The sequence below is a fragment of the Lathyrus oleraceus genome, chromosome 7 (assembly GCF_024323335.1).
Source record: "Lathyrus oleraceus cultivar Zhongwan6 chromosome 7, CAAS_Psat_ZW6_1.0, whole genome shotgun sequence".
NCBI lineage: Eukaryota > Viridiplantae > Streptophyta > Magnoliopsida > Fabales > Fabaceae > Lathyrus > Lathyrus oleraceus.
In genome coordinates, this window is record NC_066585.1 from 61,823,781 (window position 1) to 61,967,959 (window position 144,179).

The window sequence follows — 144,179 nt, forward strand, 5'->3', positions numbered from 1 at the left end:
GAAATTTTTTCAAGGGTATACAAAAAAATTATCACTGTTCAGAGGCTTTGATCATAAAAAGGCACATCATAAAAGAAGCTATTGAGTTTTGTACAAATTATTTGTCAGAAGCAAACTCTATAGGAATTCCTGAGTCTCGTCATGATGGATGTTATGATGGTAGAAGTATTCATGGTTTAAATGTTAAGACATTTGACCGAGAAGTAGTTCTTCAAGCATATTTGTATATATTGAATAACCTTAGTGAAATTCAACCTTACTTGACCGCTCACAAAAGTCTTATAAAGGAAAAATCCCCCGTATGAATGAAAGATGATTGTTGACAGAGCATAAAAAGACTTTCATAAATTGGTTTAATGAAAGTGTTTCTAAAGAGAGTAGCCCATCAGATACAATTAAATGGTTGCCATGTATGCCTAAGTTTAAAGTAATTACTTAGAGTGCATACGACATTACTAAATATTTATTCTATAAAAAAATCAAAAGATGATTGTATCACCATGCAAAATAGTGGGGTTATGGTTGAGACTGAATATATATATTTTTCTAGTTCCAAAGATAACAATCTTGTACTAGCATCTAGAGCGTACTTTGGGGTCGATGAGGAGATTTTGGAGATTGACTATGTTGATTTTAAAGTGCCTTTATTTAAGTGCAAGTGGATTGATAATAACACTGGTGTAGAAACCGATGAATTAGGGTCCACACAGGTAGATCATTGAAAGACAACTTATAGGAACAAATCATTCATCATGGCAATCCAAGCAAAATAAGTTTTTTATGTCACTGATCCTGCTAGCACTAGATGGTCAATTGTTCTTCAAGGAAAACATCTTCTTGATGGTACTGATGAAAATCAAGATTTTAACTATGAGACTCTTTGTTTAGCAACACATGTATGTCAATCATCTGAAGAAAATGATTCAAATGATGTGCATGTTATTCGCCATGATCATGAAGAGGGGATATGGGAAAACTAGTAAGTAAGTGTTTTATATCGCTTAATAATTTATAAGTATTTGTTTTACTATTGTTTATTCCTTGTACTGTAGATTAAAAGTTTTTGTTGATTATCCTAATTGGTTTCAAATATTGTTAAAATTATAGCTGCTTAACGACCGGTGACAAATCATATTGGACAACCTACAAAAAATTTCATTTTGGTTATTTCTTTTGTTGGCTAATCATTTGTTTTAGTTTTATTGTAAAATTATAAAGTGTGTGCCATTTTGGATTTTCATTTGGTGTTAACAATGAATATTTGTGGTACAATATTTCAGATTGAGAATTTGACAAAATATATAATGTTTATGTTTCATGAATATGCAAAATGTGATTCTATATTATGTAATATGATTCTGTAATACAGGTTGTAGATGTTGTTGATTGGCTATATTTTATGTTAAAACACTTACTGTACTTAGATGTCTTGACTGATGTAATGACATGCTTAAGTAGTATGCTGCAGGATTAGCTAATACATGATTTACTGGATGTCAAACTGAATGTTATGACATTCATTCATGACAACATTTTCTGGTTGTCAAACTGAATGTTATGACATTCATCCCTGACAGCAGATGCTAAAGTATAGGCTAATTTTTCGGTTATGTTTCACTAGTTATCTCGGGCTGATTTTCAGGAAACTAACAGCAGGTTGATTTTCAGGAAACTAACAGCTGCGCTAAAATTAAGAGACCTAACATATAGCCTATTTGTTAGCACCCTAATGTGTGGAAATTAGGTTAACTTGCTTAACCTTAATTTTAGGAAATTCAAGTACAAGGCCCAAGTACTGCATTATAAAAGGATGGCAATCCTACTTTCAGCAATTCAGGGGATTTGAAGCGTGAAGAATTAAATATATTATTATATATCCTTGTTGTACTTTCATTGTGTCTTGAATTAGGTTTTACTTGTGAGCCAAGCAATTATCACCTAGATGATTGCATTGGACTAGGGTGTTTATTGAGTTGTAATTGTTGTGTCACTCTAAGCTTTTAAGCGTGAGTGTTGTGTTTCTTGATTAAAGCTTTTAAGCACAATCAAGAGTTGTTTGAAGTATATCTTCACCATTGACTTTAAAATTCTTAATGGTTGTAATCACTGTTGTGATTGAGAGGGAGTGAGTAGGTACTCAGGTCTTAGTGTAGATTGAAATTGCATTGGGTAGGTCTTAAGTGATAGGATTAAACTGGTGGTTTAAGTCCTGAATTAATACCTCTTATAGTGGATTTCCTCCCTGGCTTGGTAGCCCCCAGAGTAGGTGTGTTTGTCACCGAACTGGGTAAACAATTCTCTGTGTCATTTACTGCTTTTTGCATTTACTTTCTGCTTACATTACCTGTCTGCGCAGAATTGGATGTCATAACATCCCGTGTGACATCGATAGTGTGTTACTAGAATTTCAATTGGCATCAGAGCAGGCACCCCTGCCTGTTAATTTCTGGGTGAGATCTAGGGACGTTACTTTCTAGTACCATGGACAAGGATGTAGGATTCTCAAATAGACCACCCATGCTGGATGGTTCTAACTATGATGACTGGAAACCTCGTATGATAGCCTTCTTGAGGTGTCTAGATAGCAAGGTCTGGAGAGCTGTCAACAAAGGATGGGAACATCCAACGAAGACAGGTAAAGATGGAATCATTATGCAAATTCTTGAAGAAGAGTGGGACAAAGAACAAGAGGCATTAGCCCTTGGAAACTCTAAGGCTTTGAATACACTGTTCAATGGGCTAAATAAGAACATTTTCAGACTAGTGCATCACTGTGAACTGGCTAAAGAAGTTTGGGATACTCTCAAAACAACTCATGAAGGTACCTCCAAGGTAAGGATGTCTAAACTCCAGATGCTGACTACTAAGTTTGAAAATCTGAGGATGAAAGAGGATGAGACTATTCATGACTTCCACATGAATATTCTTGAAATTGCCAACACTTCTGGAGGCTTAGGAGAGAAAATGTCTGAAGAAAAACTTGTAAGAAAGATTCTCAGATCATTGCCCAAGAGATTTGTCATGAAGGTTACTACTATAGAAGAGGCTCAGGATATCTGCAATATGAAGGTTGATGAGCTTATTGGTTCTCTCCAAACTTTTGAAATGGGCTTGTGTGAGAATGTTGAAAAGAAAAACAAAAACATAGATTTTGTATCAAATACTGAAGAGGATTCAGAAGAAGGAAATATTGGAGGTGATGAAAGTATATCAAAAGCTATAGCCATGCTTGGAAGACAGTTCAACAAGTTCATTAAGAAGATTGATCAAAAAGGTAGACCAAATGTCAAGAACAATTCATCTGACATCAGTAGAATACCAAAATCTGAAGAAAAGTTCAACCAAGGCAAGTGAATCCAGTGTCATGGATGTGAAGGTTTTGGACACATTAGAGCTGAATGTCCTACCTCCCTCAAGATGCAAAAGAAGGGACTATCTGTCACCTGGTCTGAGGGAGACTCTGAGAGTGAATCAGAAGGAGAATCTGCAAAACATGTCACTGCACTAACTAGTGTCTGTGCCTCTGATGATGACTCAAGTGGAGATGAACTTACGTTTGATTAACTTGCTACTTCATATAAAGAGTTATGTGTCAAAAGTGCATAAGTGTGTCTACAAGGAGAAAGGCAGAAGAAACTTATCAAGGAGCTGGAAGCTGAGAAGAAGAAGCATCTGACAGTCATAGATGATCTAAATGGTGAAATATCCTTGCTGACCTCTAAGCTAGATCAAATGACAAAATCCATCAGAATGCTGAATAAAGGAACTGACACTTTGGAAGAAATTCTAAAGGTGGGACAAAAATCAGGAACCATGTCTGGTCTAGGCTTTGTTAAGGAATCCTCATCTGAATTCAAAAGCTCAAAGGCTAAAGTTCAGAAAATCAAGCAGAAGTCACAACCAATGTCACAACATCATGGAAACAGGAGGATTAACCATCAAAAGAAGAAATTTCAAAGATGGAGATGCCACTACTGTGGAAGATTTGGTCACATAAAACCCTTCTGTTACAGGTTGCATGGTTATCCTAACCAGACCCCTCAAGTCAGACCTAAGCAGAAGGCACCTAAGCATAATGCCCCTATCAAGAAACAACAATGGGTTGCTAGAATAGCTCACACATCTCTAAGGGCATCTACCAAATAAGACTGGTATTTTTATAGTGGTTGCTCAAGACATATGACTGGGATGAATAACTTATTGGTAGATATACGACCTCATACTACCAGTTATGTGACCTTTGGTGATGGAGCTAAAGGAAAAATTAAAGGTGTTGGTAAGCTGGACAGTCCTGGAGTTCCATAACTGAATAATGTGTTGTCAGTAAAAGGACTAACTGCTAATCTCATTAGCATAAGCCAACTATGTGATCAAGGCTTCAATGTACAGTTCACTAAGGAAGAATGTGTTGTGACAAATGGAGAAAATAAGGAAGTTATTAGAGGATCCAGATCTAAAGATAACTGTTATCTATGGGAACCTAAAGTCTCAAACTACTCCTCAATGTGCTTCTTAGCCAAGGAAGAAAAGGAAGTGAAGTTGTGGCATAGAAGACTTGGACATCTTCATTTAAAAGGAATGAAGAAGATCATATCCAAGGAAGCAGTTAGAGGAATCCCAAAGCTGCTTATTGATGAAGGAAAAGTCTGTGGAGAATGTCAGGTTGGCAAGCAAACCAAGATGTCACATCCTAAGCTTGGACATCCTACAACATCCAAAACTCTGGAACTTTTTCACATGGACTTAATGGGACCTATGCAGGTTGAAAGTCTTGGTGGGAAGATATATGCCTATGTGGTTGTTGATGACCATTCGATATACACATGGATAAGCTTCATCAGAGAAAAATCAAATGCATTTGATGTCTTCAAAGATCTATGTATAAGACTCCAAAGAGAAAAGGATAGTAGTGTTATCAGAATAAGAAGTGACCATGGAAAGGAGTTTAAAAATTCCAAGTTTGATGATTTCTGCTCAACTGAAGGAATAAGTCATGAGTTTTCCTCACCTATTACTCCTCAGCAAAATGGAGTAGTTGAAAGGAAGAACAAAACTATTCAAGAATCTGCTAGAGCTATGATTCATGCAAAGAAGCTTCCTATGCACTTTTGGGCTGAAGCTATGAATACAGCTTGCTATGTTCACAACAGAGTTACCTTGAGAAAGGGAACCTCTTCCACTCTGTATGAAATATGGAAAGCCAGAAAACCTACTGTGAAGTACTTTCATATCTTTGGAAGCAAATGTTACATTCTTACAGATCGTGAACAGAGAAGAAAAATGGACCCCAAAAGTGATGAGGGTATATTCCTGGGATACTCTACTAACAGCAGAGCATACATAGTTTTCAACTCCAGAACTAATGTCCTGATGGAATCCATAAATGTTATTGTTGATGATAAAGATGAAGAATCCAATGTCATAGAGGATGTTAGAACATTCCTTGAGACTTCAACAGAAAATGTACAGGATACTCCTCCTGGACTTGAGTTAGAAGCATCCAACAAAGTGCCTTCTATCAGGATTCAGAAAGACCACCCTAAGGATTTTATCATAGGAGATCCCAATAGTGGTGTGATTACCAGATTAAGGGAGAATAGCTCAAATTCCTGCTTTGTATCCAAGGTTGAACCTAAAAATGTGAAAGAAGCTCTGACTGATGAATATTTGATCAATGCTATGCAAGATGAACTGGAGCAGTTTAAAAGGAATGAAGTATGGGAGTTAGTTCCAAGACCTGAAGGGACTAACATCATTGGTACCAAGTGGATTTACAAGAACAAGTCTGATGAGAAAGGAGTAATCACTAGGAATAAAGCAAGACTAGTGGCACAAGGGTATACTCAAGTTGAAGGGGTTGATTTTGATGAGACTTTTGCCCCTGTTGCAATAATTGAGTCAATAAGGTTGCTGTTAGGTGTTGCTTGCATTCTGAAGTTCAAATTGTTCCAAATGGATGTGAAGAGTGCCTTTTTAAATGGCTACTTGAATGAAGAAGTCTATGTGGAACAACCTAAAGGGTTCAGTGATCCTAATCTACCAAAACATGTGTACAAGTTGAGGAAAGCTCTGTATGGATTGAAGCAAGCTCCTAGAGCTTGGTATGAGAGGCTGACTGAATTTCTGACTACTAATGGTTACAGAAAAGGAGGGATAGATAAGACTTTATTTGTGAAGGATGAAGATGGAAAAATCATGATTGCCCAAATATATGTGGATGATATTGTCTTTGGTGGAATGTCAGATAGAATGGTGAAACATTTTGTTAACCAAATGCAATCTGAATTTCAAATGAGTTTGGTTGGGGAATTGACTTATTTTCTTGGACTGCAAGTTAAACAGATGGAAGATACTATGTTTCTCTCCCAAAGCAAATATGCCAAGAACATAGTTAAAAAGTTTGGTATGGATAATGCTAGTCACAAAAGAACTCCTACACCTACTCATTTAAAGTTAACTAAAGATGAAGGAGGTTCTAGTATTGATCAATGCTTGTATAGAAGCATGATAGGTAGCCTACTATATCTAACTGCTAGTAGACCTGATATTGCCTATGCAGTTGGTGTGTGTGCTAGATACCAAGCAAAACCCAAAGTGAGTCACTTAAATCAAGTCAAGAGGATTCTCAAGTATATTAGTGGGACTTGTGATTATGGTATGCTCTACTCTCATGTCTCTGAGCCTATCTTATATGGGTATTGTGATGCTGATTGGGCTGGGAGTGCTGATGACAGAAAAAGCACATCAGGAGGATGTTTCTTCTTGGGAAACAATCTCATATCTTGGTTCAGCAAGAAACAAAATTGTGTATCATTATCCACTGCAGAAGTTGAGTACATAGCAGCTGGAAGGCAGTTATTCCCAACTGGTATGGATGAAACAAATGCTGACTGAGTACAATGTCACTCAGAATGTCATGACATTATTCTGTGACAATCTCAGTGCCATCAACATTTCAAAGAATCCTATCCAACACAGCAGGACCAAACATATTGACATTAGACATCACTTCATAAGAGATCTGGTAGAAGACAAAGTGATTACCTTGGAACATGTGGCAACTGAACTACAACTTGCTGACATATTTACAAAGGCTTTCGATGCTACTCAGTTTGAAAATTTAAGGGGCAAGTTGGGAATATGTCTTTCTGAGGGATTATAGCAACTAATGATGTTAGGAATTTACTGTTTAATATTTCAAATTATTAAACAATTGAGAGTGTGCTCTGATTGGTCAACAGATAATAGCTATTACTCTTGCAACAAGCGTTACCTCTTCCATCTTTTCAACTTTCATTCACGCAAGCATCCTCTCAGAGAAACTTTTCATTTCGTCTCTAAGATACTCATCATGTCTCAACAATCCAACTCTTCTCCTTCCAAGAACATGCCTTGTTCTCCTAGCGCTGAACCAAGCAACCCTAACAGAGAAGATCCTGTTGCTGACTCTGCGAATACCCCACATGCAAGAAGACCTAAAGAAACTATATCAGGCTTCTCCTCACCCATCTCTCTTGAGGAACTAACCAAAGAAGGTTCCAGGTATGTTCACAATGCCATTGTCACTATGGTGACTGGAATACTGTCTGGAAATCATAAGGTCCTTGGGGTTTCCATTCCCTTAAACACTATTAAACCTGATAGTGTTGCTTATCAAGAAAATACTGAGTCTTTAGGAAAGAATATCTCTGATGATGTTGAGCAAACTGATGCTCATAAGGAGTCAAATGTTGACAAACCCTTAGATAATGTGGCTGGTGAGGAAGTTCATGTCACTCATGATGTCAGTGACAACCCTAATTGTGAAGCTGAAACAGTAGACCTGGAGGAATTTTCTGATAATGAGCTGTTGTTCTCAGTCCTCCCTAGCATAGTCAAAAGGGTTAGGACTAGGAGAGAAAAGAAAACTATGGCTCAAAGGTCCCCCAGAAAGAAGATTGATGTTCCAACCTCTTCCAAGACAATGGTGGCAGTCGAGAGTTCCCTCAAGAGGAAAGGTCATGGTCCAAACAAATCTTGGAGCAAAGTGGTGTCCAAGAAAAAGAAGACCAAGTTTGTTGTTGTTGAGTCTGACTCAGATGTTCCGTGTAATGTCTCTGACACTCTGTCAAAGAAGAAGCCAACCACTAGCAAGCTTGCAGCTAGTGTCCCTGAGGTACCAATTGACAACATATCTTTTCATTTTGCTTCAAGTGTAAACTGGTGGAAATATGTTTATCAGAAGAGGCTGGCTTTGGAAAGGGAATTAGCTCAGAATGTCCTAGACTGTAAGGATATTATGGACCTTATTCATGAGGCTGGTTTAATGAAGACTGTGACTCAGTTCTCAAAGTGCTATAAGATGTTGGTAAAGGAATTTATTGTTAATTTGTCTGAAGAATGTGCTGATGGCAAGTCTAAGGAATTCAGGAAAGTGTATGTGAGAGGCAAGTGTGTAAATTTCTCTCCCTCAGTGATCAACAAGTATTTGGGAAGGCCTGATGTAGCTCAACCTGAGCTTGAGGCGACTGACAACAAAATCTGTCAAGTCATCACTGCTAATCAAGTAAGGAAGTGGCCTCTCAAAGGAAAATTGGTGGCCAGTAAACTGAATGTCAAGTATGCAATGCTGCACAAGATTGGAGCTGCTAACTGGGTGCCCACCAATCATAAATCTACAGTTGATGTAATGCTTAGAAAGTTTATATATGTTGTTGGAACCAAAGCCAAATTTGACTATGGCTCCTATATTTTTGATCAAACTTTGAAGCATGCAGGAAGCTTCAGTGTGAAGGGTCCTATAGCCTTTCCTTCGCTCATTTGTGGTATTGTTTTGAATTAGTTTCCAAACATCTTAACTGAGAATGATTCTGTGAAGAAAAGAGACAGCCCTATGTCCTTCAATCATAAGATGTTCCTAGGTACCCATGTCCCTGACATTGTCATGACAACAGGTGAGACATCACGTGTAAGCAATCATCCAGGTAAAGTTGCTTTCATTGCAATGCTCAAAGAAACCTGCAGGGAATTAGAGGCAAGGAAGCTGAACTTGGAAAAATTGATTAGCACTTTGGAGATGATTGAAGGTGATGTGCTAGCTGATGGTGGAGAATTTGGTGAAGCTGTTGCTGTTGCAGAAGAAGCTGAAAGACATGGTAAAGAGGGAGAAGCAGATGCCAGTCCTGATGATGGCACAAATGATGATGCTGACTCTGAGTCAGATGACTAGAACATCTCTTGTGTTTCTGAAAATTGCTTGTATTTTTATTTTTTTGGTCTGTAATATTAAGTGTTGCTTTGGCAACATTTTTGACAAAAAGGGGGAGTAACACTTGTACCCCAGGACAACAGATTTCTTTGAAGTTGAAGGTCCTCTAAACAAGAGGTTATGTTGTTGTTTGCTCTCTGCTTGATCTTCTCTTGTGTTGCTGCTGTTTGAAGTTTAACTTCTATGTTTGCTAAGTGTATTAGCTAATTTGATTCTCTGCTTGGATGTGTGCTTTCTGCTGCTGTGAACTCTGTTGTGATGCCAAGTTGTTTTAGCCAAAAATTTGCCAAAGGGGGAGTTTGTAGATGTTGTTGATTGGTTGCATTTTATGTTAAAACACTTACTGTACTTAGATGTCTTGACTAATGTCATGACATGCTTAAGTAGTATGCTGCAGGATTAACTAATACAGGATTTACTGGATGTCAAACTGAACGTTATGACATTCATTCATGACAACATTTTCTGGGGTGTCAAACTGAATGTTATGACATTCATCCCTGACAGCAGATGCTAAAGTATAGGCTAATTTTTCTGTTATGTTTCACTAGTTATCTCAGGCTGATTTTCAGGAAACTAACAGCAGGCTAATTTTCAGGAAACTAACAGTTGTGCTAAAATTAAGAGACCTAACATATAGCCTATCTGTTAGCACCCTAATGTGTGGAAATTAGGTTAACTTGCTTAACCTTAATTTTAGGAAATTCAAGTACAAGGCCTAAGTACTGCATTATAAAAGGATGGCAATCTTACTTTCAGCAATTCAGGGGATTTGAAGCGTGAAGAATTAAATATATCATTATATATCCTTGTTGTACTTTCATTGTGTCTTGAATTAGGTTTTACTTGTGAGCCAAGCAATTATCACCTAGATGATTGCATTGGACTAGGGTGTTTATTGAGTTGTAATTGTTGTGTCACTCTAAGCTTTTAAGTGTGAGTGTTGTGTTTCTTGATTAAAGCTTTTAAGCACAATCAAGAGTTGTTTGAAGTATATCTTCACCACTGACTTTAAAATTCTTAATGGTTGTAATCACTGCTGTGATTGAGGGGGAGTGAGTGGGTACTCAGGTCTTAGTGTAGATTGAAATTGCATTGGGTAGGTCTTAAGTGATAGGATTAAACTGATGGTTTAAGTCCTGAATTAATACCTCTTATAGTGGATTTCCTCCCTGACTTGGTAGCCCCCAGAGTAGGTGTGTTTGTCACCGAACTGGGTAAACAATTCTCTGTGTCATTTACTGCTTTTTGCATTTACTTTCTGCTTACATTACCTGTCTGCGCAGAATTGGATGTCATAACATCCCGTGTGACATCGATAGTCTGTTACTAGAATTTCACAGGTGCGTACGATAATACTAAAAAAATCATCCCCTCGGTTTTTTACATAAAACCAAGGTAATAACATTGAGAAATTACCTCGGTTCTACACAACACTGAGAGTTAATATTGGGCGCGCCATCCCGTTCTAAAAATAAAAAAAATGAAAATGTTGGAGATCAAACCCAGGTGCAGATAACTTTACCCATTGGTTTTTTAACAATCGAGGGGTAAAGTGGTAGCTTTTCATTACGCACTTCGTTACCTCACCTTTATAACTGAAGTTAAATGCACTTCACATCCAATGTTAGATGTGTTTTTTGTAGTAGTGTTAATGTTCTCCATGTGAATGAAGCACTTAGAAACATAAGAGCTAAGATCAGGGAAAGCAGTTTGGAGATTTAGAGGAATCGACCAAGACTTGTTGACCAAGTAATCACCAACAAGAGTTTAAAGAGATTTGTGATAAGTAGTCAGAATGTTAAATTTATGGAGTAGATGAACTTCCAACAAATTGCCAAACCATAAGTTAATTTGATTAGCATTACCTAACAACCAATGAGAATTATCCTTAAATGTATTGAATTGGTATTTCAAGCTACTCCATGATGAGGAATGCATATGGTGAGAAATGACCCTATTTCTTTTGATAACTCTTGAAGCAAGAAGTTTATCCCAAAATTTCTTTTCTTGAACCATAATCCAATAAAGATGAATATTGGAAGCATCATTTAAGACTGATAAGGATCTTATGCCTAGACATCCCTCTTTAAAGCTTTTGCGACATTTCTTCTAGGCCATTGTAACCATTTTCCTCTTATCCGAGTCCCCACCCTAGCTAAAATTTCTCATCCAAGACTTTATATTCTTAACGATGCTACTGGGCTAGCTAAATATGCATAAGCAATGCATCAAAATACAATGCTCAACAACCTTAAATAGTTGTATTCTTCCTACCATGAAATAAGGCTAGCCTTCCAAGCAGCAATCTTCAACCTAATTATGTCAACAATGAATTGAAAGTGAATGTTCTTTGGTCTACCAATGAAGATGGGGTGTCCAAGATATATAAATGGAGGGTAAGAAATAGTGAATCCAAGCAACTCAACAAGCATCTTGTGCCTATTGGGATGCATAACCCCAAAAAATATTAAGGATTTAGATGAACTGCAATTTTGGCCTGAGCATTGTGTAAATATTTTTAGAAGGTTGGTAATAGTTTTAGTTGACTTGAGATCACCTCTACAAAGTATCATGATGTTATATGCATATAGAATGTGAGAATGCATACTATAACTTCTATATTATTTTATAAGAGATACTTATTTATAATCAATTAAGTTGGAAATTCCTCTACTTAAAACTTCCTCTGCCAAGAAAAAAAGGAAATGAGAGATAGGGTCACCCAATGTCACACCATTGGAACAGTTGAAGAAAAATATATGCTTGCCATTCATACCTATAGAAATAAAATAACATTGAAGGATGGCATTGATCCAATTGCAAACCTTCTTATTGAAACCAAAAGTAGAGAGAGTCTTAAGAAGAAATGGCCAGCTTAATGTATCAAAAGCTTTGGAGATATCAATTTAAGAGCTATATTGCCACTATAACTCTTTTGATTAAGGAGGTTAATTGCTACTGAAGCAAGACATATACTATCTTTAATGTTCATGTCATTCACAAAGCTCCTTTGCTCAAGGGAGACCAGAGAAGAAAGTAAAGTGGCAAGCCTATCAACTAAATATTTTTGATAGTCATGTGCTTGAAATTGGCCAAGGCTATAGGCCTGTATTGGTTGATTGAATCGGATTCTTTACACTTAGGAATGAGGATGATGGTGTTGGAGTTGTAATGAGGTAAAATCCACTCTTGAATCAAGAATTAGTCGATGACATTTATGAAATCCATTTTGATGACCTCCCAATAGTGTTGGTAGAAGAAGGCTCCAAAGCCATAAGGAGCAGAAGTTACATCACAGTTCAATTTCATGAAAGCTTGGTGAATCTCCTCAGCAGATGTTATATTGGCGATCATGGTGTTAGTGTGGTCATTTATTAAAGAATGAATAGTTTAATCAATCATGCCATTATCCTGCAAAATAGAAACTTTGTTAAATACATATTTGGAATGCTTCTCAATATGATTCTCCATCTCACATTTGTAAGTCACCATATGGTTATCAATCTTCAGGGAAGAGATCAACCTTGTTTTAATTTTAATCATTGCATACGTATGAAAGATTTTTGTATCCTTATCACTAAAAAGATTCCAATTCAGTCTAACTTTTGCAACACAATCCTCGTGCAAATACCACATTTTTAAGAATTTAAACTGAGATATGTATTTAGCTTCCTCTAAGTCGAAAGCTAAAAGGATGGGGTAGTGATTTGTTTTGAACTTTGTGGGAGTATTACAGACCATAGTAAAACACATGTCAAGCCATTCCACATTGAAAACAGACCTATCAAGTCTTTTCTCAGTTAAGGCTCTCCTATTTCTACCATTGCTATAAGTATATTTATTGCAAGCTGTAGGGATATGAATGAGATGATTAGAATTTGACTAATTAATAAAGTTTTCCATGGGAATCCTATATGTATCATGATGACCTTTGCATTCCTATGCATTAATAATAGTATTCTAATCTCCAATAAATCACCATAGAGTGTCTGGATTAAGAGAGATCAAGTTATTCAACAAAGATTTTCTATGTAGGTAGTTGGTGGAAGCATAAATGGATGAGAAACCAAAAGTTTTATTTTGAGCTATGACAGAGAATGCGACATGTTGATCATCATAAAAAAGCAATTTTGGATCCAAATGAGTTTTGCACAAGCACCATAGGTTGGCAATCCAAGCCTATTATTCATTGCAAAAAGCTTAAGGTCTAGTTGGCTGAGATTTTTTTTAGGAAAATTACTGAAATTCGTCAAAGGTTTGTCTATAGGAACTATGTCTAGTTTATTGGATTTGATCAATCTCTTTAGATCCGATCTAGAAGATATATTGGCAACACCTCTGATGTTCCAATATAAACACTTCATGAGGAAGATTTTGAGAGACTAGACATTAAGATAGTATTTGTTCTATCTTTTGAATTTTGTTTTTTGTTTCTTTTCTTCGAAGTTACCAATTTAAATCCATCTTTTAGAGAAGTACCTTCAGCTTGATTTTCTCCTTTAACCAGATCAGGAAACTTTGCCCAGATCTTCATTTAGAATTTTGTCCAAATCTTCATTCAAAATTTTCTTCCCACCATGCATATACACAGATTGAGTCCATGTCTTTGGTTTAAGATTAGTTTGATCTATTTTTTTTTTCAACTTTTCATCCTTCCTTTTGCAGCTTCCAATCGAGTAGCCTATACAAGTGCAAAATGTACAAAATTCAGACACCTTTTCATATTCTCTATCCACAAAGAAAGAAAACCCTACTCTTTATACCAATATCTTATAACTGAAATATTGTGTTAGGTCTAGATCTACCTGAATCCTAACAAAATGTCCAAAAGGTCTATCAAATGTCGGCTTGTTGAAGGCTGAATCAATACATATGGGTGATCGCGATTGCAAAGATAATCTTTGGTCTCAAGTATTCCTAAGACATACCATGAATTCTAATCCATACTAGAGTAGAAGCTTGCTTCAATGTGAACGGTAAAAAATATGTAGTCAAGGGGAATATATTTAACACTTCCTAATTCAGATTCCAAACATTAATAGATCTAACCCTATAAACATATTTAAAAGAGTAAAAAAGAGAACCCGAAGAGTCCTTTCTGTAATGATGTAATCCCCCATTTTCCAATTGAAGACCATAACTCCATTAGCTTGAGCCTCAAGTTAACCACTTTGAGAGGGGGTACACCATTTGGACCAGATTATTCTACCATGGAGATGATGCTTGCTAGATTTAACTCCTAACTTGTATTCCTCTTCCGATATAGTGATGGCCAATCTGTCCCCTTTGAAATAAGGAATCAATAGTTAGCTTTATGGAATGTTACAAATGTTATTATTGACCATATCTGCAAAGGATTTGTCAACGTTTGGGGAAATATTTTTTGTCGGTTGAGAAGTATAAGGAATAAGGATCATTTCAGGGAAGAGAGAAAGAGCATCCATGGTTTCAAAAAATGATGGAGGTAACACGAATGGAGAAGAGAAACGTTAGGTCAACAATATTATTTCCTTTTTCAAAATCTCCAGAGCTAAAATCATGCTTCTAACAAACATTTGTGAATATAAACATGTAGTGTTATTTTTGGGAAGCACCTAGACTAGGATGACCTCGCCCAACAGATGGGCCGCCCTAGTGGAATCTAAGGGATTCACCCGGGAGGACCCGCATGTGTAGGAGCCACGTAAGAGAGGGTCCTCGCTGAACCTGAGAAAATAGGCAATCGATAACCTACTTAGTAAGTGGGGGACGATTCAGACCACATCCAAGGGAAAAAACCCTAGGCCTCGAGAATCCTTATAAATACATTATCCCTTAAGAGTATAGAGGAGAGGCTCATGTCATACACATCTACTACTACTCAGAGATCATTACACTCTTAGTAGCCCAACACCGTCAATCTAACCGCACGCTTGTAACCTAACAACATCGACAATCAGCAGGGCCTCTCACCTTACGTGAGATGGTCCCTCAAACAACCTCAAAGACCACTGTACAAGGCTACTCGCCACCATGAGCCAACCCTCACCCCCAAAATTATAATATAATTACTAGGGCCTATGAGTATCCCTTCCCTTGCAGGGGAACACACACACCATGTACTTTATGGACAATACAGTGGTGCCCACCACGGGGCTCCGATAAAACTAACCTGGGTCACACATTTTTTAACAACCATCATTTTCCCTGTCGTACCCTTAACTCCAACACCTAACTATTATCGGCCGTGGTGAACAAAATAGCTTCATCACCTGCTCTTGAGGATGCCAGCGGTACAGGCGATATCGAGGCTATGGAAAAGATGCAAGTTGCCATGTACGAATTACGATTCCACAACCAGATGTTGGAGGAAGACATCCAGAACATCAGGCAGCGCCAACAGAAGGTCAATCCCTAGAAAGAGATGGAAGAACTGAATCCCTAGCCACTATCGGTGAAATATTATGGGGCCCATGTCCCTGAAGGTTTGAAACTTATGTCCTTGGACAAGTTCGATGGATGCAGTGATCCTTATGAACAGGTCACCTCCATCGACATGCATATGGCCATCATAGGAGCACCAGACTTCATAAAATGCAAGTTGTTGTCAAACACCTTCAGGGAGGCCATCCTCATATGGTACATGGGCCTTCTTCATGCCTCTATTAACAATTATCAGGAATTGGTAAAAAGGTTAGTGCACCAGTTCTCCACGAGTCGCCACAGTAAGATGGACATCACGAGTTTGTTCAACATCCATCAGGGCCCGTCAGAATCGTTGAGGGACTATCTTGCGCACTTCAATGAGGCCACCATCAAGTTTTTCCCTCTGAACCAAGAAATGTTTGTGGGGGTATTCCAAAATGGACTTAAGGCGAGACACTTTAATGAATCCCCAACCTAAAAGCCAACACCCACGCTAGTTGTGGTAGTTGCCATTGCAGAATGCTACATCAAAGGCGAAGAAAGTAATGCTGAAAAGAATGCCTGTGACGTCAAGGAGCACGTTCCTGACGCTGAGAGCTTTCATCCTGCAGGGGAGAATATTTATACATCTCCCGTAAAGGACAAATCCAAGTTCAAAAAGGTGGGGAAGACGACAAATAACATCACGCCTTTGAACACCCCTCCAAAAATAGATTTGGCACGTAGTACTCCACCTGCACAACATCCCAACACCGCCTGCCCCTATGTCCAAGGTGATGGGGTATGAGCCTAAAAGGTGGTGTAAGTTCCATAGGGTTAAAGTACATCATACCGATGAATGCTACTAGTTAAAAAATGAAATAGAAATGTTGATATAGGAAGGAAACCTTAAAAGTATGTGAATGATGACTCCTTAAACCAGGCGGAACAATGCGACCTACACGAGTGAGAAGATGCCAGAAGTTTGGGGCCAAGCAAAGCCAAAGAAGCATCCCTGGAGAAGGTTGTATAGAGACATGCCACATGCTAAATACCATAGAAGAAGGATTAGTTGGGGTGGCAAGACCAGCTCCTTCCGCCAAGTCTTGAGCCTAGAAAACCACCCCCTGGTCAAGGACACGAAAGCACTAGAAGCCATGTTTTTCTTCTCGGAGAAAGATGTGTTTCTCGTCCATCCCCATAATGACAACCATATGACCATCGTGTCAAATGCAAAGAATGGGATATCAAAAGGGTTCTGGTGTATCAAGGAAGCTCTATCGACATATTATATTGAGGCGCCTTTGAAAGTATGCATCTAGACCCCGAAGACCTGATGCCCTCAAAGGAATCGTTGGTGGGATTCTTAAGAGAACAAGTGCAGGTGAAAGGCTACTTCCTCCCGAGGATTACGTTTAGAGAGTAAAACTATGCTAAGGAAATAAAGGTTAAGTACTTGGTCACTGACGCCCCTTCCTCGTACATTATGATTATTAGACGGTCAACTTTTAACCAACCGGGAACCATTGTATCTACCTTGTATTTGTGCATGAGATACTCGATACTGAATGGGCGAGTGGGAGTTGCCATAGGAGACCAGGAAATCTCTAGGAAATGCTACACAAAGAGCCCCAGGTTAAAGAGGGCGCATTTTTAGGGCATAGTGGTAAAAAAAGACCAACTATGGAATTATGTCGTCCGAAGATACGAGTGAGAGCAATGAGCCTTCCATATGACCACACAAGACGAAGGGGCCTAAAAGCAAGTGGAAACACCATTTTATCCTCTAGAGCCATGTATTATATTTATGTTATCCATTTATGTAATTGGTTTGTTTTATGTTACTTGTTTACCTATTTGACATTTTTAGGCGAGTATTGGAACTCTGCTGGTTGTAAGGACGAGATATTAGTTGGGATGCACTCTTTTCCAACTGCACCTTCCAGGGTGCAAGGGTTTTCAAAGAGGCATTTCATCCTTAATTACTTATGTTTATTAGTTATGCCATATCAATGCAGGAAATCCAGGTCAATGAGAGATAAATAATTATTATATTGGATCCCCGAATATGAGATCCTTGCCGCCCATAGAGGAAATTATTATGTTGGATCCCCCAAAATGGGATCCTTGTCGCCTATAAAGGCAATTATTATGTTAGATTCCCCAAGAAGGGATCCTTTCCTCCCATAGAGGCAATTATTATGCTGGATACCCCAATATGTGATTCTTACCGCCCATAAAGGTGATTATTATGTCTTATCCCCCAAGATAGGATCCCTGCCGCCCATAGAGGCAATTATTATTCTAGATCCCCCAAGTTGGGATTCTTGACGTCCATAAAGGCAATTATTATGCTAGATCACCCAAGATGAGATCCTTTCCACTCATAGAGGCAATTATTATGTTGGATCCCCCAAGATGGGATCCTTGTCGCCCATAGAGGCAATTATCATGATGGATCCCCCAAGATGGGATCCTCGCCGCCCATAGAGGCAATTATTATGCTGGATCCCCCAAGATGGGATCCTTGTCGCCTATAGAGGCAATTTTTATGCTGGATCCCCCAAGATGAGATCCTTGCTACCCATAGATGCAATTGTTATGCTAGATACCCCAAGATGGGATCCTTGCCACCCATAAAGGAAATTATCATCCCCTAAGATGGGATCCTTGCCTCCCATAGAGGTAATTGTTATGTTGGATTCCCCAATATGAGATCATTGCCGCCCATAGAGGCAATTCTTATGCTGGATCCCCCATGATGGGATATGTTGAAAAGTATATCTTCGGCAAATATTTTTATATCGTATCCACAGAGATTGATTGTTATTACCGCCGTTCTATAATCCAAATTGTTATAAGTTTAGAAAGTAACAAAGTTGTTTTGTTTGGAAAGTTATCTTATGAGTAAATGTTACTAAAAACAGTAAAATGGTTTTAATCACATGTAAAAGCTTGGCAAGATTGGGGTTCACTATTCCAAGTGCTTATGATTCCTTATGATAACTATATAGATTTAAGATTATTGATGATGTTCAAGTATCCCCTCAAAGTCATTTATGTCTAAATGATATTGTGATAATCACTATATTGATCCTTAGACGATCTCTCCACCTAACTATCTATATAACAATCTTTAACGGTTGATACACAAGAAGAGTAATGAATAAATCTATCTCTACAACTTATTCACTACTTGAAAATCTATTTTATGTCAAGACTTAAATAATCTCTTTCAACAACTACTCAAATCTGATTTTCAACTTAGGGCAAAAATAGCATGCAATACATCAACAATCTCTTATCATATATATGAATCAAATGGAATACATAAACAAATGAGAATAGCTACTACCTCCAATCTTGACAAAATGGGGTTTAGCTCCTCATCATCATTGTCAAAAGCAAAATGCAATGGAAGAAAAACTTTGTTTTTCTCTCTTACAAAATATCCAAGTATCAATGTGTGAATGAATGTTAGAATAATAGAATACATATCAATTTCCATTTTGAATTTCTAAGAGGGTTGACATTTCCTCATTTGATCATTTCTCATCTAAGGCAGAAAAGCTCCCCCAAGGCAGACACCAAAATGGCAAAACCAGCTGGCCTTGAAAACAACACTCTTGACCAAAATCAACTTGCTGGATTCGCAGCCTTCGCGGCGCGAACTGAAGCTATCTCAGCTTCCTTGCTTTGCAAGCTTCAACCAAGGAGTCTTCCAAGCTAGGCTTCCAAAATTGGGCCTCCAAATTGCATTCAACACCTCTTCCATATTATGATGTTGCATTCCAAAAGCTCTCTTATCCAAAAATTCTACAAAACTAACAAATATGTGAAATAACTATTCAAAACAAAATAAATTAAAACTAATTGCATTTATACAAACTAGTGAGAATAAAAGTGTGTAATTACATCAAAACTTGGTAAAAGGGACCAATAAAATGATATAAAAAGTAGTACTAATTGGTCCCTAACAGGATCCTTACCATCCGTAGAGGCAACTATTATGTTGGATCCCCCAAGATGTGATCCTTGCCACCCATTAAAGATAAACATACCTGTGGGATTCCCTGAGAGAGAATCCTTATCGCCTTAGAAGCTTCTATAGCCACAATCACCTCGAGATTAAGGCAAATAACAAAGCAGTTAACACTAAAATAAATCAATATAAAAGACGCCCACAAAGGAGAGACATTATCTAGAATAGTTACAAAAACCCCAAAGAGGTAATACAAGATTACAACCAAAGAGTAAATAAATCATTCTTCATCCACCAACTCCTTATCTAGAACCACCTTAAAAGGGTCAAAGGGGCTCAAATTTAGATATGGATAAAAAAGTGATATTCGCCTTCTCGCCTCCTCAAAGTGATGAAGAGAGGCCACCACGAAATCATCCGTAAGCTGAGAGACCCTCTCCTTCATACCCTCGAGAGCGCTTTGGGTTTCCTCTAATGACTTATTCAAACCCCTCATACCTCTTCTCCTCAAACACTTAATTTAGCCAAATTGACTTACGTTTGGCTGTCTTAGAATATCACCTTAAAATAGACGCATTTCCCCAAATTTGTACACGTTCATGCCACGTAGGTACCTACGAGCTTGTACGCCTTCGAATGAGGGACTCGCCTACTATTTCACTCGTCTATGAGGGAAGCGTCACCGTCTAGCGACCCCGTTCTCAACCAAGGGTATCATCAGCATGACGAGGGGTACATTCTGGAAAGAATGGTAGTTTTAAACACTTTTCCATTTAAAGAAAAGCCCTCGTGCTCAAGAGGACTGTGTAGTGTTATATTTGGGAAACACCTAGACTAGAATGCCTTCGTCCAGTAGATAGCCCCTAGAGGAAACATAGGAATTCACCCGAAAGGACTCACGTGCGTAGGAGCCACGCAAGAAAAGGTCCTCGTTGACCCCGAGAAGATAGGCGATCAATAACCTCTATAGTAACTGGAGAACAATTAAAATAACGTCAAGGGAACAAAACCCATAGGCTTCGAGAATCCTTAGAAATACATTATCCCTCAAGGGATAGAGGAGAGTCTCAAATCATACATATATACTGCTACTCAGAGAGAACTATGCTCATAGAAGTCCTAACACTGTCAATCTAACCACCCGCATGCAACCCAACAACACCGACCACCAACATGACCTATCACCTCACGTGAGCTGGTCCCTCAAACAACCTCAAAAACCACCATACATGGCTAGTTCCCGCGTGAGCCAACCCTCATCCCCAAACTTGTAATATACCTATTAGGGCATTCGAGTCTCCCTACCTATCTAGGAGAAATATAACATCCAAAATTTGATTAATTAAGTTAATTGAATTATTAACTTTATTTAATTAATTGGCGCTTTAACTATTTGTTGTGTGATTGTAGGGGTAAGTATCATTGGAATAGAGGTATGTAGATAGTAAGAGTTTGGTATAATTGTTTATAACTAATTAGAATTATAATTAATTATTAGAATAAATAGAATTTTATTTGAGATGCGTAAGGTGAATCTTTTGGTGATTACTTTGGTGATAATGCATGTTGTTGAGAGTCATACATCATGGTGTACGAACTTAGGTCTAATTTTGGTGAGTCTTGATCCTATGGTGGAGATAGAGTGCGAGTAGCTAATTACTACTATAGGAGTTTAGTGAAGCGTTACATATGGTGATGATATAAATTTTGGCGTGCTCTGGTTCTAAGAGGGAATATGATCCTATGGTGGGGATCAGGGAGTAAAACGAACCTGAGTGTTCATATTTGATACCACATGCATGTCGAGTCGATGTTGAGTATATTGCATAAGTGTTGCATCTGTATTGATTATTATTGATGTGTTGATGTATGGGAATACTTGATATCTTGGTGTTGATTGAGTAATATGTATGTTATTGTTATGTGATGTATACTCCCGCTTGTTTTCATCGTTAATTATTGAAGTGTATTCTCACCCCTTCTGTTTGAATGTTGCCTTACATGGGCATCATGCATATAATCAAAAGTAGCATTATTGAAGCAAGTGGAAGATAACTCTAGGAGTGACTTCCATTAGTTTGTCGTTTTATTAGTAGGGTCTTGCTCTAATCATGTAACATCAGACTGAGAACGTTTACTTTCACTTGTTTTATTTTGTTGAAGTTACTAATTATGTTTTGTTGGAATCTCAAAATTGTTGTGAGTTGAATAATATAACTTCCCTTCCTACGTTAGAAAGGTTGAGGTTTATGAGACTAATGTCATGAGTTGCGATATTGTGTTAATTTAATTTAATAATGATTCTGCTGTGATGATATCCTAAATTAAGGTGAGCATGCGATGACAAGTTTTAAATTATTATGTTATAACCCGTGTTACGAAGTATACTATGTTTGATTGTGTGTGACACCTTAAATGATTGTGTTTTGTTTAATTGAATTTAATATTAAATTGTATGCGTGGTTTAGAGTGTTACAAAGAGCACACACTTTTTGAACAATACAAAACATAATACAAACTTCTTATTTTTTAAATTGAAAATTTAAGTGTTACAAAAGAATATAAACATAAGTAAACATTATTAACTCTAAAAATGAGAACTATTATTTTTATATTAGATATATCACACACAGTTGATTTTCTCTCATTTTCATGAATTAATTATGATTCTTGAAATCACATAATTTTGATCACCAAAAATATTACCAACTATATATATATAACTTTTGAAGTCATGTCTATTCAAAAAGAATATTATATATATATATATATATATATATATATATATATATATATATATATATATATTAAAAATTAAAAAATAATTATAAATTACCATTATTATATTTATGTATTATATATCTATTATTAATAAAAATAACTAAGAATCACATAAAATCCATTATATTGTCGAACTTAAACACGTGAAAATTAGTAATTCATAGTTTAGTTGAAAAGTAAGTAAAATCTTGAATTCAATAATTTATTTATATAATTTATAAATGTTGAGTAACCTTTTACTTAAGAGATAGATAAAGTTTTTACAGTCACAAAAGTATAAATAATTCATCTTAACTTTGTTATAACAAACACAATTTTAAATCTTATCTCATCTAATATGAGACTAATAATAAATAAGTTATAACATAGATTGAGTTAACTCAAATTTTATGATCAAATAACAAATCACACATTATTAAACATTTTACATTACAACATAGATTGAATTAACTCAAATTTTATGTTAAACTAGAAGGTGAAAAAAAATTGTGGATGCACCATTGTGGCAACTCATTAGACTACCAAACAAATGATTACTTCTACTTAAAATTTTTCAACTAATTTGTATAGCATAGAAATATTAAAGATTATAAAACAGAGAACAAAAACTCAACTTTAAAAATAAAGACTAAAAATTATTTTTAATCAAAATAAAAAACATAAACAATTCAAAATTGATCTAAATTATTATATTATTATACCGATCAGTAAGTTTTAGTTTTCAGAAACATAAACGTGTATAATTCGGTATTTGGCATTGTTGCGGTAGAAAGAAGACTTATACAAGTAACCAGACTTTACAGTTTGTGTTACTTTCTATTTATTAATCTTTCATAATTCATAATTAAAGATGTTAGTTAAAGTAATATGTTGCATTAATTAACATAATTATAAAAAAAAAGTGTATATATAGATATATAACAAGTGGAAGAAAAATCAGAAGAAGAAACGGGAGAAAATCCTTTCACTTTCTTTGTCTCTTTTGAGTTTTTTACTGTTTAGAATCCCTTTTTTCTCTAAGGTTAATGCTTCTTTTCTTATCCCTTTTCTTCTTCTTCAATTGCTCTCTCTTTTTCTCTATGATCTTTGATTTTTTTCATTTACTTGTTTTGATTTATTAGTTGATTTTATGTTCTTTTAATGCATTTTTTTAATTTGTTTTTTTTTCTGTAATTATTGGTTCAAAGTTTGTTTTATTGTTGATTTGATTGTTCCATTTTAGCAATTTGAAGAAAAACTTTGAATTAAATTGACACAATACTGCACAGATTCGCCACTGAAATGAAAAGAAAAGTTTGATTTTGCTATGTGTTGGTTGAATATTCTGCTTATTTGGTCGGTGATTATTTGTTTTCTGTATTTTCTTTTTAGTAGGTCTGTTCAAACTAGCTTCTGTGTGGATTATTGTGATTATTTTTTATAATTATTTTTGTTAATTGATGTGAATTGTGTTGGGTATTGGAAAAAAATAATCCAAATTTGGTAATAGAATCCATGTGAATCATATTTTCATGAAATTCTGTGGGGAATGGGTATTAGGTAATGGTACATGTTAAATTGAAAGTTTCTCTAGGTCGAAGGAGCAATGATTTTAAGTTATGAAAGTGTCTTCCTAGATTTTAAGGAAAAGGGATTGACTTTGTGATAAATTTGAGAATTTTGGACTTACAAGTTTCTTTTTCTTCCAATGTGTTATAGGTTGGCATGGATTGTAACTTCTTAAAGTATTCAACATGTTATTGGGGTAGTGAACAAGGTGGTGGTGGTGGTGGTGTTCAGGTTCCAGAGACTGACATTGATGGTAAGTTATTGAGTTGTCTTATTGTTTATGTTGTTACTTCTATGAGAATGATTGTTGATTATGTGATTATATTTCCCATTTAGAATTCGAAAACAATAATATTGAGGGCAGTGGTTCGCCGTCGTACAATTGGAAGGAGTTCCTACCTAACTAAAATATTCACCCAACTAAAATATTCGAGAGTTATATTAGATACAATTGGAAGGATTTCCTACCTAAATAACCTAGTTTTGTGTAATCCGCCTACGCGGACTTAAAATAAAGTGAAATGTGGATCTCGACCCATTAGAAAATCTTTCAACGGGATTTTCCGAATCAAATGGTGAGGGTCATTTGTTTTGAGTAAAATAGTGGGAGCATATTTAATTAAATTCCTAATTAAATATGTTATTGATACTTATATTTTCATTATTTTCATGTAAATTACCATGACAACAAACACCTCTAACAACATTTTGCGATCAACCATTGACAAGGAAAAATTGTCTGGGACAAATTTTCTAGATTGACACCGAAATCTGAGGATTGTCCTCAAACATGATAGAAAGTTGAATGTCTTGGAGAAACCTGTTCCTGAAGAGGAACCTCCTAGTTCCGCACCTAAGGCAGAAAGAGATGCTTATAAGAAGCATGCCCATGATGCCGATGAAACTACTTGTCTCATGCTAGCTACCATGAACTCAGAGTTGTAAAAGCAACATAAGAACATGGCAGCGTTCGATATGATCGAACACCTGAAGATGCTCTATCAAGAGCAAGCAAGGCATGAAAGGTTTGAAGTTTTAAAAGCCCTTTTTCAAGGCAAGTTAGCTGAGGGAGCCCCTGTATGTCCCCATGTGCTCAAGATGATTGGGTATGTGGAAAACCTTGAGAGGTTGGGTTTTCCCCTCGAAAAGGAACTTGCGACTGATTTGATCTTGCAATCTTTGCCAGATAGATTCAGTCAATTTGTCCTAAATTTCAATATGAATGATATGGACAAATCTCTTCCTGAACTGCTAGCCATGTTAAGAACTGCTGAGCAGAATCTGAAGTCAAAAGGGAAGTCCATTCTGATGATCGGAAATGGAAAGAGACAGAACAAAAGACCCACCAAGCAGGGTGATAAAGGGAAATGCAAGGAAGTTGCCAAACCCAAACCCACTGTTGCTGCTTTGAAGCCTAGTGGAGGCATAACAAAGGAATGCACCTGCTTCCATTGCGGTAAGACCGGACACTGGAAGAGAAACTGCCCAAAGTACTTGGAAGATAAGAAGAATGGAGTAGAGACTTCAACTTCAGGTATTTTTGTTATTGAAATTAATTTATCTACTTCTGCATCATGGGTATTAGATACTGGATGCGGTTCTCACATTTATACCAATGTGCAGGGGCTAAAAAGGAGTAGAGATTTGGCAAAAGGTGAAGTTGACCTACGAGTTGGCAATGGAGCAAAGGTTGTTACTTTAGCCGTAGGAACTTATGTATTGACTTTACCTAGTGGTTTAATAATTCAGTTAGAGAACTGTTATCATGTACCTGCAATTAGCAGGAATATTATTTTCGTTTCTTATTTGGACAAGTTTGGTTTTTCATTTATAATAAAGAACAATTGTTGCTCAATTTATTTAAATGATATATTCTATGCTACTGCACAAATGAACAATGGACTATATGTCATTAATCTTGAAATGCCTACTTATAACATTAATACTAAAAGGATGAAACCTAATGAGTTAAATCCAACTTACCTTTGGCATTGTCGATTATGCCACATAAATGAGAAACGCATTTCCAAACTCCATAAAGATGGACTCTTGGACTCTTTTGATTATGAATCATATGAGACATGCAAATCTTGGTTAATTGGAAAGATGACAAAGTCTCCATTCACAGGAAAAGGTGAAAGAGCTAATGATCTTTTGGCCCTCATGCATACTGATGTATGTGGACCACCGAACATACCAGCCAAAAGAGGTTTTCAGTACTTTATCACATTTACTGATGATTTTAGTAGATATGGTTATGTGTATTTAATGAAACACAAATCAGAGTCCTTTGAAAAGTTCAAGGAATCTAAGAATTAAGTACAAAACCAACTAGGTAAGAATATTAAAACTCTTCGATCACATCGAGCTGGTGAGTATTTAAGCCTAGAGTTTGATGACCATCTGAAAGAGTGTGGGATCCTATCCTAACTTACTCCTCCTGGAACACCCCAATGGAGTGGTGTATCTAAGAGAATAAATCGAACCCTATTAGACATGGTCCGTGAAGGTGAGAAAAACAAGAAAGGGGGGTTTGAATTGTTTTAGAAAATAAAAGCTTTTTCGAAAGTAAGAACGCACAAAATTTTATCCTGGTTCGCTTATAACACAAAGCTACTCCAGTCCACCCGGCCAAGGTGATTTTGCCTTCAAAAAGGACTTAATCCACTAATCTTGAAAGATTAATACAACCAAACATCTAAGAGAGTGATCTCTTAGTCCTCCTGTTGATTGTGGTTTTAAGTGTCGGGTTTTTGTTATCGTCTCCACAGGGATTGTGAGATATCGCCGTCGTTCGACAGTTGTTTCAATTCTTAACTCATAGTAACAGGGGGGTTTTTGGTTTTAGTCACGGTATCTTGCATAAAAGTGTGATAAAATGCGGTAAAAGATTTGGTTTTAATATTTGAGAAATATTGCCAAAGTTAGGGTTCGACGATCACTTTGCATGTATATGTTCGATCAACAAAACTTATAAACTCCTTTAGATGATAAACTATTTCACAAAGTCCTCCCAATGTGTTTATCTCTAACACACATTGTGAGTTTTCCCATTTTGATCCATTGTTTATCTCTAACACAATCTATCAAAATGATAACTTTTTGGTTCAACCTTATGGTGAACAAAATCATTCATTACTATCTCTAGCTAACAAACAAGATTGGATGAAAACCTAGGTAAAGAGTTGGTAAACATCTCTCGATCATAAACCAACACAAAGAGTTTTCAATAAAACAAAGTTTTCACCATATATTCACCATTAAAGAGTTTACAAATGAAGATCATCCCATTTACACACAAAGCTAATGATCATCTACATCTAACCTTGACAAAATGAAGAACTTAGCTACTCATTTTCATGGTAGCTTGGTCAACAAGTTTCGGAAGAAGGTTGATCAACATCCGAGTCGAATAATCGAGATTGGATGGGAATCCATCTTCTTTTTGTGAAAGATTGTTAAGAGATGAAGAGAAATGATTTCTAGGTCACAAAGTATCTCTAGAGCAATGCTGGAAAAATATCTCAAAAGTACAAAAGTATGGAGGTGTAAAGTATGGCTCCAAAAAGTAGCCCTTGCTACTTATAGTGCTGCTACTGAGTTGTCAAGCTCGCTAGGCGAGCAGAATGGCTCGCCTAGCGAGCCCCAAAATGAGGCACCTGAGGCACCTGCGCCCAAAGAAATGTCCTTTTCCAGATTGGCATGTTCGCTAGGCGAACAAAACCTTCGCTAGGCGAAGCCCACGCTTCACCCTTCGCTCCAGCGAGCTTAGGAGGTTTTGCTACTGGAATTGCTCGCTGGGAGCTCGCTAATGGCTCGCCTAGCGAATGAGTGCTGGCTGCGCTTTTGACCAAGTCTGGACGTGTTCGCTACACCCTTCGCTGGCTGCTCCAAGGAAAAAAAATAAAATAAACTTAGCCCTCCAAGGACTCATAACCCTCATCACTACCGGCTTCAGAACCGGTAGCCTCATCATCATCATCATCTTCTTCAGCAGCACCAGAAGAAGCACCAGCACCAGTGTAACACCCTTCTAAAATACCCCTAATATTTAATTAAAACAACAAATACAATTATATATCAGAGTAATTATGCACCAAGGGTGTCACACAACACTTCACACGTTTCGCCATAAAATTCAGTCATGCTCATTATTTAATTCAAAATAACATTTTTTGCATAGTTCGCAGCGGATAAAATTAAATCAACCATTCCAAACAGATAACAGATTGCATGAAAAATTATTCAACAATTAAAACATCCCGTCCCGATGTTACATCTATCAGAGCATGACCCACTACGGAGACTACACTAGACTCCAAGCACTAGCTTCTACTCCATCACTACTCGTTACCTGAAAAATAGTTGTAAGGGTGAGTTCTTCAATCAATATAATAAGCATTATAAATCATTATGTAATGCTAAGTAATTTAACACGTTTCATCACCCAAATCAGATTTACACATTCAGTAACGGCACATCAACTCCAATATCATACTCAATAACAACATAAAATGCAACTCAAATGAGACTCGACTCGTCATGCATGTGGTACCATTCGGAGTAAAACTCCCAACTTAAAATCATTGCCATTTTATTGGGCATCAAGGCATAAGCCTTCAACTTTCAACTTAAAATTTTGCCAATCCAGGCCAACGTGGTGTGAGCAAAGCTCCGACTTAATGCATATGAATATACATGGCATACACGACTTTAACTGTCGACAACATAATAATAATAGCAATACAACAATGTTCTCAACAAAATCAACTTATAATCAACTTTGGCTCACCAAGCCTACAACTCAGTATTTTCAACAACTTTAACACAACTTATCAACATATTTGTATCAACACTTCATAACATAAACTCAACAAAGTTACTCATCAATATTAACGATAATAGGCCAATCATCAATTATGTTCACAACATTAAAATATCAATTTTTCCAATTTCCAACAGTGTTAACCGGTTAACGCCCTGGGTTAACCGGTTAACGCAGGACAAAATACACTTTCTGGCAAAACGCAACAGTGTTAACCGGTTAACGCCCTGGGTTAACCGGTTAACGCAGGCAAAACAGCACATTTTCACAAAGTATAACAGTGTTAACCGGTTAACGCCCTGGGTTAACCAGTTAACGCAGACAAAACAGCAGTTCCTGCGCTAACACAAGGCAGAATGCAGAGTTCTCCGCATTTTCCGCCGTTGGAGGACTTCCGGACCTCCGATTCAATTTCCGTAAAAAGCTATACGTTCGGGGAAGCGATACGATAGGCTACCTCTCCTATCCTCTCCAAAATCTGATAAGGACCAATAAATCGAGGTGTCAACTTCTTTGACTTCAAAGCTCGACCAACCCCAGTTATCGGAGTAACACGAAGAAACACGTGATCTCCCTATCGGAACTCAAGTGATTTCCTCCTCTTGTCATGATAACTCTTCTGACGACTCTGAGCAATTCTCATCTTATCCTGAATCATCTTAATCTTTTCCGTAGTTTGTTGAACAATCTCCGGTCCAACCACAGCACTCTCACCGGACTCATACCAACATAAAGGTGTCCGACATCTCCTACCATACAAAGCTTCAAACGGCGCCATACCAATGCTCGAATGAAAACTATTGTTGTAGGTAAACTCAATCAAAGGTAAATAACAATCCCAAGCACCTCCCTTTTCCAAAACACAAGCTCTCAAAAGATCCTCTAATGACTGAATCGTCCTCTCAGTCTGACCATCAGTCTGCGGGTGATATGCAGAACTCAATCTCAGCTTAGTTCCCAAAGCCTTCTGCAAACCTTCCCAGAACTTCGATGTAAATCTAGGATCTCTGTCCGAAACAATACTCGACGGAATACCATGTAAACTTACAATTTTCTCAATATACAACTCAGCTAATTTCTCTAACGGATAGTCCATTCTGATCGGAATGAAATGAGTCGACTTTGTCAATCTGTCAACAATCACCCAAATAGCTTCAAAATTCTTAATTGTTCTCGGTAAACCAGAGACAAAATCCATATTGATACTATCCCACTTCCACTCTGGAATAGCCAACGGTTGCATTAGCCCAGACGGCTTCTGATGCTCGACCTTTGACTTCTGACAAGTCAAACAAGAATAAACAAAACTCGCAATTTCTCTTTTCATTCCCGGCCACCAAAATAACTTTTTCAAATCATGATACATCTTCGTAGCTCCAGGATGAATACTCAACCCACTACGATGTCCTTCTTCAAGAATACTCTTCTTAAGTTTGGTAACATCCGGAATACACACCCGACTACCAAATTTCAAAACACCATTCTCATCAACTCTGAATTCGCCACCTTGACCTTGATTCACTAGAGTCAACTTATCAACCAAAAGCACATCGGATTTCTGACCCTCTCTGATCTCATCCAGAATACCACTTGTTAGCTTCAACATTCCCAATTTAACACTATTGTGAGTACTCTCACACACCAAACTCAAGTCTCTAAACTGCTCAATTAAATCCAATTCCTTAACCATTAGCATAGACATATGTAATGATTTCCGACTCAATGCATCAGCCACTACGTTTGCTTTACCCGGATGGTAATTCAAACCAAAGTCATAATCCTTCAGAAACTCTAACCATCTTCTCTGTCTCATATTCAGCTCTTTCTGATCAAACAAATACTTTAAACTTTTATGGTCACTGAAAACCTCAAATCTTGACCCGTACAAGTAATGCCTCCATAACTTCAGAACAAACACCACAGCTGCCAACTCTAAATCATGCGTCGGATAGTTCCTCTCATGAACCCTCAGCTGTCTTGAAGCATAAGCTATAACCTGCTTATTCTGCATCAACACGCCACCCAAACCCAACAATGAAGCATCACAGTAAACTTCAAATGATTCCGACGAACTCGGTAATATCAGAATAGGAGCAGTAGTTAACCTTCTCTTTAACTCTTGGAAACCTTCTTCACATTTTGAGTCCCAAACAAACGCTTGCCCCTTCCTAGTCAACATCGTCAATGGTAACGCCAACTTAGAAAATCCTTCAATGAACTTCCTATAATAACCAGCCAAACCAAGGAAACTTCGAATCTCAGCAACAGACTTCGGAGCTTCCCACTTAGATACCGCTTCTATCTTAGAAGGATCAACAGCAACACCACCTCTTGAAATCACATGACCAAGAAAACTTACCTCTTCTAACCAAAATTCACACTTGGATAGTTTAGCAAATAACTTCTGTCATACCCCAAAAATTACCCATCATTTTTCCTAAAAAAAAAAAAAAAAAAAAAAAAATTAATTAATTAATTAATTAATTAATTAATTAAATAATTAAAATAAATAAATAAATAAAATATAACAAATTATTTTGGACTTGGGTCTCCCTCATTCCAAGCCCATTACCCACGAAATTAGTCTATAAATACTGAAGTTTCAGACTTGGAGTTACACTTGGAGTTTACACTGGGAGATTCACTGGAGAAAGAAGGAAGAGAAGCAAAACACTCTGAGGTTTCCTTGGAACAAAACCTTGAGGAAAAAGAAAGAGAGAGAACAGAGAAGGACGGATAGAAACTTTGGCATAGGAACCCTGCCTACCCGGAGAATTCAGAGTAAAGAAACCCTGAAGGCAGCCCATCTGCACCGAAGCCATCGCCGTCCAATTCCCGCTGCCTAACTTATTCCGATACCACAAGTGGTCAATCCCTTCAACCTTGAATTGGCAAACAGGTTTTGCGTATCTCTATTGTTTATACTTTCAATTGGCCATATCTACATATATAATGCATCATGATTAAATGTTGATATATAATTTGCTTTCGTATGGGAATTTAAATATGCCTGAATACCCTGAATGTTTGACCATGTTATTCCTGTGATAAAATGCCATAAAATTCAAAGTTCCTAACATGGGGCTGTTTTCAAATTCAAAATCCGTGGCCTTCGCTAGGCGAGGCAGAGGCGAACGAGACAGTACCTGATTCTTCTAGTCTGTTTTTTTTATGTTTTTATCATAGCCATGCATTATTTATCCTATCCTATTTATTGTTGTGATATTTCTCCGGTGTAATCTTCGATTGCACCCGGATTTGGTGTTCTGACATGTTTCTTTTTTTGAGTTTCGTAAAGGTTCACATATCCCAGGAAAAGGTTATTGGCTAGGTATTCCACTTTATTTGTGGGATACCCTTGTGGAGTTTCACCCTAAATTAATTTTTAATGTATTAATTTCTAATGTATTAATTTTTTAATATATTATTTTTAATAATTTTAATGTGGAGTTTCATCCTAATTATATAATTAATTGTAAAACTTTGCCTTTGAATAAGTGATCTTGGACCTCTCTTTGTTGCCTTACGATTACGATATTACGGTCATGTCCCGCGAACGTGGGGATACCCTTAGCAAAGACCCTTCGGTTAAATCATCATAAAATAAATTATAGTCCCTCGGATGTTGCCTTCGAATATACAACTTTGTCCCTCGATGACCCTCCGATGTTGCCTACGGTTAAAAGATGATAGTCCCTTCGAATGCTAAGGTATCCTCGTAACTGTTGCCTTCAATGACCAATCGATGACCCTACGATGACCCTTTTACATCCAAAGGATAAAACTACTTATTTCTCAATAATAAGGACAGTTTTACCCTCATAAGGATAGGAAATACTCATAAAGACCTTGGGTCGGTATAACTCTTAATTGCTGGCTCACAACCTAAAACATTTTTTCACACCTCACACCTTTCAAAATACCTTCAGAAAATCACCACTTGGTATACATTCATACTAGAATCATTACCGAGTTATATTTTTCTAAACAATTTCCAAAACTAAACGAGATAACTACTTTGTATATATTCATACAAGAATCATTACAAAGTTAAATTCTCTTTCCAAAAACAATTTTCCAAACAATTCACAAACACTTTTTTTCAGACAAAAATAATATAAGTGATCGAGCAATTAAGAGCCCATGGATAACCATGGATACAAAGGGTGCTAACACCTTCCCTTTGTATAATGTACCTCCCGAACCCAAAATCTAAATTAAGGTCTTTCCTGTTCTTTTCCACCTTTCCTTATTGGATAAAAGAAAAGTCGGTGGCGACTCTTGCTAACCGCGACATTGCGATAAAAAACACAAAAAGTCCAGTTCACCGTATGACAGAACTGGCGACTCTGCTGGGGAGCCTAAATATTTAAAAAGAGAGGTTACCTTAAAAACAAGATCACTTATTCAATTTGTCTGATTTATTTTTAAGGGATTGCTTGGGTATGTTATGCTTGAGTGAAAGATCCTACACCCGGATCTAGTGTACCTTAGGTAAGTAGCAAGAGATCATCGCGACTGTCCGGCGTATACTGGAATGGTCAAAATGATGGCTACGGTTAATGTGGCACTTTGGATGTCCTGATGTTCCTCATGTTAGTTGAGGAAATATTTGGCATTCGCGTGGTGTCATAAAAGCATTAACCAGACCTTTAGAACCCTAATTGACTCATCCTGGCCATTAGAAAGTAGTGAGATAACTGGCTTCGGTTCCGACTGGAGTTGGTTGAGACTCGATACTACACTCTTTGAGATTGGACTTTAGGGAAGCTTCGGTCAACCACTTGGTGTTGCACTGAAGTGGACTTAAGGAAAGGTCAATGATTTGAGATCCTTCTAGAACCCGGTTACTATTCTAAGACAGGTTGAACCAACCAAACTTCAGTGGGGAGGGTATTTACCTATGGAACTCACGCAAGCCTTAAAACCTAGGAATGATTGTTGTGTGACTTGCTTGTGCTTGTTATTTATCTAACAACATGACATCATAACAACATAACATCATAACATCATGGCATTGTACTAACCATTTCAAGGATTTAGGGATTTAACTCTGCTAAAAAAAAACAGAAAAAACAAAAACAAAAGCAAAAACAAAAGAGAAAAGAAAAAAAAAAAGCTCTTTTTGTTAGTTTATGCAAAGTTAAATCCCGAAAGTCCTTGAAAACATTTCATACATTGCATTGCATCGCATAACAGGTATTCTAAAGGATCAGTGTTCTCACGATTTTCCTATCAAACAGATTCCAACAGATTCCAACAGATTCCAACAGATTCCAACAGATTCCAGCAGATTCAAACAGATTGAACAATGGCTCTCGAACAAACTGTCAAAGATCTCCAGGCCCAGAATGCTCAATTCCAGGAAATGATGCTGAGCTTATCTAAGGGGCAGGAAGAACTGAAAGCTCTTTTGATGGAGAAGAAGAAGGACCAGAAACCTGTGGGTTACATCAACCCGGGGAGAAGGCTTAAGGGACAGGTTACAGGAGTCAAGATTAGAATTCCGAAGGATTCAGAAGAAGAGACCGAGAATGATTCGGAAGATGAGAATCCTAATCTCGTCAATTCTGAGGACGACGATGAAGATTATGAACATGAACAGTACTCTCCGAAGGATGATAAGTACAAGTTGCTGGAAGAACGTATGCTAGCTATGGAGGGGCAGAAAGTGCCCGGTCTGGATTTCGAAAACTTGGGTCTGGTCTCTGATGTGGTCATTCCCCGCAAATTCAAGGTTCCCATTTTCACTAAGTATGATGGTGCCTCTTGTCCTCAGATGCATCTAAGGGCTTATGTGAGAAAGATTCAGCCGCACACTACTGATAAGAAACTGTGGATCCATTTCTTCCAAGAGAGTCTGTCTGGCACACAGTTAGAGTGGTATTATCAGCTTGAGAGCTCTAACATCCGCACATGGACTGATTTAGCAACAGCTTTCTACAAGCACTACCAGTATAATTCTGAGTTAGCGCCTACTCGGCTACAGCTACAAAATATGACTATGGGCTCTAAAGAAAGTTTCAAAGAATATGCTCAAAAGTGGAGAGATTTGGCTGGCAGAGTCAAACCCCCTATGACTGATCGAGAGTTAGTGGACATGTTCATGGGTACACTGACTGGCCCATTCTACAGCCATCTACTGGGAAGTTCCTCGTCAGGTTTCACTGAACTTATCTTGACAGGTGAACGGGTTGAAAGCGGCATTCGAAGTGGAAAGATACAGGCAGCTACTTCTGCAAGCACCAAAAAGTCCTATCAGGGAAAGAATGAATCAAATGCTGTGTACAGTGAGAGGAAGCATAACAAGAAGAATCGTGACCATACTGTTGGGGCAGTTACAATTGCCGCACCGCCATCTCAGAACTTCCAACACAGACAAGACAGGTCGAGAAGACAGTTTACCAAGATCAATATGACTTTAACCCAAGCACTGCAGAGTATGTTAAAGGCCAATTTGATTACCCTCAGAGGCCCTCCTGCAAATCCCAACACTACTTCTCCTCGTTATAATCCCAACGCCAGGTGTGCCTATCACTCCGATAGCCCCGGGCATGATACGAATGATTGCTGGTTGTTGAAGAACAAGATTCAGGATATGATCGACGCTGGAGAAATTGAATTTGATCCTCCGGCGACCCCCAATGTCATCACAGCACCTATGCCTAATCATGACCAGAATGTTAATGTTGTGGACGACAATTCTCACGTTACTGACGTTGCTGATTTAGCATCTCCTCTCCTGATCGTTAAGAAGAATTTATTGCAAGCTGGTTTATTTCCAGGTTGTGCTGAAGATTGCGATCTCTGTGTACTCCGACCCAATGATTGTTTGAAGTTGAAGAACGGCATTCAACGGCTGATGGATGATCGTACAATTCTATTTGAAAGGGTTCCTAAGGTGGACAACTCTATTGAAGAGGTATCTGTGATTGCTAGGTCCAAAGCTCCAGTGAAGATTACCGCTACTAGAGTGCCTGTGAAGATTACCGCTGAGCCCAAAGTGGCTCCCCTGATTATTACCGCACCTGGCCCCGTGCCATATTCCTCCAGCAAAGCTATTCCGTGGAACTATGGAGGCGACGTTTACATCCATGGCATAAAGCAGTTGGTAGTTCTGCTAATCCTAATGATATTGTGGGGACTAGTAAAGTTACTCGAAGTGGAAGGATCTACTCCCCAGAAATCTCACCTCCCGCCCCCGAAATTCGAGGAAAAAGACCAGTCAATCCTCCTCAGTCAGAGACATCGGTCGAAGTTACTTCTGAAGATGTTGCCAAACAGGAAATGGAAGAGATGCTGAAAATCATCCGTAAGAGCGATTTTGATGTAGTGGAACAATTGGGGCATACTCCGTCTAAAATCTCAATGTTGTCCTTGTTATTATCCTCTGAATCCCATGCCAATGCATTGATGAAATTCTTGAAGACCGCTCATGTGCCTCAAGAAACATCCGTCGATCAATTCGAACATTATGTTGCTAATTTGACTGTTGACAATGGCCTAGGCTTTTCCGATGCTGACCTGACGCCAGCAGGAAAGAATCACAATAAAGCTCTGCATATCTCCATCGAGTGTGAGGGGATCACCCTGGCTCACGTGTTGATCGACAACGGCTCTTCCTTGAATGTGCTCCCGAAAGCTGTACTCGATAAATTTGACTACAAAGGCATTGAACTGAAACCTAGTGATGTTGTGGTGCGTGCTTACGATGGTGCGAAGAGTGTTGTCTATGGTGAAGTGGTTCTCCCTATCAAGATAGGACCTCAAGTCTTCAACACTACCTTTCACGTGATGGACATTCGTCCCGCCTACTCCTGCTTGTTGGGGCGCCCTTGGATCCATGGGGCAGGTGCGGTAGCTTCGTCGCTTCATCAAAAGCTGAAGTATCCAATAGCAGGCATGGTTGTCACTGTATGTGGAGAAGAAGAGTATATTGTCAGTAGTGTGCAAGCCTTCAAATACGTCGAGATGGATGGTGAATTCTTTGAGACTCCTTCTCAGTCATTTGAAGTAGTTCCTCCACCCATTCCTGTCCTTAAGCCAACTCCCCTTGTGCCCAAGGTTGTTCGTGCTCCCCCTGTCATGATCTCTCTGAAAGATGCTCAAGCCGCGATTGAAAATGGTGATCGTGCTGGTTGGGGTCAACTGATCAATGTACCGTACAAGTCTGATAAAGCTGGCCTGGGGTTTAACTCTGGAAAGATAGTCAAAAATCAGATTAATGCTGTAGAAGATGCTGATAGTGATTGCGACTTGGATAGCTGGATTTTCCCAACAATTGGTGACGGACTCAACAATTGGAAGACTGAAGACATTATCCCGATTTCCTTTAGTCAGGAGTAATTGTTATTGTTTATTCTAGAATTGCAAATTTTAATTTTCTTTTACAATCAAACTTCTTAAAGCATTGTGTCTATGCCCGAGGCACAATGGCTAATTTGTTAGGGGTTTTGTCATTTTCATAAGCATATTTATATTCAATAAATCAATGGACGTTTTGCATTCAAATATTGCGCTCTTTGTCTTTCCTATTATCTTTCAAACAAGCTATGTTTTCTTACACACACGCACGTAACGAATTGCAGATCCCTATCCACTCTGGATCCTGTTGATAATAGTTCTACTACTGTTCATTATGACTTTGAAAATCCGATCTACCGAGCCGAAGATGGAAGTGAGGAAGATTGTGAAGTACCTGAAGAACTTGCCAGACTGTTACTACAAGAAGAAAGGACTATACAGCCGCATGAGGAGTCAGTTGAGACTGTAAATCTGGGTACCGAGGTGGACAAGAGAGAAGTCAAAATAGGAGCAGGCTTGGAAAGCAGTATCAAGGAAAGATTGATTCAGATGCTACATGACTATGTGGAGATTTTTGCTTGGTCTTACGAAGACATGCCAGGGCTGGATACCGATATAGTAGTGCATCGTTTGCCGACGAAGGAAGATTGTCGTCCTGTTAAGCAAAAGGTTCGTCGCATGCGTCCTGAAATGTCCGAGAAAATCAAGGCCGAAGTCATGAAACAATTCGATGCTGGTTTTCTGGCGGTTACTTCTTATCCTCAATGGGTTGCTAATGTGGTACCAGTGCCAAAGAAGGATGGTAAGGTGCGAATGTGTGTGGATTACAGAGATTTGAATAGAGCGAGTCCCAAGGATGATTTCCCACTGCCACACATTGATGTTCTGGTAGACAACACCGCTCAACACAAGGTATTCTCCTTCATGGATGGATTCTCGGGTTATAACCAGATCAAAATGGCACCTGAGGACATGGAGAAGACTACGTTTGTGACGCAATGGGGCACCTTCTGTTATAAAGTAATGCCGTTTGGTTTAAAGAACGCAGGAGCAACGTACCAGCGTGCTATGGTGGTTTTGTTCCATGACATGATCCATCATGAAATAGAAGTATATGTGGACGATATGATAGCCAGGTCTCATACTGAAGAAGAACATCTCGATCATTTATACAAACTGTTTGAGAGGCTGAAGAAATACAAGTTGAGATTGAACCCGAACAAATGCACCTTTGGAGTAAGATCCGGTAAACTCTTGGGCTTTATTGTCAGTGGTAAAGGTATTGAGGTTGACCCGGCCAAGGTGAGAGCTATTCAAGAAATGCCAGTTCCCCGTACGGATAAAGAAGTCAGAGGTTTCTTGGGACGTTTGAATTACATTGCCCGGTTTATTTCCCATTTGACCGCTACTTGCAAACCCATCTTCAAGTTACTGAGAAAAAATCAAGAGATGATATGGAATGATGAATGTCAAGAAGCTTTTGACAAAATCAAGAAGTACCTCCAAGAACCTCCGATTCTGGTACCACCAGTTGAGGGAAGACCTCTAATCATGTATTTGACCGTTTTAGAAAACTCAATGGGGTGCGTGTTGGGGCAACATGACGAGTCTGGTCGAAAAGAGCATGCCATATACTACCTTAGCAAAAAGTTTACCGACTGTGAAACAAGATACTCACTGCTCGAGAAAACTTGCTGTGCTTTGGCCTGGGCTGCTCGCCGACTAAGACAGTATATGTTGAATCACACCACTTTGTTGATTTCTAAGATGGATCCTATCAAATACATATTTGAGAAACCCGCCCTCTCCGGAAGAATAGCAAGATGGCAGATGATTTTAACAGAGTATGATATCCAGTATACCACCCAAAAAGCAATCAAAGGAAGCGTGCTAGCTGATCATTTGGCTCATCAGGCCGTGAATGATTATCAGTCTATGAATTTTGAGTTCCCAGATGAGGATGTCATGCTTGTTACTGATTATGAAGAACCTGGACCGAATGAAGGACCCGAAGTGGGATCCCGATGGACTATGGTTTTTGATGGATCGTCTAACGCATTGGGCAACGGTATTGGCGTCGTGATCATTTCCCCCAAGGGTGGCCATACGCCTTTCACCGCTAGACTATGTTTTGAGTGTACCAACAATATGGCTGAGTATGAAGCGTGTATTTTGGGACTCAGAGCTGCTATAGACCTAAGAATCAAGTTCTTGAAGGTGTACGGAGACTCAGCCTTGGTAATCAGTCAGGTCAAAGGAGAATGGGACACTAAACATCCGAATCTCATCCCTTATCGAGAACGGGTGTTGACATTAATCCCATACTTTGAAGAGATCACATTCGAACATATTCCACGAGAGGAGAACCAGTTGGCAGACGCATTAGCTACCATGTCATCTATGTTCAGAGTCAGATGGGACAATGAAGCTCCCCGGATTACCATTGAACGACTAGACGAACCAGCATATTGTTATGAACTTAACGCTGATGAAGTAGAAGAGAAGCCTTGGTTCCACGAGATAAAAAGATATTTAGAAGCTCAGGAATACCCTGAAGGGACATCCATCAATGACAGGAAATTTCTGAGGAAGTTCTCCGCTAAATTCTTTTTGAGTAATGGAATATTGTACAAACGTAACCATGATTCGACTTTGCTTCGCTGTGTGGATAGAAAGGAATCAGAGAAGATTATGGAAGACATGCACGACGGTATCTTTGGGACTCATTCTAGTGGACATACAATGGCCAAGAAGATTCTGAGGTCAGGGTATTATTGGTCTACCATGGAAACTGATTGCCACCATCACTCCAGAACTTGTCATAAGTGCCAGATCTATGCGGATAAAGTACATGTGCCTCCTGCTCCATTAAACGTGTTGACCGCGCCGTGGCCCTTTGCAATGTGGGGCATTGATATGATTGGCGAGATTAAACCTACCGCCTCTAATGGACATCGTTTCATCCTTGTTGCTATTGATTACTTCACAAAGTGGGTGGAGGCAGCCTCATTTGCTTCTGTTACTAAGAATGTGGTGGCACGATTCATCAAGAACAGCCTCATCTGCCGATACGGCGTCCCTGAGAGAATTATCACTGACAATGGCACTAATTTGAACAACAAGATGATTACTGAACTCTGCACGCAGTTCAAAATAAAACACCATAACTCTTCTCCGTACCGGCCAAAGATGAACGGCGCTGTAGAAGCGGCTAATAAGAATATTAAGAAGATTATACAAAAGATGACGGTAACATACAAAGACTGGCATGAGATGTTACCATTTGCTCTTCATGGTTATCGTACTTCCGTGCGAACTTCGACAGGGGCAACTCCTTTCTCTTTAGTCTACGGAATGGAAGCCGTTTTACCAGTAGAGGTTCAGATTCCCTCTCTAAGGATCATGAAAGAGGCGGGCTTAGACGAGGACGAATGGATTCAGACTCGACTCGATCAGATAAATTTGATGGATGAGAAGAGACTTGCGGCTGTATGTCACGGGCAGATATATCAGAAGCGCATGACCAGGGCATTCAACAAAAAGGTCAAGAGACAAGTGTATCAAATTGGCGACTTGGTAATCAAACGCATCATCCTACCACAAACTGACCCCAGAGGCAAATGGACTCCCACATACGAAGGGCCATTTGTAGTTAAGAAGGTATTCTCAGGTGGAGCCATGATACTCGCTACAATGGATGGTGAAGACTTCCCACATCCCGTGAACGCGGACATAGTTAAAAAATACTACGCATAAAAGAGACCCGCTAGATCGACGTATCTAGGCAAAAGTAAGGGCATCCCGGCGAACCAAAAGGGTTCGGGCAAAAATTAGGGATATATAAAAAAAAAATGTACACCCGGCAAGTCGAAAACCTGAAAAGGCGGCTTGGGCAAAAAAGGGTATCCTGGTGGACTGAAAACCTGAAAAGGCGGTCCAGGCAAAAATTAGGGATTAAAGCGTATGACTATGTCCCGTTCTCAGTCAACTTTCATCCAAGTTCGAGGGACTGACCAAGCCAATCACTTCTATCCGACAGCAGGGGATGAGATGCTTGAAGACATAATGACAGTAGTAGACTTAAAATCAATAAGACTTTTCTGCATATCTTTCTCTTTTTGACAATTTCCTCTTACTAGGATTTCTGTCTCCTTGTACACAAATTGCCTGTTTATAGGCCTCCTTTCAAAATCAATACAACCCTCTTTCAAAAAAAAGATGCTTTTGTTTTTACTTTTCTGTTTTGGTTGCGTAAATGTCCATTGATTTAATTTGAATTAATATGTGCATTTGAATATGACTGATGTTTACCAAAAATACATGCATAGAATAGCAATAGCAATTACTACCCGACTTCAGGATCAAGGAAAAGGTCTAATCATGCTTCCAATGAATCCGCTACCAATTCTCTTCCCCAGCAAGCCTGTTTTTTTTTTCCTCAGAAAATGGCAGTATCCCCAGGCACAGCCAGTTACTCCCCAACAGAGGTCGGCGTCACCAGACAGATTGATCATCTCATCCATCCCCAGCCAGGCTCTATTGAATATTTCCACCATCAGACAGAAATCAAGCATCCCCAGCCGAGAAAGGGTCATCGACACAAATGTCTCAAATCAGTAGATGGGGATTTATTTTCCCCAGTAGAGTCCCCAAGCAGAACTTCTCATACGCATAACTCATTCATTACATCCTTTCACAGCATACGCATGCATACAACATTCACATTTATTTTAGCATAACACGAAACATCTCATGCATCATGACATAGCATGAAGCTAACTTTTTCTTTGCAGGTTAATTATCCTCCTGATATAGTCAAAGTAGAAGGTTCATTCAGACAGACACCTTTATCAATCACATTCAAGATTCAGATACATATTTCAAATACAGTTCATGGGAACATTCATTCTGACAACACTTCGATATCCTCCTAACGATGGCATCTCTAAGCCCATCCCAGACATTTATTGCAAGTACAACATATACAGGTTATCAGATACAGCCTAACGTACGGTTCATTCTGATTCAGCCCAACATATGACTTCTTCAGCAACTCCAATGCGGTCTAACGTACGACCCATTTGGACCTTCAAATCCTCAAATGCTGCCTAGCGTACAGTACATTCAGGGGTGTCGTCTAGCGTACGACTACTTTCTTCTTCGGATACAGCCTAACGTACGACTCATTCTGCAACTCAGATACGATCTAGCGTACGATCCATTCTGAACTCCAGCAACTCCAACGCGGTCTAACGTACGACCCGTTTGAATCTTACAACCCTCAGATGCTACCTAACGTACGGTACATTTCTGAAGTGTAGTCTGGCGTACGACTACCGCTTTCATCATCAGATGCGGCCTAACAGACGACTCATTCTGCGACGGTCTAACGTACGACCCGTTCGGATGTCCATCCCCTCAAATGCTACCTAACATACGGTACATTTCTGAAGTGTAGTCTAACGTACGACTACCCCTTTCGTCATCAGATTCAGCCTAACGTACGGCTCATTCTGCAACTCAGATACGATCTAGCGTATGGTCCATTCTGATCCTTTATCCCCAACAGCATATGACACACTCCGACTCCCCAGCGAAGTCGGCAGCCTAATGGATGACTCATTATTCGGTCTAATGTACGACCCAGTGTGGCACCCATGTCTTCAAATTGGCCTAATATACGGCGCGATCTGAAGCTTTCGTCATCAAACCTCCCGGATGGCATCTTTAAGCCCATCTCCATCAAGACCAACTGTCGATTCTCAAGTGCAAATTTTTGGGGCATTCTAGTGTTCAATAATCTTCCACCTCCAGACCACGAATGGCATACACGCCATCCTAACTCTCTCGGTTCAAGAATATTGAACAGGGGCAGCTGTCATACCCCAAAAATTACCCATCATTTTTCCTAAAAAAAAAAAAAAAAAAAAAAAAAAAAAAAAAAACGAAAAAAAACGAAAAAAAAAACGAAAAAAAAAACGAAAAATAAATAAATAAATAAATAAAAATTTAATTAATTAATTAATTAATTAAATAATTAAAATAAATAAATAAATAAAATATAACAAATTATTTTGGACTTGGGTCTCCCTCATTCCAAGCCCATTACCCACGAAATTAGTCTATAAATACTGAAGTTTCAGACTTGGAGTTTACACTGGGAGATTCACTGGAGAAAGAAGGAAGAGAAGCAAAACACTATGAGGTTTCCTTGGAACAAAACCTTGAGGAAAAAGAAAGAGAGAGAACAGAGAAGGACGGATAGAAACTTTGGCATAGGAACCCTGCCTACCCGGAGAATTCAGAGTAAAGAAACCCTGAAGGCAGCCCATCTGCACCGAAGCCATCGCCGTCCAATTCCCGCTGCCTAACTTATTCCGATACCACAAGTGGTCAATCCCTTCAACCTTGAATTGGCAAACAGGTTTTGTGTATCTCTATTGTTTATACTTTCAATTGGCCATATCTACATATATAATGCATCGTGATTAAATGTTGATATATAATTTGCTTTCGTATGGGAATTTAAATATGCCTGAATACCCTGAATGTTTGACCATGTTATTCCTGTGATAAAATGCCATAAAATTCAAAGTTCCTAACATGGGGCTGTTTTCAAATTCAAAATCCGTGGCCTTCGCTAGGCGAGGCAGAGGCGAACGAGACAGTACCTGATTCTTCTAGTCTGTTTTTTTTATGTTTTTATCATAGCCATGCATTATTTATCCTATCCTATTTATTGTTGTGATATTTCTCCGGTGTAATCTTCGATTGCACCCGGATTTGGTGTTCTGACATGTTTCTTTTTTTGAGTTTCGTAAAGGTTCACATATCCCAGGAAAAGGTTATTGGCTAGGTATTCCACTTTATTTGTGGGATACCCTTGTGGAGTTTCACCCTAAATTATTTTTTAATGTATTAATTTCTAATGTATTAATTTTTTAATATATTATTTTTAATAATTTTAATGTGGAGTTTCATCCTAATTATATAATTAATTGTAAAACTTTGCCTTTGAATAAGTGATCTTGGACCTCTCTTTGTTGCCTTACGATTACGATATTACGGTCATGTCCCGCGAACGTGGGGATACCCTTAGCAAAGACCCTTCGGTTAAATCATCATAAAATAAATTATAGTCCCTCGGATGTTGCCTTCGAATATACAACTTTGTCCCTCGATGACCCTCCGATGTTGCCTACGGTTAAAAGATGATAGTCCCTTCGAATGCTAAGGTATCCTCGTAACTATTGCCTTCAATGACCAATCGATGACCCTACGATGACCCTTTTACATCCAAAGGATAAAACTACTTATTTCTCAATAATAAGGACAGTTTTACCCTCATAAGGATAGGAAATACTCATAAAGACCTTGGGTCGGTATAACTCTTAATTGCTGGCTCACAACCTAAAACATTTTTTCACACCTCACACCTTTCAAAATACCTTCAGAAAATCACCACTTGGTATACATTCATACTAGAATCATTACCGAGTTATATTTTTCTAAACAATTTCCAAAACTAAACGAGATAACTACTTTGTATATATTCATACAAGAATCATTACAAAGTTAAATTCTCTTTCCAAAAACAATTTTCCAAACAATTCACAAACACTTTTTTTCAGACAAAAATAATATAAGTGATCGAGCAATTAAGAGCCCATGGATAACCATGGATACAAAGGGTGCTAACACCTTCCCTTTGTATAATGTACCTCCCGAACCCAAAATCTAAATTAAGGTCTTTCCTGTTCTTTTCCACCTTTCCTTATTGGATAAAAGAAAAGTCGGTGGCGACTCTTGCTAACCGCGACATTGCGATAAAAAACACAAAAAGTCCAGTTCACCGTATGACAACTTCTTTTCTCGTAGAATTTCTAAAACCACTCTCAAATGCTCAGCATGCTCTTCTTCCGACTTCGAATACACCAAAATATCATCAATAAACACCACAACAAACTTGTCTAGGTACGGATGGAAAATCCTATTCATATACTCCATAAATACTCCAGGTGCATTAGTCACACCAAAAGGCATTACAGAATACTCATAATGTCCATACCTTGTTCTGAAAGCAGTCTTCTGAATATCCTCAGTTTTCACACGGATCTGGTGATACCCATATCTCAAATCTATTTTGCTGAACACACTTGCACCAACCAACTGATCCATCAAATCATCAATCCTCGGCAAAGGATACCGATTCTTGATCGTCACTTTGTTCAGTTGCCTGTAGTCCACACACAACCTCATAGTACCTTCTTTCTTCTTAACCAATAGCACTGGTGCACCCCACGGTGACACACTCGGACGAATAAATTTCTTATCCAACAGATCTTCCAACTGACTCTTCAATTCAGTTAACTCAACAGCAGACATACGGTACGGAGCCATCGATATCGGCCTAGTACCAGGTACCAAATCAATCGAGAACTCCACTTCGCGCTCTGGCGGTAATTCATTCACCTCTTCCGGAAACACATCAGGAAAATCACACACCACGGCTAGATCGCCAATCACCAGTTTATCTTTAGCCTCCAAAGTCGCTAACAGCATAAACAACTCTGCCCCATCAGCTACTTCCTCGTTCACTTGCCTTGCTGATAGAAACAACCTCTTTCCTTCCTCAATCTCAGGAAAGACCACAGTCTTATCAAAACAATTGATAGAAACTCGGTTAAACACCAACCAGTTCATCCCCAGAATAACATCAATCTGCACTAGTGGAAGACACACTAGGTCCATCCCAAAGTCTCTACCAAAAATACTCAAAGGACAATTTAAACAAACTGAAGTAGTAGTCTCTGAACCCTTCGCAGGAGTATCAATCACCATACTACCAAACATCTCAGATATCTCTAACTTAAGTTTCACAGCACAATCCAAAGATATAAAGGAATGAGTAGCACCTGTGTCAATGATAGCTACAAGAGGAAAGCCATTAATATAACACGTACCTCGGATAAGTCTGTCCTCACTGGAGGTTTGAGTTCCGGTCAATGCGAACGCCTTTCCAGTCTGAGATTTCTTTGGCTTCTGACACTGACTTCCAATATGCCCTTCTTCGCCACAATTAAAACAAATCATTTCCTTGTGCTTGCAATCAGCTATTGCATGCCCAGTCTTACCACAACGAAAACACCTCTTTACTTCAGCAGTGCATACATTACTCTTATGACCAGCCTGACCACATTTGAAGCAAACTATACCAGCAGGAGCACCTCCCCTACTGGTCCTCTGAGCCGGAGCAGCTCCTTGTTTCCCTTTTCCCACAGGGGCATCATACGGCTTGCCACGATTTTGATGTTGCTTTCCCTTGCGGTCACTGACAATCTTGTAATGAGCATTATTGTCCTCTTCAAATATCCTGCAGCTATCAACCAATTCAGTAAAAATGCGTATCTTCTGATACCCAACAGCCTTCTTAATTTCAGAGCGCAGTCCATTTTCAAACTTGATGCACTTCGAAAATTCAGCACCAGCACCAGTGTAATGAGGATAAAATTTGGACAACTCCACAAATTTTGCAGCATAATCAGTGACAGACATGTTTCCTTGCTTCAGCTCAAGGAACTCAATTTCCTTCTTACCACGGACATCTTCCGGATAATACTTTCTCAGGAATTCCCTACGGAATACATCCCAAGTAATGACTTCACCCGCCACGGTCAACCTCTCGTGAGTCTCTAGCCACCAGTCATCAGCTTCGACTGCTAGCATGTGAGTACCATACCGAACCTTCTGAGCTGGAGTGCAATCCATAACACGGAAGATTCTCTCAATCTCTTTCAACCATCCCAAGGCTGCATCTGGATCATGCTTCCCTTTAAACACCGGCGGATTCTCTCTCTGAAAAGTCGCCAAGCTACGTGATCCAGCATCCCCACCAGCATTTGGCAAGTTTTGCACAGCTTGTGCCATCGCTTGCATTGCGGCAGCCATTGCAGCATCATTCCTTCCAGCCATTTCAACTTATCAATACATCACAACTTAAAGTTAGATTGGTAACAATACACAATTGTTAGACAGTAATGACACAACAACTGGCCGGACAGACCGACCTGCTCTGATACCACTAATGTAACACCCTTCTAAAATACCCCTAATATTTAATTAAAACAACAAATACAATTATATATCAGAGTAATTATGCACCAAGGGTGTCACACAACACTTCACACGTTTCGCCATAAAATTCAGTCATGCTCATTATTTAATTCAAAATAACATTTTTTGCATAGTTCGCAGCGGATAAAATTAAATCAACCATTCCAAACAGATAACAGATTGCATGAAAAATTATTCAACAATTAAAACATCCCGTCCCGATGTTACATCTATCAGAGCATGACCCACTACGGAGACTACACTAGACTCCAAGCACTAGCTTCTACTCCATCACTACTCGTTACCTGAAAAATAGTTGTAAGGGTGAGTTCTTCAATCAATATAATAAGCATTATAAATCATTATGTAATGCTAAGTAATTTAACACGTTTCATCACCCAAATCAGATTTACACATTCAGTAACGGCACATCAACTCCAATATCATACTCAATAACAACATAAAATGCAACTCAAATGAGACTCGACTCGTCATGCATGTGGTACCATTCGGAGTAAAACTCCCAACTTAAAATCATTGCCATTTTATTGGGCATCAAGGCATAAGCCTTCAACTTTCAACTTAAAATTTTGCCAATCCAGGCCAACGTGGTGTGAGCAAAGCTCCGACTTAATGCATATGAATGTACATGGCATACACGACTTTAACTGTCGACAACATAATAATAATAGCAATACAACAATGTTCTCAACAAAATCAACTTATAATCAACTTTGGCTCACCAAGCCTACAACTCAGTATTTTCAACAACTTTAACACAACTTATCAACATATTTGTATCAACACTTCATAACATAAACTCAACAAAGTTACTCATCAATATTAACGATAATAGGCCAATCATCAATTATGTTCACAACATTAAAATATCAATTTTTCCAATTTCCAACAGTGTTAACCGGTTAACGCCCTGGGTTAACCGGTTAACGCAGGACAAAATACACTTTCTGGCAAAACGCAACAGTGTTAACCGGTTAACGCCCTGGGTTAACCGGTTAACGCAGGCAAAACAGCACATTTTCACAAAGTATAACAGTGTTAACCGGTTAACGCCCTGGGTTAACCGGTTAACGCAGACAAAACAGCAGTTCCTGCGCTAACACAAGGCAGAATGCAGAGTTCTCCGCATTTTCCGCCGTTGGAGGACTTCCGGACCTCCGATTCAATTTCCGTAAAAAGCTATACGTTCGGGGAACACGACTCACACAATTACGGACTCAATTACGGCTTTAATACAACTTATTCATCACAATATTTCAGCATTCGACAACCCCAATTAGGGTCAATTCAACGGCTTATCACTACCCATTACATATTATCCCATAATACCCATTAATCGATGATAAACCCCCCTTACCTGAGATAATCCGGCAATCTCTAAGCTTCAAGCTTTTCCGTTCTTCAACCTTTGCTCTCTAGCTCTGCCTCTTTGCCCTTTTTCCTCTTTCACGATCGCTTCTCTGCTTTTCACGTGAAAACTCTTTACCAACCAAAAACCCTTTTTTCCATATTCCAACTTATATATTTTCCACTAATTATTATTCCAAATAATAATAATAATAATAATCCAATAATTCAATTTATTTAATTAAATTAATAAATATATTATTAACTTAATTTAAATAATTCTCTTATTTTATTCGGGGTGTTACAACCAGCACCCGCCCCCTCTCCAAACACAGGCCTGTCCACAGGCCAGCTAGCGTGCTGCAGAAACTGCTCACGTGTCATCATAGAATGCTCACCGGAGGGGTCGCGCATCTGCAACTGTAACAGCTGCATAGAATCGTGCATATCGAGCATGGCGCGCTGAGTTGCCGCCATCCAATCCTAGTTGTAGTTGCAGACAGCCTGTTGGAAAGGATCGGATCCTAGAGTAGAAGTACCAGGACCATCAGAAGCCCCGGTAACCTCAGCAGCTGAACTACTTCTTACATTTTTCGGTTTGCAATACTTGGCCACGTATCGGTCATCAATGGCCGGCGGGATCCTTACTTGACCCTTAGAGGGTAGCCTCACCCTCGCTTGCTGGCACAAAGCCATGATTAGGCAAGGGAAAGCCAGGGGACAATTCACTCGTGCCCCCGACTTTAGCCTGCTTTCAATCACGGACTTCAACTCCAAAGCAATAATCCTCGCCACATCAATCTGGATGTTCGTGAGGATGATGTGTACCAAGTGTGCCACTGGGATCGGCACGGTAGAAGTGTGAGACTTGGGTTTGATGTTTGTAAGAACCAACAAAAGGATCAGTTGAGCCAAGGGAATCATGTCCTCCCTATGGTATCTCATCGGAACCCCAGATGGGTTCAGCTCAACTGATTTCCCTTTCAAAAGCAGGGCGGTAGAAATCGAATTAGTATCCCGGTGAAGCCTTAAATCTTGGTGGTAGATGTCTCTCTCCTCGGCTCCCAGATGGAGCGGTTCACCCAGGACACGGTTAATTGCATCCCGATCGAACGCAACAGGACGGCCGGACACTCTAGACGTCCATGTGAATGACTCGTCGTTGTTCGGCAGTGCGTTCGCGTAGAACTCACGCACTGTTGCGATATCGTAATGCTCCAGGGGGGATATTAACCGATCCCACTTTTTGCTGTTAATCAACCCGGCGAATGTACGGTTCGTGCCTTCAGGATTGATTAAAAATCTCTTTTCTGGCAAAATCTTTCGCTTTTCCAAAGCAACATATCTTGCTGCTTGCTTTGGCCCGACAAATTTGTCGGTGTCGAATTGTATTGGTACGGGACGGGAAGTGTTCCCGCCCTTTCTCTTTTTTGAAGCTCCGGACCTGGATTCCATCTGCACAGACATAGAGAGGAAACAACACAACACAAAACAGATTAGAAAGCAACACAGAATTCCAACTACTGTCATGGTCGCTGCTGCTTCGCCTAGCGAGAACCTAGCGAAGCTTCGCTACAGGTTCGCCTAGCGAAGTGGCAGCGAATGCTCGCCACTGATTCGCCTAGCGAGTTGCTAGCGAATCTTACGGGTTTTTGGGTTCTGCAATGTTTACACTGAAATTTTGGCAAAACCCAAGGTCTCATGGTATCTATTTCAAAACAAAATGATTTATCAAGAAAGGCATTGTTCTAATGTACATGCAAATCTACACCCACATGCAAAACCTAATGTACCCATTCCCCCAAATTCACCCTAAATGACATATACATCAGAAATTTACAAAGTTAAAACATAAACAAATGGGATTAGGGCAAACCTTAGTGAAAGAGATTGATTGAATTTGAAGTGCACAGTGAGGTTTGCAATGCAATGTAACCGTTTAGGGTTTGAGTGAGATGAAAAGTGAAAGAGTGTTTGTGAGAGTTGTGTGTGAGTGCTTCAGTTCAGAGTTGTAAAAAGAAAAATTGCATTTGGGCCCAAAAGAGTGGCCTGCTGAGAATTAAATGAGTGCTTCCACGCAGCGCTCGCTGCTGCTTCGCCTAGCGAGCAGCTAGCGAATCCGCTCGCTACTGCTTCGCCTAGCGAGCACCTAGCGAGCATGACAGCATTTGCTTTTTTTCAAAAATAGCATTCCTAGTACATTCAGCAAGGTTTAACAATTGGAATCCCAATACGACACCACAGAAAAACTGTAAATATTTACAATGTTGGGGTGCCTCCCAACAAGCGCTTGTTTAACGTCGGATAAGCTCGACGGTGCGATGCTCACAGAGGAGCATCCAAAGAAATAGCACAGCTCTCGCGATCCACATGACCGCCGAGATAAACCTTCAAACGTTGGCCATTAACGGTCCAACTCTCCTTCTTTTCCATGTCCTCAATGACAATAGCTCCGTACTCCTTAACTTCTTTGACCCGAAATGGCCCGGACCATTTTGATTTCAACTTTCCAGGGAATAACTTCAACCTGGAATTGAACAATAGGACCAACTGTCCGGGCACAAATTCTTTCTTTCGAAGCTTTTTGTCATGATATTTTTTTACCTTTTCTTTGTACAACCAACTTGAGTGATATGCGGCATTGCGCATCTCTTCCAACTCAAGCAGTTGCACCTTCCTTTTCTCACCTGCCAAATCCTTTTCAAGATTTAAAAATTTCAGAGCCCACAAGGCTTTGTGCTCCAATTCGATCGGCAAATGGCAAGTTTTACCAAACACCAATTGAAAAGGAGTGAGCCCAATTGGAGCTTTAAAGGCGGTACGGTATGCCCATAACGCTTCATCCAATTTTTGTGACCACTCTTTTTTCGAATTTGACACAGTTTTTTCGAGAATTCTCTTAATCTCACGATTAGAGACCTCGGCTTGCCCATTAGCCTGTGGGTGATACGGAGTTGCCACTCTGTGTGATACACCGTAATGTTTTAAAATGATTTCCAACGGTGCATTACAAAAGTGTGACCCTCCGTCACTTATCAACACTCGGGGGGTTCCGAAACGGGAAAATATGTTTTTCTTCAAAAAAATTATTACCGTTTTCGCATCCGCCCGAGGTGAGGCGATCGCCTCAACCCACTTAGAAACGTAATCAACTGCGACAAGCATATACTCGTTACCATAAGAGGGTGGGAATGGTCCTACAAAATCGATGCCCCAACAATCAAATACTTCAACCTCTTGGATGTTTTGGAGAGGCATCTCGTCTCTCTTACCAATCCCACCGCTTCTCTGGCAACTATCACAACTTTGCGCATGTGTATGTGCGTCTTTGAAAATAGTGGGCCAATAAAATCCTGACTGAAGGATTTTAGTGGCCGTTCTCACCCCATTGTAGTGTCCACCGTAAGGCGAGTTGTGACAATGCCAAAGGATGCTCTGCGCTTCATCGCCAGTAACGCATCTCCTTAAAAGGTTATCACTACCCAACTTAAACAAGTACGGGTCATCCCATACGTAATACTTGGCATCCGAAAGAAACTTCCTTTTTTGGTTCGAAGTTAGGTCGGGAGGCACAAAACCACTAGCCTTGTGGTTCGCAAAGTCTGCAAACCACGACCTAACTTGAATTTTGAAAAGTTTTTCATCAGGAAACTCTTCCCGGATTTCCTTCTCTGAAGCGGTAACCTCCACATTAACTAAGCGAGATAAATGATCTGCCACCAAATTTTCCGATCCTTTCTTGTCTTTGATTTCAACATCAAATTCTTGCAACAAGAGGATCCAACGGATGAGCCTTTGCTTCGAATCCGGTTTGGTGAGCAAATATTTAATCGTCGAGTGGTCGGTATACACTACGACTTTAGACCCTATAAGATAAGACCTAAACTTTTCAAGCGCATACACTATCGCAAGTAATTCTTTTTCAGTGGTGGCATAGTTAATTTGAGCCTCATTAAGAACTTTACTTGCGTAATGTATCGCATGAAAATTTTTCTCTTTTCTTTGGCCTAATACCGCTCCGATTGCATAGTCGCTCGCATCACACATTAGCTCAAAATTTAAATTCCAATTTGGAGCGACTATAATTGGAGCGGTAACCAATTTTTCTTTCAAAATCTCAAAAGCTTGCAAACATTCATCGGTTAAGAGAAATACCTGGTCCTTAGCTAGCAAATTACTCAAAGGCTTAGCTACCTTTGAGAAGTCTTTGATAAAGCGCCGATAGAACCCGGCGTGCCCCAAAAAGCTTCGGATTCCCTTCACATTCACCGGAGGAGGTAACTTTTCAATCACTTCAACCTTAGCACGATCAACTTCAAGCCCTCTTGAAGAGACTTTATGGCCAAGCACTATCCCCTCGGTCACCATGAAGTGGCATTTCTCCCAATTAAGCACAAGATTGGTCTTCACACATCTTTCAAGCACCGTTTTCAAGTTTGCCAAGCATAAACTAAAGGAACCACCAAATACCGAGAAGTCATCCATGAAGACTTCCATTGTTTTCTCAATAAGGTCGGCAAAAATGGCTTGCACACATCTTTGGAAAGTCGCTGGTGCATTGCACAACCCAAAGGGCATTTTTCGGTATGCGAAAACTCCAAACGGACATGTGAAAGCCGTCTTTTCATGATCGGCTGGGTCAACCGCAATTTGGTTATACCCGGAATAGCCATCCAAGAAATAATAGTATTGTTGCCCCGAGAGTCTTTCGAGCATTTGATCCATGAACGGGAGTGGAAAATGATCTTTTCGAGTTGCGGTATTCAACCGCCTATAATCAATACACATTCGCCACCCCGTTGCAACTTTAGTAGGGATCAACTCATCCTTGTCATTTCGGATCACGGTAGTTCCACCTTTCTTCGGAACCACATGCACAGGACTAACCCATGGACTATCCGAAATCGGGTAAATCATTCCCGCATCCAACAACTTGACAACTTCCTTTCTAACAACCTCCTTCATAGTAGGATTTAAGCGGCGTTGTGGTTGAGCTACCGGCTTAAAATCCTCTTCCATTAAGATCTTGTGCATGCAATAGGAAGGACTAATTCCTTTTAGATCGGAAAGAGTCCACCCCATGGCTTCTTGATTTTTTTTCAGCACATTGATCAAACGGGCTTCTTCATCATTTAATAAAAGGTTGCCTATGATGACCGGCTTTGCTTCGGTCTCATCTAGGAATACATACTTCAAAGTAGAAGGTAACATTTTCAATTCAATAGGCGCTTTTTCGTCATTAACCTCCTTCTTCAAGTCTTCCTCCTCAACTTCCCACGGTTGTAGTTCGTTTAAACCATCAAGTTCCCTTAAGCATTCATCAAGAGCTTGCTCTTCTTCAACTGTGAAAACTTCAAATGAGTCATCAAGAGCTAACTCCATAGGAGATATCTCATGAATATGCTTAGAAACCTCCAAAATTGCCTCTTCGATCACATCGATGCGAAAGCTATCACTTCTATCTTTTGAATGCTTCATTGCTTCGAATAGATCAAAAGTAACTTCTTCATTTTGGACTCTCACCTTCATCAAACTGTCGTCAACGTCTATCATCATGCGCGCGGTTTTCATGAACGGTCGGCCCAGAATGAGCGGAGCATCATCATCCTCTTCCATATCAATAACAATAAAATCGACCGGGAAAAAGAATTTGTCGACTTTAACCAAAACATCTTGGGCTACGCCATGAGGATGGGTAGTCGACTTATCGGCCAATTGCAAAGTCATCCGGATGGACTTAATTTCAATGTTGCCAAGCCTCTTTACAATAGACAATGGTATAAGATTAATGCTTGACCCCAAATCAATTAGTCCTTTTCCGACATAGATATCACCAATTTTAACCGGCAAAGTAACTCGTCCCGAATCAACCTCTTTTTTCGGAAGCGTCCTCTGAATGATTGCACTACAGCTCGCATCTAGGACAATGGTCTCCGGTTTCGTATACCTCCGCTTTTTTGTAAGTATGTCTTTCATGAATTTGGCATACTTGGGCATTTGCTCCAATGCTTCGGCAAACGGAATGTTGATTTGCAGTTGTTTGAAAATATCCATGAACCGGGCGTAATGCCGTTCATTCTCCCTTTTAGATGGAGCATGTGGATAAGGAAGGTTTTGGATTGGAGTAGCGCTTACTACCTCCTTTCCTTTAGCAACTCTAGAACTTCTCGCTCTTTTCTTTTTCACTTCCTCCCCCATTACTTCATCACTCTTATTTTTCTCAATTTCCACACTTTCTTTCTTTTCAACTTCACCATTCTTTTTGTTCTTTTCACTTTCTTCCTCACTCCACTCCCCCACTTCACCATCAATATTATCCTCCAATATTTCCTCCTCATTTTTCTTCTTTTCCTCTCTTTGTTCACTCTCATCTCTTTTTTTATTCTCACTAATCAACTCCCTCCCACTTCTCGTCGTGATCGCTTTACAATGCTCCTTAGGATTTGTTTGCGTGTTCGCCGAAAAAGAAGGACCGGGTTGTTGTTCCGCTAGTTGCTTAGCAAGTTGTCCAACTTGAGTCTCGAGATTTTTGATTGCCGCATCGTTGCTCTTTTGATTAGCCATTGACATTTGCATAAATTGTGTCAATGTCTCCTCTAACTTTGAAGTTACGACCGACGGTTGTTGAGGTTGATAAGGATTTTGGGGAGGGTTTTGACGGCTAGAAGAACCACCCCCATAACCTTGGTTATGGTAATAATTACTCCTAGGTTGGAACCCTTGATTCCCTTGGAAGTGTTGTTGTTGATTTTGAGGATGTGGTTGATAAGGTTGTTGTTGTTGTTGTCTCGGTTGGTAGTCCCGTTGGTTTGCCATGTAGTTTACTTCTTCGAACCCGGGAGGTGGACAAAATCCGGTGTCATGCTCACCTTTGCAAAGCTCACAACAAGCTATTTGTTTAGCTTTTAAAGGTTCTCTCAACTCTTTTATTTGCTGCGTTAATGTAAGACCCCAATTTTGGGCCCTAAGATCCCTCATGGCCCATATCATTCATTTCATAACCTCAAGGATCATTGCTTGCCTTTGTCCCCTCCTAGTGGGTAGATTGCCTTGTAGGTTTGTTTCTTGATCACCAAGCATACTTTGCATTTGTATATCTTTGCTTTCATATGTTTATCATTCAAAAAGTACAAAAAATATTGTCAGTCTAACCTTGTTGCTTGCAGTTGAAGCCATCATCAGCAATTAGGTCAAAGTCAGTCATTGATCAGTCAAAGCAATGGATGATGGCCATTCTTGCAGAATATGGGCACCATGATCAACAATCAAAGGTTCATACAACTTGAGACATCATTTGAAGTCAAGTTCTCAAGGAATTAGGGTTTGGAAATCATCAGAAGAAGTTCAATCAGTCCAAAACCCTAGAAAAGTCAACAGACAGTCAAACTTGGTCAACAGTTGATTTAATCAGAGATTTGATGGATAGAATTGATTTGAAAGAGTTCATTCATGCTTATATAAGCCCCATCTATCATGTCAAGCCTCATCATGGAAGAAAATCAAGTCAATCAGAAAATTTTCCAGAAATAGCAAGTGGACCTGTAATTTCAACTGCCAAAAATGGAAACTTCTTGATCTTAAACTTACATCATGATACAAGCTTCAAATGAATTTTTGCCCAACATGAAAGTTGAAGATCTTGTTCTCCCATTTTCAAAAAGTCCAAGAACACCCAAATCCCATGTGTGGTTGTCAAGATATGATCAAATCATTTTCATCAATTTTTGAACTTCAACAAGCCATATCTCTCAAACCATAAGGCCAAATTTGGTGGGGTTTTTTCCTACAAACCACATTTTTCATCCTCTTTCCAAAAATATAAATTTCATGACCTAAAACCTTGCCAATCAAAATGGCATTTTTGGACCTTTTGCATTTAAATTCAAAGTTTGACCAAACTTTGACTTTTTGAGTTTTTGACTTTTTCTTGATTTGGTCAATTGGGAAATGTTCCATATCATATTTGTGACTTGTTCCAATTCCAAAACCATCATCATACCACCATTTTCCCATCATTTTGAATTAAAATGCAAATTTGGCAAAATGTGCAAAAGGTGTGAAAAGAGTAGAACCAGTACAGCAGTACATGTACCACTAAAAGCAGCAGAAATGCAGTCTGTTTCCAGCCTATTTGAGGCCCAATTCGCAGCAGCACACACCCTCCACTTCCACTTTGTCCACAATTAGCAACTTTGCAAATGAAGGCATTTACACTAAGTCAGCTTAGCACATGGTTAAATGAGGATTAACAGATGATATTTAAGCCATTCTTCTGCATTTCCAACCCTAGAGTTCACAGCCTCCACAGACCAAAAACCCTCATTCTCTCATCTTGCATTTTTGCACAAAGGGAATTCTGAGCAAAACATCAAAAAACCCTTGAACCACCTTCATCATTTCTTCATCTGGACTCCATTTGGAAGTGATTTGCTGCATCAAACATCCTCTGCACAGCCATCTTCATGTCTTGTTTTCTCAAAGCTCAACAAATGGTAAATCGAGCTGTGAGATTTTCCAAGTGTTCTTGAGCTTGTCTACACCAAGTATCCTTCATTGCCAAGCACAAGGGTCAGCTGTTTGCACTCCTATCATCAAAAACATCACTGTTTCACAACTTGCTTCAAAAACAAGTAAGTTTTCGAGCACCTTCTTTCTCCATGCCCTGCTATGCATATGAAAGGTCTTTGAATGCTGGATTGAATGCAAGTTGAATCACTCAAAATGGTTGTGACATGAAGGAGAAATCTAAGTTTACATTTCTGCATTCAAAAATACTTTCCATCGATTTGCTTGACTGATGTGGTTTTACCACAAACTATGCTTGGATTATGATTAGGTTAGCTTCATTGACGCTATTAGCATGGTTGATTTTAATTTCTGGACATATGAAATTTTTCGAACTCATAGTGATGGATATATGTTCCTGTTGCTTAAATTATTACCATGCCCAGGATCTTCCTTTGATTATGTTTGTTGTGTTTGGTTATGACCATCTGATGTTGCATGATGTAAATACCTGCCATGCTGTATGGGATTTGTTGGTTTGATTTTCATTTGTTCATGTCGATTTTGAACCATGAAGGTGGACTGAATGCCCTGCTGTTACATGAACCTACCATGCTCAGATTTCTCCCTTGATTAATGTTTTGTTTTGCTGTTGGCTGATGTTTATTTGTTGTTGATAATGAATGTGCCTGCTGCTGTTTGCACCCCTTATACTTTCCTCCAGAAATCCATGTGAGCTGTGTTAGCTATGTTTGGTTTAGGGCTGCTTTGGACATTACATGAACTTTGTCATTGCCTTGCTAACTGCCATGTCTCTTGAATTTTGGTTGAGAATGTATGTTGATGATGAAGCTTGCCCTACTTGTTTTGAGCCTTATGAACATTGTCATAAAAAATTCATTTGATTGTGCTATATGCTGTTATTTGGTCTGCTGTTTGAATGATGATGGTATCATGCTGCTTGCCCTGCCATTGTGTGTTTTGCTCGAATTTTGGCATGTTGATGAACCATAAACATGAAGCATGATGATGAATACCATTGCTGCCAAACCCTAGCTACAAGAACTTTGCCCAGAACTTTGAATGCCATTGCTTTTGTGTGCTGTTGGTTATTTTGTTTGGATATTGATGAACACCTTATGCCATGCCAGAAGATCCATGCAAAAAATATTCATGCTGTGGTGTGATGTTGTTTATTCTGTTTGAATTGATGATGAATTTGATACCATGACCATTGCTGTTGTCGAATGTGCCCTGCTGTGTGTGATGAACACTGTTGATGATGAATATGCTGTGCTGCTATGTGCTGTTGTTTGGATGCTGTTTACATGATAATGATGGTTGATTGCTGCTGTTTCTAAAACCATAGAACAGAACTCTCCATAGATTTTTCCCATGAGCATGCTTGTTCCAATGCTGTTTGGTGTTGTTGATGCTTGCTGTTATTCTGCAACTGTAACTTTTGTTCAGGAAATTCCATTTGTTTTTGATTGTTTTGTTGATTGGTTAATGAGGATGCTGTTACTATACTATGGAAATATCGACTGATTATTGAATGTTGGTGATGATGATGCCCTTGCCATGCTGTTTATGTGCTGTTGCATGATGTTGTTGCTTGGTCAAATTTTGCATGATGTTGATTGTTTGAATGTCACAAATACCATGCTGCTATGCTAGAGCCCTGCTGTTATGCTTGAATATCGCTCAGAAAATCCACATGGTTGATGTTTGATTGTGTTGTTTGCTGTTGTTTGGATTGTAGTAGGAACATGCCCATACCATGCTTTTTGAATGATGTTTGGTTCGAACTTACTTGACATGCCATGATGTTGTTGCTGGTCGAGTGTTTTGTGATGATGTTGTTGAACCCAGTTGCCAAGCCATGCCATAAACCCTAGGGTTTCTAAAAATCAGAAAAATATGAAGTTTCCTTGGTGTTTACTGTTCCATTGGCCGTTGGCCAATGAGAACATTCCGTTTCCATGCATCAAAACGCAGTAGTTTAGTTAAGTGAACCCAATATTACCACTCTGCCATTGTTGACTTTGTTTGACCATGCATTTTTGTTCACATTTCATCCATATTTCACCCAATTTCACAAATCATTTTCTCCTTCATTTTTCATCAAAAAATTATGAATTTTTTACACATGATCACAAATGAGTCTAGAATTTTATGGTGAATTTTAATTAATTTTTCATTGGCTGGATTTTAATTGGTAAATATTTTCTTGACATGTATGCCAAAATAATACCTTGTGCCATTCCTTTTGTGAAATTCTCATGTTATATCCAATGCCTTTGAAATTTTTTGTGGTAATACTAGACACATTGATCTTCATTTCCATATAAAGTTTGTGGATTTCTCATTTGTGGTTTGATAGATATGAATTTTTGAATTAGGGTGTGACAATTTGTGTCACACCAATGATGTGCAAATGTATGATTTTTGTTCACACACTTCCCTTTATCCAAATGACTTGAAATTTTGCATGAATGATCCCTTGTATGTCTAATTGATGTATGAATTTTCTTGGAATTAATCTTGCTGTTTTCCATTTGATTGAGAATTTTCTTCCATGCTTGGTCATTTGTTGACTTTTTGTGCTATGCCTTGCCAAATCTTTTGTGAAATTCTCAAATCTTATTGTATGATCATGAAATTTCATATGTGATAACTAGACTTCTCAAGCTTTGCATTGGTGTTAATCTCATTCATTTCTCTTCTGTTTTCAATTTGATATGATTTTTTGAAGTTGACCCATGCTTGTTGACTTTCACCATGCTTACTTGAATTTGATTTGACTTCATGAATTTCATTGACTGCCTTCCTCTCATCCAAATGCCATGAAATTTGACATGTATACCATGTTAGATGTTAGGATTGAGTGTGATTTATTTCATAATTTTGGGTTTGTTTGAGTTGACTTTTGGATGAAGTCTTTGCTGTTGACTTTTGTATGCTTCCATTGCCATGCTTTGCATTATTTTGCATATGAAATGACCATGAGACATGATATAAGTTTGAATCCAATTGTGTTTGCTTCTTACATGATTGAATTTAACTTTGATTGAATATAGTTTGCTGCCTTGGTCTTTTTCTTTCATTTTTGACCCTAGGCTAGTCCTAGTGGTCTTCTGAGCTTATGTTGAGTTCATCTGTTTCAGGTTAAGCACCAATGCCTTGAGGATCATTCAAATATTTGTTTGAGTTGAATTATATGATGTGCTAACCTTTGTTTTGTAGGTGACTCATGTGCTTGAGTCTTTGTGCCTTGCACAATTGGTCCCTCTGTGTGACCATTGGTTTATTTCTTTTGATTTTGACTGTTGACTTGTTTACTAATGAGTTTGACTTTTTCAGGTACTTTAGTTGCCTAAGTTCTTTGAACTTGATTGCTTGCTTTGCTATTTAGCATTTGCTTTGAGGTATAATTACTTCTTCTTCATGTAGTCTGGAGACTCGGTCTGTTATTTGACCGGGCAAACTGTCTGAAGTCCTCCTTAAGAGGCAATGCCTGTGTGTGTTTAATTTTGTCCTAAGCAGGAAAAGTCCTTCAAGTAAGGCAATTGGTGGAAGGTAGGGATAAGCAATCTATCCCCCACTATTCAGTGTGTCCTCTCTTTGCTCCCAGTACCTGGTTGAAGCATTGAGATAAATACCCAAGATCTAATCGAGTCAATAATGTGGAGAGAGTTCCTACTTTCTGAACTCCCACGCTTTCTTTGATGCTCTCTCTGATATGAGATAGAAGCAATGAGGCACACCCCTCATCTCCTTTTCATCTGCTTCACCTGAGTCCCTCAATGGCCAGGTTAAGAGCGACCTTCACCCATTACAGTGGACTTTTAAAGTCAAACCCTCTTGTGTGAGCCCCCATTGTTTGGCTATAGAGTGTGCTGTTTGATATTCATTGCTTGATTGATTGCTCCATGTGCACTTGCTTGCCTGTATGCTATACATTTATCATCATCATCAATTGCCATTAGTGCATGATCATATCATTTGTCTGTGTGACTTCTGTTATTGTTGTTTGCCCATTGAGGACAATTGTAAGTCCATCTCTTTGGCCTTTGCTCCTATGACATGGAAGGATAGAGTGTAAGACCTCATTGGTCACTCATATCTTCTGTTTATCTGTGTGTATGTGAGGATACAGTTATAAGTCCCTGTAAGTTGGCATCTGTTGTCCTGTGATCATAATTTGATCTGTTTGATTTGTATGTGAGGTTGCAGTTATAAGTCCCTGTAAGTTGGCATCTGCTTTCCTGTGATCATAGTTTGTTTCATCTGTTTGTATGAGAGGTTGCAATTATAAGTCCCTGTAAGTTGGCATTTGCATTCCTGTGATCATATTGTTGCTTTTGTCCTTGTATGTGAGGATCCATTGTAAGTCCCTGTGATGTGGCATTGGATTTCCTGTGAGCATACTGTGGAGTTAACCTAAGTCCAGATAGATTGGCAGTTGACTTCCATTCTCATCTTTGTTTTTCTTTTGAGGAGATCGGTGTAAGTCCATTGAGTGGCATCTGATATCTTGTTCTGTTTTAGGAGACTGGTGTAAATCCATCTATTGGTATCCGGTATCCGCCTTTTATTTTCTTTGCCTGTGGAGATTAGTGTAAGACCATTGAGTGGCTTCTGACATCCCGTTTTGTTTTAGGAGATTGGTATAAGACCATTGATGGGCATCCGATATCCGCCTTTGCTTTGTTTGTTTTTATTATTCATTGCTATTCCAAAGGACACACTTGAATCATCTGCCATATGATTTCAAGAAGTGAACCTCTAAGAAGTTTTACTATCCATCCTTCATCCATTCATCATTCATTACGTCCTAGACTTTTTCACACTTTATCTTCCAAACTTGACATAAGTGTCGTGCAAACATCTTCATGTTTTTTCTAACTAAAAACCTGGACTCAAGTCCTTGACCTTTTTTCAAACTTCATTTCATAATACTTATTTGAATTGATCTTAATCATACTTTGACTTCATTTTCATAATCATAATCAATAACTCCACCCATTCACTTGTTTTGGCTTTGTCCATTAATGTTTTCATACATGAGCTATAGGTTTGATTTATCTTAGTGGTTGATGTTAATCTCACCTTCTGTCTTTAGTGATTGAATTGTAAGCCTTCCTTGCCTATTATAGGGTTAACCCCTCCCTGGCAAGTTGAAGCTGTTCTCACATGGTGGACGTTGTTGTTTGTATAAGGTTGAGTTTTCTCCCGTGGATAACGTAAGACCGAGGGTTTGTGTTTAAAATTGAACCTAACCCACTTTTGGAAATCTTTTAGCCGAACTACGGCGTTCTGATCCTTACCTTTGATGGAAGGTACGTAGGCAACGGGTTCATCCGTTCGAACCCAATAAATAAAAATGTATATTCTTTTCTCATCATCCCAATCATGTTTGCACAATCTTTATGTCATAATAAATAATAATTTAGCATAACAAGTGTGAAAAGGGCTCCCTAGGAGTACCTAGGACGTAGTGGGTGCCTAACACCTTCCCATTGCGTAATTTACCCCTTACCCAGACTCTCTGATCTTTTTATTAGTTTTCTACGTGTAAAACTTCTTAGGCTTTTGTTCGCTTTTTAGCCAATCCTTTGGATAAATAAAAGTGCGGTGGCGACTCGAAACTTTTCATGTATCTCTTAGCTTATGATTTAACCAATAGATCATATAGCGACGAATACACCGCTACAGAAAAGTGGCGACTCTGCTGGGGATACTCTCACCAGAACCCCTGGTTGTATTGCCTACTTTTCACCCTTGTTGTGCTATATTGTTATTCTTTATCTGACATATTTTTGTACAATTTGGGATGAATGTATTGATTGTAATGTGTGAATTGCTTGATATACATTTGCTGTGTGCTTTGGTGATCTGTGAGATGAGTTCTGTACCTGAACTCGAGTGCTCTCTAGGATAGGAGAATGGCATAGTCTTGTTGACTGGTGTGGAGTAGTCCTTAGCCAGTTGACTTGCGAGCCCATTCACTTGGTGGAGGTCATGTTGAACTAATAATGCCACACAAGTTATTTGTGGTTAGGCATTATTCTTTCAATCATGTTCCGCAGAAGCCAAGGACCTTAGTTTACCAAACCCATCTTGGCCTATTTTTAGGACCGTAGTGCGGAGGTCGTTCAGATGTCAGTTCTGATACGATTGTCACGCGATACTACACTCATAAGAGTTTCTCTTGAGAATATTCTTGGAATACGAGTATTCGTTCCTCCGAAAATATTCGAAAGATGGAACGATGATTATGGGAACCTCTGATAGAACATGTCTGGCAGGTTTAAACCCTAGTACACTCCCTTTGGGTGGTTCTTAACCGAGACTCCATGCTCGTGACTCTCAACAAACCCGTGATTCGTGGTTGAGTCGTTCAAGCATTGTTAATATCAATGGATCCCGGATCAGGTGTAAAACCTAAAATCCATCAAAGCGGCTGGTTGATATTAGGAATGTTTGAACCGGTTCATGTACCGTTAATATCAATGGAACTTGGGTGTCGATAAGGTGAAAACCTAAATCCACCAAAATGGATGATTGATATTAGGGATACATTGAGCTTTCCCACGACCTTTGTTTGGTGTGCTTTGCTTGATCCTTGAGTGTGTTTGTTGCATTCATGCATTCACGCATTCATCCGCATTCATGTCATCAAAAAAAAGAAAATTTTCAAGGAACTTAAAGGGTTTATTTGCAAAATTTTCAGACATGGAAAGACCGAAAAGGCATACAAAGAAGTACAGCTTCAAGCAGCCTGATGTAAAAGAGTTAAGGAATCTGACATCATATGTATTAGATCCCTTGGGTTTCAAGGCTCGCTATGGGAAGCTTCTGCCGTTGCTGACTACTCAAGTGGATGAGGGATTGATGAGTACTCTTGCTCAGTTCTATGATCCGCTCTATCATTGCTTCTTATTTCCGGACTTCCAGTTGTTGCCGACTTTGGAAGAATACTCTCATCTTATTGGGATTCCGATTCTGGATCAAGTGCCGTTCAGTGGCTTAGAGAGTATTCCATCTGCTCGAGAGATTTCCAACTTGTTGCACATAGATGAAGATCTGATTAGAGCTAATCTGACTACCAAAGGCGGAATTCAGGGTTTTCCCTCCGAGTTCCTTATTGCTCAAGCCATTTTTTATGGGAAAGCCATGAGTGAGGATGCCTTTGAGGCTCTATTCGTATTGCTTATCTATGGATTGGTGTTGTTTCCCAACTTCGACAAGTTCGTCGACATGAATGCCATTAGGATCTTTTCAGTCCTTAATCCAGTTCCGACCTTGTTGGGTGATGCATATGTCTCCATGCATCTGAGGAATATGAAGAATGGAGGAGTTATTGTCTGCTGTTTACCCCTGCTGTACAAGTGGTTTATTTCGCACTTGCCGCAGACAATTGCTTTCAAGGAGAACAAGGGATGTCTACGGTGGTCTCAGAGACTTATGTCTCTCACCAATGATGATATCACCTGGTATGATCACGTGTATGATACCGTTCAGATCATTAATTCTTGTGGTGAATTCCCTAATGTGCCTCTTCTTGGTACATGTGGTGGGATTACCTACAACCCTACGCTTGCACGTCGTCAGCTTGGGTTCCCCCTAAAGGATAAACCCCATAACATTCTGTTAGAAGGTGTATTCTTTCAGGAGGGTAAAGATCCCCAAGGCCTGAAAGCCAGATTTGTCCGCGCTTGGCGCAATATTCGCATAAAGAGTAGGAATGAATTGGGTCCGAAGAACTGCATTGCTTTGGAGCCATACACCTCTTGGGTCAGACAGAGGGCTGCTACCTACCTGATGCCATATGATCATCCAAGACCTACACTGTTGGATGTGGCTGGGCCTTCAACCCTCCCTACCCAACGTGTAGAGGAGTTGAGAGAAGAAGACCTTTCGCGTGCCTGGATCCGCGAGAGAGAGGAATTGCTGCAGCAGCTCAAGGAGAAAGATGCTATGATTGAATTTCTCGAGCACCGAGTGATCGACGATCCGAACGACACTTGGACTTCTCTGCTTCCCCAGTCATCCAAATTCTGGAAAAGGAAGTATGATCAACTTGCAAAAGAGAAGGCTGATATGGAGGCTGCCTATGAGAGAGAGATCAAGAAGTTGTACACTTCTCGTCTTCCAGCATCCCGAGCTAATAGGGATCCATAGGATGTCATTTACCTTTTCTCTTTGTAATATTTAAAAGAATGCTGTACTTCTTTGTCTTAATATTTTGAATGAAATATTTTCCATGAGTAATCAAAATGTTTAAATATTCAAAATATTGCAAATGTACCCTAAGGGTTCCTTGAAAATCAAAACATTTGCACAAAGCATTTCATGCATCATTCCTGCATAAACAGGTACCCATTTTTTCTGGTCTTCCGGTTCTAACATCTGCTCTTCATTTATTTTGAAGACAAGCTGACTCACCGGTATTATACAAGGGTCAACTCTGCAAGGATTATGGAGCAGTTGGAACAAGAGAATCAGAGTTTGAGGGATGAAGTCGCCAGACTTGGCGCTCTGATGGAGCAACTTCTTGCTGCCCAGAATCAGCCTGCTCCCCAACAGCCAACAACTCCGGTTCAGCGGACTGTCATATCAGAGATAGCTACTACATCGGTGCCTGTCAGTGCCCATCAGCCAAATGCCATGCCTCCCGGTTTTCCTTGGGGGATGCCTCCCGGCTTTATGCCCGATCTGCCAGCTCCAACATTTGCACAAATGCCGGCATCTAGCCCGGTCCCTATTCCTGTTCCTCCTGTCGTGCATACCATGCCTAGGGTAGACGACACCATTTATCACTCTGAAGCGTCTGAGGGCTCAGATGTTCACGAGAAAATGGATGCAATGAACGATCAATTCCTTGAGCTGAGAAAGGAATTGAGAACTCTTAGAGGCAAAGATCTCTTCGGCAAGTCAGCAGCCGAACTTTGTCTAGTTCCCGGTGTGAAAATACCAGTCAAGTTCAAGGTCCCAGACTTTGAGAAATATAAGGGGAACACTTGTCCTTTGGCACACCTGGTCATGTATGCCAGAAAGATGTCCACGCAGACCGACAATGATCAACTCTTGATCCACTACTTTCAAGACAGTTTGTCTGGTGCTGCCCTCCGTTGGTACATGAGCCTGGACAGCGTCAACATCCGCTCTTTCAACGATCTTGGCGAAGCTTTCGTCAAGCAATACAAATACAACGTTGACATGGCGCCTGACAGAGATCAACTCAGGTCTATGTCACAAAAGGACAAAGAGACGTTCAAGGAGTACGCCCAGAGATGGCGTGAGCTGGCAGCTCAAATCACTCCACCATTAGAAGAGAAAGAGATGACCAAGATCTTTCTGAAGACTCTTGGGTCATTCTATTATGAGAGAATGGTGGCCAGCGCTCCCTCTGATTTCACCGAGATGGTGAACATGGGGATGCGTCTTGAAGAAGGCGTCCGAGAAGGACGATTAACTAAAGACGATGGTTCTTCCTCTAAGCGATATGGAGCGTTTAAGAGGAAAGAAGGCGAAGCGCATGCTGTGCAGTCTCAGCCAAAGCATCGAAGACCCTCTGTTCAGAGGAAGCCTGCACATCATTCCAAACATCAGCATCAGGTGGCTAGTGTGGCTCCTGTATTCAAGGATAATGCTCAGCAGTATCAGCATCAGCAGCAATATCCACAACCGCAATACCAACAGCAACAACAGCGTCCACAGCAACAGGCTTACCAGCCTCGTGGAAATACAACCAATCAAGCTAATGTGAGCTATGATAGGAAGAAGGTCAGTTTCGACCCGATTCCGATGACATATACAGAGCTTTATCCCTCCTTGTTGGAGAGGAAGTTGGTTTCTCCCAGGGATCCTCCTGCTATTCCTGCCAACCCGCAATGGTGGTACAAACCAGACCAGCATTGTGTCTATCATTCCGGTGCTCCGGGCCACAACGTTGAGAACTGTTTCCCGCTGAAGAATAAGGTTCAAGACCTCATGAGAAGCGGAATTCTGAGTTTTGAAGACTCCAATCCGAATGTCACCAGGAACCCATTGCCTTCGCATGGGAAATCCGTGAATATGATTCAGGAAGACCTTGGGAAGTACAAGGTGAAGTATGTCAGCCATATCCGGCGGTCGTTGGTTGATTTACATAGAATGCTGTGTCAGCACAGTTATTTGGAGCATAACCATGACCAGTGTCGCGTCTGTTCTGTCAATCGTTTGGGTTGTGATCAGGTTCGCAAGGAATTGCAAATATTGTTGAATGAAGGTACCATTGAGATTCTCCAGAATCGCAATGTGGATGTTGTTGAGCCCGAAGTGAGTGTCATCTCCCCGGTGTTCAAGCTGCCAGAACCGGTTGTTATTCGTTACAATAGCAACAAGCCTAAGGCTTCACCTTCTTTGGTTATCAAGCCTGCAGGCCCTGTGCCTTATTCATCTGATCGAGCTGTACCATTCCGGTACAATCCTGTTGCTGTCCAGGATGGGGTTGAGGTACCTCTGCCGTCTACTTCCGTGACCACTATTGCTGATGTTAGTGGATTGACCCGCAGTGGTCGTGTATTTTCTGCGCCTGCCAAAGCTCCTGCTGTTTCTTCTGAATCTGTTGAACGCCCTGTGGGGACTGCTGTGAATGTTCAGAATCCGGCACTTGATGTTGCCAAACCCTCCTCGTCTGTACAAAAGACTCCTGTTTCTTCAGATGGCCCGAGTGGCATTGTTGATGAAGAATCTGATGAGATGCTGAGGCTCATCAGAAAGAGCGAGTATAATATTGTAGACCAGCTTCTACATACGCCCTCCAAGATCTCCATCCTTTCTCTATTGCTGAATTCAGAACCCCATCGGGAGTCTCTGCAGAAAGTCTTGGACCTGGCATACGTTGATCACGACGTCACCTTGGAACAATTTGATAGCATCGTTGCAAATATTACCGCTTGCAACACTCTGAGCTTTTGTGACGCTGATCTCCCTGAGGAGGGAAGAGACCACAACATGGCTTTACATATCTCTATGAATTGCAAATCTGATGCAATGTCCAATGTGCTGGTGGACACTGGATCGTCCCTTAATGTATTGCCAAAATCCACACTCTCCAGATTGTCATATCAAGGTCCTCCTATGAGGCAGAGTGGGGTTGTTTAAAGCTTTTGATGGGTCGCGTAAGACTGTGATTGGGGAAGTTGACCTCCCAATCAAGATAGGACCAAGTGATTTCCAGATCACTTTTCAAGTTATGGATATCCACCCATCATACAGCTGTCTCTTGGGCAGACCATGGATTCACGAGGCTGGCGCCGTGACATCCACCCTACACCAAAAGTTGAAGTTTGTGAAAAACAAGAAATTGGTTGTAGTAGGGGGAGAAAAGGCTCTCCTGGTCAGTAATCTGTCTTCTTTCTCGTACATTGATGCAGAGGATGAAGTTGGAACTCAGTTTCAAGCTTTATCTATTGATAAACCAATCGAGAAGAAGTCTCCTTCATTCACTTCCTATCGAGATGCGAAGCTGGCCATTGAATGTGGTGCAGTTGCTGGATTAGGGAAAGTGCTTGAACTTGAAGATAACCGATCCCGGGCTGGCATTGGCTTTGGTTCTGGGGCATGCAATGAGCAAGGTCTGTTCACCAGTGGAGGATTCATCCATGCTGATCAACCTGCAGAAGAGGAAGCTGCTGCTATCATTGAAGAAGAAGACGCAGAAGATCTGAACAATTTTGTTATTCCTGGTGGTATCTGCCACAATTGGGTCGCTGTGGATGTTCCTACAGTTATCCATAGATCAGAGTAATTGTTCATTTTGTTTAAAACCCTTCTCCCATGCCAAAAGGAGAAGTGATGACATTGTTGGCAAAGCATATATACAATGATATTTTCATTCAATTTTTGCATTGTTAAACATTTGTTTTTCCTTTGTTTTCACTTTTTGCTTTTCTTTATGAAATCAGTGATCACAAAAAACATAAAAACAAAAATAAAAGCTATAAAAGCAACATTTTTCATCTGCATAATGATTTGCTTGTTTAAATGCTGAAATTTTTTCTTAACCAAAATCATTATGCAGGTTGATCCTAAAACCCATTGAACATAATGATCCAACGCCATCTCCCAATTTTGAATTCCCTGTATTTGAGGCAGAGGAAGATGACGTTGAAGAGATTCCTGATGAGATCACCCGTCTCCTTGAGCACGAAGAGAAGATCATTCAGCCGCATCTCGAAGACTTGGAAACAGTCAACTTGGGATCTGAAGATTGTGAGCGTCTGGTGAAGATTGGGGCACTTCTTGAAGGGTCTGTTAAGGAAGATTTGATCAGCTTGCTACGAGAATATTCAGATATCTTTGCTTGGTCCTATGAAGACATGCCGGGTTTAGATACAGATATTGTGCAACATTTCCTGCCTTTGAAGCCTGAGTGCGTGCCTGTGAAGCAGAAGCTCAGAAGAACTCATCCAGATATGGCAGTGAAGATCAAAGAGGAAGTTCAGAAGCAAATTGATGCGGGGTTTCTGGTGACTTCGACATATCCTCTATGGGTGGCCAATATTGTGCCTGTTCCTAAGAAGGACGGAAAAGTCCGTATGTGCGTTGACTACAGAGATTTGAATAAAGCTAGCCCAAAAGATGATTTTCCTCTACCACACATTGACATGTTGGTAGACAATACAGCTAAATTCAAAGTCTTTTCCTTTATGGACGGATTTTCCGGATATAATCAAATCAAGATGGCACCAGAGGATATGGAGAAGACAACATTCATCACACCTTGGGGAACATTCTGTTATCGAGTGATGCCCTTCGGTTTGAAGAACGCCGGAGCCACGTATCAACGAGCTATGACTACCTTGTTTCATGATATGATGCACAAGGAGATAGAAGTCTATGTTGATGATATGATTGCTAAGTCCCGAACGGAAGTTGAGCATATTGAGCATTTGTTGAAGCTTTTCAGCGTTTGAGGAAGTTCAAACTTCGTCTGAATCCGAACAAATGTACTTTTGGAGTCCGTTCCGGAAAGTTGTTGGGTTTTGTGGTAAGTGAAAGAGGTATTGAGGTTGATCCTGCAAAGGTCAAAGCAATACAAGAGATGCCCGCACCCAAAACTGAGAAGCAAGTCCGAGGTTTTCTTGGCCGCTTGAACTACATTTCCAGATTTATATCCCACATGACTGCCACATGTGCGCCGATATTCAAGCTCCTCCGGAAAGATCAGTCTCATGATTGGACCGAGGATTGCCAGAAAGCTTTCGACAGTATCAAAGATTATCTGTCCGAACCTCCGATTTTGTCTCCGCCAGTGGAAGGAAGACCTCTGATTATGTACTTAACAGTTCTTGAAGACTCGATGGGTTGTGTACTCGGTCAACAAGATGAATCAGGGAAGAAGGAGTTTGCTATTTACTACCTCAGTAAGAAGTTTACTGATTGTGAGTCTCGGTACTCTATGCTTGAGAAGACGTGCTGTGCTTTAGCTTGGGCAGCTAAGCGTTTGCGCCAGTACATGATAATCATACAACTTGGTTGATATCCAGAATGGATCCAATTAAGTATATCTTCGAGAAGCCTGCTTTAACTGGGAGGATTGCCCGTTGGCAGATGCTGTTGTCTGAGTATGATATTGAGTATCGAGCTCAGAAAGCTATCAAAGGTAGTATCTTGGCTGACCATCTAGCGCACCAGCCGATTGAAGATCATCAGTCTGTTCAGTATGACTTCCCTGATGAGGAAATTCTGTATTTGAAGATGAAAGATTGCGATGAGCCTACACTTGATGAAGGTCCAGAACCTGGTTCCAGATGGACGATGGTGTTTGATGGCGCTGTTAATCAATATGGAAATGGAATTGGGGCAGTAATTGTTAATCCCCAGGGTTCGCACATTCCATTTACAGCAAGGCTAACTTTCAAATGCACGAATAACATGGCGGAGTATGAAGCCTGTATTATGGGACTGGAAGAGTGCATTGATTTAAGGATCAAATATCTTGATGTCTATGGTGATTCAGCTTTGGTTGTCAATCAGATCAAAGGTGAATGGGAGACAAATCAACCAAGTCTCATCCCATACAGAGATTATGCAAGGAGAATTTCAACTTTCTTTACAGAAGTTGAGTTTTATCATATTCCTCGAGAGGATAATCGGATGGCAGATGCCCTTGCTACACTTGCTTCCATGATAGTTGTCAGATGGTGGAATGATGTTCCCAACATTACTGTGATGCGCTTGGATAGACCCGCTCACATATTTGCAATTGAAGACGTGAAAGATGACAAGCCTTGGTACTTTGATATCAAGAATTTCCTCCAGAACCAGGTCTACCCGCCTGGGGCATCAAACAAAGATAGGAAAACTTTGAGAAGGTTGTCAGGCAGTTTCTACCTCAGTGGTGAAGTGCTGTACAAGAGAAATTTTGATATGGTTTTGCTCAGATGCGTGGATAGACACGAAGCAAACCTATTGATGACTGAGGTCCATGAGGGTTCATTTGGTACTCATTCCAATGGACATGCCATGGCTAAGAAGATGTTGAGAGCAGGTTACTATTGGCTGACAATGGAGTCTGACTGTTGCAAGTATGTGAAGAAATGTCACAAGTGTCAAATTTATGCGGATAAGATTCATATTCCTCCGACACTCCTGAATGTGATTTCATCACCATGGCCTTTCTCTATGTGGGGAATCGACATGATCGGCATGATTGAGCCGAAAGCGTCCAATGGACATCGTTTTATTCTCGTAGCAATTGATTACTTCACCAAACGGGTTGAAGCCGCTTCGTACGCGAATGTAACCAGACAGGTGGTTGTGAAGTTTATCAAGAATCAGTTGATTTGCCGTTATGGTGTGCCAGAGAGGATCATTACTGATAATGGATCCAATCTGAACAATAAGATGATGGATGAGTTGTGCGCTGAATTTAAGATTGCACACCATAACTCCTCTCCTTACAGACCTAAAATGAATGGGGCTGTTGAAGCTGCTAATAAAAATATCAAGAGAATTATCCAGAAGATGACTGTCACGTACAAAGATTGGCATGAGATGCTGCCATTTGCTTTGCATGGATACCGTACGTCTGTACGCACTTCGACAGGGGCAACCCCTTTCTCTCTTGTTTATGGCATGGAAGCCGTTCTCCCAGTAGAGGTGGAGATCCCATCAATGCGAGTCTTGATGGAAGCCAAGTTGACTGATGCTGAATGGATTCAAAGTCGTTACGACCAGTTGAATTTGATTGAAGAAAAGAGATTAACTGCCATGTGCCATGGTCAGTTGTATCAACAGAGAATGAAGAAAGCATTTGACAAGAAGGTCAAGCCTCGTGTGTTCCGAGAAGGTGACCTTGTGCTCAAGAAAGTTTTGTCTTTCGCGCCCGATTCCAGGGGCAAGTGGACTCCAAACTACGAGGGTCCATATGTTGTTAAAAGAGCCTTTTCAGGCGGAGCTTTGATGCTTACAACAATGGATGGGGAGGATTTCACTCGTCCTGTGAATTCAGATGCAGTTAAGAGATACTTTGCCTAAAAAAAAAGTATATGCAAATGAAAAAAGAATGAAAAAACAGAATAGCTCGCTAAGTTGAAAACCCGAAAGGGCGGCTTAGGCAAAAATGAGCGTCTCGGTGGAGAACCCGCAAGGGTAATCCAGGCAAAAATTAGAGACTTGAAAAAAAGAATATATTTGCATCCCGCTAGATTGAATACCTCATTCTGGGGCAATCTAGGCAAAAATTAGGGATTTGGCAGGTAACTGCATCCTGACAAGACTTTCTGTTTCACAGTCGTCATTTCGTCAGAAGATTCTCGATTCGTCGTCAACCGAAGCTTCGGATACATCGAGATTCAAATTGGTAGAGAAAGGATCATTATGTTCAATGTAGCCCTCTTCCAATATATATCACTGATTTCAAATTTGTACAGATCTATGGAGTCTTGCCATTTGCAGGCTACCATTCTATCAAATCAATTTGAGCTTTTTATCCAATTATTTGCACTCTTATTTGTTTCAAATCAACAAATGTTTTGCATGTTTTAAATTGATAAAATGTCATTGTTTTAAACAAATCAATATTTTTTCAAATTTGTTGTTTTATACAAAGTGAACATTCACAAGATTGAAAGGATACTCAAGAATATCTCAGTGCTCTCCCGAGGGTGGCATGATTCCCAACAGGTAAGACATTCGTTCATATTCCTGGTTTGGTGGTATCTTCTTTCTCCAGATCTTTGTTGAGGCTGTTCCTCAAACAAAGTTGTTGTTGGGGTTGTTCCCCAGTACAGTTGCAAGCAGAATGTTGTTGAAGACTTCGTTTCTCCAGCAGCAGTTTCCCCTAGCATGGGTGTTTTCTTGAGAAGTTTCGGCGGTTGATGGTTTGTCACCTTGGTGCCCCGTCACTTTCTCCAGTGGGTCGTATACCCCAGACTTTATTTGTCTCCTCAGCACAGTCATGAGTATAATTGATTGATTAATACTCCCCTCGGAGTCGCGAGTAGAGCTGTTATTAACATCCCCACCAGGGTTGCAAGTGGAGTTGTTACCACTCTTCCCCATGCAATGTGCCAGCAAGATTTGTCTGTTTCCTCAGCACGATCGCTTTCTTTTTGAAGACTCGGTAAGTCAGTGGTTTGATACCCGGTACTTTATCCTCTCCCCGGCGAAGTCGTCTGTGAAATTGTTGCTATCTCTCCATCAGAGTTTTTCTCTTCAGCAGAGCAGGATTTATTTTCCTACTCAGTGGTTGATTGGGTTGACACCCCAGTTTTGCAACCATCTTTTCCTCAGCTTAGTCTGCAGATTTGTTTGTTGTGGCAGTTTTGCCTGTTGAATACTCTTTCAACCCCAGTATGGTCGGATGAGGGCTTTAGCCTCCAGTGAACGGATTAATTTCCTGACTGTTTGTGATCCCCAGTAGAGTGGCTTATTGCAGAACCTACTTGTTGTGATCAGTTTGCTGTGTGTATTCTCCCAAGCGGAGTGGTTTATTGCAGAACCTACTTATTTGATCTGTCCTCCCTCAGTGGTTTGTTCCCAAGGGAGTAGCCGACAGTTTTCCCCAGTAGAGTTGCTTATGCAGTTAGATTCTATCTGGATGATATCATTCTCCCTCAGTGGGTTGTTCCCCCAGTGGAGTTATGTGGAGTTGCTTCTACAGCAGTTCGTGCTTATGCATTTGTTGTTTCTCAGTCGACACTGGGATCCCCTGCAGATATACTTTGGGACTTCTCTTGTTCCCTTACAGATTTGTCTTGGTGGTTGTCTTGCCCGTTGTGACTTTATGTACCCTGATTGGGTTGTCTCCTGATATCTATGATTCTCTGCTTCTTCAGCAGTACCTGCAAATCTTTGCTCTTCAGCATGAAGATCTCCGCAGATTGGCTCTCCAGTTGGTTTATTTCCCTGGAAGTATAATACCGGACGTTTTGTTCCTGAACTTGTTTGTGTTAGAATTGTCTGTTTTGTCAGCATTCATCAAACATAAATCACGCATATTCATGCATAATCATTAAACATTCAGGTATTCATGTTGCATTTCTTGCCATATATCTTTTGTTTGTCGTGTCTCCTGCTATGGTGATATAGATCTCTTTACAGATCTCCCCAAGCAGATGTCGGGTGTTTAAAATCTCTCCATATAGAGTCAACCCCGTAAGCAGAAAATGTTGTCTTTCCTTCTGCAGTTCCCCACTGAGATATATCCTCGTGGATGACGGTTTCTTCCGTTTCCTCCCCAACACATATATTGGGATGGATTTTCCTATTTGAGCTATATTCTCATTAGGACGTGTCTTTATTCAGTCTGTCTCTTCGGATCATTCCCGAATTGGCTATTTGTCAAATATCTTGCATTTCCCAGTGGGTTGTTCCCCAGCGGAATGTTTTTTGGGCCTCTACCCTCATACCGGTAGTTATAAGTCCTACTTTTCCTGGCTTTCTTAACAGAATTTGTGGTTGTACACCCTTTATTCTCCAGCCAGAGTTTTTGGTTTTCTACCTACTACCCGGTAGTTGTAAAATCCTATTTTTATTTGTCCTGCTCTTCAGCAGTTTGTGGTTTGTTATAACCCTATTTTGGTTTCCCGTGCGGATTTGTGATTTGTTCTATCCCCACGCGGAGTTGTTGGTCTTCTACCCCGTATTCGGTAGATGTAAACCCTAATTTTGTGGTTATCTCCATCTAAGTCTTTGATGTTGATTTTCCTTTGCTTGTATAAGTTGCTCAGATCAGCACTTATATCCCTAGCAAGTCTTTTGTGGATAATTGCCGTATGCTAGCAATTTTATCCCCAGTGGGTCTTTTCACCGTTTGCTAGTGATTTGTTCCCTGGATCATTGATTCTTTATCAATGCATCCCCAGCTAGTCATCTGTCGATAATTGCCGGATGCTTGCAATTTATCCTCAGCAGTTCGCCTTTCATTTACCCTTTTGTTGGTAATGACTGTGGCTTCTTTGATTGGTTATCATTATATACCTAATTTGGTATCCCGATGCCTTTCTGTTCGGTTGATTTATCCTTTATTAACCCAGTAACTGGTTGTGGATAGTCTTCCATGCGAGTATATTATTCACGGTCTGCCGGTAATGAATAGTATATCTCATGCACTCTTCAGTCGAAGCCTTTTGTGTTTCCCCAGTCGAGTAAGATTCGTTATTTCCCTTTGCGGAGTCGAATATTTTCTTGTTGTCGGATAATTGCCGGATGCTTGCAATTTATCCTTGGAGTTGTCTTTCGTTTACCCGTATGCTTGGTATCGATTGTCTCTCTTTTTGGTTAGTCACCTATTATATACCCAGTAACCGGTATCTCTGGTGTCTTTTCCTTGCGAGTATATTATTCACGGTCTGCCGGTAATGAATAATATATCTCATGCGCTCTTTAGTTGGAATCCTTTGTTGATTTTCCCCAACTGAGCAAGATTCGTATTCTTTGTAGAATCGAATAGCCATCCTTTAACCAGTTTGTGTATTGGATGATGAGTGTTTTGGAAGTGAAAACCAATTCACGTTTCGGTAGATCACCTATTATATACCCAGTAACCGGTATCTCTGGTGTTTCTTACCATGCGAGTTTATTATCTACGTTCTGACGGTAATAGATAATATATCTCATGCGAGTATCTTATCCACGGTCTGCCGGTAATGGATATTATATCTCATGCACTCTTTGGGTTTGTGTCCCCAGTTGAGTAAGATTCGTTTTCCTGTTGTGGATTTGAATGCCCATCCTGTAAGTCGATTTGCTTTTTCAAGCCCTCCTTTCGGATGATGAGTGTTTTGGAAGTGAAAACCAATTCACGTCTTCGGATTTTTTATCCTATAAACAACCCAGTAACCGGTTCAGGATAATTTTCCTATTCGAGTATATTATTCACGGTCTGCCGGTAATGAATAATATGTCTCATCTGAGTATTCTATCCACGTTCTGACGGTAATGGATATTATATCTCGTTCGCTCTTGAGTTGATCTTTTGATTGTTTTCCCCTCAGAGTAAGATTCATTTTCCTTGTGGAATTGAATGTCCATCCTATAAACAAGTTTGCTTTTCTAGCTCTCTTCAGGATGATGAGCGTTTTGGAAGTGAAATCCAATTCACGCTTTGGTCGGTCACCTATTATATACCCAGTAACCGGTATCCTTGGTGTTCCCTCCTTTCCGCTCCCTATTATGACTTCGGTCCCCCTGTGGAGTCAGATTTTCCTGAGTTTGTTACCCGTATGCTTGGTAACATCTCATTTTCTTTGTTGCTTCCCCAGTGGAACTTTGTGTTGCTTCTCCTCAGGAGTCAGCTTGTGTCTCTCTAGTGGATTTATTTTCCTTTGGAATTCTTTTCCCAGTGTGAGTCCTTCACTCCCCAGTGAGTTCTCCAGTCTGTTTTCTGTTGTTTCTAATCAGAGTCGTGTCTTGTTCACGTTATGTCAGTTTTGTTTCTTCCCCGGTTTAGAGTCGTGTCTTGTTCACGTTATGTCAGTTTCGTCTTTCCCCAGTTTGGAGTCGTGTCATGCACACATTTCTTTTTCTTTTATTATCCCCATAGAGTCTTGTTAGAGTCTCTGTTCCTGGTGAGTGTATTACTCCGACGGATCGTCTTTTCTTCTGTGTGAATCATATTCCCCGCAGAATTTGTGTCTTTTGCATACATACATTTGCATCATGAGGTCTCTTAGGGACCAAAATTTGTCTCATTACTGTTATTTAAGCCCATTCTACCGCGTCGAGATGAAGATTTCTAAACTTCACTTCTCCGGCTAGAATGACCTTAAATAGGGGCATCTGTAAGACCCCAATTTTGGGCCCTAAGATCCCTCATGGCCCATATCATTCATTTCATAACCTCAAGGATCATTGCTTGCCTTTGTCCCCTCCTAGTGGGTAGATTGCCTTGTAGGTTTGTTTCTTGATCACCAAGCATACTTTGCATTTGTATATCTTTGCTTTCATATGTTTATCATTCAAAAAGTACAAAAAATATTGTCAGTCTAACCTTGTTGCTTGCAGTTGAAGCCATCATCAGCAATTAGGTCAAAGTCAGTCATTGATCAGTCAAAGCAATGGATGATGGCCATTCTTGCAGAATATGGGCACCATGATCAACAATCAAAGGTTCATACAACTTGAGACATCATTTGAAGTCAAGTTCTCAAGGAATTAGGGTTTGGAAATCATCAGAAGAAGTTCAATCAGTCCAAAACCCTAGAAAAGTCAACAGACAGTCAAACTTGGTCAACAGTTGATTTAATCAGAGATTTGATGGATAGAATTGATTTGAAAGAGTTCATTCATGCTTATATAAGCCCCATCTATCATGTCAAGCCTCATCATGGAAGAAAATCAAGTCAATCAGAAAATTTTCCAGAAATAGCAAGTGGACCTGTAATTTCAACTGCCAAAAATGGAAACTTCTTGATCTTAAACTTACATCATGATACAAGCTTCAAATGAATTTTTGCCCAACATGAAAGTTGAAGATCTTGTTCTCCCATTTTCAAAAAGTCCAAGAACACCCAAATCCCATGTGTGGTTGTCAAGATATGATCAAATCATTTTCATCAATTTTTGAACTTCAACAAGCCATATCTCTCAAACCATAAGGCCAAATTTGGTGGGGTTTTTTCCTACAAACCACATTTTTCATCCTCTTTCCAAAAATATAAATTTCATGACCTAAAACCTTGCCAATCAAAATGGCATTTTTGGACCTTTTGCATTTAAATTCAAAGTTTGACCAAACTTTGACTTTTTGAGTTTTTGACTTTTTCTTGATTTGGTCAATTGGGAAATGTTCCATATCATATTTGTGACTTGTTCCAATTCCAAAACCATCATCATACCACCATTTTCCCATCATTTTGAATTAAAATGCAAATTTGGCAAAATGTGCAAAAGGTGTGAAAAGAGTAGAACCAGTACAGCAGTACATGTACCACTAAAAGCAGCAGAAATGCAGTCTGTTTCCAGCCTATTTGAGGCCCAATTCGCAGCAGCACACACCCTCCACTTCCACTTTGTCCACAATTAGCAACTTTGCAAATGAAGGCATTTACACTAAGTCAGCTTAGCACATGGTTAAATGAGGATTAACAGATGATATTTAAGCCATTCTTCTGCATTTCCAACCCTAGAGTTCACAGCCTCCACAGACCAAAAACCCTCATTCTCTCATCTTGCATTTTTGCACAAAGGGAATTCTGAGCAAAACATCAAAAAACCCTTGAACCACCTTCATCATTTCTTCATCTGGACTCCATTTGGAAGTGATTTGCTGCATCAAACATCCTCTGCACAGCCATCTTCATGTCTTGTTTTCTCAAAGCTCAACAAATGGTAAATCGAGCTGTGAGATTTTCCAAGTGTTCTTGAGCTTGTCTACACCAAGTATCCTTCATTGCCAAGCACAAGGGTCAGCTGTTTGCACTCCTATCATCAAAAACATCACTGTTTCACAACTTGCTTCAAAAACAAGTAAGTTTTCGAGCACCTTCTTTCTCCATGCCCTGCTATGCATATGAAAGGTCTTTGAATGCTGGATTGAATGCAAGTTGAATCACTCAAAATGGTTGTGACATGAAGGAGAAATCTAAGTTTACATTTCTGCATTCAAAAATACTTTCCATCGATTTGCTTGACTGATGTGGTTTTACCACAAACTATGCTTGGATTATGATTAGGTTAGCTTCATTGACGCTATTAGCATGGTTGATTTTAATTTCTGGACATATGAAATTTTTCGAACTCATAGTGATGGATATATGTTCCTGTTGCTTAAATTATTACCATGCCCAGGATCTTCCTTTGATTATGTTTGTTGTGTTTGGTTATGACCATCTGATGTTGCATGATGTAAATACCTGCCATGCTGTATGGGATTTGTTGGTTTGATTTTCATTTGTTCATGTCGATTTTGAACCATGAAGGTGGACTGAATGCCCTGCTGTTACATGAACCTACCATGCTCAGATTTCTCCCTTGATTAATGTTTTGTTTTGCTGTTGGCTGATGTTTATTTGTTGTTGATAATGAATGTGCCTGCTGCTGTTTGCACCCCTTATACTTTCCTCCAGAAATCCATGTGAGCTGTGTTAGCTATGTTTGGTTTAGGGCTGCTTTGGACATTACATGAACTTTGTCATTGCCTTGCTAACTGCCATGTCTCTTGAATTTTGGTTGAGAATGTATGTTGATGATGAAGCTTGCCCTACTTGTTTTGAGCCTTATGAACATTGTCATAAAAAATTCATTTGATTGTGCTATATGCTGTTATTTGGTCTGCTGTTTGAATGATGATGGTATCATGCTGCTTGCCCTGCCATTGTGTGTTTTGCTCGAATTTTGGCATGTTGATGAACCATAAACATGAAGCATGATGATGAATACCATTGCTGCCAAACCCTAGCTACAAGAACTTTGCCCAGAACTTTGAATGCCATTGCTTTTGTGTGTTGTTGGTTATTTTGTTTGGATATTGATGAACACCTTATGCCATGCCAGAAGATCCATGCAAAAAATATTCATGCTGTGGTGTGATGTTGTTTATTCTGTTTGAATTGATGATGAATTTGATACCATGACCATTGCTGTTGTCGAATGTGCCCTGCTGTGTGTGATGAACACTGTTGATGATGAATATGCTGTGCTGCTATGTGCTGTTGTTTGGATGCTGTTTACATGATGATGATGGTTGATTGCTGCTGTTTCTAAAACCATAGAACAGAACTCTCCATAGATTTTTCCCATGAGCATGCTTGTTCCAATGCTGTTTGGTGTTGTTGATGCTTGCTGTTATTCTGCAACTGTAACTTTTGTTCAGGAAATTCCATTTGTTTTTGATTGTTTTGTTGATTGGTTAATGAGGATGCTGTTACTATACTATGGAAATATCGACTGATTATTGAATGTTGGTGATGATGATGCCCTTGCCATGCTGTTTATGTGCTGTTGCATGATGTTGTTGCTTGGTCAAATTTTGCATGATGTTGATTGTTTGAATGTCACAAATACCATGCTGCTATGCTAGAGCCCTGCTGTTATGCTTGAATATCGCTCAGAAAATCCACATGGTTGATGTTTGATTGTGTTGTTTGCTGTTGTTTGGATTGTAGTAGGAACATGCCCATACCATGCTTTTTGAATGATGTTTGGTTCGAACTTACTTGACATGCCATGATGTTGTTGCTGGTCGAGTGTTTTGTGATGATGTTGTTGAACCCAGTTGCCAAGCCATGCCATAAACCCTAGGGTTTCTAAAAATCAGAAAAATATGAAGTTTCCTTGGTGTTTACTGTTCCATTGGCCGTTGGCCAATGAGAACATTCCGTTTCCATGCATCAAAACGCAGTAGTTTAGTTAAGTGAACCCAATATTACCACTCTGCCATTGTTGACTTTGTTTGACCATGCATTTTTGTTCACATTTCATCCATATTTCACCCAATTTCACAAATCATTTTCTCCTTCATTTTTCATCAAAAAATTATGAAATTTTTTACACATGATCACAAATGAGTCTAGAATTTTATGGTGAATTTTAATTAATTTTTCATTGGCTGGATTTTAATTGGTAAATATTTTCTTGACATGTATGCCAAAATAATACCTTGTGCCATTCCTTTTGTGAAATTCTCATGTTATATCCAATGCCTTTGAAATTTTTTGTGGTAATACTAGACACATTGATCTTCATTTCCATATAAAGTTTGTGGATTTCTCATTTGTGGTTTGATAGATATGAATTTTTGAATTAGGGTGTGACAATTTGTGTCACACCAATGATGTGCAAATGTATGATTTTTGTTCACACACTTCCCTTTATCCAAATGACTTGAAATTTTGCATGAATGATCCCTTGTATGTCTAATTGATGTATGAATTTTCTTGGAATTAATCTTGCTGTTTTCCATTTGATTGAGAATTTTCTTCCATGCTTGGTCATTTGTTGACTTTTTGTGCTATGCCTTGCCAAATCTTTTGTGAAATTCTCAAATCTTATTGTATGATCATGAAATTTCATATGTGATAACTAGACTTCTCAAGCTTTGCATTGGTGTTAATCTCATTCATTTCTCTTCTGTTTTCAATTTGATATGATTTTTTGAAGTTGACCCATGCTTGTTGACTTTCACCATGCTTACTTGAATTTGATTTGACTTCATGAATTTCATTGACTGCCTTCCTCTCATCCAAATGCCATGAAATTTGACATGTATACCATGTTAGATGTTAGGATTGAGTGTGATTTATTTCATAATTTTTGGGTTTGTTTGAGTTGACTTTTGGATGAAGTCTTTGCTGTTGACTTTTGTATGCTTCCATTGCCATGCTTTGCATTATTTTGCATATGAAATGACCATGAGACATGATATAAGTTTGAATCCAATTGTGTTTGCTTCTTACATGATTGAATTTAACTTTGATTGAATATAGTTTGCTGCCTTGGTCTTTTTCTTTCATTTTTGACCCTAGGCTAGTCCTAGTGGTCTTCTGAGCTTATGTTGAGTTCATCTGTTTCAGGTTAAGCACCAATGCCTTGAGGATCATTCAAATATTTGTTTGAGTTGAATTATATGATGTGCTAACCTTTGTTTTGTAGGTGACTCATGTGCTTGAGTCTTTGTGCCTTGCACAATTGGTCCCTCTGTGTGACCATTGGTTTATTTCTTTTGATTTTGACTGTTGACTTGTTTACTAATGAGTTTGACTTTTTCAGGTACTTTAGTTGCCTAAGTTCTTTGAACTTGATTGCTTGCTTTGCTATTTAGCATTTGCTTTGAGGTATAATTACTTCTTCTTCATGTAGTCTGGAGACTCGGTCTGTTATTTGACCGGGCAAACTGTCTGAAGTCCTCCTTAAGAGGCAATGCCTGTGTGTGTTTAATTTTGTCCTAAGCAGGAAAAGTCCTTCAAGTAAGGCAATTGGTGGAAGGTAGGGATAAGCAATCTATCCCCCACTATTCAGTGTGTCCTCTCTTTGCTCCCAGTACCTGGTTGAAGCATTGAGATAAATACCCAAGATCTAATCGAGTCAATAATGTGGAGAGAGTTCCTACTTTCTGAACTCCCACGCTTTCTTTGATGCTCTCTCTGATATGAGATAGAAGCAATGAGGCACACCCCTCATCTCCTTTTCATCTGCTTCACCTGAGTCCCTCAATGGCCAGGTTAAGAGCGACCTTCACCCATTACAGTGGACTTTTAAAGTCAAACCCTCTTGTGTGAGCCCCCATTGTTTGGCTATAGAGTGTGCTGTTTGATATTCATTGCTTGATTGATTGCTCCATGTGCACTTGCTTGCCTGTATGCTATACATTTATCATCATCATCAATTGCCATTAGTGCATGATCATATCATTTGTCTGTGTGACTTCTGTTATTGTTGTTTGCCCATTGAGGACAATTGTAAGTCCATCTCTTTTGGCCTTTGCTCCTATGACATGGAAGGATAGAGTGTAAGACCTCATTGGTCACTCATATCTTCTGTTTATCTGTGTGTATGTGAGGATACAGTTATAAGTCCCTGTAAGTTGGCATCTGTTGTCCTGTGATCATAATTTGATCTGTTTGATTTGTATGTGAGGTTGCAGTTATAAGTCCCTGTAAGTTGGCATCTGCTTTCCTGTGATCATAGTTTGTTTCATCTGTTTGTATGAGAGGTTGCAATTATAAGTCCCTGTAAGTTGGCATTTGCATTCCTGTGATCATATTGTTGCTTTTGTCCTTGTATGTGAGGATCCATTGTAAGTCCCTGTGATGTGGCATTGGATTTCCTGTGAGCATACTGTGGAGTTAACCTAAGTCCAGATAGATTGGCAGTTGACTTCCATTTCTCATCTTTGTTTTTCTTTTGAGGAGATCGGTGTAAGTCCATTGAGTGGCATCTGATATCTTGTTCTGTTTTAGGAGACTGGTGTAAATCCATCTATTGGTATCCGGTATCCGCCTTTTATTTTCTTTGCCTGTGGAGATTAGTGTAAGACCATTGAGTGGCTTCTGACATCCCGTTTTGTTTTAGGAGATTGGTATAAGACCATTGATGGGCATCCGATATCCGCCTTTGCTTTGTTTGTTTATTATTATTCATTGCTATTCCAAAGGACACACTTGAATCATCTGCCATATGATTTCAAGAAGTGAACCCTCTAAGAAGTTTTACTATCCATCCTTCATCCATTCATCATTCATTACGTCCTAGACTTTTTCACACTTTATCTTCCAAACTTGACATAAGTGTCGTGCAAACATCTTCATGTTTTTTCTAACTAAAAACCTGGACTCAAGTCCTTGACCTTTTTTCAAACTTCATTTCATAATACTTATTTGAATTGATCTTAATCATACTTTGACTTCATTTTCATAATCATAATCAATAACTCCACCCATTCACTTGTTTTGGCTTTGTCCATTAATGTTTTCATACATGAGCTATAGGTTTGATTTATCTTAGTGGTTGATGTTAATCTCACCTTCTGTCTTTAGTGATTGAATTGTAAGCCTTCCTTGCCTATTATAGGGTTAACCCCTCCCTGGCAAGTTGAAGCTGTTCTCACATGGTGGACGTTGTTGTTTGTATAAGGTTGAGTTTTCTCCCGTGGATAACGTAAGACCGAGGGTTTGTGTTTAAAATTGAACCTAACCCACTTTTGGAAATCTTTTAGCCGAACTACGGCGTTCTGATCCTTACCTTTGATGGAAGGTACGTAGGCAACGGGTTCATCCGTTCGAACCCAATAAATAAAAATGTATATTCTTTTCTCATCATCCCAATCATGTTTGCACAATCTTTATGTCATAATAAATAATAATTTAGCATAACAAGTGTGAAAAGGGCTCCCTAGGAGTACCTAGGACGTAGTGGGTGCCTAACACCTTCCCATTGCGTAATTTACCCCTTACCCAGACTCTCTGATCTTTTTATTAGTTTTCTACGTGTAAAACTTCTTAGGCTTTTGTTCGCTTTTTAGCCAATCCTTTGGATAAATAAAAGTGCGGTGGCGACTCGAAACTTTTCATGTATCTCTTAGCTTATGATTTAACCAATAGATCATATAGCGACGAATACACCGCTACAGTTAAGAGTTCCACTTGTTGTGAAATGAGTTTGTTTTGGGCAAGAATGGCATCGTTCGTCCCAAGTTCAAGCACTCCCGGCTTCTTCAAAGAGTTGTCTCTACTTTGACTTTGGAGATCATTTAGAGCCATTGGATTTATGATATCTGTAGCTTGTTCGGCGTTTTTAGACAATAAAGAACCACCCGAGGTAGCATCCAACAAAGTCTTGTAGTTTGGTTGAAGTCCATTTTTGAAAATATGGATTTAAGTCAATTCATCAAAACCATGCCCTTTACACTTCCGAAGCATGGATTTGAATCTTTCCCATGCCTCATTTAATGATTCGTTGGTTCCTTGTGAAAACACAGAGATGGCCGTCTTGGATTCCATGAACCGGTTGTGGGAGAAAAATCTTTCAATGAACTTCTCTTCCAACACGTTCCAATCTGTCATGACGGCTGGTGTTTGATCTAAGTACCAATCTTTGGCTTTGCCGAGCAAAGCGTGGGGAAATAATCTTCTGAAAAACGGTAGCTCTTGAGCTTGATCAACTCCGGCCGCCAATGCTATCTCGTAAAATTTGGTGAGAAAAGCAAAGGGATCTTCATGGTCCATTCCGGTGAATGGACTTCCATATAGTAAATTAAGAGTTCCCGTTTTCATCTCGGCTTACCTTCCCGTGTGGTTGGCAAACTGAGCAGTATTCCTTGGACTGTTTACACATGGAGTGGAAATGGGAGGTGGTGGTGGTTCTATGATAGGTATGAACGGTGGTGGATGTGTGGTAGAAGAACTTTCTCCTTGTTCTTGTCGTTGCCTAGATTGTTGCCTCCTTCGTCTCGTTCTGCTATTCAGCCTCCTTGCGGTTCTTTCGATCTCGAGATAAAAAAGAAGTTCGTCCACAAGAATCTGCCCTCGCATAAAACGAAAGCTGCACACTAAACCAAACAAATTACAAGCACAAGTCAAAAATTCGAAAGCTAAAATTTAAGCAACTATTGCGATGCTCGCAATATTAATTCACAATCCCCGGTAACGGCGCCATTTTGTTGATTGTGGTTTTAAGTGTCGGGTTTTTGTTATCGTCTCCACAGGGATTGTGAGATATCGCCGTCGTTCGACAGTTGTTTCAATTCTTAACTCGTAGTAACAAGGGGGTTTTTGGTTTTAGTCACGGTATCTTGCATAAAAGTGTGATAAAATGCGGTAAAAGATTTGGTTTTAATATTTGAGAAATATTGCCAAAGTTAGGGTTCGACGATCACTTTGCATGTATATGTTCGATCAACAAAACTTATAAACTCCTTTAGATGATAAACTATTTCACAAAGTCCTCCCAATGTGTTTATCTCTAACACACATTGTGAGTTTTCCCATTTTGATCCATTGTTTATCTCTAACACAATCTATCAAAATGACAACTTTTTGGTTCAACCTTATGGTGAACAAAATCATTCATTACTATCTCTAGCTAACAAACAAGATTGGATGAAAACCTAGGTAAAGAGTTGGTAAACATCTCTCGATCATAAACCAACACAAAGAGTTTTCAATAAAACAAAGTTTTCACCATATATTCACCATTAAAGAGTTTACAAATGAAGATCATCCCATTTACACACAAAGCTAATGATCATCTACATCTAACCTTGACAAAATGAAGAACTTAGCTACTCATTTTCATGGTAGCTTGGTCAACAAGTTTCAGAAGAAGGTTGATCAACATCCGAGTCGAATAATCGAGATTGGATGGGAATCCACCTTCTTTTTGTGAAAGATTGTTAAGAGATGAAGAGAAATGATTTCTAGGTCACAAAGTATCTCTAGAGCAATGCTGGAAAAATATCTCAAAAGTACAAAAGTATGGAGGTGTAAAGTATGGCTCCAAAAAGTAGCCCTTGCTACTTATAGTGCTGCTACTGAGCTGTCATGCTCGCTAGGCGAGCAGAATGGCTCGCCTAGCGAGCCCCAAAATGAGGCACCTGAGGCACCTGCACCCAAAGAAATGTCATTTGCCAAATTGGCATGTTCGCTAGGCGAACAAAACCTTCGCTAGGCGAAGCCCACGCTTCACCCTTCGCTCCAGCGAGCTTAGGAGGTTTTGCTACTGGAATTGCTCGCTGGGAGCTCGCTAATGGCTCGCCTAGCGAATGAGTGCTGGTTGCGCTTTTGACCAAGTCTGGACGTGTTCGCTACACCCTTCGCTGGTTGCTCGCCTAGTGAGTTTGTTGATGTTTGCTACTGTAAAATACTGGAGCTCTTCGCTGGGTTCTCGCTGGGCGCTCGCCTAGCGAGCTCTTCGCCACAGCCCTCGCCTAGCGAGCAAGCTGATGAATGCATCCTTTTTTTGGTCCCTTTGCCAACTTTCTTGTGGCTTCATTTTCTATTATTTCATGCCTAATTCCTGCACAATAACATACAAATCAAAGGTACCAAGATCGTTTATCATTGTATTGCAATTCATCAAAAACAAAGGTGGTTTCGAACACTTTAGCAAGGAAATGGAGTGAAAGATGCCCATATTTGATAGCTCAAATAAGCACTTTTGGGTATCTAACACCTCCCAAGTATACAGACTACGCAGAGTCACTTGAGGAACAAAAGCAATAGCAAAAATAAGTTTGTAATCGAGAGTGCTTCTAAGAGTAAGCAAATATTACAGCAAAAAGAGCAAGCAAGTGTTTTCACGTATGAGCAACAGCTCGTGAAAAACTAAAAGAGAATGTAAGGATTCTTCTGTGCGTTGTTGTGTCTCTCACTGAAGTATGTTGTCCTTTATATAGTGGTGAAAGTATCGTTGGAGTGATGACAAAATATTGGCCTTTGATGAGCATTCAATGTCATTACTTCTGTGTTTCTTGCCATAACCAATTTTTCTCCCTGAATAACTTCTTTCTAAAAACATTTTCTTTCCATTTGAAGAAGTTCTTTCCGTTACTCTTTTTGGATTTGGAGAATCTTCATCAGAGTCTTTGTTATCTCGGAGTTTCTGTGTTAACTGGAGATTGCGTTGAGGTTACGTCAGATCTTCTAAGAGTACTGGTCTTTTAGATCATCAGAACTGAGTCTAGTGGAAGTTTAGAGCTTCTGGTATTCTGCTGTCCTGTCTTGCTCATAGTCAGAATTTCTAGAGCGCACTTCTTCTTCAGATGCTTCTGATCTTCTAGTACTTTGTATCTGATCAGAGTTTGTATCTGATAAATTGATCAGATTCCTTCGTAGATGTTCAGAGTCCTGCACACTTAGAGAATTTTTGTTAGGGTGCCATTTTTGGTTTCATCCTTTGTTATCATCAAAATCCTGGAATTCTATTGTAGAACTAATTTTATTCTTACAATCTCCCCCTTTTTGATGATGACAAAACAATCTTAATTAATAGATGAAACATTTAGAGATACGAATTTATCAGATCAGATAGAAGTGAGCTCCCCCTGAGATAAGCCTGGGAGTTCAGAAGTTCTTACCGGAGCTTCCATGATATGATGTTTCTAGATACTCTTCTGCAAATTTCTAAGTCAAAAAAGGATTAGAACCATTTTAAAACAATGTATGCAGAATACTGAAGGATTTAGATATGTTTTCATCAGAGCTGTTTTTATTTCTCCCCCTTTTTGTCATAATCAAAAAGACTTAGCAAAATAAAGGAAAGGCATATATATATATATATATATATATATATATATATATATATATATATATATATATATATATATATATATATATATATATATATATATATATATATATATATTCAGATAGAAAACACAAACAACAGAAAGCAAGAACAAACATAATCAGAAAGCAACAAGCAAATCAACAAAGGAAAATCCTAGGTGCCTAAGGGTTTAGAGGTGGAGGCATCCTCTAAAGCAGCTGGGTCAGCAGATTCTGAATGTTGACGTTGACTGAATCCTGTTGATCCAATCTAGCTCGGACTTCCTTCTGCTCCTTCTGAAGATCTTCAAGAGTCTTGAGAACCAGAGGGACAAAGGTGGAAGACTCCCCCTGAGTCAGAGCATCCGGTTCTACCCTGCTGGTAGATTCTTCAACACGATGAACTTCAACTTCAGCAGCGACTTTAGCTTCAGCTTCAGCAACAGCTTTTGGTTCACCTTCCGCAGCAGCAGCGTCAGCTAGAGCTTTGGCTTCAGCTTCCTTAAGTCTTTGAATTTCCTCTTGCCTTGCTTTTTCTTCTGCTTCCTTTCTGGCTTGCTCCTCAGCTTCTCTGGCTAAGCGCTCCTGTAGTCTTACTTCAGCATCTCTGATGAAGTCGTTTCTGACTTGCTCAGAGAGGCTCTTCAGTTTGAAGGCTTCAGAGGTCATCCAACCAATAACTCTGTTCTAGTGTGTCCTAACAGCTGAAGGATCATCATTGATGCCAGAGTTGATGGTTAGAGACTTGACCTTGTCAACCGAGGCTCCTACAAACAACACTATTGCTTCCTCTAGGGTAGGCAGGGTGTTTTCTGGTTCAGAGGGTGGAGGTGGAGAAGTGGGAGGGCTTAGGTTGAGAGTGGGAGTTTGTGGTTCAGCGGATGTATCTGGTGGGTGTGTGTCAGAGGTATTTGGTTCAGAAGGTTGAAGGTCAGATGGTGTTGGGTTTGGTTGTTCTGTGGGTGGTGAAGTGACTTCAGGTTCAGGGGTGGTTTGTGTTGGCTGTTGTGAGGCCAGAGTCTGAGCTTGAAGTTGGGCCAGAGTGGGAGATGAGGGGTCAGAGTGTTCTGTATCAGATGAAACGTTGTAGTAGGGAGGTGATTCTGGGGAAGAAAATGAAGAGGTGGTTTCATTCAGCATTTCTGCGTCAGAACGAGGTTAGGTGGTGGTGGCAAGGTTAAATTTCTGGGATGGTTGATGAGATGTTTTGGTGGTTGAAGAAGGGGTTTATGAGTGAGTGTAGATAGGTGTTGGTTGAGGGATAGAAGAAGCAATTGGATGTGTTTGTTCAAAGGGAGCAAGAGAAACAGACTTACCAGAAGGCTCATGCAGAGGTGCTGGAGGTCTTGATCCGGAGGATTCTCCTAGTCTTGCCTTCTTCGCTTGTCTTGCCTTTTCAGAGGGTCCTCGTGGATGTTTCATGAAGTTTGGAGCCTTATCTGGTAGATCGCTTAGGTTGAAGTCTGAGATATCCACTCCTTCTTTCATCAGATTATCCAGATAAAAAAGGATTACATCTCGGGGGTCTTCCTTTGAGAACAGATAGAGTCCATGGGGGATCTCCCTCTGATCTTTTAGAGCTTCCCAGGAGGTGTCCAAAGTAGGTTTGAATTTGACTTGATCCAGAATCCCCATGCTCTTCAGATTTTTGGCGTTGAGAGGTTTTCCAGTGTCGATCATCACATCTTCCATGAGTCTGAGCTTTAACAGGTGGTCCACCAGATGACTTTCAATCAGAACGTCAGAGATTAGCCTTCCTAGAGGAATGTAGTTTCTGGGCTTCATGTTGTTTCTTGTATCTCGTACAGAGTCTCTGAGATACTTAAAGAGAAGTGCTGGAAGGCAGAGCTTCAGACCCTTGTGGATGCAGTACAGAATGCACTTCTGGTCTGTGTTGATGTAGTCTGAGGAGTTTGACGCTGGGCGATGGTGGATGGTACCCATAATGATCTTCAGCCAGACACAAAGGTTCTGATGTAGCTCCTTGTTCTTGGAGGGGTTGCCTTCTGCGTTCTGCTTGAAGATTGTTGGGTTAATCTCTTGGGACATGTATTTTAACCTAGGATTGATGTTGTAGATTCTTCTGCCTCCATCTTTTTCCATGCCCAGAAGAGCGGCAATGGACTTCTCGGTTATCACTATTTTGACTCCCAGAACATAGGAGACAATGAAGTGATCATCAGCATCAGCGAATCTCCAGAGTTCCTTCACAAGATTTGTGTAGACAGGACCATACAAGCACTTGAAATAATTTCCCCAACCTTGATTTCTGAGTTCATTTGTGAGGTCAATGTCGTTTCTACGCATGTTGTCAAAATCCACCAAGGATTCACATAATACTTCCAGCTTCTCAAATGGCGTTGCAAGGTTGATGTGAGGCTCACGATAAAGAATGTGAGGTTTTTTGTAGATGGGAGTTGTGACTACACCGGTAACCGCTGGGTTTGGGTTGCTTGAACTTGGAGCTTGTTCGCTTGAATCCATTTGTTGAGAGAAGTTGTAAACAGCTTGTTGTTGAGCATCCATGATGTTGTTGAAAATTGGGATGAAGATGAAGAATGTTGCAGGAATGCCTTGAGAGAGCTGAGGTTTAAGGGTGCGTGAGAGTGAAGAGTGTGCAATGTGTGAAATGAATGTGTTTAAATACCCAATTTAGGGCGCATGCAAAACGACACACAAAACAGAGTTTAGCACAAAAACCAAGTCAACTCGTTTAGGGGAAAAATGATTACATCTCATTAATGATGTCTAATCCCAACAGCCAATACACTGCTCGAGGAGACCTCAAGAGACTGTTCCTTGATTACTGCTAGACAGCTGTCTAGAAGTTCCAAGGTCAGACGCAAGGTACTCCACGTGTTTGCTTTATCTGATCTTCAGGAATACCAAAGGATTGGTTCTTGGAGATTTCTAACTCAGATAACTTCTAACTTGGTAGGAGTATCAGAGTCAGAGGCAGAATCCATTGTGTTTACATTATAATCTCATTTTACAACTTCAGAGGCACATATTATTCAGGGCAATTTTGAATGTTCAGATTCTTTAGGATGAAGAGGAATCTATCTTCAGCTAAGGGTTTAGTAAATATGTCAGCCCATTTATGATCAGTATCAATGAATTTCAATGTTACTACCCCTTTCTGAACATAGTCTCTGATAAAGTGATGTTTTATTTCCATGTGCTTAGCTCTGGAGTGTAAAATAGAATTCTTGCTTAAACAAATGACAACAGTATTATCACAAAAGATAGGAATGTTACTCTCAAAGATTTGCAGATCCTCTAACTAATTCTTTATCTAGAGCATCTGAGTAGTGCACAGTGATGCTGAGATGTATTCCGCTTCTGCAGTGGACAGGGCTATGGTTGATTGTCTTTTGCTGGCCCAGGATATCAGATTGTTTCCCAAGAGCTAACAATTTCCAGATGTACTTTTTCGTTCCATTCTGTCTCCTGCATAATCTGCATCACAAAAATCAGATAGTCTATACTCTGATGTTTTCACATACATCGGGCATAGGTTAGGAGTTCCTTTCAGATATTTGAGAATTCTCTTAACTGCTGTTAAGTGAGTTTCTCTAGGATCTGATTGGAATCTGGCACAGAGACAAACACTAAATAGAATATCAGGGCGAATAGCAGTCAGATAGAGAAGGGAGCCTATCATACTACGATAGAGCTTCTGACAAACCTTTTTACTGACTTCTTCTTTCTCAAGAATGCAGGTTGGATGCATGGGTGTCTTTGCAGAATTGCATTAAGCCATATCAAACTTCTTCAGAATGTATTTTATGTATTTGCTTTGATGAACGTACGTGACTTCTGAAGTTTGATTTATTTGAATTCCTAGAAAGAACTTTAGTTCTTGCATTAAGCTCATTTCAAATTCTGCCTGCATTAGCTTAGAGAATTCTTGACATACAGAGGCGTTAGCTGAACCAAAAATGATATCATCAACGTATATCTGGCATATCATGAGATCATTATTAATGTTTTTACAGAAGAGTGTGGAGTCAACTTTCCCTCTGATAAAATCATGTTCCAGAAGAAAATTACGTAATCGTTCATACCAAGCTCTGGGAGCTTGTTTAAGTCCATATAAAGATTTCTTAAGTTTAAAAACATGTTCTGGATAATTTGAATTTTCAAAACCTGGAGGTTGGTTGACATACACTTCTTCTGATATATAACCATTAAGGAATGCGCTCTTGACATCCATTTGATACAATTTGATAGAATGATTTATAACGAATGATACAAGTAAGCGAATAGATTCTAACCTGGCGAATGGAGCAAAAGTTTCATTGTAGTCAATACCTTCTTGTTGACTGTAACCTTGAGCCACCAGTCGAGCTTTGTTTCTGACAACTTCTCCTTTCTCATTCAGCTTGTTTTTGAATGCCCATCTGGTTCCGATAACGTGAGTGCCTATGTGCCTAGGAACAAGATCCCAGACGTCATTCTTTGTGAATTGATCTAGCTCTTCTTGCATGGCTAGAACCCAGTCGCTATCTTGAAGTGCCTCATCATAGGAAGCAGGCTCGATCAGAGATACTAGTCCCAGAGGAGTTTCTTCAGGAGTCTTAAAGGTAGACCTAGTTCGGATAGGTTCGCCTCATTTCCCAGAATCAAGTCTTCAGATATGTTGAGGCGAATTTTAGCTTTCTTTGGGATTACTGGGGATTTAGTTCCTTTTGAGGTTTGAATGGCAGTTGCTTTTGGAGCTTTAATCTTCTCGCCAGATCCTGCAAGAGTGATCTCCAAATCTGCAAGTTTCTCAACTAGCTTTGACTTTTCAGGGTCAAGCTTATCATCAAATCTGACATGAATTGATTCTTCCACAATTTTGATTTCTGTATTGTATACTCTGTAACCTTTAGAGCGTTCTGAGTATCCTAACATGATACCTTTTTGTGCTTTGGAATCAAACTTGTTCAGATGTTCTTTAGTATTTAAAATAAAACAGAAACATCCAAAAGGATGAAAATATGAAATGTTTGGTTTTCTTCCTTTACACAGTTCATAGGGAGTCTTCTACAGAATAGGTCTTATGGAGATTCTATTCTGAATGTAACACACTGTATTTACAACTTCGGCCCAAAAGTGCTTAGCCACATTTGTTTCATTGATCATGGTTCTGGCCATCTCTTGGAGTGTCATATTCTTCCCCTCTACAACTCCATTTTGTTGTGGAGTTCTAGGGCAGGAGAAATCATGGGATATTCCATTAAAGTCAAATAGTTCCTCAAAAAATTTATTTTCAAATTCCCCACCATGATCACTTCTGACTCTGATGATTTTAGAGTCAAATTCGTTTTGCACTTTGGAACAGAAGCTAGTGAATACAGAGTGAGACTCACTCTTGTGCTTTAGGAATTTTACCCATGTCCAACGACTGAAATCATCAACAATGACTAGTCCATACTTCTTTCCATTGACTAATGCTGTTTTCACAGGACCAAATAAATCAATGTGAAGAAGTTTCAGAGGCTTAGAGGTAGAAACAATATTTTTCTTTTTGAAAGATGTTTTTGAAAATTTTCCTTTCTGACATGCTTCACACAGAGCATCTGAAGAAAACTTCAGCTTAGGTAGGCCTCTGACTAACTCGAGTTTATTTAGCTGAGATAATTTTCTCATGCTAATATGGCCCAAGCGTCTATGCCATACCCATTGCTCTTCGTGAACAGACATTTCACATTTTGTTCTTTTAAATCAGAAAGATTTATTTTATAAATATTGTTTTTCCTCTTGCCAATGAATAGGACAAAACCATTGTTTTGATTTATGGCTGTACATGTTTTTTGATTAAAGATTACATCATAACTGTTATCACTTAATTGACTTATTGATAACAGATTATGCATTAATCCTTCTACATATAACACATCAGATATAGAGGGAAGAGTACCATTACCAATAGTTCCGGAGCCTCTGATCCTTCCTTTCTGATCTCCTCTGAAGCCTACGAATCCAGCATCTTTAAGTTCCAGGCTTTGGAACATAGACTTTCTTCCCATCATGTGTCGTGAGCATCCAGAGTCCAGGTACCATGACTGGTGTTTTAACTCTGCTGCATAAGATATCTGCAACATAAACAATCTTATCCTTTGGTACCCAAAGTCTTTTGGGTCCTCTGTGATTAGTTTTCCCAGAGCTTCTTAACACTTTGGGTTTTCTAGCATTATTAAATTGTTGCTCTTGTGTGTGTGTATAGTGATATGAAAATGGAGATTTAGGTTGGTGATTAGTAGAAGTTTTATCTTCACTAGGATCATACCCAATTCCTCTTCTATTGTTCTGACTGACTCCATAAATCATGGATGCCATTATACTCCTCCCTATCCCATTTTTCAGAAACTTTTGAAAAGCTCTTTCATATTTATAAATTATTGTGTTTGAAGTTTGTGGAGCTTGAGATAACGCTTCTTCAAGTTTTGAGCAATTTTTCTTTGTTGCATCTCTTTCTAATGTTAAAGTTTTGTTTTCATCTTTTAGTTCTGAAATGGTTATCTCAAGTTTGCCACATTCTTCTAAAGTTTCTTCAAAAATGCCTTTTATAGCTTTAAATTTTTGTTTTAGTTTCTGATATGAGCTGAGAGTTTCAGACAAACATAATTCTAGGTCAGATCGAGAGAGTTCAGAAAATACCTCTTCTGATTCAGATTCTTCATCTGAAGTGTTCTTGGATGTGGTAGCCATGAGTGCCACATTAGCCTGTTCATCACAGTCTGATTCTGATGAGTTAGATTCGCTGTCATCCTAGGTAGCCATCAGTCCCTTTTTGGTTTTGAGGGAATTTTTCTTGAAGTTCTCTTTTCTGGAACTGTCTTTCTTTAACTTGGGACATTCGTTCCTGTAGTGACCTGTTTCTTTACATTCATAACAAGTAACATCTTTGTTAGTTTTACCTTTTGAGGTTGAGTCTGATCGGTCCCCTCTGGGTCTTGGTCTCTTGAAGTTATTATTCCTCTTTCTCCAGAGTTGTTTTACTCTTCTGATCAGGAGGGATAATTCTTCCTCATCGTCAGAATCTTCTAGTTCAGAGTCATCAACATCTTCTGTTTCGGCCTGGAAGGCTTTGTTTCTGTCAGACTTGCGCCTTTCAGATTTGGACTTTAAAGCTACAAACTTGATCTTCTTCTGAGGCTCATCTTCCTCCAATTCTATCTCATGACTTCTGAGTGAACTGACAAGCTCTTCGAGGCTGATGTTGTTCAGATCCTTTGATAGCTTTAAGGCTGTGACCATAGGTTTCCACTTCTTTGGCAAGCTTCTGACTATCTTTTTGACATGGTCTGCAGTTGTGTATCCTTTGTCTAGCACTTTGAGACCTGCAATAAGAATTTGGAATCTAGAAAACATTACCTCTACAGCTTCATCATCCTCCATTTTGAAGGTTTCATATTTCTGGATTAGAGCCAGAGCCTTTGTTTCTTTGACCTGAGAGTTTCCTTCATGAGTCATCCTCAGGGAGTCGAGTATATCTTTAGTTGTTTCCCTGTTGGTGATTTTTTCACACTCATTGTAAGATATGGCATTGAGAAGTATCGTTCTAGCTTTGTGATGATTCTTGAATTCGCGCTTCTGATCATCTGTCATTTTACTTCTGGGAACAACAACTCCAGCATCTGTTACAGGAGGTTTGTATCCATCTGTGACAATGTCCCAGAGATCAGCGTCATAGCTCAGAAAGAAACTTCCAATTCTATCTTTCCAGTAATCGAATTTCTCTCTATCAAAGACTGGAGGCTTAGCATTGTAACTGTCTCTTTCATTGGTGTTGGTCATGGTTTTTCTCGTTCTGGATCTCTCTACACTGTTAAGTGTTTGATTGAAAATCAATAACAGAGTCGAAGCTCTGATACCAACTGAAGGTGAGAAAAACAAGAAAGGGGGGGTTTGAATTGTTTTAGAAAATAAAAGCTTTTTCGAAAGTAAGAACACACAGAATTTTATCCTGGTTCGCTTATAACACAAAGCTACTCCAGTCCACCTGGCCAAGGTGATTTCGCCTTCAAAAAGGACTTAATCCACTAATCTTGAAAGATTAATACAACCAAACATCTAAGAGAGTGATCTCTTAGTCCTCCCAAGTATACAGACTACGCAGAATCACTTGAGGAACAAAAGCAATAGCAAGAATAAGTTTGTAATCGAGAGTGCTTCTAAGAGTAAGCAAATATTACAGCAAAAAGAGCAAGCAAGTGTTTTCACGTATGAGCAACAGCTCGTGAAAAACTAAGAGAGAATGTAAGGATTTTTCTGTGCATTGTTGTGTCTCTCACTGAAGTATGTTGTCCTTTATATAGTGGTGAAAGGACCGTTGGAGTGATGACAGAATATTGGCCTTTGATGAGCATTCAATGTCATTACTTCTGTGTTTCTTGCCATAACCAATTTGTCTCCCTGAATAACTTCTTTCTAAAAATACTTTCTTTCCATTTGAAGAAGTTCTTTCCGTTACTCTTTCTGGATTTGGAGAATCTTCATCAGAGTCTTTGTTATCTCGGAGTTTCTGTGTTAACTAGAGATTGCGTTGAGGTTACGTCAGAGCTTCTAAGAGTACTGGTCTTTTAGATCATCAGAACTGAGTCCAATGGAAGTTTAGAGCTTCTGGTATTCTGCTGTCTTGTCTTGCTCAGAGTCAGAATTTCTAGAGCGCACTTTTTCTTCAGATGCTTCTGATCTTCTAGTACTTTGTATCTGATCAGAGTTTGTATCTGATAAATTGATCAGATTCCTTTGTAGCTGTTCAGAGTCCTGCACACTTAGAGAATTTTCGTTAGGGTGCCATTTTTGGTTTCATCCTTTGTTATCATCAAAATCCTGGAATTCTATTGTAAAACTAATTTTGTTCTTACAGTCCGATCCATGATGAGTCACGCCGATCTTCCAAACTCCTTTTAGGGACATGCACTATTGACAGCAGCTTACACACTTAATTGTGTTCCATCCAAAAAGGTTGAGAAGACACCATATGAGATATGGAGTGGTAAGAAACCACATATGTCTTACATGAAGATTTGGGGTTGCGAAGTTTATGTGAAACGACAAATTTCAACTAAGCTTGAGCCCAAATTTGACAAATGCTTATTTGTGGGGTATCCTAAAGAAACAAGAGGGTATTACTTCTTCAATCCTTCTGAGGGCAAAGTGTTTGACGCTCGAACTGGAGTTTTCCTAGAAAAGGATTTTATTTCCAAAGGAATCAGTGGGAGGAAAGTAGAGCTTGAAGAAATTCAAGAATCACAAAGCATTGATACACCTATGGAGGAATTAGAGCAGGAAACATAAGTAGTTGTGGAAGAGCAACCTGCTCAAGTAGAACAAGACCAGCGTAGGTCAAACAAGATACGTCACCTACCTGAGAGATATGGATATCTCATAACTGATCAAGGTGATGTATTACTCATGGATCAAGATGAGCCTGTGATCTACGAAGAGGCCATAACTGGTCCCAAGTCTGAGAAGTGGCTAGAAGCCATGAAATCTGAAATGGATTCCATGTACACAAACCAAGTTTGGACCTTGGTAGAGCCTCCTGTAGGAGTTAACCCTATAGGATGCAAGTGGATCTTCAAAAAGAAGATTGACATGGATGGTAAGGTACATACCTATAAGGCAAGACTAGTTGCAAAAGGATATAAACAAATTCATGGGGTTGACTATGATGAAACCTTTTCACCAGTTGCAATGCTTAAAATCTGTTCGGATTTTACTTGCTATCGCTGCATATCATGATTATGAAATATGGCAGATGGATGTCAAAACTGCTTTCCTTAATGGGAATCTTCTTGAGGATGTGTACATGACACAGCCTGAAGGATTTGACATACCAGAAGAAGCCCAAAAGATATGTAAGTTACAAAGATCAATCTATGGATTGAAGCAAGCTTCCAGAAGCTGGAATCTTCATTTTGATGAAACAGTAAAACAATATGGATTCATCAAGAACGAAGATGAGCCTTGTGTCTACAAGAAGGTTAGTGGGAGCATGATCGTTTTCCTATTATTATATGTAGATGACATATTACTCATTGGAAACAATGTCCCTACCCTACAACAAGTAAAGTCTTGGTTGGGGAAATGCTTTTCTATGAAGGACCTAGGTGAAGCAGCCTATATATTAGGAATCAAAATCTATAGAGATAGATCACAAAAATTACTTGGCCTAAGTCAGAGTACGTACATAGACAAAGTGCTAAGACTCTTTAATATGCATGATTCCAAGAAAGGATTCATACCTATGCAACATGGCATGTGTCTATCAAAAACACAATCCCCTTCAACTAAGGAAGAAAGGAATCGCATGAACAAGATTTCATATGCATCTGCAATAGGATCTATCATGTATGCCATGTTATGTACTCGACCAGATGTCTCGTATCTTTAAGTGCAATGAGTAAGTACCAGTATGATCCTGGTGATGCTCATTGGGTAGCTGTCAAGAATATCCTTAAGTATTTGAGAAGGACTAAGGACTCATTCTTGATATATGGAGGTCAGGAAGAGCTGGTTGTAATTGGATACATCGATGCTAGCTTCCAGACAGATAAGGATGACTTTAGATCGCAATCTGGTTATGTGTTTTGCTTAAACGGTGGCGCTGTGAGCTGGAAAAGTTCAAAGCCAGATACAATTGCTGATTCTACAACCGAGGCCGAGTATATTGTTGCCTCAAGTGCAACAAAGGAAGCTGTTTGGATCAAAAAGTTCATTAGTGAACTTGGCATAGTTCCTAGCATTGTGGATCCCATTGGTCTCTATTGTGATAACAATGGTGCTATCGCACAAGCTAAGGAACCTAGATCTCACCAACGATCCAAACACATACTTAGGCGTTATCACCTCATTCGAGAGATAATAGATAGAGGAGATGTGAAAATATGCAGAGTACCTACACTTGACAATATTGCTGACCCACTGACAAAGCCTCTTGCACAGCAAAAGCATGATGGCCATACTAGATCTATGGGCATTAGGGGTATGCCTGATTGGCTCTAGTGCTAGTGGGAGATTGTTGGTGTAAGCCCTAGAGGCCAATACTTTTGGTACTTGTATCGAATTATTTATTAATAATAAAAGGTTTTTTCTTTATTATGTTTGTTTAATAAAGTCCCTAAAATAGCTAGTCCGTTTAATGTATCAAGTGTGACTTAATCATGAGATCACATTAAACATAAGGACACTATTCTTAAAGTATCCGTAGTCGAGCTTTATTGTGAAGTGGGATAACATTAAAGCATTAAGACTATTATGTATATAGACTGATGATCACATCTCACGGATCATGGATAAGGAGTTATCAAGTCTTAAACATAGGTATGAATATTAAGAGTAATATTTATACTGGATTGACCCGCTATGAGAATACTATATAGAATATTATGCAAAGTGTCATAAGTTATTCTCATGGTGATAATGGTGTATACCACCCTTCGACCTGAAACCACTATGGACCCTAGATGTAGAGTCGAGTGTGTTATTGCTGATCAAATGTTGTCCGTAACTGGATGACCATAAAGACAGTTGATGGGTACTCCACGAAGCATGCTAAGGGACATGAGTGACCTAAATGGAATTTGCCCATCCTGCGTAACAAGATAAATGTCTATGGGCCCAATATTGAACTGGACAAGGATGACACAGTCTATGCCTTGTGTTCAATATAGATATAAGGGCAAAAGGGTAATTGTACACATAAGTATTATCACAAAAGGATTTGTCAAATCACATGACATTTTCGTGTCTTGGGTAGCAGTGATGTGTTGCTAGATACCGCTCACTGTTTATTATGTTAAATACGTGATTTAATATAATTGTCAATGCCGCGAAAACCTACAGGGTCACACACAAAAGGACGAATTGATGAGAGATAGAGTAACTAAGGAACACCGTAAGGTACGGTGCACTTAAGTGAATTATAGAACATCGTAAGGTACAATGTACTTAAGTAGAATACGAAATATGGTAAAGTACCACGCGCTTAAGTAATGTTGACATATTATAAGATATGGGCCACATACACTTAAGTGGGATTTTTAGCTTGCAGCCTACACAAGTGGTTCTATAAATAGAACCCTTGTGCAGAAGCATTTGTGCAGTTGCAATTTCGTTTCTCTCTCTCTCTCTCTCTCTCTCTCTCTCTCTCTCTCTCTCACTCAAAGCCTTCATTCGTAGCAGCTAGCACTGAGATTGAAGGAATCCGTTCGTGTGGACTGAGTAGAGGCGTTGTCATCGTTCAACGTTCGTGATCGCTCCGTAGATCTGCATCAAAGGTTACAATCGCCTCAAGAGGTAACAATTCTATCACCAATCATGCCCATTCATAAGGATCACTAAAGGAGAAATTTTAAATCCCGTTGCGTTATGGATCGCTCTTCTCCTTCACTTAGAATATCACCTCAAAATAGACGCATTACCCCAAATTTGTACACGTTCATGCCACGTAGGTACCTACGAGCATGAATGCCTTCGAATGCAGGACTCGCCTACTATTTCACTCGTCTATGAGGGAAGCGTCACCATCTAGCGACCCCGTTCTCAATCAAGGGTATCATCAACATGACGAGGGGTACATTCTAGAAAGAATGGTAGTTTTAAACACTTTGCCATTTAAAGAAAGACCTCGTGCTCAAGAGGATTGTGTAGTGTTATATTTGGGTAGCACCTAGACTAGAACGCCTTCCTCCAGTAGATAGCCCCTAGCGGAAACTAAGGGATTCACCCGAGAGGACCCACGTGCGTAGGACCCACACAAGAAAGGGTCCTCGTTGACCCCGAGAAGATAGGCGATCAATAACCTCTATAGTAACTGGAGAACAATTAAAATAACGTCAAGGGAACAAAACCCACAAGCTTCGAGAATCCTTAGAAATACATTATCCCTCAAGGGATAAAGGAAAGTCTCAAATCATACATATCTACTGCTACTCAGAGAGCACTACGCTCATAGAAGTCCTAACACTATCAATCTAACCACCCGCATGCAACCCAACAACACCGACCACCAATATGACCTCTCACCTCACGTTAGTCGGTCCCTCAAACAACCTCAAAAACCACCGTACATGGCTAGTTCCCGCGTGAGTTAACCCTCATCCCCAAACTTGTAATATACCTATTAGGGCATCTGAGTCTCCCTACCTATCTAGGAGAAATGTAACATCCAAAATTTGAGTAATTAAGTTAATTGAATTATTTGGAACTTTATTTAATTAATTGGCGCTTTAACTATTTGTTGTGTGATTGTAGGGGTAAGTATCATTGGAATAGAGGTATATAGAGAGTAAGAGTTTGGTATAGTTGTTTATAACTAATTAGAATTATAATTAATTATTAGAATAAATAGTATTTTATTTGAGATGCGTAAGGTGAATCTTTTGGTGATTACTTTGGTGATAATGCATGTTGTTGAGAGTCATGCATCATGGTGTACGAACTTAGGTCCAATTTTGGTGAGTCTTAATCCTATGGTGGAGATAGAGTGCGAGTAGCTAATTACTATTATAGGGGTTTAGTGAAGTGTTATCTATGGTGATGATATAAATTTTGGCGTGCTCTGGTTCTAAGAGGGAATATGATCCTATGGTGGGGATCGAGGAGTGAAACGAACCTGAGTGTTCATATTTGGTACCACATGCATGTCGAGTCGATGTTGAGTATATTGCATAAGTGTTGCATTTGTATTGATTATTGTTGATGTGCTGATGTATGAGAATACTTGATATCTTGGTGTTGCTTGAGTAATCTGTATGTTGTTGTTATGTGATGTATACTCCCGCTTGTTTTCATCGTTAGTTATTGAAGTGTATTCTCACCTCTTCTGTTTGAATGTTGCCTTACATGGGCATCATCCAGATAATCAAAAGTAGCATTATTGAAGCAAGTGGAAGATAACTCTAGGAGTAACTTCCATTAGTTTGTCGTTTTATTAGTAGGGTCTTGCTCTAATCATGTAACATCAGACTGAGAACGTTTACTTTCACTTGTTTTATTTTGTTGAAGTTACTGATTATGTTTTGTTGAAATCTCAAAATTGTTGTGAGTTGAATAATATAACTTCCCTTCCTGCGTTAGAAAGGTTTAGGTTTATGAGACTAATGTCATGAGTTGCAATATTGTGTTAATTTAATTTAATAATGATTCCGATGTGATGATATCCTAAGTTAAGGTGAGCATGCGATGACAAGTTCTAAATTATTATGTTATAATCCGTGTTACGAAGCATACTATGTTTGATTGTGTGTGACACTTTGAATGATTGTGTTTTGTTTAATTAAATTTCATATTAAATTGTATGCGTGGTTTAGAAAATTACAAAGAGCGCACACTTTTTGAACAATACAAAATATAATACAAAATTCTTATTTTTTAAATTAAAAATTTAAGTGGTACAAAAGAATATAAACATAAGTAATACATTATTAAGTTTAAAAATGAGAACTATTATTTTTTTATTAGATATATCATACACAGGTGATTTTCTCTCATTTTCATGAATTAATTATGATTCTTGAAATCACATCATTTCAATCACCAAAAATATTACCAAATATATATATATATATATATATATATATATATATATATATATTATATATATATATATATTATATATATATATATATATATATATATATATATATATATATAACACCACAATATATTTTGTAAAATAATAATTCTCACTTTTTTTATGTATTAATTATAACTTTTGAAGTCATGTCTATTCAGAATGAATTATATATATATATATATATATATATATATATATATATATATATATATATATATATATTAAAAATTAAAAAATAATTATAAATTATCATTATTATATTTATGTATTATATATCTATTATTAACAAAAATAACTAAGAATCACATAAAATCCATTATATTGTCGAACTTAAACCACCTGAAAATTAATAATTCATAGTTTAGTTGAAAAGTAAGTAAAATCTTGAATTCAATAATTTATTTATATAATTTATAAATGTTGAGTAATATTTTATTTAAGAGATAGATAAACTTTTTCCGGTCACAAAAAGTATAAATAATCCATCTTAATTTTGTTATAACAAACCCAATTTTAAATCTTATCTCATCTAATATGAGACCAATAATAAATAAGTTATAACATAGATTGAGTTAACTCAAATTTTATGATCAAATAACAAATCACACATTATTAAACATTTTACATTACAACATAGATTGAATTAACTCAAATTTTATGTTAAACTAGAAGGTGAGAAAAATTGTGGATGCACCATTGTGGCAACTCATTAGACTACCAAACAAATGATTACTTCTACTTAAATTTTTTCAACTAATTTGTATATCATAAAAATATTAAAGATTATAAAATAGAGAACAAAAATTCAACTTTAAAAATAAAGACTTAAAAGTTATTTTTAGTCAGAATAAAATATATAAACAATTCAAAATTTATTTAATATTATTATATTATTATACCGACTAGTAAGTTTTAGTTTTGAGAAATATAAACGTGTATAATTCGGCATTCGACATTGTTGCGGTAGAAAGAAGACTTATACAAGTACCAAGACTTTACATTTTGTGTTACTTTCTATTTATTAATCTTTCATAATTCATAATTAAAGATGTTAATTAAAGTAATATGTTGCATTAATTAACATAATTATAAAAAAAGTATTCATAATTAAAGATGTTAGTTAAAGTAATATGTTGCATTAATTAACACAATTATAAAAAAAGTGTTATATATATATATAACAAGTGGAAGAAAAATCAGAAGAAGAAACAGCAGAAAGTCCTTTCACTTTCTTTGTCTCTTTTGAGTTTTTGACTGTTTAGAATCCCTTTCTTCTCTAAGGTTAATGCTTCTTTTCTTATCCCTTTTCTTCTTCAATTGCTCTCTCTTTTCCTCTATGATCTTTGATTTTTTTCATTTACTTGTTTTGATTTATTAGTTGATTTTATGTTCTTTTAATGCATTTTTTTTAATTTGTTTTTTTTTCTGTAATTATTGTTTCAAAGTTTGTTTTATTGTTGATTTGATTGTTCCATTTTAGCAATTTGAAGAAGAGCTTTGAATTAAATTGACACAGCACTGCACAGATTCGCCACTGAAATGAAAAGAAAAGTTTGATTTTGCTATGTGCTGGTTGAATATTCTGCTTATTTGGTCGGTGATTATTTGTTTTCTGTATTTTCTTTTTACTAGGTCTGTTCAAACTAGCTTCTGTGTGGATTATTGTGATTATTTTTTATAATTATTTTTGTTAATTGATGTGAATTGTGTTGGGTATTGGAAAAAAAATCTAAATTTGGTAACAGAATCCATGCCAATCATGTTTTCATGAAATTCTGTGGGGAATGGGTATTGGGTAATGGTACATGTTAAATTGAAAGTTTCTCTAGGTTGAAGGAGCAATGATTTTAAGCTATGGAGCATCAACACCTCTGAAAAAAGGCGTGTCTGTGTGTGGGTTGTCCCTGACACCGACACTTGTGATTACAGTTTATTTATTCATTTTTTAAATTATTACCAATGTGGTTGTGTCAGTGTCGGTATCGTGTTCGGAGTGTCTTCCTAGATTTTAAGCAAAAGGGACTGACTTTGTGATGAATTTGAGAATTTTGGACTTACAAGTTTTTTTTTTCCAATGTGTTATAGGTTGGCATGGGTTGTAAGTTCTCAAAGTATTCAACATGCTGTTGGGGTAGTGAACAAGGTGGTGGTGGTGGTGGTGGTGGTGGTGGTGTTCAGGTTCCGGAGACTGACATTGATGGTAAGTTATTGAATTGTCTTATTGTTTATGTTGTTACTGCTATGAGAATGATTGTTGATTATGTGATTATATTGCCCGTTTAGAAAATGAAAACAATAATATTGAGGGCAATGGCCCGCCGTCGTTTCGTGAATATACGGTTGATCAACTTAGGAAGGCCACCTCTGGGTTTGCAGTAGAAAATATTGTTTCAGAGCATGGAGAAAAGGCTCCAAATGTTGTTTATAAAGGGAAACTTGACAATCAAACACGGATTGCCATCAAACGGTTCAACAAATCAGCCTGGCCAGATGCCCATCAATTTTTGGTAAGCATGAAGAAAACTTATGTGCAAAATTTGTGTAGATATGTTATTTTGAATCTTTGTTATAAGTGTTAGTCGTGTACTTTCTTGCAAGCTTCTGCATTTTAATGCACAATTTATTGTTTGTTCTACTGGAATTTGGTCGGTTTTAACGGGTGATCTAATTAGTGTTTTGTTTTGTATGCGAGTATGTTCTGTAGAGGTCATGAGAAATCCTATGAGGATAATGAGAAAGACTAAATCAATCATTAGTTTGTTGTTTTTGTGCATTTGTGATCCTTTATCTACGATAAATAAATATACAGTTCAAATGTAAGTGCTTTTTCATGGTTCAAAGCCCTCCTAAATCACGTTTGTGGCCTTAATGACATATTTTTCCTTGTTTTAATAGCTGCCTTTCATGCGTTTCTGCATTTTAATAACGACTATCTCGTGTTGGTTTCACCGTAGTTTTGTCATTATCTTAATGACGGTGCAATGTCTTGTCGGTCTACATACCTCTGTGGTTTTGTAACAGCTGAATTAATTTGTAATTTATTTTGTGCACTTGAGTCTGTTCTGCAGAAAACACGCATGTTTGTGTCGCTGTATGTATGATAGTTATATGTACAACTGTCCAGTTCAAGTGTTTTACATGCTTTTATATCTCTCCTAACTAAGTCATGTGTGGCTTAACTATATATTTTTATTTATTTAGTCTTTTATATTGGGGTTTTGTGCGTTAAAGATATTTTTTTCAAATAGGTTTACTGCCAATGAAAGATATTTTGTGCGTTTTATGGCATTTTGAATGTGCTTTTCATTATTAGCATGATAAGGAACCTTCTCCAATCACCTCTTTCAGGAAGAGGCAAAAGCTGTTGGTCAGCTAAGGAGCCAAAAGTTGGCAAATCTGCTTGGATGTTGCTCTGAAGGGGATGAGAGGTTGCTTGTATCAGAATATATGTCCAACGATACTTTGGCAAAGCACTTATTTCATTGTGAGTACACAACTAACTTGTCATGCATTGGCTTTGCTATTTTTTTGAAAGTCATATAGCTAGATAGATTTTGAAAAATTGTTTGCTATCGAGTTTGTTTTGAATTAAAAGAAATTCTTCCCTCTCACTCTTTTTTTTTTTATCATTTCAATGCTACTTGGGCGAACTTTAGTTGTGATCACTTGTTGCTATCATTCTTTTGATTACACGATGTAGACTTCTCTTTTAACAAATTTTCATACAATTTGTTCAGGGGAAACTCAGCCCATGAAATGGGCAATGCGACTTAGAGTTGCTTTACATCTTGCCCAAGCTCTAGAGTACTGTACCAACAAAGGACGGGCTCTATATCATGATCTAAATGCTTACCGAGTTCTTTTCGATGATGTAAGTCCATTTCTCGTATTTGCGGTGAGATCTATTGCTCAAATTGTTGGATGATGGTGCTTAAGAGTTTGCAATCTTAGAAAGCTTCATCACCTAAAGCTATATTTAAGTACTCAATTGAATTGCATAAAAATTAATAAATATGATATAATATTGACAACTCAATTCCCATAATAAGTCAGTGTGTTGTCCAAGCCTGAATAGTAAATGTCAAATATGCTTATGTTTTTTTTCTTGTTATTCAGGACTTCAATCCCAAGCTTTCATGCTTTGGTTTGATGAAAAACAGTCGGGATGGGAAAAGTTATAGTACAAATTTGGCATTTACACCACCCGAGTATCTCAGGACAGGTAATCCCTCAAACAAAATACCATTACATCACGATATTATGTTATTTGTTCTTCTATGTACAGTGATTTTTTTTTGTTGATATTGTAGTAAAATTTTCTACTCATAAAACTTGTTTATCAATCATGGCTGTGAGTAGGGTATGGAGTGGATTCATATCCCCTCCAAATTGAAAAAAGAAAATAATTCTCCTATGCAATGATTCAATCACTGTATCCATTTTATATCTTATGTCATAATTATAAATACATGACGGCAATGATTCTGCCTTCCTTTTCTGTGTTGATGCAGGTAGAGTGACCCCAGAGAGTGTAACTTATAGCTTTGGGACCCTTTTGCTTGACCTTCTAAGTGGAAAACATATTCCTCCAAGCCATGTAAGCCTATTTCCTTCATAGAAAGTTACACAAACCATGCTTAGTGTCCCCTTGATCTGAGATGCATTTCATTTTTTTTTTGCAGGCCCTTGATCTGATCAGGGACAGGAACCTTCAGAGTCTAACAGACTCATGTTTAGACGGACAATTTTCAGATGACGAGGGGACTGAATTAGTTCGTCTAGCCTCACGATGTTTACAATCTGAACCGCGAGAGCGTCCTAATCCAAAGTCACTCGTCACTGCTCTAATACCTTTACAGAAGGATACTGAGGTTAGCTGTCTAAGATGTGGTTCCACATTTTCTGACACACAATGATAGCTGGACTTAATAATTTGAATGAGGATAGCCTATTAAAGAATGATTGAAGGCTGATTTTTGGTTTTCGTAGGATTCTCGAGTTGTTTATTCATGATTTCGTTAGTACTTATGTTTTTCTATTCAATGCCATATATATGTGAGCCTCCTAATCAACCCCATTAATTATGGGGAAGATGAACTCAGAAATGGATGATTAAATACAATAATATCCTAACTGATACTAATAATAAAAACAATATCCCCTCAAGGTGGTGCATATACATATGCATCCATCTTGTCACATATGTAAGTAATTCGAGGACTCCAAAGAGATTTAGTAAAGATGTCAGCAAATTGATCTTTGGAATTGACAAAGGAGGTTCGGATGATCCTGGTGATAATCTTCTCTCCAAGTGGCTGTCGACTTCTATATGTTTTGTACTCATGAAAAATTGGATTGGAGATGTGCAAAGCTGACCGGATATCACATACAAGTTCCATAGGACCAATTTAAAAAAAATGAAGTGTTTGTAGTAAATGCTTTAACCACAAGAGCTCACAAGTGGCATGGGCCATGGCTCTGTACTTAGCTTATCTACTTGATCAAGCAACAATAGTTTGCTTTTTGGTCTTCCATGAGATCAAGTTTCCACTAATTAGAACACCTAACCTGATGTAGAGCATTTATCACTTGCATCTCCTACCCAATCAGCAGTTGAATATCCAATGATATCAGTGTTTCCTCTATCACAAAAAGCAAACCCTTTTTCGGGTGATCTTTTGATGTACTTAAGGATTCGAATAACAACATCCCAATAGTTGTCACAAGGAGAGTCGAGGAACTGACTTACTACACTGGTTGGAAAAGATATGTTGGGTCTAGTCAAGGTAAGATAATTCAACTTTCTCACAAATCTTTAGTATATATTTGGATCAGTATATGGCTCTGGCTCCCCCTGTTTAGGAAAAATCTTTACATTAAGATCCATAGGATTCTCAACTAGTTTGCAATCTTTGCAATCTATAAGACCCGTTTCCTCCAAAATATCAAGAACATACTTCCTTCAAGAGATGATAATACCTGACTTTGATAGAGATCCTTCAACCCCAAGCAAGTAAAGAAGAGGACCCAAGTCCTTTATCTGAAAGTTCTGAAAACAAGTGTTAGTTTTAAAGCCTTGGTCGCCTCGGAGTCATCACTTGTAATCACAATGTCTTCAACATACACCACTAGGTAAATATATTTATTTGATGAGGAGCATTTGGTAAAAAAGAGTGATCTGATTCACAACCGGTCATCATAAATTGTTGCAACACTTTACTAAACCAGAGGTGTTTGTTTCAAGCCATACAATGCAATTTGCATATCCAACTACACTCCCCTTGAGCAATAAACCCAGGAGGTTGCTCCATCTAAGTCTCCTTTTACAAGTCACCATGCAAGAATGCATTCTTGATATCCTATTGAAATAGAGGCCAATGTTTCATGGTAGCCATGGCAAGAGAGAGACGAACAGATGCCATCTTTGCAACAAGAGAAAAATTATCATTGTAATCTTAACCACGGACTTGAGTATATCCCTTTGCATGCGAGTTAGGATCCACCTTAACATTAAATATTCACTTGCAACCAACAACAAATTTCCCATAAGAAAGAGGAACTAGCTCCCAATTATGATTAGATTCTAAAGCTCACATATCATCAAGTATTGCCTATCTCCACCCGTCTCCACCCTCGATGGGATAATGCTTCTTGAATAGTTGTAGGAATAGAAACAAATGCAAGTGCAGAAACTGAAGCAAATAAGGTAGGAGATAACTGATGGTAAGGCATACAATTATAAATAGGATAAGGGTTCAGGTTGAACAATTATCTTTATAGATGACAATGGACAAATCAGAAGATGGAACCGGAGTAGGGGTGGAGGCGCTTGGAACATGGAAGCGCTTGAAACAGGAACTAATTCACATGGTCCAAACCTTCTCTCATAGGTAATGTCATATATGTTCAACGGTGGTGGAGAATCAGTTGAAGAGGATGTATCTGTCATAACTCGTGGACTAGAAGATAAAGGAGTGGACTAAACTGACTCAAAATAGGGAATAGACAAGACTTGATCTATACCAATTGTTGGAACATCTGAGTTGAGAAAGTACAGTATGTCCTCGAAGAATGTAACATCTGTAGACGTGTAAAAGCGATGTGTAGAAGGAGAGTAACACTAATATTCCTTTTTGGACACGAGAGTAAACCAGGAAAACACATCTGATAGCACAACAAACATCTTATCACGACCCGGAGACAAATCATGAACAAAATAAATACAACCAAAGACATGAGGGAAACCAACATATAAAGGGCTTTGTAGGGTGCAACAGGGAATGAGGAACCTGATCATTCAACACCGAGGATGGCATCCGGTTAATTAAATACTCGACAGTAGGAAGAACATCACCCCAAAACTTCCGAGGTATGGCATTTGGCAAAAGGGTACGAGCACTCTCAACAAAGTGTCCATGTTTTATTTCAGCGACACCATTTTATTGAGGTGTATGGGGACAACTGGATTCATCTAAGATACCTTTTGAGTGCATAAAAGAGTAGATATATTCTTTTTCGTTGGCACTGTAAAATGTGAAAAGTTTTGTCAATCTGTGTCATAATTTCAAAACAAAAATTCTTAAAAATATTAAACAACTCAGAACAGTGTGAAAATATCTAAGTACATCTTGAGAAATCATCAATAAAAGTAACATAATACTTATACCCTTAGATAGAAATATTATAAACATCTTGTTTTTTTGGCCATCAGTGGCTTTTGTGTGCCTAGAATTGAAACTACATTTTAGCAAGCTGGAATGGACTGTGAATATTCTTATTTTATAGGTTCCTTCTCATGTGCTGATGGGTATACCTGATGCCGACGGTAGTGCAGCTTTTCCTCTCACTCCACTTGGGGAAGCTTGTCTACGCAGGGATCTGACATCCCTACACGAGGTGCTGGAGAAAATTGGGTATAAAGATGATGAGGGCGCAGCTACTGAGGTTTGATTCTAATTTGTAAATAACTATGATTAGTTTTCCAGAACCTTAAACTACTCATTTTTGCTTTTAATTATTCCATTTAGATTGTCTAATTTTATTAACCACTAATTTATGTATTTTTTTTACATTTATCTCTATCAAGCAGCTTTCGTTCCAAATGTGGACCAACCAGATGCAGCAAACATTGGATTCGAAAAAGAAAGGAGATTCCGCTTTTCGGCAGAAGGATTTCAAAAACGCAATCGATGGCTACACTCAGGTTAGTAATATTTCCCTTTTTTCTCAAGTAGGTTATGTAAAATATATTTAACCAGTCGCTGTGCTCTTCTGGAGCAACCACAATTTACTGTTACTGCTGTTATTACTGATGGTTTCGTTCTGTAATGTAGTTTATTGAGGTTGGAAGCATGACTTCTCCAACAATTTTCGCGCGTCGAAGTCTGTCATATCTCTTCAGCAACATGCCAAATGAAGCACTTGGTGATGCAATGCAGGCACAAATGATATCTCCTATTTGGCACCTTGCATTTTATCTACAAGCTGTTGCTCTTTTGGCACTGGGAAGGGAGAATGATGCCCAAGTGGCACTTAAAGAAGGTTCTTCACTTGAAAGTAATAAGAGCACAAATTAATTGAGATGGTTGTGGTTAGCCAGATCTTGAATATAACTTTTACATAGAAAAAGCTGTTGGTTTTTCTCAATGTTTGGGCGCAAATGTACATGGGGCTATAGTTCCTTCCTTATTTGGACGATTGTCATTATGAAGGTTTATTTATTATACTTGTGCATGCTTAGAAGCATTCTTTTGCACAGACTAGAGTTATCTCTCAGAGTTATACAGTATCTATTTGCAGTAGGATTCTGTTTAGTTGCCTCTATGTTAGTAGAAGGCATAAAGGTGGAAGATATCATCATCATTGATTATGAGTTGAAGAATGAAAACAACTTTTAGAAGAGAGGTGTGTGTTTGTGTAAAGGGTTCATCTGTTGGGAAAATATTGTTATGCTTGTAATTTATTGTACAGAAGAACAACTTGGTTATGACCTGCCTTTTGTGATGTTGATGATATTGATATATTCATTTTCCTTCTAATAAATTATTTTCTTTTTGTAATATCTCAAGGCTTGTTCACTAATTTAGAAATGATATTTGAAGCATATTCCACTTGACTCCCAATCACCCTCTTCACTATCACCTCAAAAAATAGGGTTTTTTTTTTCACTTTAAAAGATTCTCCTAAATCCTTGGCAAAAAGTAAAAGGTTTTCTATGTTTTCCAAGATGCATCTATCTTCGGAAGCACCTTGTCAAAATTAAATTTGGAGATGCATTTCCGTATGTGTTTTAGGTTTTGACTGTAGATGCATATTTGGATTAATCCTTATTTACAAATTCAGGGGTTCTTCAGAGAAGCATCTTCGTACGCGTTTAATTAATATATAACGCACGTTTGATCCTTCATTTTCTAAATTTTTTGAGGTACACCATTGGAGCTCTTTCGTGAACAACATTCTTATAGTTCATATTTCAAGGATCAACACTACCGCTACTTTAAGCTTTACAATTCCAACTCACTCCACTTATTACATTCAATATTTTTCATCCTCAACAACACTTTTTTGAGTAAGTTTCTCATTTAATTTTTTGTTGAATTTTGATTAATGTATTAGGTAAAATAGTTTGTTTTAAATGCATTAGGTAGTAGTCCCATTCGAAATAGGTAATTGTTAGAGACATGCATTTTCAGTTGGTTGCATTTTGGGTTGTTAGAGCAAGACTGACATACGTTTCTGCCATTGTTGGGAAACACGAGCTTATTCGGAGGTGCTTCTCTAAATTGCGTCCTTACTGGTCTTCGGAGATGCATATCCGAAAAATATTCTTATATGTGATGTTCTTCTTTTTTTCCAAGAAAAATTACCGCAAATAACACTGACAGATTGAGACTTGATCATGAAACCTAGAACTCGTGCGTTCGATGTGAGAGGGCTAGACTTCAGAATGAGCATACCAGGGTTAGGCGGAGAACTGTCCCTAAGCCTTTTGATGGGGAAACATCGACTTCTTGGAGAAATCTGTCACAAGGGTCCACATCCTAGGAACACATATCCCACTCAAGAAAACAAGGAGAAAACTCTTATTGCATATGCTGGTGTCCCTGCACCTGCAGGCAGACCTTATCCAGGAGAGTCCTTTGACACCTCCTTACTGATATATTATAGAGATCATGTTGTTGGGCATATCTGGGTCTAAGAGGTATATTTATTAACGGTTGTTATTTATATGTTTTAAACAAACCTCATGCGACTGATATTATTATATATTTTTAACAGGAGTGCAAATGTTTGAAATCTATTAACCACAACAATAATTTTTGCAGCTTTATCAACCTGAGAATAATTGATTCCAAGTGTCATCCGATACTCCTGTCTTGTCGGCCTGTGTTGCTCTGGATACAAGACCATTAGCCATGGCATGCAGGGGGCTTTTACTGAGAGACGGCATAAAAATGTCATTTTTTCACTTCTCCATTGACAAGATGACGATTACACAATGAGGGCATAAAGTCTGGGCTGTTTGAGAGAGGTGACAATGATGCGGTTGCCCTCGCACGTGCCATTCTTACCAAGTCACGAAATGCCTTGGGTTATCGGCGGTAGAGGAAGGGCCAGAGGTTAGGATTAGGCATACGCAATATGTTGTATTTTTTAATTTTATTTTAGGATGTTTTAGTTTTATTTTCCATACTTTGAGAATAATGTTTGTAATATTATGAGATGTTTTTTTAGTTGATGCATTATCTTGTTCTATGATGTTCGTATTTATTAATTTTTGAATCAAATTATGACACTGTTAGTCGGATTAAAATGAGTTTTGATTCAAAAATATACAAACTCAAGACAATATTTCTGCCCAAAATGCATGCATGTAAGATTTCAGAGATGCATATAAGAAATAAGGCTGTTTAAATAGTTTAAAATACACTTTCAAAGATGCATCTCCCTACAGAGACATAGCTATTTGTCTCCAAGAGTGGGCCCATGCCCCCACCACAATTACCACAATTATAATAACATTAATAATAATATATTTATATATTAAATATGATAAAAATTAGGAAGAAGTTTCTCTAATAAGCCCCCACTTAATTAATAAATATTGAATAATTTAATTTCTCAAACATATCATCCCATTAAATATAATAGTTTGATACACTCTTTTTTTTTTTATAAATGGTTAGTTTCATATATTAAATAAAATAAATACATTAAATAAAAAAATTGACTCTTCATTTCTTTTTTCTATTTTTTTTACTCTTTTCAAAGACAAACAAACCACTTTTGTATTCTTTTTTTCTTTCGATACAAATTGCTTCTACTTATTAGTTTCTTCCGCATTGTTAATCTTTTAAAAAAGTAAATTATTATTATTTGTTTTAAAATTAAATATTTCATATATATATATATATATATATATATATATATATCACTACTCAAAATTTCTGACTCTGCCCCTGTCTCCGAATACATCTCATAAAAGTTTCGCAGATGTATCTCCGGACGAATGTTTTGCAAAATGGGATGACTGTTTGATTTATAAAGGATAAGGTGATTAAAGATATGTTCGGAGATGTATCTCCGAAACACCTAAGATCAATTTTTTGAGTTTTCAGATGTGTGAGCCACACCCTAGGGATGAGAAAATAATTTTTCTAAAAAATATTTAAATGAAGGTTCAATTTTAAAAATGATATTCGAAGGAGTTTTGATGAGAAAAAATAATTTTAAGATGCCGTCAAGATAATTTTTAAGAAAACAAGAGAATCCTTAAAGATAAGTCTCATTTCTTCATATACAAGATCTCTAATCCTTAAATATAAATCTTATATGTTAAGAATTATATTGATAAGAGAGTTGAGAAAAACATGTGTGTTGGAAGTGTTGAGAAGTGTGAGATAGAAATCCTACATTTATTAGAAAATTGAAAATTAAACACTTTATAAATAAGAAAATTCATATACATATCACCTTAAGATTTTGGGTGAGTATATAGTATATCTCAAGATGTGTTGCTCATAAAGAAATATTCCAATATAAAAATGCTTCTTCATAGTGATCCCAAGGAATCAATGACTCAACAAAAATAGAATAAAAGAATTATATTGTTAAAGAAATAACATGAAAAAATTATATTATTCAAATGGAAATAAAATTCACAATTAAAAAGTAATTTGTACAATAACAAAAAAAAATCACACTTCACAAGTGTCAATAATTCATAAAATCAAATGCTAAAAATCAAAAGTTGCATAGCACGAGTATACGCAAACAAAAATGCAAGACTAAATAATTTTTTTTTATATTGTACTCACTAGGAAGAAAAAACATTATATTTTTTTGGATTCGCATAACACTCGTGTACCAATGCACATACCAAATAGAAAAAAAGTTTAAAGAAAAAAAAGTAGGATTTGGTACATACCATACAAGTTTCACACACATACCGGTAGCAAGTACATACCCGATACTGATACTTTGTCTAAAATGACCTATCAATGCTTCACATGTTCTCACCCATTATGCATGTTTCAAACTTCCACGATAAATTTGCAAGTCGGAAAGATTTGGAGAATTGCATTGAAGAACAGAACCAGGCAATGGCGAACATATAGAATAAAAATGATAAAATAAAAAACTATTAGAATATGTCTATATTCATTGCATGTATCATATTCATTAGGATTTAATTGTATTTATTAGTTATCAATTTATTGATTAGAATATGTCTATATTCATTGTATGTATGATATCCATATTAGATTTGACAAGAGTTGTATATAATTTACAAATATTATCAATGAAAGGTAGGGAATTATATTTCTAGTGTTGTATTTCTAGTGTTATAGTTGCATAAAATTAATTCTTAAACGTGTATTTACACTAAGTTTTAGGTTCGATTCGGTCCCACAAATTTAGTCAAATTGGATGCAAATTGAATGCAAAATGGATAATTCACCGAATCCACTTAAGGATACTTTAGAAACCTTAACATGAACCGCACATTCACATTAAATATATCGATCAATGATATTTTACAAAATAAAATTCTTTCATTTATTCTCGTGCAATAGAAAAATAAAAGAATTACTTAGATATAACTTTTGGCACTTGAAACATGTCTATTTTCGTATGTATTTTATGTCTAAAAAGTGTCTCTATTTATAGAAAAACTTGTATTAATTGATAAGGAGAAACAATGTTTCAATGGTTTCAAAATGACCATTCATAAACCATCATATATTTACAACGTTCAAATATTTCATGAAAGATTGTGTTGCCCTAGTGGTAGGCTCGCCTACTCACCATCCTGCTGCACAATTTGATTCTCACTTGTTGCATTTTTTGGCATTTAATTTTATTGCTAAAAAATAAATAGATAAAAACATAAAATTGACCTGAATATGATTCAAACCGAGATATTATATAGACAACAACTAATTTCAACCACTTGGACATTTATTTCTCAATGAATGTTTGTACATTGAACTTATTTTAACAAATTATAAAACATATAATTTCCAAATGTATATTTTGGAAATTCTCCGACAATCCCCTACCATTTTCAGAATATATCTAAATATATTATACAAGAAATTGCATTGTTTCAAATAAAAGTATCTTACGATTTGAAATATTACTTAATAAGTTAATTTTTCACTCATCCCCGAATAGATTGGTAGACAATTTTGAATGAATTATTCATTAAAATAAGTATGCATAACTCACACATAAAATCTATGTATCATTGATCGAATTATCAATATGACACATTAAATAAAGCCTTCTATCTCATATCTTTTTTCATGAGAATTTAAGAGTCAAACCCTTGAACTCTATGAAGAGGAACCGCTTCATTCTCATATAGGTATACTATATCAGAAATGCACCCATAATTATGCATTCCAGCAAACATATGATATATGTCTATTAAGAGGAAAATCTCATCCTACCATATTTATTCTTATGGTCCAAGTAATTTTACTCTTTAGGATGTATCTATCGTCAAGTACTTCAATCACTCTAATAATGTATTTTCATCAAGTGTGAGCTGAATTTTCTCTATTGATGATTAATTGGATATGAGCTTGTTCCATATCCATAACGATATCTTCATTGTCTTCAATTATATCCAATGACATCATATCCTTGTCAATTCTTTCGTCAAAGAATTGCAAGATTTTTCAACTTTAATGAAGTTTGAATATTGACTCTTTCAACTAGTCGTGCATATGATTACTTTATGTGTACTTTTGATAGTATTTACCAACTATAATTGAACCACGATATTTTTGTCATTTTATTACAATTATCATATACAAAATAAATCTATATTCTTGATAGTGTTGACAAACCACCATGAACTTTTGTCATTCATTTTGTCATATACACAAATTTTATGTCATTCTTCATTTGCTAACCCTTTTATTTTGAAGTTTTACTTCCATTTAAATGTATTCAAAATATATTTAATGCATTAGATATTTATAGCAATGGACAATCATGATCATACAAATTTATTATGACTAACTTTATTTTGATGAAGTGGATTCAAACATGTGATTCATAAACTCCATATAAGTACACCACCATATAATTTATTTCTATTCTTTTAAAATAAACAATTTTCTCGCATAACTAACTCTATGTGATAAAATCATGTTTATGTTGGATCATGAGGAGAAACATCAACATTGGGTCAAGAGCCACACATAAGTGAAAGAGACACCACACATTCACCCAAAACCTTAAGGTGATATATATATATATATATGTATGCTCCCCCTTTGGTGAAAACTCTTTTGTTCATATACACTTGTATTGCTGAGTCGGTACCTTTATTCGAATCAAAAGCTCGTGATATCATTTGTTGGATCATGAGGAGGATCATCAATATTGGATTAAGAGCAACACACAAGCGAGAGAGACACCACATATTCACCCAAAATCTTAAGGTGATAGGTGTGTGGGTTCCTCCACTTATAAATGCTCAAACCTCCATATTTATAATCAATATGGAACTCCAAATCACACTTGACTTATTATTCTCAACATTTCATATTTAACAACGTTCTATAGTATATCCAAATAAAAATCACAATACAAAATAAAGAATAAATTCACATCATTAATATTTTTTATAAATTTTCTCCATAAATATTTGTCAACTTACAATAATCTAAAATATAGTCAAATTACTTTTAATATCAAGATGAACAAGAAATAATATTTTTGTATTATGATATACATATAATATGAGATAAATCATTTAAAATTTAATAAATTCTTGCACAAAATAAAATACAATTTAAACACATCTTTTATATTTTATAAATCTTGCATATATAAACTTATTGCACATGCTAAACTTAACATAAATAAATATTACTTTCAACATATCTTACAAATCATATAACATATATTTATCTCTCCATCAAAGTTGCAGTCACATATTAATCACAAATAATCATAAATCAAAATTGCATAATTTTAAAAACTATATAAATTAATTATGTATCTTTCACCATCATTGAAAGTTGTTATCATCTTCTTTAAAGTTAGATGCTTTAATATTAATTATAAATAAAATATGAATCAAAATCAAAATTTGATCCTAAAGATGGTTAGATATTGTGTTGGGGTCTATCGTAAAATATGAACAAGAAGAAAATGAAAATGGTACACTACGCCAAAAATGACTTTTAACAGCGCATCTTAGACAGCGCTTTTAAAAGAAAGCGCTGTCTAAGGTTAAAATTAAAATAAAACACTGAAAATGTTCCAAAAAAATAATGAAAGCGCTGTCTAAGGGGGGGTCTTAGACAACGCTTTCTAAAAGCGCTGTCTAAGACCCCCCCTTAGACAGCGCTTTTAGAAAGCGCTTTTAAATATAGACCTTAGTCAGCGCTTTTGATAAAGCGCTGTCTAAAGTCTTTAAATTAAAAAAAAAATTAAAACCAAAAGCGCTGTCTAAGGGGGGGTTTAGAAAGCGCTTTTGAAAAGCGCTGTCTAAGGCATACCTTAGAAAGCGCTTTCCACAAAAGCGCTGTCTAAGGTCTAATTAAAATAAAATTTCAGACTCCATTTCAATTTTCGTTCTCTGTTCTTTTGTTTTCCCTCCTGCGAACGTTGAAACCCTATCAGTTCCTCTTCTCTAGCTAAACCACAAAACGCCATAAATTCCTCTTGAAACCTAACCCTAAGCTCCAATCAAGCCAAACGTTGAATCGAAGGTTGCAGCGCAAGGAGATCCTTCGAAGTGGGGGTTTGCTCTTGCGAACGTTGAATCGAAGGTTGCAGCGCAAGGAGATCACTTGAATACGGTACGTTCTGCTCTAATGCTCTTCCTCTTCTTCCATCTTTTGAACTTGTTGTGAATTCTCTGGTAACCACCATTGCTACATTGGAAGAAGTATTGATCACTGGAAATGTGAAAGTGATTCTCTCTGGTGGTTGTTTTGGTGAGTCATTGAGGAAAGAAATCCATTTCTGATCCTCATTGAGAAGAGGATGACCCGGGAATAAAGATGCAACATGTCCATCCGGACCCATACCTAGAAGCATGAGATCAAATTTTGGTAACCCATTGGTTGATGTGGCTATCACATTGCTAGTAACCAAGCGTCTAAGGGTTGTCTCATAAACATCTGCTGCTCCATCAGGTGGTAGGGAATCATCAATAGAATAAACATTGAGAGGGGGAATTGGCACCTAACAGAAGAATGTGATTAGAATAAGAGACATCATTAAACTTAGCACCTATGATATTGTAATAAACAAAGCACATGAATTAACTACCTTGGAGAGAAATCCATCATTGGCAAGCTTATAATTACTTTCTAAGTTATCCTTTGGGACAACCCTCTCGTCAACCCAGAAAACATGCCATTTTGACCAATCTATGGTTTCAGCATATGACGAATCAACCAATTTCCTGAAATCGAAACATACAATTTTTTTTGACAAAGCGCTTAATGTTCCTAAATTGCTCGATTTAATTTGCTTATATTCAAGATTAGAGAGACAAATTTTACATTGATAATACTCACCTAAGGTACTTGATCAAAGATCCACCAGACAAAGCAACCGTGAAAGCACCTCTTTCTTTGGTAAACTTGGTAGAAAGTTGAGCAACATCATAAGCCAAGGACACAGCAAGATGTTCCTTACTGAAAACCTCAACATTCTTATAACCCTTTTCCCACTTAAGTGATGCCTCTATTTTCCCCACACATCTATTGGGTGAAAACACTTTATTATTCTTCCTTAGAGGATGATAAACAATTTTGTTCCCAACTTGTGTTGGTAAAATTGATGTCCTTAGTGATAGTGGATTTGGTTTTTGTGCACAAAATAAACTACTTTGGAGAGTGCATGAATTAGACAAATGTAGATTGAAATTAAGAAGTTAGTTAGAAATGAAACTATTAGTTGTAAATTCAAATTGAAATGTAAATGTTAATGAATCACTTATGAATAACAGCGAACACGAATACACTTCCATTTTTCGGTTTCAATCATTGAACGTGTTTGAAGAATCGTACGTGTCTCGACATTTGGGTGTTGACTTCGTTTTTCGTTTCTACTGTTCTTCATTTCTTGCGGTATGTTCTTCAATATTTCTTCATTTCTTCGTTTCTACTGTATAATCTTGTTGAGAATGTTAAGAATGTTTATAATCTTGTTGAGAATGTTTATAATCTTGCGGTAGTTTACTAATGTTGAGAATGTGCATAATCTTGTTGACTGAGTTTAGTGTATTATTCTTGTTGAAGTTGTTTTGATTCATAAAAACTGAGTTTAGAAGTTGACAATAGAAAAATGTTGATGTTTGTAAGGAAAACAATAAGGTACATTGTTGTTGTTATGTTTGATTAGAAAACTGAGTTTGTAAAAACTGAGTTCATAAGGTACATTGTTATAGAAAAATTAACGTGTTATAGGTATAGTTATAGGTATATTGTAATAGAAAAAGTTTGATTCTTGTAATATAAAAAATGAAAGTGATGAGGTAATTAAAGTTGGTATATTGGCGTATCGGATACGTTATTGAAGTTTATATTAACATTGGTTATGTATAGGTTTTTGAAGTTTAAAATGAATTGAACTTTATAATTGTTAGGATATTCAAAGATATTACCTTAGTTATGTATTTTCGTCTGGATTAATTGTTTACTTTAATAAGTAGGAAAACCATGGATAAAACATGGATCTGTGCCGATCGAATGACCAAAGAGTACGAGAGTGGGGTTGCGGAATTCGTTAAGTATGCTGTTCAACACGCTGAAAACCCCAGACGAATGCATTGTCCTTGCTTGCGTTGTTGTTATATTGGTAAGGTTGACGCACATGGATTGAAATCGCATTTGCTGAGGCATGGAATTGATCAAAGTTATCAGTGTTGGATATTTCATGGTGAGAAAATTAACGAGAATGTTGAATCGAGTGGAAAAAGTAATACGACCTATGCTTCATACGACAAAGACACGGAAACATACGATTGTGATCGAGTTGAAGAGATTGTAGAAGCACTGGAAGAAGATCTTCATGATTGTCCTGAAATGTTTGAGAGGATGGTAAGCGATGCAGAGAAACCGTTGTACAAAGGTTGCACTAAATTCTCAAGACTTTCTGCGGTATTAAAGTTGTACAACTTAAAGGCGGGCAATGGATGGTCGGATAAAAGTTTCACAGAGTTGTTGGCCCTTATGAGAGAAATGCTACCGGATGATAATGTTCTTCCTAATCGAACCTATGAGGCTAAAAAATTTTGTGCTCTATTGGCATGAGCTATGATAAGATACATGCTTGTCCTAACAATTGCATTTTGTTTCGTAACGAATATACAATGTTAACTGAGTGCCCTAAATGCGGTTTGTCTCGATATAAGAAAAGATTATCTCCCCCAAAAGTCTTATGGTATTTTCCGATAATTCCGAGATTTAGGTGCATGTTTCGTAGTGAAACCGATGCAAGACATCTTACTTGGCATGCAGATGAAAGAATTATTGATGGAAAGTATCGGCATCCGGCTGATTCACCACAGTGGTCGAAGATTGATAATGATTATCCTGAGTTTGGATCAGAAGCAAGAAACCTTCGATTGGCATTATCTACTGATGGAATGAACCCACATGGTCTTCAAAGTATCTCACATACCACATGGCCTGTGATTCTTATGATTTTAACCTACCTCCGTGGCTATGTATGAAGCGTAAGTACATGATGTTATCTATGTTAATCTCTGGGCCTAAACAACCAGGGAATGACATAGACGTATACTTGACACCTCTGATCAAAGATTTAAAGATTTTGTGGGAGAACGGTGTGGAGGTTTATGATGGATATAGGAAAGAAAGTTTCAATTTGAGGGCGATGTTGTTTGGCACAATTAATGATTTTCCAGCATACAGGAATCTATCTAGGTATAGCATTAAAGGTCAACGTGCGTGTCCTGTTTGTGAAGACGGAACCGATACGATTCGATTGGAACTTTGCCAGAAGAATGTGTTTCTCGGTCATCGTAGATTCTTACATTCTAAACATCACTACCGTGGGTGGAGAAAAGCATTCAATGGAGACACCGAACATCGTAGAGCTCCACCCGCATTGTCAGGTGAACAAGTTTTTGAAAAGGTGAAAGATGTGCGTACTGAGTTTGGCAAGCCTTTTGCACATAAGATTGTGAAAGGTGGGTGGAAGAAAAGGTCGATATTTTTTGAATTGCCATATTGGAAGTCTTTGTACGTGAGACATTTTCTCGATGTTATGCATATTGAAAAAAACGTATTTGAAAGTGTTATCGGTACATTACTCAATATAAAAGGCAAGTCTAAGGATGGCCTTAAAGCAAGGGAGGACATGTTAAAAATGGGAATGAGAACTGAATTAGCACCCGTGAAGAAAGGAAGACGAACATATCTACCACCTGCTGCTTTTACTTTATCTAGAAAGGAGAAAAAAATTGTGTAAGTCTCTGAGTGAAGTTAAGGTTCCAGAAGGATACTCATCTGATATCAGAAGACTTGTTTCTATGAAAGACCTCAAGTTGAAGAATTTGAAGACACATGATTGCCATGTTATAATGGAACATTTTCTACCGATAGGTATACGTTCTATTTTGCCAGAAAAAGTAAGAAGTGCCATAACTAAATTGTGTTTTTTCTTTAGGTCAATTTATAGTAAGGTGATCGATCCCGAGATCTTACCAACACTACAAAAAGAGATTGTAATTACCTTGTGTGAGCTTGAAATGTATTTTCCTCCGTCTTTTTTTGACATAATGGTTCATTTAGTTGTTCATCTTGTGAAAGAGACACAGTTGTGTGGACCAGCTTATATGAGATGGATGTACCCTGCTGAACGGTATATGAAAATATTAAAAGGGTACGTGAAATCCCGAAGTCGACCAGAGGGTTGTATTGTTGAACGATACATTGTTGAAGAAGCTGTTGAGTTTTGTACTGAATATTTGTCTAACGTTCAATCGATTGGACTCCCCAGAGCTCAGATTTTCGACAAAATGGAAGGTAAAAAATTAATTGGGAATAAAATTGTGACAATATCAAGGGATGAACGGGATCAAGTTCATTTGTATGTTCTGCACAATAATAATGAGGTTGAGCCATATGTTGAAATGCACAAGGATGTACTCCGAAGGTTAAATCCGAACAGAAATGAAAATTGGATAGTTATAGAGCACAATCAAAGTTTCATACAATGGTTGAAGGATCATATTTATTTGAAGCGCTCTTCAGATCCTTCTTCGGTAACAGAAAGGTTGAGATGTTTGACATATGGTCCAAGTTTGCATGTGTTTTCTCATAGCGCATATTCAATTAATGGATACACATTTTATACCAAAGAACAAGATGATAAGAGTACTATGCAAAATAGTGGTGTCACCGTGCTAGCTGAAGCAATGCATATATCAAGTATGAAGGACTTAAACCCCAAATATGCAAATTTGTCATATTTTGGAGTTATTGAGCACATTTGGGTGTTTGATTACGAGAAGTTTCAGATTCCCATCTTTGGTTGCAAGTGGGTGAATAGTAGTGGCATACGAATGGATAAGTCTGGATTTTTGCAAGTTGATCTTACTAGGGTGGGGTACAAAGATGAACCTTTTATTCTAGCATCTCAAGCTAAACAAGTGTTCTATGTGAATGACCCGAAGAGTACAAAATGGTCTATAGTGCTTTTCTCTAACAAAGTGACTGATGATAGCGGTGTCGATCAATGTGATATTGATGTTGAGAATGAGTCATGCATTAGACGGAATGAGTTGAATAGAAATGATGAAGTTGAGGATCTTATACCGGATGAGTCATATATAAGAAACGATCATAATGAGGGAATTTGGATCAATTCATCCGTACGCATTGCTAAGAAACAAGTGATTAATATTCCAACAAAGAAAAGAAAGAGATGTTAGTGACTTAGGTAAATTATCCATGGTTTCTTTATTTTTTTTTTCAATTGTTTTGATTATAAGTTATATGTGATAATGCATGATTTCATTATATTTTTGTTTTCAATTGCTTTGATTATAAGTTATATCTGATAATGCATGATTTCTTTATTTTTTTGTTTTCAATTGCTTTGATTATAAGTTATATCTGATAATGCATGATTTCGTTATATTTTTGTTTTCAATTGCTTTGATTATAAGTTATATCTGATAATGCATGATTTCTTTATTTTTTTGTTTTCAATTGCTTTGATTATAAGTTATATTTGATATTTGATGGTTTCCTTGGTTTATTACAGGTTAGACATGGCTGATGACCAACATGAGGAAGTTAGTAAAAAAGTATCCGCGGAAGAAGAAATTCGAAGAGGCATCACAGTAATGAGAAGGGTGGTCCAAGGAAGATCTCGAGGCATCATACTAGATGTCTATTGGAACAACCAGGGACAGCTTATAGAACCTAATGGGCATACCTTAACTAGTTTTATCGGTGCACTAGTAAGGAATGAAATTCCCATTACATGTGATGATTGGAGAAACAAAGAGCTGAATGAATCCAAAGAAAAAATTTGGAGTGAGATAAAGGTACAATCATTTGGCCCTTAATTATACGGTATCAATTATGTTTTTTCAATTACCGATACTAACTATCAATCTGTATGTTTTTCTTAGCGATGTTTTAACATCGAAGAAGAAAGAAGAGGTTTTTGTATGAAATTGGCCGGAAAGCTTCTAAGAGGGTTTCGGACATTTTTATCATCCAAGTTCCTTAAGGATGCGGATGGTAATTTTGTGGATGCGGAGCTTCCTAAAAAATATGAAAGTTTGATATCGGCTGAAGAATGGGAAGCTTTCAAATCCAAAAGACAAGACCCGGTTTTTCAAAGAATAAGTGCTACAAATCGGGAAAGAGCATCAAGTCCCGCATATCCGTACCGAAAAGGACGTGTCGGATATGGACGCTTAGAACAATCCATGGTAAGTATTTATAAATTGCAATAACAAATTTGTTCATCATATATTAGTTTTATCTGATCAAATTGTATGACTTAATGTGTAGCTGCAGAAGGAGGAAAGTTCAGAAAGATCTCTTCCTGCACATGTTTTGTGGAAGGAAGCCCGTGTGGGCAAATCTGGAGTTCCTCAAGAAGAAGTTTTACACGTATACCAGAAATGTGTAAGTATAACATTTTTTCATTAATTGAATAACATTTTTATACACAAATATTTGACAAGTATACGGTATTCATCTGATTTTTCAGGAGGAGCTATCTCAGTCTTTATCTCCCGATGATACTAAGGGCATACTTAGTCGGGCATTAGATATCCCTGAGTATTATGGTCGGGTGAGGGGTAAGGGATTTGGACTCACTCCGACCTCCCTGAGTATTAAAAAAGGAAAGGCTCCTAGTAATCGGGAGCTTCATGCAAGATTGGAAACCATGCAAGCTAAGCTTGATGCATTGAGGAGAGAAAGAGAGGCTAGCGCATCAACAGTATACAAAGATGCTTCGGACAAAGACAGTATGAACTGTACCTTTCAGCCGAACATTCCAGAGGTAATTACATATAATTGTCTTAAATTGAACTATTTGCTTAAATTATGTATTTGACATATATACACATTAACGATTTCTTGTTATTATTGGTTTTAGGGCATTTCCCATTGTCAGCTGTATTTGTCGTCACCATACTATCGGATGGTTGGCAAGGGAAAAGTGCATAACGTTAGCGGAGTATTACTCCACACTAGAGAGCTCCCTGCTGGATGTTTGAAGGTATCAGTTGATATTGCAGTTGAGCCGAATGCAGCATTACCATATCCTAGCGATGATTCGGATGCAACAACGGTGCACGAAGCAGTAGGTTCATTTGTTGCATGGCCGACAAACCTCATATGCGTAGGATATGAGGTATGCTTAAAACTTATGTTAACTTTAATGTGTATATTCAAAGTTTAAAATTTATGCTTAAAATTTTACTTACATATTTTCCTTGGTTATGTTAAATAGACTCCCACAAAATCCAAATCAAAAGATAATGCGATTCCACGGCATACCGAGTCCACGGTTTCAAGAAAAGAGGTAATATACAATTATATGACATATATTCATGGAAGTTGTTACATTCTTAATTTGATCTAACTATTTATATGACATGTAGCTTCAAGAAAATGAGGTTAGCAATGCCTCCGCACAACAAAAAAAGGAGGTTAGCAACGCCTCCGCACGGGTAAAAAGTTCTGGTGCTAAGAAGACCGTAGCTAGGAAAAAAACTACCACCAAGTATAGGTCGTGCCTCAGGACATTTCTAGAGATGACCGATATACCGACCGGAGGTGTTCGGACCCTACATATGGAGGTAGGGATTTTCGGCTTTGATTACGACCAAATGATTGGTAATGAAGACTTCATGCAAGTTTTTAGTCATGAAGAAATCGGCGTCAACGTTGTCAATACATATATTAGGTAAATCCGGTCTACTTTGTTTTATTAATTAAACAACTTATGTTAATGATGTTTACTTTATGTTAATCCGGTTTACTTTATGTTTCAAAAGAGGTGTTAATGATGTTTTTATATTAGGTTTTTGTATGACAAATTGATGCGCCCCAATGGTTTGGACGTGTCATTCGGATTCTTAGCACCCGCGACCGTCAACTTAGTTTTAATCTTAAGTAGACCGGATACCGTGACGGAGTACGTTCTTCGGATCCTCATGGACAATAAAGATGCGGAGAAGTTGTTTTTTATACCGTTTAATACCGGGTTAGCATTTCATTCTAAATTCATCTATTATAATTATTTTCCAAGTTACCATCTAACATTTGCCTAATCATTACAATGGACATTGGTTGCTGCTCGCAATCAATCCTATCCGAGAAATTGTGTATTATCTTGACTCGTTAGGAAATGATTGGACAACATACCCGGATATGAAGGTCCTAATTGACACATAAGTGAGAATGTTCAAAAAATTTCTTAGTTTATGTGAATTGTTCTAATTGCTTCATTTTTATTTTATTAGCGTCCTACAAGCTTTTCGGGCCCAACGAGATATCCAAACCTCAAGGAGGGGCGCCAACTCCATTACATGGATTAAAGTGGCGGTATATTTTTAATTACCACATTTTTTATTATATTAGTGATGACACTTGATAAAACTTAGGATTTATAATCCATATTTTTTTTTTCATATGTAGTGTCCTCAACAACATAATCAAATAGATTGCGGGTATTTCATGTTGAGGTTTATGCGAGATACTCTTACTTTGGGCCGATTAAAGATTCCCACCGATGTATGTATTTCTAACTTATGAGTTATTTTTATATTTACACATATCTCATATAATTAAATAGTTGGAATTAATTCAAAATATGTTATATTATTATGTAGTACTTTGAGGAATTCAAGTGTGCATTTTATACAAAGGATCAAGTGGACGAAATCAAAGAGGAGTGGTGTCAATTCATGATAGAGCTCAATGTTTGTTCATAAATTTGTGTAATTAATGTGTACATTTGTAGTATATGTAATGACTTGTAAATGTGTACATAAATTTGTATATATTTTGATACATTTAAGGCAAAATTGGTTTGAATTGGTATATATATATTTGTTAGCCAAAAATTGGTAGAAAAAAGGCCAAAATGGCATATATAAAATGTGATAATTGTCTGTCAAAATCTGGTTGAAAACAGGTAGAAATTCTGGTTTATAAACCTGGAAAAATGTGGTTTAAAACAAAAGCTTCAAAAAATTTCGTATACCTTAGACAGCGCTTTTGTAAAAAGCGCTGTCTAAGGGGGGGATTAGAAAGCGCTTTAGGCAAAAGCGCTGTCTAAGGGGGGGGCTTAGACAGCGCTTTTTGAAAAGCGCTGTCTAAGGTATACCTAAAAAAATTAAAATAGGAGGGTCTTAGAAAGCGCTTTTGGCCAAAGCGCTGTCTAAGGGGGTGGGGCTTAGACAGCGCTTTTCAAAAGCGCTGTCTAAGGTATACCTAAAAAATTTAAAATAAGAGGGTCTTATAAAGCGCTTTTGGCCAAAGCGTTGTCTAAGGGGGGGGGGGGGGGGGGGGGGGGGGGGCTTAGACAGCGCTTTTAAGATTTAAAAAAGCGTTGTCTAAACCTTTAGCAGCGGAGGTTTAGACAGCGCTTTAAAGCGCTGTCTAAGGCTAAAAAAAACGCTGTCTAAGGTCTTGTTTGTTGTAGTGGTATGATGAAAGTTGCACAAAATAAATTTCAAAGTGTGTGTTTACACTAAGCTTTAAATTCGATTTCTTCCACCAATTTAGGAAAATTGGATGTAAATGGATATACCAGTGAATCTCATCCAAGATACTTTGGAAACTTTAACAAGAATCACACATTCACATTAAACATATCAGTCAATTATGTTTTATAGAATAAAGTTCATTCATTTATTCTTGTATACTAGAAAAATAAAGGATGACTTAGATATATATTTTTGAGTCTTGAAACATGTATTTTTCGTGTGTCTTTTCGTTTTACACAATATCTCTATTTATAGAGAAATTCATGTCACTTAGTAAAGAGATACATCTTTTGAATCATATAATATTTATAACTAATATATATTATTACCGTTCAATAGAACAACAAAACATTGTGTTGGCCCAATAGTGTCCTTCATGTCCATGCGCCTTGTGAGCATCTAGTCCTCAGTTCAAATCTAAACATTTGAATCAAAATCATAAACCCTAAACCAATGCAACCATCTATGATATAAATATGTTCTTAAATGTATTTAATCATTATAATTTATCAAATAAATATTTTAGAAATTTCACCAACTCGACACACATGTATTTATAATCAACACCATAGTATCATGAATCATTATCAAATAATCATCAAACATTATTGTTAATTCCCTAATTAATACTTAGGATCATTATCTACCCTAAATTAGGTTTAACAAATCAGGTACTATCAATTATAAATTTCTTAAGTTGTTGTTATCTAAAAATCAACTTCTCTCACCCTAAAAATCAATTTATGCGAGTTAAGCAGCCTAATCAAATATTTATTATGATTTTATCACATAGCTAATCCTTATCAAAATCATCTCTTATACACTTTCTAAGTTTTTCACTTCATAAATTGATTTTTGCAAAGGAAAAAAATTGTATTTTCTAATAAATCTTTTAAAAATTTCAAAGTTCATCAAAAAATCGATTTCTCTAAATTTGTTTTTCAAAATTACCAAAGTTCTTGTCAATAAAATTACACAAAACCTAACATTGATCATATAACATCATAATTAACATCAAACGACACATATTACACAACATTCAAACAATTACATACAATTAACATTAATCTATACACAATTAACATAAATCAAGACACGATATCATCAATGACATAAATACATAGACATTCAATTGAGAGTAACGTAATAAGATATTATCTAATCAAAGAAACACATAATCCTAATTTCACAATATTCACAATATTCACAATATTCTAAACACGACATTATCAAATGTGCAACCTAAGTTCAGGTGACATCCTTATCTAATAAATCTACCATCATCCGTTATATTCAAAGATTAAATCTCTTCATACTTTAACGGATGATTCAATACTATATGAATTGGTTGACATGATAATGCTTTCAAACATCAAATTATTTGAATTTTTTAATGAATTTACACAAAACATATTCAAATTACTAATTTTACAAATCAAAGATGATTATGATTGATGAAGAACAGTACAAATATTATGCTACTATTGGATGATAAAAAACAACTGAAATTTTACACTTTTATGTCATTTTACGAGAATTTTAGATTTTGTTTGGTAAAAATAGCGGTTGGCTAATAAGCTAAAGGATAACGTATAATTTTTTACTGATAACTTATAGTTTATAGCTGATGACAAATGACTTATAGTTGATAAACTAATTGAAGTATTTGATAAAATTAACGGTTTAATTAGCTGAAAAATTAAAATGACATAAAAAATATTTAATAATAATTATTTTATTTTAAATTAAATTAATTACAAAGGGTAGTAAAGAGTTTTAGTTAAAATAATAAGAGTAAAAGTGGAAGAGAAAATGATAACCTATAAGTTATAAGCTAAAACACTATTTGAAATAGCGTCTGAAAAATAAGGTATAAGCTAATAAAATAAGTTATAAGCTTGTGATGAAAAGACTGTTATCAAACAGGTCTTTGTCTGTCATATGAACTTTAGGGATGAAAATAGGTTGGGCCGAGTTAGACTTTGTCATACTAGGCTTTGCCAAGCCCGAGCTTGCTAAAAAATTCAAAGTCTAAGTCTGTTATGTAGCCTATAAAAGACTTATTTTTTAGTTTGAGTCTAATCTTTTCGAATGTCTGATTGACCTATTAATCTACTTAAAAAACATATATCATTTGAACATATTTAAATAAGAAATTCAATTAATATTTAAATAGACTAGAGAATAAAAAATACAATGAGACTAAATCCATTGACTTATCTGAGTTTACCTAGTAACATAAATTTTGTGAGATGATTTATTTGAGAGAACTTATGAAAACACCTTATAACATTATTCGTAAGATTTCTTTCGTGAGTGCAATTTGAAAAACAATTGATTCCTTCAAACAAAAGGAAACCATTTTTTTCTAAATCAATTTTGAAACTTCAAAAATTGACACCAATTCTTAAAAATAGAATCTAAGTCATTCTAATTATTCTATATTGATGTCTAAACATTTAAATATCTAAATGCTTTGAGGATTTATGCGACATTTATAATTTTTGCAAAGTTTTAAATTAAAAAGATTTTACTCCCACAATATATTTTGCAGGCAAGAAAACAAAGATTACTCAACGGTTATTAATGGCATGGATAATTAACAAAATACAAAAAAAAAAAAAGAAAAAAAAGTTGATTATGATAGGGCCCAACCGGGTTCGAACCGGTGACCTCTTGATCTGCAGTCAAATGCTCTACCACTGAGCTATGGACCCATCTATGTTGGAAATAAAATTGATTTTAATTCAAATCTATTATTACATGCAAGTTCTAATTCGGATTCTCTACCACCAATCTATATTACACCTTTCTACAGCGAACCATCTTTTGATATTTTAATTATGTCTGTGTAATTTTTTTTCGTTCATACCGGACATAATATGTTTGATTTCTTCATAAAGAGGAATTTTGGTGATAAAGTTAATAGCCCCATCAATGATAATGTGAGGTATGGATTTATCAATGATACCCCATCATTATAGAATTTCTTAGGACTTGTTGATCAATATATTTTTTTTCTTCAATGAAACAGACACAAGTTCTAAGCCTAGTGATCCTGTTAGTGGTTTGTCTAATAGCCAGTGTTTATCATGTCACTATCCATGATCCACTTGTCTCTTTCCTTTTCATTCGAGTCAACATTAAAAATGATTCAAATCAAATATTTTGGATAATTTATGTTCTAAGTTACTTACAACTTTAGGATATAGAGAGAGAATTGAGAGTAATTAAAAAATACAAGTATTATTAGAATGAAATTAGATCACACATCTAAAGAGGGATCTACTTATATGATTAAGAAAGAATTAACTAATTAATTAACCAAAAATTGAAAACTGTTATACTTTTTTTTTGTGTTGCAAGTTATATTATTATTATTATTATTATTATTATTATTATTATTATTGTTATTATTGTCATTGACAACGATATACAAAACTCAATTAATTCCTAATATCCTTATCAATTCATATTTTCTAAGATCCTCATTCCCATTAACCTTTAAGGCTATTAAATCTTGCATGACTCAAGGGATTTGTCAGTCAATTCTAACTCAGGCTTGTAATACCCAATGCTCAACCTCTCTTTACAAACTTGATCTCTAAGGAAATGGTACCTCCTTTCTATGTATTTGGTCCTATCATGTCTCATAAGATGGTTTGTCAAATCAATTGGTGAGTGATTGTCCACTAGAAACTTGATACACGCAGAGTTGCTCACATTCAACTCCTCAAACAACATCTCCAACCAAAGTGTTTGACATGCAACATATGAGGTTGGAACATACTCTTCCTCACATGAAGATAAAGACATAATTCCTCCACTACTACAGAAAACACATATAATGACGGTTGCAAAACACATATAATGACGATTTCATGTTCGTCGTTAGGTAGTGTGTCATTGTATGTAAGTTGGTTTCCACAATGCACGAGTGACCGTGGTTATAAGTTAGGTAGTGCGCTACTTATAACAACGGGTAAAGAAAGCAAGTGTTGTAAAATAATTTATAGGTCCTGGGTTAGAATCTCAACAACATCATTCTTGTGTTTATTATTCTGGACAACGTTATACTTATAACAACGGTTGAATTAAAAATCGTTATGATATTATGTGTTTTTTAATATATTTTTCAATTTTACCGTATTCTCAAATTTGTAACCTAAATATTTTTGAATCGTATCATACTAGAAACAACAATAAACCCATTTGTGAATTGAATTAGACTAAAAATTGTATTACATCAATAACACAATTTCATTAGGAATCAAAAATTATATTATATCAATGACACAATTCCATTAGGAACAAAAAATTATATATTACATCAAAATCAAAGTGGCATAAATCAACCTACAATGTATATATCATTACATCAAATAATACTATCTTGTTGTCTTGGTGTCTTGTCTCTTAGTGTATTAACTTTAAACATCTATAATTTCAAATAATAATAGTTATCAGAAAAATACCATCATTAGAAATTATACCATACAATAAATTATGAATGAAGAATATAAAATATTTACTTGTTAATGTTTCCATATGCCTTCTTGATGATGTTACGAATAATATGTACAAAATCTCTATCAACTTCTTCATATGAAGTAGACACTTGTGTTGCATAAGAAGGAGTGAAAGAAATATCAAAACTTTCATCATCACTATGAGGAATGTGTTTTTCTTTGAGAATAATTGATCATCTCTTTGATAAGTCCGTAGGGTATGTCACATAAAAAAATTGTTTTGCTTGAGTAGGCATGATAAATGGTTCGGTATTATAAGTTGTCTTGCCAAGGTCAACCCGTGAGAATCCTAACTCATCAGTTTATGCACAATTGTTATTAGGAACCCACTTGCATTTAAATAAAGACACTTTGAAAATAAAATAATCAATTTCCAAAATATCCTCAATGACACCATAGAACGCGGTGGTTGCCAAAATAAGATTCTTATCTTTCGAGATAGAGAATAAATGGATTCGACCTCTACCATAACCCCACTATTTTGCATTGTACTTCGATCATCTTTTGCTTTTGTATAAAAGGAATAATTAGAAATGTCGTATGTTGTCCAAGTTAACACAATAAATTTTGGCATGTACGAAAAAAAAATTATTGTCTCTGATGCATCATCATCATTAAAAATCCTCTTATTAAACCAACTTATGACTTCCTCGTTATGTCGTGTCAACAACCATTTGTCATTCATTCGGGGATATTTTTTATTTGTAACGTTTTAGTGAGTAACTATGTAAGGTTCAACTAAACTAAGATTATTCATTATATAGAAATGTTCTTCAAGTACTACATCTCGATCCATTGAGTTAACATTTAAACCTTGAGTACCTCTACCTCTAAATCTATCAGCATGACGAGAATTTGGAACAAGAATAAACTATGTTTCAGACAAATAGTTTGAACATAACTCAAGATCTTCTTATGTGATGTACCTTTCAATGATCGAAGCTTCTGATCGATGATTATTATTCGTATATACTTTAACTATTTTCATGTATCTCTCTATAGGATACATCCACCTTAAATAAACTGGACCACAAAATCTGATTTCTCTGACTAGATGAACAAGTAAGTGAACCATAATGTCAAAAAATGATGGAGGAAAATACATCTCCAATTGACACAATATTATTGCAGCCTCATCTTCTAATTCATTTAATTTTTTCAAATCAAGAACTTTATTACATATAGCATTGAAGAATAAACAGAATCTGGTTATAGTTACTCTTACATTTTTTTGGAAGGATGCCACAGATAGCCACTGGTAGAAATTATTGCATCAAGACATGATAATCATGAGATTTTAAACCAATTAACTTGAGATCTTTCATTGATACAAGTTTCTTGATGTTTGAAGAGTAACCTTGGGGAAATTTGATACCATGCAAATACTTGCAAACAAATTTCTTTTTCATTTTAGATAGAGTGTGACATGTCAGAGACAAATAAGATATTTGTCCTCTATCTTCTGGAGCCAATTGTTGTAATGTATCTATCTCTTCCATATCTAAATGGGAATTATTATTATTTTTAGTCTTGCCTGGAATGTTTAAAAGTGTTCTTATCAAACTATCACACACATTTTTATTCACATGCATCACATCAAGACAATGTCTTACATCGAGGCTAGACCAATATGGAAGTCAAAGAACACTGATCTCTTTTTCCAAATATTTTTCTCAAGGAACTGTCTTTACTCCTTCCAAAGACAACAATAAGGTGTTCTTGTCATTGATAAAATTTGTCGCTGGTTAAAGGTTTAGGAGCAATTTCAAACTCCTTCTCTTCGTTAAAACCCTTCTACAATCTACGAAAGAATGATTGGGATTTAGAAATTTCTGATGAAAATAGGTATTATATTCACATATATGACACGCTTTATGTCCTTTGACACTATATTCATCCAAATTACCATATGCAGGAAAGTCGTTTGTGCAAAATAACATTGCACACATCTTAAACATTTCACCAGAATATACATCATCAACATCAACACCTTTATGCCACAAAAGTTTTAAATCATCAATTAATGGACTTAGATAAACATCTATGTCATTTTCAGGCTGTCTTGGTCCAGAAATCATTAGACTTAACATCATATACTTGCGCTTCATGCACAACCAAAAAGATAGGTTATAAAACGTGAGAAGAACAAGCCACAAAGAATGGTTAATACTCAGATTACCAAAGGGGTTCATTCCATCTATGGAAAGCTCAAGCCTAATGTTTCTTGGCTCAAGGCCAAAATCAGGAAACAATGAATCAATTTTCTTCTATTGCAAAGAATCAACTACATGGAGAATGTTTCCATCACATTTTATTTTATATGTATGCCATCTAATATTCTTTGTGTCGTTCACATTAGAAAAAAGTCTCTTTAACCTTGAAGTTATTGGCAAGTACCATAACACTTAGCAGGAGGACGCTTCTTACTAACATTGTCATTGTCATCACCATTGTTGTTCTTCAACTTGTAGCGCAACTCACCATATTCTGGACATTGATCCAAATTTTCATACTTTTTCCTATATAATATGCAATAATTAGGGCATGCGTGTATTTTGACATAGTCCAAACCTATTTGACACAATATCTTCTTGGCCTCATAACAACGATCTGACAAATTGTTATCTTCTGGTAGAATTTGTTTTAACAAATCAAGCAATTATGTGAAACTTTTATCCAACCAACCACCTTTTTCCTTTAGATTAAACAATTTTAACAACACGGACAATCGTGTAAAACTGGTGCACCCCTTATATAAAGGCGCGTCTTTGTCGCTACATAAAGTATCATAAATATGAGTTTTCATATAAGACGATTCTCCAATATCACGAATCATATCTTCTAGTGATCATCCATATCTTCATCATCTTCATCCATTTGTGATGTCACATTTCGATTATTATCCACTTCTCCATGCCACATCCATGTTGTATAATTGTAACATATTCCATCACAACATAGGTGATGTAATATTTCTTTCTTTGGTTGTTTTTTGATATTCTCGCAAACAACACAAGGACAATAAAAGATATCATTATTGTCGGGAATTTTTTTTCGACGAATTCAAGGAATTCAAGAACTTCATTCTCATACACCAGACCTAATCTATCGGCTTTCATCCAACTGGGATCCATAACAAATTCTGAGACTTATATCAAAAGACTAATGTGAATGGCACACTAATGCTACACACACAACATCCTAATACGGTTACATGTGTAACACCCTGTTTTCATTTAGAATGTTTTACTGTATTTTATCGATTCAATTATGTATTTTGTATGAATTATGTGTTTCATGTGTGTGGGGTGTAGAGGGATGGTTGAGAAGGATAGTGTAGAGGTGGTAGAATAATAAAAAATGTTAGAGTTTTAACTATTAATTGAAAAATGTGAGTAAAGTAGTTGTTAGTAAATTTATTTATTTTGGTACCTCATTTCTATGTGTTTTCTCCTACCATGTTTCATAGGATGGTTTGCCAAAAAAATTGGTGAGTGATGGTCCACTAGCAACTTGATTCACACACAGTTGGTCACATCTAACACCTCAAGTAACATTTTCAACCAAAGTATTAGACATGAAACATAGAAGGTTGAAACATACTCTTCCTAACATGAAGATAAATACACATTTACTTGCTTATTTAAAATCCATGATATTGGGGCTAATCCAATCATGAACAAATAACCAGTTGTTCTCTTTCTATTATCTTGATCACCACTCCAATCAGAATCAAAATAAATATACACCTTGACTTCCATTTTTGTGCTTTGTTGATTTGGCATGAGTACTCCATTGTCATTTGTACCTATAATGTACCTTAGGATCCTATTTGCTTCAAATAGATGACATAACCTTGTTTTCTCGAAGAATCTACTAACGAATCCCATGTTATGACAAATAATAGGTCTTGTATTGCAAAGATACCTCAATGAGCCACTAACATGCTTGTACAAAGTGCCATCCACCACTTCATCTTCTGAATACTTCTTAAATTTGATGTTGGCATCCATAGGTGTGTGCGGAATTGCAATTTCTCATCTTGAACTTCTTCGGGTTCTCTTATGCATATTTTTCTTATGCTAGAAAACTCGATGCATTGTGTTCACAATTTCCAGTCCTAGGAAGTAGAACAATAGATAATCCACAAAGAGCCATAGAATTACCAATAGATAATCCACAAAGAGACATAGAATGACTTGGTCTTATTCACATGAGCCTTTTGTATAAATTCAATGTTTTGATGTGCACTTACTGAAACCTAGCTTGATCGAGAAGCTATCAGTCCTCTTGTTTCCGTGACCCATATGATTGCTTAAATCCATACAAAGTTTTTCTCAACCTATACATCATATTCTTTTCCCCTTTCACCTCAAAATTGTTGGTTGTTTCACATAAACTTCTTCTTCTAGAGGTTCATTGAGTAAGGTTGACTTTACGTCAAGTAAATGAATATTCTAACCTCTATATTAGGGGTGTTGACGGTGCAGTTTAGGATTTTTTGAACCATAAGAGAAAAATATGCAGTTCGTTTTGGTTCGGTTGACTTTTAGAAATAAAATTAAATCAAACTAAACCAATACAGTTTGGGTTGATTCGATTGGCTTGATTTTTTACAAGATTTTTATTGAAGCATACATACACATATAGAGGACAACATAACTTTTTGTTTAGTCATTCATACATTATCAAATAACAATAAACCTCATCATATTTGGACAATAACTTCCCATTTAATATACAAAAATAAGATTAGACAAAAGTGGAATAAAAAACATAAAATGGTAGCAAAAAACAATATAAAAAATATTATAATGAAACAGAAAAAATAGAGGAGAAGAGAGACATTATAGAAGATGAAAAAAAGAAATAATAGAAGAGAATCATATAAGAAGATGTGCGTTAAAAATGAAATAGGAAGAAAGAACAATAGCATAAAAATGAGAAGATGAAAAAGAAAGAATATAAGAAATGAGAGATTAGAGAAGAAGAGGCGAGATGTACCTGCCAAAGAAGATGAGAAGAAGGCACGATACTAGTAGAAGATATTAGAGAAGGCTTAAATTGAAACCCCGCTTGGAGATTTCACCATTTGGCTTCAAAACCAGGTTGTAAATCCACTTGACATCTATCGCTTTCTTACATGAATAATTGACTAGTTCCTACATTTTTTTATTTTCAATTCCTTTAATCTCATAAATCATAGTACCTTTATAATTTTCATATTCCTAGATGAATCAAACTTAAAGAATCTCTTAATTCAATTAGTGATTAAATAACATTCTAGTAGAGAACTACTTGGAATTATTTCATATTGATCATTCAATGATGAATAAATCATTAAGATATCAATGAAATATGTTTGATTTCCACTTAGATGAGAAAGTTTCCAAAAACAAGAATTTTAGGATCGAAAAGATTTTATATTCCCGACTTTTGAAGTTGTTAAATTAGACTTGATCAAAAGACTAACTATGAGGCCACTTGTTGGTTGTGAATATAAGTATGGAAAAGGGATAGAGGGGGAGGGGGTGAATAGACTGATCCCCTTTAAAATGATTTCAAAAATATTCAATATAAAATCATAGTTTAATAGGTGGAAGCTAAGACAAAATAGAGTTGAAGCATGGAATATCATCAATATGAATTCTAACCAATGTATTTCAATGTTATCACTAAGAGTATGATAAAAAAAAATAACTTAAGTTAACTAGGCTAATTTAAGTTGCTTAATTTAAGCAATTTAATATGTCAACATAGACATTTCATTTATCACAATCAACTTAAGCATGATTCGATAGGTTTGATGAAACGCAGACACATGCTTATACAATAAATCATTACAAGCATGATCTAACCTAGATCACATACAAATTATGCTAGGATTTAACTTTTACATGATAAATGACAAAAATTAAAGAGAGATGGGGAAGAAAGAAAGTACACAAAGATATATAGTGGTTCGACAACCATCCTCGATATGCCTACTCTACTCTTCAATGGTTTGAAATCATTGGGAAAATAATTATGTCTTCCAATATTTTCAATAGTTAATATACAAGTATTTTGATACAATGTACTATCACCAATCCAAATGCTAATAGCCACAATGCATTATCCCACACATGGATCCATTGACAATTCCTTATGTTGATTCAGATACTCAATTTCTACACACAAGATCCTTAATAATCTTGATCCAACAATCTTACCATCCATAATAACCCACTCTAAGCTTCCTTTCTGCATCCATCCTCAAACACTTGTCTGAGTGAATTCCATTAGCCTCGAATAATTAGATAACTCTCAACTTTATTCTGCGACAACCTTCACATGGTTTCACCAAAGTATTCAATGGAGTATGTTGGGTGAGAATATGAAAGTAAAAAAACGGTCTAGAGGGGAGGGTGAATAAACCCTTATTCAAAAAGTCATCTTATTTTCCAAAAATCGAATAACATAGGGTTTTTAAAAGCGCGCGTGGAAGGTTTGAAACGAAAATATGAAGATTATAATTTTATTGGAACATGATCACATTAACGCTTAATCAATCTACAAATACCAATTGATGGTTTTATGAAGATACACAAAGGTATTCAATTGATTCAGTTGTATATTCCACGAGGTGTGTTTATACAATGATTCAAGATCAATGAATTCTAACCTCAATTGTTTCTCACAATTGAATCACCAATTCATCTCGATTAGACACCAATTCTAACAAAACTTAATCTTACGTAATAAATTGATACCAATGAATAAATTATAAACTACTCTAGAGTTGAAATATTTAAGCATGCAATATCTTATGAAAATTAAATGCAAGTGTGTGTGTTTATGTGTGTGTGTGTGTGTGTTTATGTGTGTGTGTGTGTGTGTGTGTGTGTGTGTGTGTGTGTGTGTGTTTGTGCGTGTGTGTGTGTATGTATGTATCTGTGTGTGTGTGTATGTGTGTATGTGTGTGTGTGTGTGAGAGAGAGAACACATGGATTTATAATACTTCGGAGTTCGTCCTCGCTTTGCCTACTGTACTCTTCAATGCTTTCCCACTAGAACCTGCATTGTTCATTTTTATTTTGACAAATATTACAAGAGTTCAAAGAATCACTAATCCATAATAATGCTGAGAAAAATAAATCACCTATTTGGATCTTGAATTGTATACATCGTAATTCCAAACTCTTCTGTGTAATCTTTACTCGATTAACGCTTCTTGAATCTTCTAGTATCACCAACCTGCTTCAAGCATTCATGTGTAGAAATCACCCATTGATCCTAACGAATCCTTGAGCGATGAACTATCTGAAAATTTGAGAAGAATTTTGCCTTGTCTATAACCTTCGATGCAGTCACTACCAAAGCAATTTGGAGAGAAGAACCTCATTCTTTTCACTGGAATTGGTAAGCACCAATGACAACAACCTCAATCCTGCAAGCTACCTGAAAATATCAACCAAATCTTCAAGAAATATTAGTTTCAAGATGGTGCTTCCCTCAATAAATTACAAATCCCTCATGATTAAGAGTTGAAGTTAAACTTGAGATTGAAGATGAAAGAGTTTTTTTGTAAGAGTTTTTTGAACTTTCAAAAAGAGAGTGTTGGTTTTCTTCTCTTCACAAAATCACAATGTAAAAGTTGTGTAAGTTGTACAGTTTTTTTAGAAAAAGGTTACAAAAATATTTTATATGTGATTGAGATTTAGCACAAGAATTAATGGAAAAAGTTAGTTATATTCGAATCAAGAGCATTTCATGATTTGAGTCAAATGAGTAAGTGAAGTGGAACAAGAAAGCAAACTGATTTTGACCAATTTCTTAGTTGATTCAAATCAAGAACAAAGTGTGTTTCTAGTTAGAAACCCCGTTATTTGAATCAGGTGTAAATTTTAATTCGAATCAATTCAAATAAATCCAAAAGAGAAATATGGAAAAGCTGCATGATTCGAATCAGGTGTAAAGTCCGATTCGAATCAAATCAAGCAGAGGTGACCCGGATCATTTTGATTCGGATCAAGTGTAAAGTCCGATTCAAATCACAAAATTGTATGGTTCTAATCAATTTAAAAGTCTCATTCAAATCTGAGTGTTTGAAAAAAATTGGTTTGCCTCTATCCGATTTGATTCGAGTCAGGATATGTACATGATTCGAATCATGCACACAAAATCTTAATTTTTCATGATTTTCAAAATATTGAGAGATTTTTCTTCCCACCTAACTTGAATCAATAACACATATGGTTCTTATTTCCACTGGCACATGCAATTGACTAAAAGCATCATGACCAAGTTCAAATACAATCATTGATTTATGCATGTTAAAAACGAATCATTTCAAAAACTTAATTCATAGAGGATGTTCAATTATGAAGGAGACTCAATAAACAAAAGTAAATGAAAATGAAAGTGATAAAGCAAGCAACAAAACCATTTTATTATGGTACTCCCCCTGAATGTATTATGGACATGCAACTACAGAGTATAAAGACATTTTTCTCTCTATTTTTGAACAACACATAACCAAAATCCATATCAAAGAAACGATTCTTCCACCTGATACATAAAAACACAACTTCAATGGAAAAACATGAGTTTCCCTTATGTACCTTTTGTCTACCTCTCATACTCAATCTTTAGAGTTGAAGGTCCATAATAATGGTTCTTGAAAAAGGTTGAAGATGATGAATAATTTCTGGAGAATCACAAAAAAAAACACAAGATCAATATTCTAGGAGGTTAATCATAATGTATCAACAAGGATTTAGGTGTTGGTGAATGAAGAACATACACTAAGTTCTCTCAAGGTTCTTGGTAAATATAGGTTTCTAGGTTCTTGGTAATTATTCAGAGATTGATTAATCTATCACTTGATTGATCAATCATATCACTTCCTCTAGGTTTCTTATTCTTCAACAAGAAGGCACAATGATGATTCAAAAGATGTGATTCCTCACACGTTTTTTGAGATCTTCTCTCATGGGTGACAAACTCAATCATTGACAAAAAAAGAAGAGAAAGATGAATAATTGGTGCAAGAGGGTAGACACACTCTCACATGATGAAACTCTTAATACTACTAAGACAATGGGTTTTTATCAAATCATAAATTAATGATTCGAATCAAAGAAGTAATCAACTTGAATCAAAGTTTGGAAAGAAGGGAAAAGTCATGTGTACCTTATAATTTGATTCAAAAGAAGTTATGATTCGAAACAAACTCTATTTTGATTTGACTCAAACAAGGTAGAGTCAAGTCCCAACTTTCATGAGACTTCATGATTCAAGTCACACTTATGTATGATTCGAATCATACATCATTACAGCCTTGATTCAAGTGTTATAACTTGTGATTCAAGTAATGCTTAATATATTGATACAAAATGAATTGCTAGGCTAAAAATGAAATAAATACATGGATACAACAACTAAGTCAATGAATCAAAAGGTTTCTCAACTATACAAAGACTAAATATAGCTGAAGCGAAAGAATACAAATACAAAATATTATTCCAAATGAATTACAACAAGAATGAAAATAAATTCATATAAAGGACAAAATACAAACACATGATAAATCAAATAATGTATTATACACACAAATTGGCAAACAATCAATACGAAAATAATACTGGTGATGACGGCAATTTCAACCTGTACTTTTGGATATTTATTTTCCATGCAGTCTAAGAAAAGTCTCAACATCCACTTATACATCTCTTTCGTTTCATCTGATACTAATACAACATCGAATATAACAGTATGAGTATAACTATCAGTGGAATGAACATTGTTCAAATGAATGCCCACATAATCATCGTAGTTTTCCATCTGAAATTTGTCAATATATAACACAACATCATTCATAAAACCTAATTCTCAAATTGAAATAAAATTTAACTAGTATATTGAATAACTAACATATTGAAAATCGAAATCCTTAAATTTGAAATCCAAATACAGATAACAACATCAATAATAAAACCTAATTCCCAAATTGAAATTATATAACAAATTGAAATCATTAAAGTTTAGACCCAAATACCTTAGCAAATCGGCTATCAATACAAACACCAACAAACTGTGTGAGGAGCGACTGAATGGGAGAATATAAAAAGTTTGTTCGTTGTATAGTTGAAAAGAAATCTCGTTTTACAATGGTCGAAGAAGAATATGAAACAAGGGTTTCATTCTCAATGGTATGCGTGATTAATGTGAGAATATGAAACTTGCATTCGTTTTACACAGTTCAAAAGAAGATTGTTTTTGTGGTCGTTCTACACATGTGAATGAATATTGTTTTTGTTCTACATAATTGGAACTTATATGCAATATTAATAAAAATGAGGATAGACAGTAAGTTGTATGTACCATATAATTCTACGTAACACTTAATTATGTTGATATCATGTGAGGTTAATAATTTCAATGAGGTTAATAATTTCAACAAATATTTATTCCACCGACTATACAATCGATCATATCAATTATTAACGTTTATTAACAATGATAAGATATAAAACAAGAAATGAGAAGTGAAAACAAAACAAAAATACATGGTGTACATTCACAAACAACAAAATCCCACACCTAAACTCTAAAGTAACCCCCACAAAGAACAAGAACCAAACAATTCAAAACAAAAGCCTTAAAAACATTACTCCCATTAGAATTGAGAGTCATATGTACCTTTCAAACCCATAATATGTGTAACTCACAAACACAAAGTTCTTCTTACTATATGTGTATTTGCCATGACATGAGGAGTGTCCCAAAAGAAACCTTAATGAATCTTTTGCTCAAATCATTGCTTCTAAGCAATGTCCTCCTCATCTTCCTCTTCATCAACCTCACCATCTTCCACTGCAACAGCATCTTGATATTGTTGATACTCAGCAACCAAATCATTCATATTACTCTCAGCCTCAGTAAACTCCATTTCATCCATACCTTCAGCAGTATACCAATGCAAGAAAGCCTTTCTCTTAAACATAACAGTAAACTGTTCCGAAACACGCCTAAACATCTCTTGTATCGACGTCGAATTCCCCATAAACGTCGAAGAC

The 144,179-nt window shown here is 37.5% G+C and overlaps 4 protein-coding genes and 1 non-coding gene across 6 annotated transcripts in view; 2 read left to right on the plus strand and 3 right to left on the minus strand.

The window, feature by feature from the left end:
- Nucleotides 1-7,351: 7,351 nt before the first annotated feature.
- On the plus strand, nt 7,352-9,208 carry LOC127102022 (uncharacterized). The gene is made up of 3 exons (XM_051039439.1): nt 7,352-8,029; nt 8,222-8,503; nt 8,822-9,208. Exons 1-3 carry the CDS (start codon nt 7,352-7,354, stop codon nt 9,206-9,208), a joined length of 1,347 nt encoding a protein of 448 aa, XP_050895396.1.
- Nucleotides 9,209-24,186: 14,978 nt separating this feature from the next.
- LOC127105569 (serine/threonine-protein kinase BSK7) lies at nt 24,187-111,901 on the plus strand. Of its 2 annotated transcripts, XM_051042760.1 has the most exons (11): nt 104,125-104,737; nt 104,926-105,040; nt 105,124-105,347; nt 106,189-106,324; nt 106,578-106,711; nt 106,957-107,062; nt 107,352-107,437; nt 107,523-107,711; nt 110,626-110,784; nt 110,930-111,043; nt 111,174-111,901. In XM_051042760.1, the coding sequence occupies exons 2-11, from the start codon at nt 104,932-104,934 to the stop codon at nt 111,414-111,416; spliced, it is 1,500 nt and encodes a 499-aa protein (XP_050898717.1). In that variant the 5' UTR covers nt 104,125-104,737; nt 104,926-104,931; the 3' UTR covers nt 111,417-111,901. The 2 variants fall into 2 exon arrangements, with proteins under 2 accessions (XP_050898718.1, XP_050898717.1); XM_051042761.1 differs by lacking the exons at nt 104,125-104,737; nt 104,926-105,040 and adding an exon at nt 24,187-24,198.
- A 7,151-nt stretch (nt 111,902-119,052) lies between these two features.
- LOC127102023 (probable 6-phosphogluconolactonase 4, chloroplastic) lies at nt 119,053-120,241 on the minus strand (the record flags this gene model as incomplete). The annotated part of the gene is made up of 3 exons (XM_051039440.1): nt 119,053-119,553; nt 119,641-119,776; nt 119,892-120,241. Coding segments are annotated over 3 exons (987 nt in total), but the record flags the coding sequence as incomplete, so codon positions are not given.
- A 10,994-nt stretch (nt 120,242-131,235) lies between these two features.
- On the minus strand, nt 131,236-131,307 carry TRNAC-GCA (transfer RNA cysteine (anticodon GCA)). Its single transcript has one exon. It is a non-coding gene; the product is annotated as a tRNA-Cys (tRNA).
- Nucleotides 131,308-143,589: 12,282 nt separating this feature from the next.
- Nucleotides 143,590-144,179, minus strand: part of LOC127105570 (tubulin beta-1 chain) — a 2,213-nt gene continuing 1,623 nt past the window's right edge. Inside the window, exon 3 of the mRNA XM_051042762.1 lies at nt 143,590-144,179. This exon is cut by the window's right edge and continues 424 nt beyond it. Coding sequence (XP_050898719.1) covers nt 143,927-144,179 — 253 coding nt within the window. The 3' untranslated portion in view covers nt 143,590-143,926.

Excerpts from the sequence above, each read along its gene's own strand:
- LOC127102022 (XM_051039439.1), top strand. The coding sequence starts at position 7,352 with ATGTCTCAACAATCCAACTCTTCTCCTTCCAAGAACATGCCTTGTTCT. Across the intron at positions 8,030-8,221 it reads ACAAATCTTGGAGCAAAGTG|AAGAGGCTGGCTTTGGAAAG; the intron begins GTGTCCAAGAAA and ends TATGTTTATCAG. Across the intron at positions 8,504-8,821 it reads TAGCTCAACCTGAGCTTGAG|TTTCCAAACATCTTAACTGA; the intron begins GCGACTGACAAC and ends GTTTTGAATTAG.
- LOC127105569 (XM_051042760.1), top strand. The coding sequence starts at position 104,932 with ATGGGTTGTAAGTTCTCAAAGTATTCAACATGCTGTTGGGGTAGTGAA. Across the intron at positions 106,325-106,577 it reads GGCAAAGCACTTATTTCATT|GGGAAACTCAGCCCATGAAA; the intron begins GTGAGTACACAA and ends CAATTTGTTCAG. Across the intron at positions 107,438-107,522 it reads AACATATTCCTCCAAGCCAT|GCCCTTGATCTGATCAGGGA; the intron begins GTAAGCCTATTT and ends TTTTTTTTGCAG.